Genomic DNA, 144,179 nt, shown 5'->3' on the forward strand with positions numbered 1-144,179 from the left:
ACATATTTGGATTTCATTTTGTTGTTGCTTTCTAATTCAGATGACATATTTGTATTCTCGTTGCGCCACAATTATGTAAATCTGAAAACTACCCAATGCATTCATCAAATATGGAATCCATTCATAAAAATACCAATATTTGATTAATCTGTTACTGCAGCTATACATACATCCATAATGGAGCTAAACTTAGTAAACATCAGTTCAATAACCCATAACAGTTGGCATGATCAACAAATGGAACCCAAAAAACACTGATATCTCATACTATTGATCATGTTTGGTGAAGGCAGATTTAGGTGGTGCACAGAAACAGATCATTTGCAGTGCCTTCATCCTTAGTGCTATTGCTTTAGCTTTGGCTGTGTTGTTAGACAGGAGAGTCATGGCTTGAAAGAAACAGATCTGATCAATAGTTAGCAATATGTATCAATAAATGAGGTTAGAATCAGGAGGAAGACCAATACAATTACATTTATGCTTCAATTCGATAGGATGTGGTTGCACAGAGATATTTGTCGGCAAATGCCTTCAATGTAATGATGCAAAAATAAAGGAGATAGTAAGTTGAAATGAAACTATATATCTGCAAAAATTTCACAGAAAAAAGGAAAAAAACCAAAAAACCACATGTTCAGTTTGTTACCTGGGGTCAGGATAAGGCAGAATAGAGAGGGGTTTTTTTTCCAAGGCGTTGACGTCAATTGGGGAACTACCTATTGCATAAACAATTATGTTTAGCCTGGTTATGATAGACTCTGAAAAATACAATAGTTGAAAGGCAAATATAGCATACATGACAACAAGCCTGAAGGCTAAAGACTTCAATTTCATACATTTGTAAGAAAGCATGAGCATATGGAGATTGAATGCAAATAAGAGCAATAGGATTTGAAACAGAGAAAAGTCATGCATTGTGATGACCTGGTTTTCTGTTATTTAAATTTGGTATTTAATAATGGACCAGTTGTACGAATTTTTGTTATTATGCTTTATTCGTAGGTTGTATGTGGAGTGGAATGATTTTCGTACGTATAAATATTTGAATTTCACAGTTTAGGGGGTCGTGTGAAGTTTGACTTTTTATATGTTGGGATTCTCGGAAAACTTCCTTCACGAAAGTCGTAGAGCGCGTTGATACGAGTTCGTGGACATGCGGAACGCATAAATCGGAGTTCGTATGAGGAAGTTATGGCTATTGGAAAAAGTTTCCATTTTGGTATATATAGAAAAAATCAGAAAAATATATTCATTTCCTCATTTTCCTTTTCCGGAAACCGCATACCCTCTCTCTCTTCTCTCTCGTCCGCTCCCTCAGAGTCGAAGATTTTCGACTGACCCGACCCGAACCCGGCATTCAGACCCGACTTTTCCGGCGAGCTCCGGCCATCTCCGGCGACGAAACTTTCCAGACAGGTTCGCCTCCTCCGTCTGGTCGTCCCTCTGGTGGTCTCTATCGCCGATTCTTCTCCAAGGCGGCGCTGCAAGGCGGTGCAGCCTTGTGTTTTCGGACCCGGCCGGAAAACACAACTCCGGCGACCTCATAGCTTCAGGCTTCTTGGGTTGAGTTCAGAACAAGCTCCCTGGTCGATCCTTGGTGTTTGTTTCGACTGGTTTACGTGAAAATTCGATTAACTCGGATTGGATCACTGTTCACGGCTTGTGAGGTAGTTTTCGATCCCTTAAACTTGTTTTCTGACTTCGATCCAGTTATGAAGGTTCACATGCATGCTTAGATGAAGCTTTTTGATGTTGGGAGTTTTGTGAGATTTTGAGTTTTGGCCGGCGGAGGTGCGCCACCGCCTGTGGCGGCGTTCCGGCGGTGTTCCGGCCATGTATGGAACTGTTTCTGGTATTATATGTCTTCTACTCGTCGATACGAGCGTTTCGATATATAATATGCAAATTTTGGAGTTCGTATGAAATTGTTATGATTTTTACAGTTTCATACCGATCGATATATTCGATCCGTGAGGATTTGAACGTCCGATCGACTTGTGGTTTGGTCACATCGATCGTGGGCGTGTTCCGGAGACCTTGGGAGGTCTCGGATGTGGTTTTGCCTCGATTGGCGCCACTTTGTGGGTTTTAGTTCAAAACAGAGGGTTTCGAACTTAAATCAAATGTTAATCGTCACTAAATTGGAAACGTATGTGAATAGGTACTTGACGAAGTACAGTGGACGATTATTTGTGAATTGGCGGCTTTGTGTTTTGTTGAAGACGCAGCAGGAGTTTTGAGGTGAGTAAATCTCACAAGGATCTTTATGAACAGAAGTACCATTATTGTTTTGGCGTTAATTATTTAACTGCAAATATTAGTTGGTATTAGTAGGCATTCCTGAGCGAATGACTACATATATATATATTTAGATGAAATATATATATCCTTGTGGATGATTGTGATGAATAATAATATGCATGATGGTGTTCATATTATTGTTGAATGCGACTTTTCAGGAAATAATATTATAGAAAAAGATGTTTTCTATCGTTTGGAAAGTATTGAGCTTGATGTTACATTTTGAGTCAAGCGTGACTCATTTTAGATGTATTGGTTTTAGTATCAAGGGTCACAGATGGTGAGCAGGGATTAGGAAAACCGAAACTAGATGTTGTAACGTTTTTAGGTCGGATGCGACTTACTTAACGTTGACCTTAAGACCAGATAGGGTCTAAGAAGATCTTAAGTCACAGACGGTGATAGATCATAGATAGTGACAGGTTGCAGACGGTGACCCTGATAGTTGATTTCATGACCAGATGGGGTCTGAAAATCATGAGTCACAGATGGTGATAGATGGTGATCAATGGTTGAGCTGAGACCAGATGGGGTCTAAAGATCATACATCACAGATGGTGACAGGTTGCAGATGGCTACCTTGATGTTGATTTCATGACTAGACGGAGTCTGAAATCATATGTCACAGATGGTGACAGATTGCAGATGGTGATCAAGGCAGGAAATAGGTAATTACGTCCTTGGTAGGACGAGTGATTACAATTTCAATAGAGCTTCTAGTGTATCTGCCATGATAGCTTATGGGAGTAACGGTCGAGGTTGCTTGAGACTCATAGGTATGCAGCTTGAAGGAGAGTTCCGACGACATTCTCCTTTAATTGTCTAGATGAGACTTGAATTGCTACTTGATGGTTAAGTTAGCAAATAGAGCATGGTCATAGCTGTGACTCATGTTGTCCTTTCTTTGGAAAGGATATGGAATGTTAGAAGGAATCATGGCTGCATGTTTCCTTAAGTAGATTGATGTGAGTTGTTGATTGATGTTCATGAGTTACTCATACGAGCTTTCATAAGCTTACCGGGTTTTGTTGTGTGGAAACCCGGTGCACCATTCTTTTGGTGTAGGGGTTAATCCTGCAGGTCAGGAAAATCGTGGCTGAAGCAGAGGTAGCTTGTTGGCAGCTGAACGGGTAGGAAGCAAATTTTGTTGGCTTTGCCATTGTTATGACTTCCGCTATGCAGTAAGCTCTGAGGAGCATTTACGTTTTATTTGTGATGACAATTAAATTCATAAATTTGTATAATATATAACTCTGTGGAGCGAGTGTATGTTATCTTGGATGGTTCAGTGTATCATTAAGTACTTGTTTAAAGAAAGATGTTCCAGGTATTAGTAATGATGACTGAACATTCACGCATGTATAATTATGAGATTATATATATATCGATTTTTATTGTTGTAAAAATCAGGGGCGTGACAGATTGGTATCAGAGCGTAAGGTACATATTTGGTGACACAATCAATACTCCTCGAGTGATGGCCCGTCTGCAGCGGATCCCCATCAGATGCTCTTCGGTATTGATATAGTCATTGGGTATGTAATGAGCGATAGGATGCGAGTCGTCAGGGTAGTGTCGGCCCAGGGGATGAAGTGTAGGAGCTAGATGTAGCTTCTATGAGTTAAAGACTTATAAGGAATGATGACCTTTAGTTTTAACTCAAGATTTACGTAGGGGATGGAATTGTATCCTCTGACGTAGTATGGTGGTTGATCGAGTCATAGTGTTGACTTATACTTGTGTTTGAGAGTTATACATGTATTAACCACATGTTGTTATGCTCCTTAGGTGATGGATTCTCAAGGAGGCAGAGCTAGGGGTCGAGGTAGACCCAGAGGCAGGGGTAGAGCCCGAGGTAGGGGCAGGATTCCTCCTCCTGTTGAGGAGATATTCGAGGAAGAAATTGAGGCATCGAATGTTGGGTTGCCTGTTCCACCTGTTGTGGAGGCTGCAAATGTTGTAGATCCCACTCGTTTGTCTAAGTTGGCAAAGGAGATTTCGAGATTGGGAGGAGTTCCATTTCAGGGAGGTACGGATCACATGTTGGCAGATCAGTGGATCGAGAACATGAAGACCTACTTCGAGATGGTCGTTTGCGACGACATTGAGAAGAGGAAGATTGCCACATTTATGCTCCAAGGCGATGCACGAGTATGGTGGAATGGCACACAGAGGGTGATGGATGTGTCCACCATGACCTGGAATGAGTTTGTGGAATTGTTCAGGAAGAAGTACTTTCCGCCTTCAGTGAGGGAGCAATTGGAAAGGGATTTTATCTCGTTAGTCCAAGGGACTAAAAGTGTGAGAGAGTATGAGGCTGAGTTCTCAAGGTTGTATCGCTTTGTGAGGCAGATGGATGCTGAGAGCTTAGCTATGAAGTTTCAGTGGGGACTGAATGCTTCTATTCGGCGCGATGTCGCTGTTCTGGAACTGAAGACGGTGGAGCTCATTTTCGTTAAGGCTATGGCCATTGAGCAGGAGAACTTGACTTTCCAGGAACAGGAATCAGCTGAGAGGGATTTCCAAAGAAAGGGAAAGGCAACTGCGGGGAGCAGTAAAACAGTTGGGAATCGAGGTGGATTCTGGAAGAGGCAGAAGACAAATCAGCAGGCGCCAGCTAGGGCTGCAGCTGCACCTGCTAGGGTTGTGCCTAATAGGCCAGTGGCGAACCCAAAGTGTTTCAATTGCAATAAGATGGGCCATGTTGCTCGAGCTTGCACGAAACGGAAGAACTTGGCATGCTTCACCTGTGGCCAGACGGGGCACTTCTCAAGGGATTGTACCCAGCAGGGTAGGGGACAAGGGAACCAGTAGAGGCATCTACCTCCGGGAAATGCTAGGGTGTTTGCTATTGGTCAGCAGAATGCCGGAGTGGAAGGTACCTTATCCTTATTTGATTTCTTTGCTAGGGTGTTATTTGATACGGGAGCGTCCCACTCTTTCATATCTAGCTCTGTGGTTGATATGTTAGGATTAACTCCTAGACCTCTTGCTAGACCCTTGTGTGTTATTTCCCCACTTGGTGTTTCCCTTGAGCTTGATATGTTTTGTGATGCTTGCCCAATTGTGATTGGTGGTAAGGAGTTTACCGCGGCCTTGATTGTATTAGCAGATCATAAGTATGATGTCATTTTGGGTATTGATTGGCTGAGGCCAAATCATGCTATGATTGATTGCTTTGAAATGGTAGTATCATTTCATATACCTGGGCAGCCGGTGTTTCGTTATCGGTGTCTTAGGTCAGATACTGCTTTGAGGGCAGGATTCTTAGCTCATGTGGAGACGGTGAGTTGTACTGCGGTTATGGCAGAGATTGCCGTGGTTTCCGAGTACAGTGATGTATTTCAGGAAATACCAGGATTACCTCCAATAAGGGAAGTGGACTTTGCTATCGATGTGATACCAGGTACTGCACCTGTATCCATGGCACCTTTTCGGATGGCACCAACTGAACTTAAAGAGTTGAAGGAGCAAATTGATGGTTTACTTGAGCAAGGGTTCATTAGACCTAGTACTTCTCCTTGGGGTGCACCTGTGGTGTTTGCAAAGAAGAAGGATGGTTCACTAAGGTTGTGTGTGGATTATCGGCAGTTGAACAAGGTGACGATTAAGAATAGGTACCCTTTACCTAGGATTGATGACTTGTTCGACCAGCTCAAGGAAGCTGCTGTATTTTCGAAGATCGATTTGAGATCCGGATATCACCAGTTGAGGGTGAAAGATGATGATGTTCCTAAGACTGCTTTTAGGACTAGGTATGGACATTTTGAGTTTGTTGTCATGCCTTTTGGTTTAACCAATGCACCTGCAGCCTTTATGGACTTGATGAACCGTATGTTCAGTCCGTACTTGGATAAGTTCGTGGTGGTGTTCGTGGATGATATCTTGATTTATTCCAAGACGCTGGAGGATCATGATAAGCATCTGCGGATTGTGCTACAACTTTTGAGAGAAGAGAAGTTGTTTGCGAAATTCGAGAAGTGCGAATTTTGGCAAAGGGAGATCAAGTTTCTTGGTCATGTAGTTTCGAAGGATGGAGTCTCCGTGGATCCTTCTAAAGTTGAGGCAGTGATGAACTGGGGCCAACCCACTACTGTTACTGAGGTACGTAGTTTTCTGGGTTTGGCAGGTTATTATCGGAGATTCATTGAGGGATTTTCTAGCATTGCTTCGGCTTTGACCAAGTTGACCAGGAAGAATGTCCAGTTTGTGTGGACTGAGGAATGTGAACGAGCATTCAATGAGTTGAAGGCTAGATTGACCACAGCCCCAGTGTTGACTATTCCCACAAGCGGTGGCGGTTTAGTCATCTATAGTGATGCGTCTCATCAGGGTTTGGGATGTGTGTTGATGCAGCATGGCGGTGTTGTCGCTTATGGTTCTAGACAGTTGAAGGTGCATGAGCGTAATTACCCCACTCATGATTTGGAGTTGGCTGCAGTTGTGTTTGCCTTGAAGATTTGGAGGCATTACTTGTATGGGGAGAAGTTCGAACTCTTTTCGGATCATAAGAGTTTGAAGTATCTGTTCTCTCAGAAGGAGTTGAACATGAGACAGAGAAGGTGGATGGAGCTCATGAAGGACTATGATTTCACCTTGGAGTATCATCCAGGAAAGGCCAATGTTGTGGCGGATGCTTTGAGTAGGAAGCCCAGAGGTATTGTTGCTTCTATTATGGTTCAGGAGTGGCTTATGTTGGAAACTGCATCTGAGTTTGACCTTGTACAAGCAAGAGTTGAGAATGGAAGTTTCCTTGGAAGTATCACGGTACAGCCTACTTTGATTTCCAGGATCATTCAAGGTCAGACAGGGGATGAGTTCTCTCGTGCGAAGTTGGCAGAGTTGGCTGCGGATTCGTCAATCGGCGTTCCATCAGAGTGGTCGGTGGGAACAGATGGTGGTTTACGGATGAACCATAGGTTGTATGTTCCGGATCGTGTTGATCTCAAGGGAGAGATTCTTCGTGAGGGACATCGATCGCGGTATACTGTACACCCTGGAAGCACTAAGATGTATCGGGATTTGCGAAGGCAATTCTGGTGGAATAGAATGAAAAGGGATGTGGCAGAGTATGTCTCCAAGTGTCTTACTTGCCAACGGGTGAAGGCTGAGCATCAGAGACCTGCAGGTATGTTAAAGCCGTTACCTATTCCCGTATGGAAGTGGGAGCAGATCTCAATGGATTTTGTCACTGGACTGCCTAGGTCCAAACGAAGTCACGATGCAGTGTGGGTGATCGTGGATCGTTTGACGAAATCAGCGCACTTTCTTCCGGTGTCAATGACGTATTCGGTTGACATGTTGTGCGAGCTTTACATCGAGGTAATCGTGAAACTTCATGGTGTGCCTGTGTCAATTGTTTCTGATCGTGATGCTTGATTTACTTCAAAATTTTGGAGCAGTTTCCAAAAGGCCATGGGAACTGAATTAGATTTAAGTACGGCATTTCACCCTCAGACTGATGGGCAGACTGAGCGAGTGAATCAGGTGTTGGAGGATATGTTGAGAGCCTGTGTGTTGGACTTCAAGGGAAGCTGGGAGGATCATCTGCCGTTGATTGAATTCTCCTACAACAACAGTTATCACTCCAGTATTGGCATGGCACCATATGAGGCCCTGTATGGTAGGCCATGTAGATCTCCGATCTGCTGGGCAGAGGCAGGAGATAAGGTGTTATTGGGTCCTGAGATTGTCCAGGAGACCTCTGATAAGATTTCGGTTATCAGGGACAGGATTCGAACAGCACAGAGTAGACAGAAGAGTTATGCAGATTTGAAAAGGAGACAAGTTGAGTTTAAAGAGGGTGATCATGTGTTCTTGAAGGTCTCACCCATGAAGGGTGTGGTGAGATTTGGCAAGAAAGGGAAGTTATCGCCAAGGTTTGTCGGACCTTTTGAAATTCTGGAAAGGGTAGGAGATTTGGCTTATAGGCTTGCCTTGCCTCCTACTATGTCTGGCGTGCATAATGTTTTCCATGTGTCTATGTTGAGGAAGTATGTTCAGGATGAGTCACATGTGATTGATTATGGTACGATTGAGGTGCATGCGGATACGACCTTTGTTGTTGAACCTGTTCGTATTCTGGATAGGTCAACAAAGCAACTTCGAAGGAAGGAAGTTGACTTGGTCAAGGTATTGTGGAGTCACCATGACGAGGGTGATGCTTCTTGGGAGTTGGAGTCAGATATGAGAGCGAAGTACCCACAGTTGTTTGTTGATGAGCAAGCGTGAATTTCGGGACGAAATTCCTTTAAGGGGGGTAGACTGTGATGACCTGGTTTTCTGTTATTTAAATTTGGAATTTAATAATGGACCAGTTGTACGAATTTTTGTTATTATGCTTTATTCGTAGGTTGTATGTGGAGTGGAATGATTTTCGTACGTATAAATATTTGAATTTCACAGTTTAGGGGGTCGTGTGAAGTTTGACTTTTTATATGTTGGGATTCTCGGAAAACTTCCTTCACGAAAGTCGTAGAGCGCGTTGATACGAGTTCGTGGACATGCGGAACGCATAAATCGGAGTTCGTATGAGGAAGTTATGGCTATTGGAAAAAGTTTCCATTTTGGTATATATAGAAAAAATCAGAAAAATATATTCATTTCCTCATTTTCCTTTTCCGGAAACCGCATACCCTCTCTCTCTTCTCTCTCGTCCGCTCCCTCAGAGTCGAAGATTTTCGACTGACCCGACCCGAACCCGGCATTCAGACCCGACTTTTCCGGCGAGCTCCGGCCATCTCCGGCGACGAAACTTTCCAGACAGGTTCGCCTCCTCCGTCTGGTCGTCCCTCTGGTGGTCTCTATCGCCGATTCTTCTCCAAGGCGGCGCTGCAAGGCGGTGCAGCCTTGTGTTTTCGGACCCGGCCGGAAAACACAACTCCGGCGACCTCATAGCTTCAGGCTTCTTGGGTTGAGTTCAGAACAAGCTCCCTGGTCGATCCTTGGTGTTTGTTTCGACTGGTTTACGTGAAAATTCGATTAACTCGGATTGGATCACTGTTCACGGCTTGTGAGGTAGTTTTCGATCCCTTAAACTTGTTTTCTGACTTCGATCCAGTTATGAAGGTTCACATGCATGCTTAGATGAAGCTTTTTGATGTTGGGAGTTTTGTGAGATTTTGAGTTTTGGCCGGCGGAGGTGCGCCACCGCCTGTGGCGGCGTTCCGGCGGTGTTCCGGCCATGTATGGAACTGTTTCTGGTATTATATGTCTTCTACTCGTCGATACGAGCGTTTCGATATATAATATGCAAATTTTGGAGTTCGTATGAAATTGTTATGATTTTTACAGTTTCATACCGATCGATATATTCGATCCGTGAGGATTTGAACGTCCGATCGACTTGTGGTTTGGTCACATCGATCGTGGGCGTGTTCCGGAGACCTTGGGAGGTCTCGGATGTGGTTTTGCCTCGATTGGCGCCACTTTGTGGGTTTTAGTTCAAAACAGAGGGTTTCGAACTTAAATCAAATGTTAATCGTCACTAAATTGGAAACGTATGTGAATAGGTACTTGACGAAGTACAGTGGACGATTATTTGTGAATTGGCGGCTTTGTGTTTTGTTGAAGACGCAGCAGGAGTTTTGAGGTGAGTAAATCTCACAAGGATCTTTATGAACAGAAGTACCATTATTGTTTTGGCGTTAATTATTTAACTGCAAATATTAGTTGGTATTAGTAGGCATTCCTGAGCGAATGACTACATATATATATATTTAGATGAAATATATATATCCTTGTGGATGATTGTGATGAATAATAATATGCATGATGGTGTTCATATTATTGTTGAATGCGACTTTTCAGGAAATAATATTATAGAAAAAGATGTTTTCTATCGTTTGGAAAGTATTGAGCTTGATGTTACATTTTGAGTCAAGCGTGACTCATTTTAGATGTATTGGTTTTAGTATCAAGGGTCACAGATGGTGAGCAGGGATTAGGAAAACCGAAACTAGATGTTGTAACGTTTTTAGGTCGGATGCGACTTACTTAACGTTGACCTTAAGACCAGATAGGGTCTAAGAAGATCTTAAGTCACAGACGGTGATAGATCATAGATAGTGACAGGTTGCAGACGGTGACCCTGATAGTTGATTTCATGACCAGATGGGGTCTGAAAATCATGAGTCACAGATGGTGATAGATGGTGATCAATGGTTGAGCTGAGACCAGATGGGGTCTAAAGATCATACATCACAGATGGTGACAGGTTGCAGATGGCTACCTTGATGTTGATTTCATGACTAGACGGAGTCTGAAATCATATGTCACAGATGGTGACAGATTGCAGATGGTGATCAAGGCAGGAAATAGGTAATTACGTCCTTGGTAAGACGAGTGATTACAATTTCAATAGAGCTTCTAGTGTATCTGCCATGATAGCTTATGGGAGTAACGGTCGAGGTTGCTTGAGACTCATAGGTATGCAGCTTGAAGGAGAGTTCCGACGGCATTCTCCTTTAATTGTCTAGATGAGACTTGAATTGCTACTTGATGGTTAAGTTAGCAAATAGAGCATGGTCATAGCTGTGACTCATGTTGTCCTTTCTTTGGAAAGGATATGGAATGTTAGAAGGAATCATGGCTGCATGTTTCCTTAAGTAGATTGATGTGAGTTGTTGATTGATGTTCATGAGTTACTCATACGAGCTTTCATAAGCTTACCGGGTTTTGTTGTGTGGAAACCCGGTGCACCATTCTTTTGGTGTAGGGGTTAATCCTGCAGGTCAGGAAAATCGTGGCTGAAGCAGAGGTAGCTTGTTGGCAGCTGAACGGGTAGGAAGCAAATTTTGTTGGCTTTGCCATTGTTATGACTTCCGCTATGCAGTAAGCTCTGAGGAGCATTTACGTTTTATTTGTGATGACAATTAAATTCGTAAATTTGTATAATATATAACTCTGTGGAGCGAGTGTATGTTATCTTGGATGGTTCAGTGTATCATTAAGTACTTGTTTAAAGAAAGATGTTCCAGGTATTTGTAATGATGACTGAACATTCACGCATGTATAATTATTGGATTATATATATATCGATTTTTATTGTTGTAAAAATCAGGGGCGTGACATGCATTAGTGCTGAGAATGTGATTGGAGAACAAGTGTAACCGTTATTGACAATAGGCGGGTCTGCAAGTTCACAATATATTGCTGAAATGCACTTGATCATTTCTTCAAAAAGGCAATTTGGTGATTCTGGAACATCATCAGAGAAATAAGTTCCAAGATGTTCTTCTGCATATAAATTTGAAGTTCCAAACTACGCTTGCTGAAGAGACAACATAGAAGCCACAAATTAGAGAAGCCTATAACTTTAAGTAACCTAATCAGAGTAAGGACAAATATAAGAAGCTAACTACCATTTAGGATATTTTTTTCATATCAAGTTACCTCCAGCATCGAGAAAGGTCAGAAGTGGTATGAATCTACAGTTCTAGTTCGAGATTTTGTTCTCGAGAGAAGATTTTGGTGAACAAGTTGAAATATGACACCAATTTGCTTAATGTCGGATGTTGCATTAACATAAGAGACTACCTTTGGGAGTGAGTCTTCGATCGTAGAATCGTATGATATGTGCTGATAACTTAAAGCCGTAGCTAAAGCATGACGTGCCACAAGTTGATCATGCAATTGTTTTTGAATCTATAAAATCTGACTGACTGATAGACCCACAAGTCAACAGTACCAGCAGCCCCAATTAATCTTTAGGTATGCATCTACCATTAGTCTGTACAGAATAGTGAAGCCCTATATGTGCAGACAAATTGCAAGAATTTCAGCAAGCCTTAATTCAATTGATATAGCAACAGTACTACAAGCAAGAAGTAAAGTAAACAAAATGGACTATATATTTTAGTCCTATATCTGCATTTCATTATTGTTTATATGGAGGAGTAACAAGCTTGTTAGCTGCCTTCCACACCAGACCATGTGATTGAATCAAGTTTAGTTTGCAGTCTTTTTGAGAGATAAGAACATATTAAAATGAATGGCATAGAATAAATGTACTTGAATGAAATGCAATTTGAATTGCCTTTTTTTTTTTTTGAAAAGAAACAACTCTTTATTAACTCTTTATCAACTCTTTTTTTTTTGAATTGCCAATTTGAATTGCCATTTTCAAGTGGCAAAAATAACACATAACAAACTTAATGTGAAACCAAAAAGAATATACCAAACACGGCTTACCCAGTCAATAGCCAGAACCAAACTAACCAACCTAGCTTCTGTTCCTTGATCTTGCAACAATTGCAATGCCGAAAACCATGTTGGAAGAAGAGCAGCAAAACAAAATCACAGCAAGGAAATATGCAGTAAAGGGATTAAACCTTTCCAAACAGAGCGCAAAGCAACACAAATGGCCGCAACCACGTGCCGATACGCCATGAGTGCAAAAATGAGGCTTCCCTCACTCAGAATCGCTTTCGAAAGCAAGTTCATCCCTACTACAAACATCTGCACCATCACCACAGTAAAATTAGCTGCGACCATTTGAACAAAACATTGACCATCATGGTAAGTATTTGAAAATTTCAAAACTGTGATTCAACAAAACACTTCATATAATAGACTTTGCAAAACAAGACAGAGCAACAAAATCCATAAAGCACCCTAAAAGAACATCCCTCCATAATTGCAACTGCAAGATACTAAAATCTTGTTACATTATTTAATCCTTTGACTAAACAAAATCGATAAATTAGAGAACTCTGACACAATGTACCCCAATCCACATATCTGAACATGAAGACCACTTAATGGTGCAGAGGAACAAGCATATATTGTCATGGATATTTGCCAAAATAGCAAGTTTGATAGAAAAAAAAATGAGAAAAATGGGGTACATTAAATACAAGAGCCAAATACCTTGACATTGTAAAGGCTATATATTCTAGAAAGAGCTCAGTAGATGGGGAGACACAATGGACTTGTCTGTTTTTGATGTGTTTCTTCAAAGCATATAAATTTCTGAAACGAGTAGGGATCAAGGACCTGCAATATCACTAAACTCCACATATATCCAACTTTGTGGTAAAAGTATGATCATTTGGCTTATACATAAGGTTGTTCTCCAACTGCATAGACCAACAAATTTTCAATTAGAGTAAAATTCCAGAAGCTTAACAGTCACATATATAATAAATAAGAAAATAATCAAGAAATGGAAGGAACATAGTTCGAGTGAATTGTTATTTGTGAATTTGTAAGAGGAAATTAAATCATAAGCTTCTAGCTCCTGAACAAGACACTGCTTTCTCTTTTATTCTCAATACTAATCTCCTTACTTAAATCAATTATCTAAATTCCTAGAACACAAGTAAAAGCACAACTACCAGAAAACCCCTAAAGGATAACATCAAAAGTTGAAAGAACATGTGAATTTCCTATCAACCAAACCAAAATCTTGAATAATGTCAACAAATCACACCATTTTGCAATATATACCATAATACATCATAGTCAAATGTAATTTTTATCCAAGGGAAAATTACCAATGTTTCATAAAACCCTAGAAATTTAGAGAAATTCCTATATTCATACACCAACCCAGATTTTATGGAAAAATTTCTATGGTTTCTTTTTCTTTTTTTCTAAACCCTAGAAAATTTTAAACTCTTAGTTAAATCTAACGAAGAAGAGTATGATAGATTGATAAATCCAACAGTTAAAAAAGACAATTGAGATATATGGTATTCACCTGAAGAGCCCCATATGATAGGTAGAGAAGGATAATAGATCTAACATGGTGCTTCGGCGATGGGAGAGACAACGTCAATCATTTGTTTTGTCAGATGGCTTTCAGATTTCGCTCGCATCCGGTCGGAGAGGATGGCAAATTGAGGAAACTTGAAAATCATCAGACAGTACGAAGAAGGCCGAGAAGATGAAGAAAGACTGCTAGATCTAGATCTGAAAAGGAGTCGTTTCGTGAGAGGAGAGAGAGCATGGCTTGTTTCTTTATTTTTAAGGGTGAAGACTTTTCTTTCCTTTTTATCTCTCGGCCTGTTTTGGACTGAATGTCCTTAAATGGTATATATGACATTGAAAGTTAAAAACCATCCTTATAAAAAAAATCGGGTGTCCACGTATCTGGTTTCTGTAGTAGTGAAAGCCAAGACAAGAACAAGCTCTCTTATCTGAACCTTAATTGTTCCAACAGTAACAAAAACAAAGCTCCTGAACCATGAAAGAATAAAGCTTTTACTAAATTCTTACTTCTCTGGATATAGAAACTAATTGAAGCAAATAAGGGAGCAAAGAGAAATATAAAGAAAGATAGATCCAGTAAAGTTTAGAGCCATGATTAGAACATAACATACCTCGAGCTGGGTGCAAACATTTCTCATGTCAACAGTTGGACCACCTTGACATTTTATCCTCACTGCTTCTTCATGTTTCCAATGGTTATGAATATCATTCAGCATATTGCGAGTCAAACCATCTCACCCTACAAGAAATCAAACCATAGTAACAATAAGATGTCGGCAGAGAAAAATAAGAGGAAGAAGACTGAACTATCAGTGCATACACTGCTTGTTCTTGTTTGGTACCTTAGTTAAAACATAGAAAACTTCAAACAATGCAAAAGTACAAACTTTACACAGCCAAGTTTGATCAATGAACAAAAGGAATACAACCTCACAAAGCAAATGCACTGTATGGAATTCAAACACCAAATTTCTCAAGACCCAAAACTACCAATTGTATCATATACTCTCCCCAGCTCAAAAACCTCAAACCAATACCAAGTTGAAGAAATACCACCTCCAGTTCATACCCAAATTCCTAATCAAAGTAGTGAAATCAAGACTCAAACTACGAATACTATCAAATACTCATCCAGTTCTACACATCACTTCATAAAACACATCAAACAAAGAAAAAAGCTTACACAACAAGAACAACCAAATACCCAATTCCTAAGCACATTACACTATTAGAAACCTTAAAATCAGAACCATTATACAAAAATAAGAATACCCAGATTATCAAACAAACTCTACATCTCATCAAATATGAAAAATCATTACACAAATTGATTTGCTTCTTGGGTTTCCCTCTCTGACATTTCTCCACCAATTATCAACTACAACGGGAAGAAACCTCAAAATCAGCTCAATCATTCAAAAATAGAACTACCCAGATTATCAAACACACTCTGCAGCTCATCAAATACGAAAAATCATTACCCAAATTGATTTGCTTCTTGGTTTTCCCTCTGACATTTCTCCACCAAAATTTGAAGGATTAGGGTTAGGTTTTGGCTCCGTGTCAGCCGCTTCGGAGTCGATCTTCGGAGGATCCAAGGGCGGCGCGGTGGCCATGGCTGCTGCAACTCTGCAAATTTATCTTTATGCAGAAGAGAGATGGGTAGAGATAGATAGAGAGCGAGAAGAACCCGGAATCTGCAAACCCAGAGATAAGGAACAGAGTGTGCATGAGTGAGTATTAGCAATCAAAGTTACTTGAAATACACTATGGAAATTAATAGAGTACATGATACCGGTCGCGCCGTCGTCATTGCGGTTGTGTTAAGTTCCTCCGTCGCTGGCATTTGGTGCTCGAAGTCGCACCAATCGAGGACGATAGACTCCTTGGAGGCCGGTTGGACCAGTTGGGGTTCGCATCTCGGAGCAACGACGTGGTGGCGTTGGACTAGAAGTACCGGCAGAGGCTATGGCGTCGGTGAGGGAGGGAGAGACAGTAGCTATGGAAAGAGAGCAGGAGAGGAAGGAGGAGAGCGCTAGCGTTTCAGGGAAGAGCGAGAAAGAAAAAGCTGAACCCAGAGAACGAGCTTAGGTTAGAGAAAGAGCTAAGGTCGGGGACGCGAAGAAGGAGGCAGTCAACACTGAATCTATCAATTAGGGTTCGAAAGTTTCAAACAAAATGACCAAGTGTTGGGGGAATTAAAATATAATTCTAGTAGTGCTTGTTCAGACAACACAATTAAGAAATTGTGTCGTTTGAATAACACTCCATTGACTAGTCAGCTATAGGGTTTGAGCATTTGAGAGGGAAAGACTAAAACTTGTTGGAGGGAATTCGAAAATTTCTGCTAGGGTTCAATATAGAAAATTTCAATCTTTTAGACGACATTTAACTGTCGTCTGAATCTAACCATATCTTCAAAATAAAACAAGTATGGTTTTTCTATGTATTCAGACAACACATTTAGTATATCTGTCATCTGAAAAAATCAGACGACAGAAAATCACCCTTCTGTCGTCTGATAGCTTTTTTGGCATAGTGATTGCCCACTTCACTCCCTATTTCTTTGATTCACACAGTCTCTCTCTTTCTTCATTTCTCTCTCTGATTCTCTCTCTCTGTTTCAATCCCAAACTTTCGAAACCCTAATTCTCTTTCAAGTTCCCCAGTTCGCCAAAGAAAGAAAGAAACTTTGATTGATTCTCAAAAATGATGGCATCGGGTGCTTACCCAGTTGGTTACAGATTTCATCCTACAGACCTGGAATTGGTGGCTTACTACCTCCACAACCGAGTTGCCATGGTTGATCAGTTTCGCTCGAGTCCAATCCTTGATTGCCCTGATTTCTATGGCAAAAATGAGCCCTGGCTCATTTGGGACATGTTCCGTGCCCAATCCAACAATATGAAAGAGGAAGAAACTCTATATTTCTTTACTCACCGCAAGAAATTGAATCCCAAAGCGAAAAAATTTGATAGAAAAGTGGGATTGGGAACATGGAGTGCCCAGTATTCAAAAAATGTTGTTGCTGCTGATGATGATAGTGTTATTGGAATTAAGAGAGAATTTCGATATGAGGGTGGATCTGATCCACATCAAAATGGGGCTTGGTTGATGCAGGGGTACCAGATCACATCTCACAGTAATGATCACGTACTCTGCACCCTCAGAAAAAACCTCAGAAAACTTCCATCCCCAACTTGTCCTGCTCCTCTGAAGCATCAGAGCCACAATATTATTAGCCACAAAAGGAAGATGAATGAGGAGGCTATAAACACAATGTCTTTCAAAAGAAAAAAAAATGGAACCTCCTAAACAAAAAGAACAACTAATGTTGCCGTTTGATCAACAGTTTGATCAACCGTTATTTACTACTGATGATCAGCTTCAAACGGTTCAGGTTGACGGGACTAGTATTTCCATTGCTGATTGTCCTAATGATACTTGATATGGCTATTTTGATTCTGAAGTTGAGGAATTCTTTGGCTTGACTACTGATGATATATATGATGATGATGATGACCGTCAGTTTTCGAGTTCTCAAATACAGGCATTCTTAGCTTGTCTGGACTAAAGGAATGAATGAATAGCCTTCAATGGAATGGCCCTAAAATCTAGAAACAATTAACAAATTTAACACCAAAAAAAAATGACAAAAGTAGCAAGAGACTTGAATAAGGACATTGAGAACTGGAAATTCATCCAAATCAAGTGCATAAATTTTTCTTAAAAAAGAAAATTAAAAAAAATACAAAAACAAAAAAAGAAAAACAAATAAAAGCAGAAATCTTCATTATAGAATACTAGAGCGTTTCATTCTAGTTGATTAGATGCATCTCCAAGCTGTTCTATTTCTCAATGAATTGCATCAAACTTGCTGACCGGCCTTTTTGGAGCAGATTCATCAGTCAAATTACTAACAAAGTATTCATCTTGCTTACCATAATTTTCTCTACTCCAACCTTCTGTCATTTTTCTCTACTTTTGGACTAGCTACATCAAGAATATGAAATCTTGGTTTTTTTTTTTTTACAAAAAAATCATGTGTGGTTTGCCCTTCTGTCAAAGAACCATACTAATTCAGATATTGTTCCCCATGTGTGGATTCAAAAGGCCTGACATGTCATAGAAGGGAAATTTAAGAATGAAATTCATACTGTATCAAGCCATTAGAAGTTTCTTGATGTTGATTGTCTCACTTTTGGTTGATATTTGTTCTTCAAGTAAATTCTTAGTATTTGTTTCCGGATCAATTAATCTTCATTCACTGAAAAAATCAGCATTCAAATTTCTAGAGAATGGTTTCAAAGAGTATTTGAGAAGTCACGCGTAGTTTCAAGTTGCACAGAGCTCAAAGAGCTAAAGGAACTTTTGTCTAATTAATACATCTAAGTATATGGTTGAGACATCTTATGCAGGCGACCACACAAGACATGTAACATGACTGTTAAAACTAATTCACAAGTTGAAACTATTTTAAATATCTTTGAGGGAATAATACTCAAATGATAGAGGATCTGCTCAAGATCAGATGCTTAAAGGCTTTATGCTCCCAAAATAAAGAAACCCCTTGCAATCCTCAAACAAATTCCAAGGTTCAGGAGCAGTAGTCCATGAAATGAATAGTAGCTTATTTACGGAGTTTTGAGCTAAAATGGTCTTTCATAGATTTTGAGTGCTATTTTTAGCAATTTTCTTGGTTAGTGAAGCTCAGCAATTTGCTTATTTTGTTTCTTAGTTGGGGTTTGATTCTGCTTGTTTTTGTTTTGTGTGTGTGTGTGTCTATGTATGTGGGATGTATGATATGTACATTATAGCAAAGTTAATAGAGAAGACTTTTGTTTGTGTGAACATAATAAATCTTCTGTGATATTTTACTTGAAAGGATCTTGTTCTGGAATATAGAACAACATCAAACATGGACTTGATTACTTTTCTATTTCTCTAATAAAACTGATTGCCAAGTCATATATCGAAGTTAATGAATCGTATGTCCCTTCCTGAAACTTGCATATTCATTCACTAACAAGATCCCCTTTGTATAATTAGAGGAATTGTATGTATGCTCAACAATCCTAATCCTTAAGATCATCCCACTATATGAATAATATGCCCACATCACTTATTTCTCAAACTCAAATTTGAAATATTCAGAGCATTATAAAAAATTCTCCTAGTTTGACAATAAAGAAAAATTGACAAGCATGATTGCAACTTTTTTTTTATATATATATTTTTTTACTTTTTCTTCTAGAAGAAACAAAAAATTTATTTCATCAAACTTCATTTACAATCAGTTTCAAATTAAGAACATTGAAAGGTCATATAATGAGATTCTGACCAAAATGATATTTTTCAAATATTAAAGGTGCATGTACTGGTAACACTGAAACCATTCTGTCCTAAATAGGCACAGGCAAAACAGTAGCCCAAATATCTACGAAACAGCAGCTGCATAGCCGACTCCTCCACCCACTTCCCCAAATCTCATCTTCTCCTCATTCCCCAATACAAATTTGCAGCACTCTAAAGAGGATGTGAGATTGCCTTATACAGTGGCTTAGCCCATCCATTCTCAGCCGTCCCATGCTGGTAGGGCTGGGACTGGGCCCGGCCCGTGTAAAATTTATAGAGCCTGGACCTGTACCAGAATTTTTGGGCCGGGCCTAAATAATATTTTTTTTCAGTTTTATTACCGAGTTGGGCCCTGACAGTTTTTTTTGGGCCGGCTTTTCGGGCCCAAAAGGCTAAAAAAAAAAAAAACAACAACAGATCTGTTCTCAGATCTTGCTCCAAACCCATTCCTCCGCCCTCCAAAGCCACAACTCAGATCTGTCCTCCAATCGGCATAGCTACAGAAAAAATGAAAAACTAGAGAGACTGAGAGAGAGAGAGAGAGTGATACGCTTAAAGCAAGCGCATAATTTAACCCTGAAAATGTCATCGTTAGTATATGGTAAATAGGGATCGTTCTAACCGGGGATTGAGGGTACACCTGTCATTGTAAAACAAATAAAGAATTAAAATAAAAACAAAGTATAATATTTACAAAATATATACAAATAACTAAATAAAAGGGGGATTTAAGAATTAGAGTTTTGAAAATTAAAATAAATAAAAGAAATAAAATATAAAAACACATATACAAGGGTGGAACGCAAGGAACAAAGATCAAATCCACAATCATATGAATGAAATCCAATCACAATTCCTATAGTTGATCTTCTATGTCATGAGAAAGAAGTTGACCATGTGAAACGTTAGAAAGCAAACGATTTCCCTTTTTTTACTTTCCTTGAGTAATTAATCTAAGAGAAAGCACCAAAATCAATCCTATTGAACATGCAATCATAGTCTAGAAAGCTAGCTAATCAAGAACACATTCAATGCATGAAGAACAAAGAAAGGATGTCAACCAAAGTGCACAACCTAGTTATGAATAAGTTCACCTATTTGCAATCCTCCTTAATTGATTTCGACTTTTGTCCAAAGCCTTTACTACTTAAATCTAGCTCTAATTACATGCATATATCCTAAGTTGGCCACCATAGAACACATACATATAAAAGTTTTCTGTAAAACAAAATCAATCAAGCAATCTCACATAAGCAACATATAAATCAACATATAGAAATCACAATTTTATTTCAAAACATATAAACTGGCTTTAAACTTTGCCCTTAACGTCATGTTAACTAGAATTCATAACTCTACGAATCAAACAAAGGAAAATAAAAGAAAGTATGAAATACACCGTGAAAGATGGATGACATGGTCTTGAGACGAAGAACTTGAAAATCCTTGAAAGCAAGCAATCTTCTAGGGACGACACAAGGGTGGATGGCAGATAGGATCTTGATTTATTGCATGACTTCTTCTCCTCCTTGGTTCAGACGCAGAGCTTCTGAAGACTAGAGAATGGAGAGAATTTTTCTGATATTTATTTACTGATGGAGAGAGGTGTGTTGTGTTGTGGTTGTGATGGTATAGAGAGGAGGGTATATATAGGGGAAGGCAAGGCTTCATGAATTTAATTTCCAAAGAATTTTCTGGTTGCACCACACAGCTTCGACCAATCACGTAGCGCCACGTCAGCTCTGTTGTGTCATCCAACCAATCAAAAAGCTCCAAAATCAATCCCTAATATTTTGTTGCTGATTTTCCCATGATTTAATCTGATTTTATTCACAATTTTCGGCCAAATATCTAGGCATGAACCTAGACAATATATCCGGACTCATTTTGGACCTTTTCTCCCTTAAATCTCTCCATGGCTTTATCCTTAACATCCTCCCCTTGATTTTCTCTTGATTTTCATGACAAAATGCAGATTTTATTCTCTAATTTCAGCCAACATATCTTGAGGGAATTAAGGAATGAATCTGGACTTGTTATGAGCCTTTTCTTGTTGCACAATCCCATGAAACTCTCCCAAGATTTTCTCAACGTAATCTCTTTGATTCTCTCCTTGATTTTCACATTATCTCCATCATTTCCCATGCAAAAATCAGATTTAATCTCCCATATCCCACGTCATCTTCAAGCCATATGGTCTCCTAATGCGTTCAGGTTTCCTAGCCTCATCAGGATTCCTGCGTTGACTGGGATTCCTAGTTGGACCAGGAAAACTCTATTTCTTCATTTCAGCTCATTTCCTTGTCATTTATTCCAATGTACCTAGAAAATAAAAACTAAATTAAAATTTCTTTATTTAAGGAAATAACTAAGTAAAATATGAGGAAATAATTATTAAAATGTCGCATTAAAATTCTCCTATCAGAGAGAGAAATTTTGGGGATGAGTAAAGACAATTATCTACAATTGATCTGATGGGGAAGGAGGACTAGGGACTAGGGAGAGAAGGGAAAAGAAAAGAAAAAAAGACAATGGACTGAATGGAGGCGTTTGGGGAGAAGAATAAGAAGATAAGAAGAGAGAAGAAGAAAAAAAATAGAGGGGAGGGAGGAACAAGAAGAGACGGGAAAAGAAAGAAGAAAGAAGAGACAGAGTCCAGATTCTAAGAGATAATTGAATAGAAAACTAAAAAAACATGAGTAATTGAAGAGAGAGATGAGAGAGAAGAAGAGAGTCCAGAAAAAGAGGAAGAAAGGAGAATAAAAAACTAAACAACTCAGAAGAGAGAGAAGAAGAGAGTTCAGAAAAAGAGGAAGAGAGAAGAATGAAAAACTAAACAAATATACTCACTATACATCAGTTCGGGCCTTCGGGCTTTTTTTATTTTAAACTTTTAAGGACCGAGCCCGGCCCTTTATATAGTATTTTTGGGTCGGGCCTTAAAAAACTGTCAAATTTAAAGGGCCCGGACCGTTCGGGCCGATCCCGGGCCGGGTTTCGGGTTTTCGGGCTAAATGTCCAGCCCTATATGCTACTGATCACAAAATGCCACAAGGAATATGTCTCCCAAGGATATCTCCTAGGAAGTGCTATATTAACAGTAAAATTGCCGGCGCCTCCTCTCTCCTCTAGCCACCAAATCCCATCTTACTAAGCTCTCTTTCTGTGAAGGCAATTGTTTTCTGTTAAAATTGAGATTCAAAAGTTCCTTCAAAACTACCAATGGTCTACCCATGAGGCAACATGAAATATCAACTCAAATATTATATGTAGTACATGGATTGCAATGCACTTCCCGTGTTAGTGGATGAAAAGATCTTGTTGCCACTATAGAAAATATTGTCAATTCTTGCCACATTACTAGCTAACCAGCATAATGCTGCTACTTAAACAGGCCGAGAAGAAAGATGATTTTCCCCGCACATTTCCTCTAATATTTTTCCCTCATATATGGTTCTCTTTTGTTATAGCAAACAAGTCATTGATAAAGAGAATGCACAGAACGGTGGACAAGATATCCACAAGCTATAATCAACAGCGGTCAAGACTCCAAAGCTTCAATCTATGTTTCGAATTCTAGAGAAGCATATGCATTATCATCCTTATAAATTATCTTCATGCCCAGTATAGAGTTAGAGCAAGATTTGTACTATTACTATTCCAAAACATAGAAAGATTTTAAAATATGTAACAGACAATGAATTCTTGCCAATTGAATTGTAGTTCGGAGATCCAAAATTATCATAAACTTGTTACGCGTTCTTCAACAATTATTCAAACACGAACCATATGCATTACCATATCTTTCTAATTTTAAAGCATGTGCATTACCATCCTTGTACATTATCGTTCATCCTTGAATTTTTATGCATTCTAAGATGAATACAGATACAAAAAAAAATCAAGACTAAATCCTTGTGAAGAGAGTTGCAGCTAAGATGAATCGTGCTTGAACTGTGTTGCAGCTGAGAGTTGGAGATTGTGAAGAGAGTATGAATCTCTTGAAGTTAAGTTTAGGGTAACTGTTTCTATACATAAAAGGGAAAATTTCACAAACAGTACACCAACTAAAGGCCACTAATAATTTTATACATAAAGTTCCAAACTGATCATTTTAGTACACAAAATCTGAAGTCCGACCCACTATCTAGACACGACGTCAATAACGCCGTGAGAACCTCTGCCGCCTGGCATAATTTGAGGGGTAAATTGCTCGCTCTCTCTCTCTCTCTCTCTCTCTCTCTCTCTCTCTCTCTCTCTCTCTCTCTCTCTCTCTCTCTCACATTGTCCGCCTTCTCCTCCACCTACCACGACTATGTCTCCACCACCTGCTCTGCCGCCGACGTCATCGTGGTCTCCGTCGAGTACGACCTCTTCCCAACCAGGCCCATACCCGCTTGCTACAAGGACTCCTGGGCCTCTCTCCAATGGGTCGCCACCCACACAAACGGCACCAGGCCGGATCAAGGACTAAACGAGTATGCTGACTTGAACCGCGTCTTCATCGGCGGCTACAGCATGGGAGGGACCGACAATGAGATGTGGCTTTACATAAACAAGGAGAATGAAGGGTTGCAGGATAGGAGGTTGAAGCCGGCCGGAGGATATAGGCCGGGTCAGGTGTGAGAAGGTGTTGGTGTTTTTGGCGGAGAAAGACCATTTGAATGGAGTGGGGAGGAGCTATGTGGAGGAGCTGAAGAAGAGTGGGTGGAAAGGAGTGTGGAGATGAAGGAGAGTAAAGGGAATGACCATTGCTTTCATTTGCATGAAACCAAGGATGAGGAGGCTGTGGATTTGGTGAAGACAGTTTGTTCATGGTTTCGAGTTTTGGATCGACCCAGATGAAGTTCCAAATCGGGTCAATGCTGTTTGTTGTGTTGTGCGGTTGTGTCTTTGTTCTGGAGCTAAGTCCCAGTGCATTAGTAGCCAAAGTTGTGATGCTTTGGGTTCTAAATTATTACTTGCGGCAGGGCACTAATCTCACCTTCATCGGAACCGATCTCAATTTCTTATTACTTTGGGTTCTTATTACTCTAGGTGACGTGTTCGAGACCGACGTCGTCTCCGAGGACAATGGGCATAGGGGTTGTGGTAGTGATCGGCGGTGGGGATGGGGTTGGGATTAGAATTAGAATTAGGGTGGTGGTGGAATTAGAACTCGGATTGAGTTTGATGGGTATGGATTTGGAAGGTGAAGGAGATGCGGTGGTCGCCAGAGTCATAAGAGTTTTCTGGGTTTGGGTGTGTGGAAAGAGAAAGAGACAGTCAGAGAGAAAAGGATCCCTTTTTTTTTTTTTTACCAAAAAGAAGACTAGAGTGAGAGTACTAAATTACCTCTTGACAAATGAATAATGACATGAAGTTAATGGTGTCATTAACGTTGTGTATGGATAGTAGGTCGGGTTTCAGATTTCGTGTACTAAAATGCTCGATTTAGAACTTTATGTATAAAAATTATTAGTGACCTTTATTTAGTGTACTGTTTGTGAAATTTTCCCTACATAAAAATACAGCCGATTTCATAACATTACATAGCAGAATTTTTATGCAAACCAATTAAGCAGCCAGAAATTGAACAGCAGTTGTTTTTGTCAATCTGTACACCAGGTTTGGTTTGAACTTTCTGATTATGGTGGAGAAATTTAGGCAAGCTGCGGGTTTGGTTTTTTCCTTCATTATATATGTAGAGTAACAATCATAAACTAAGAAACGTCATTTGAAGATGTTATTTTTTTACATATTACAAAAGCTGTTATTGTTCCTTGTATACAAATTCAAAAGTGATTAGTTTTGTCACCAAAATATCCTACCTTTTTAGTTCAAACCAATTACTTCACATGAGTTCTTCTAATGTTTTATCAGTTGGTTCGTTAGCTGTTGACGCATGCGTTTGATGAGATTTGATTGGCTGTCACTGAAACATTACATAATAAGAGGAGAGAAAATGAACAGAACTGTACATGGGATATAATATAGAATTTGAACAAACAATAGCAGCAACACATGAAACATAAGAGTAAGATAAAGAGGAAGGAAATGAGGCTGGGACAAATAAAGCATGCATGAATTGATTATACTATCTCCTGCCTAACTCAGAAATCAATTTAATTCTCGTGTTATAAGCCTCAGATTAGAGCCTTTATATAAAGGGAAGGGAATCAAAAGCTAGTACTCTTCCATATACATCAATGGCTCATAATAAAAGGCTAATAAATTCAAGATATATAGTACAGAAATGCTATGTCAGCTTGCATATTTAACATGACTTTGTGCTGCTACGTCATGCTAATGAGGAGTCCTATGCTTTTACGTCAGTTAAACATGGCTTCTATTTACATGTGGTTTTTTTTTTTTTTTTTTAAATATCCTATTGTTATGTTTTTTTTTTTTTCCTCCTTCTCTGTTTCTTTCTATTCAGCAACTGCCAATAAACATTATCTATAACTGTATAAGATAAGGAGATATGGAGCTTTTGATCATTGAAATATAAAAGAAATACAACATTAGAAATAGGATCAGAGGATATCCTTCTTAGCTGTGTGATTTTGAATATTTACTTCTTTAATGTGTTCAGCTATTCCATCATCACTGACATTAGACTGCTGTTGATCGGTAATATAAAACAAAAAATAGAGCATTCAAGGTAGGAAACTCAGTGACAAAAGACATTGCATGCTATTTTCTGTATTCTTTCTTATTTACCAATAAACCAAACAATGCTATATGTTTACCCATGTTAAACTATGAATTTACCTAAGCAGAAGAAATAAATCTGAAAATTAAGTAACTGAACAGAAAACAGTCTCATGCTTCAGTGTATTGTGTTTGAAGCCATAAATTTGACCATTTTACTATCACGTTGTTTCATAAAGAGAAATTCACCCAAAAAAAAAAAAACAAACAAAAAAAAATCAAATTACATTAAGAGAAACCCTTTTACCTCTGTTGATATATGCAAAAGAATGTCTTGAAAAGCAGAGCAGAATAAAATCACCTAGTGTTCAGGTAAAAATGTTTCAAATCCGCCCCTCCAAGTCTCCTACCCTTCCCTGTTTCCTACAGAAGCAAAAGAAACTGATAAAAAAACATATCAGAAAAGCAATAGCATTTTTCAGACCAAAAAGCAATAGCATGATTGCATTGTTTCATTCACAGATCAGCAACACAAACATGCTCTTATTAACTGCCATCAAAACCTAAATATCAAGGTTTCTGGGAGAGTTCAGTCGGCCTGATTTCAATTACAAACATGATTAGGAAACACAGGAAATATTCCACTTACAGTAGAATCATCTGAAACTCTGTGGCTAAGGTCTTTGCTCAACAGATGATCCTGACATGTACAGTCCAGAAGTTCCAAGAACACTCGACCTGCAACCCAATACACAAAATTATATTAGTTAGTAAATATACATGCACTGATTCACAGGCCACGTGTGAATGTGGCACACAGCAAACATATATATCAAATAGTAGCAGAGATAAAAAAAACAAACTTCGATAAAACTAAAAATGTGAAACTGCAGAGGCAAGAATGGGAAAAACCTAAGCCTTACCACGCTCATGGGGAACAACGGGGAAACTCGACGCAGAGAAGGTAAGCTTTTCACCTTGCTACCTGTCAATAGTTATAATTGTTAGATAAAAAGGACAGGCAAGGACAAAAATAGAAGTGATACTAAATAACCACATGAATAGAAAAAATGAAAGTTTGATGAAGCATGAGGAGCTGCAATACAAAATGATCTATGATACTCTCAAAATTGGATTTAGTATATCAAGTGTGTCAGCTAATGCATCACAAAAGACCAAAATGACTTGGTCAGAGGAGTTATCCCCAAAGGCCAAATTGGTTATCTGATCTCCTAAATCAACGTGATTTTCCCTTGAAAAATGAAAACACGGCGAAGGTTGCTGTTGGCTAGTTGGGGATGGAAAAGATATTGATATCTTTTCGGCTAACTGGGTTCCGGCATTACCTGCAGGGAGACCTACCTTAACAACCTCAGCGCAAAGTGAGGTGCTTCTGGTAGAGGAACTGCTGTTGGACACAGGCAATTGGGATAAGGCAAAGATACATCGCTTGTTTCCGGTGGTGGAAGCAGAGATGATTACTAGTATACCATTAAGTAGAAGAGTGGTGACTGACAGATTAATTTGGAGGTTAACAAAGGATGGTAAATTTTCAGTTAGCTCTGCTTACCGTGCTTCATTCTCTAATTCATCTAGTTACAGTCCTCTCATATCTTCATTGGGGAGCGCATTCTGGAAGAAGGTGTGGAGTTTAAATGTTCCAAATAAGGCCAAGATTCACTTCTGGAGAGTGTTTGGATATTTTGCCTTCTTTGGTTAAGCTTGAATCGAGAAGGGTGCAGTTAGACTTTATCTTGTGTGTATTGTGTGAATTACACAATGAATCTACAGTACACATTTGTAGAGACTGTCCATTTACTCAATCGGTGTTGAAGTCCAATGCAATCTTTAGACAGGTTTGTTTTGGTCCCCAAAATGTAGTTGGTTTGCTGCAGTGGTTAAGCTCTTGTGCTGCAGAATTGTCCTTAACCAATTTTGGTGAGTTTGTTTTTCTTCTTTTTGGGATTTGGAAAGAGAGGAACGAACGGGTTTGGAACCAAAAGAAGGGAGAGGCGTGTGATGTAGTTATCAGTAACATGGCCAGATTGCAGGAATTTCAAGCCCACAATCCAAAACAAGGGAGTAACATAAAGAGAGGAATAAGGGTGGTGAAGTGGTCGGCACCTCCAGTTGGCTTTCTGAAAATTAATGTTGATGGGGCGTTTAATCATGTTACTCGAAAGCGTGGGATAGGTTTTGTAATCCGAGATGACCTGGGGGTAATGTTGGCTGGGGGGGCTTGTCCTCTAGGTGGCTTAGGTTTTGGCGTATCAGAGAGCAATGGAGTTTGCTGTGGGCCATTCCTTCTTTCCTATAATTTTTGAAACAGACGCTTTGGCAGTCCAAAGGCAGTTGAAGGCAACAGTAGGTAGCAACACTACGGTTTTGGGAAGGATTTATGATGACCTGATCCTTTTGCTGGCGTCAGAGTCCTTTGTGGAAGTTACTCATGTCAGTAGGATGGGGAATAAAGTAGCACACCAGTTAGCAGTACATGCTTGCTCTTTGCAGCAGGATTGTTTTTATTTTTCTACACCACCTTTTCTTCTTGCTGCAGTTGCAGCAGAACTTTATAGTATGAATTATGTAAGCTTTATTTTTTCAATAAAGGGCTGACTTTTACCCGCAAAAAAAAAAAAAAAAAAAAAGATTCATGATAACCAATATTCCAGTTAGATTCCAAATCAAACAAAACCAAGACAATTCATACAGAAACTCTAAAACAAAAACGAAATGCATATCATCTAAAACCAAAAAAAACAAAAGCAATCACCAACTGTAGTAATGCATTGCTTGCCAAAATCCATTCACCAACCATAGACTAAGAATTGACAGATCAAGCATATATCAGTACCCTAAGCTATTGTTGTTTCAGAATATCAAAAGCCACAGCTCATAAGTAAATGAATTCAAAAAAAAAAAAAAAAGCTTCAATCTTTGAATAATGAAAAACCAAAAACAACTATAGTCATCAATAGCATCCAACAAAAGAAAGAACTCACACCTGGTCTTGCAATTTAGCGAAGACCAGTAGACTACCTATACCCGGTCTTGCAATTTAAAACATCCCCGAGAATGCGAGTATACCAGTAGTTAAAAGGCCTCCAAAATGAAAAACAATGACAGAATTAGCGAAGACCAGTAAACTACCTAATATTCACCAACATAACAAAGTATGAACTGTGCATGATCTGCATTGCATAAAACATTTGTACTTACAAAAGCAACGACTGCTCAATTTACACCTCCAAAATGTTAAGAGTCTCAGACCTTTTCTATCATTTACTTGAATTTACTTTATAGCAGCAAGAAAGACAGGAGCTATAAAAATATGCTTCTGAAATGCTAAACCAAAAAAAATGTAGCTGAGAATCAATAAAGATTTCAACTTTGAACTCACAATATTGAGTTTTTTTGTGAGGGGCGCAGCAAGAAGAGCCGCTGTGTGAACCAAATGGCACAGAGAAGCCGTTTTCCAAACCTACCCATGATCAATCAAATGCATAAACTTTGAGAACTCAGATACCAAACAATCAAACATAATGACTCAAATGAACAAAAATTAAATAAGACATCCATAATTTAACGTTGATCGATACATATGACAGTAAATTTATGCATTTGATTGATCATTAAGTGGTGAAGTTAACTAACAGAATCCAACATAGTAGTTCCCAAAACAACTACTTCAGAAACCATCAAATTTTTATAGACCACTTGCTGTAAATCCTATGAAACAAAAAATAGAAATTGTACACAATCAAATGAAAAGAAAAACAAAATTCCCATATGCAGAGGGCAGCACTATCAAGATCAAGATCCTAACCATGGCAAGGTCGAAATCAATCAGGTAACCTTTGCTTAGCTTCTGAGAGAAGAGGAAGTTTCCGGGCTTAACAGCTCTGTGCACCACACCCTGCAATCACAGATTAAAAATTAAAGCAGATTCTACAAAGACTACATGAGAATTCAATTGATATATCGCAATTGTAGTAAAATAGTACCTGTTTATGCAAGCATGCTAGAGCTCTAAACATGCAATAGCCATATCACCGGAGCTCAAATAGATCAATCTTTTTCTTCAAGACCTAAAAGTTAAGAAGAAACTATAGTAAGACCTATAAAAAAAAATTGATAGTTGTACCATTCACTTCTGCTAAAAAGAGGTTTTATTTCCATAACAACATAGCAATATTAGGGTCCATTGACAATTCCAATTTCAACTGACAAAAATAACATCAGTTGGTTAGTTGTTAATTGAAGAACTCAGTTATAGTATAGTTAAGAGGAAGCTGCATCTTAAGTTTTCTTCAATGGCATAGGTTCTTAATTATATAGTTCTATTATAAATCAAAAGTTAATTTAAAATGGAAACAGTAGATTAGTTAACAATAAGTAACCAAGTCATCAACTTCAGAAAACATATAAAAAGACAACTAAATATATGAATGCAGGTATATTTACAAAATAGATAAAGAACCATTACAATAGAAATGAGTTCATTAATAAATTTTGTTTCTAAATTTCACTGCTAAGTGTATCTGCAATTCAAAATATTACCCCCAAAAAAAAAAAAAATCACTTACTTGATCAAACTGTCTGAGAAAAGTAGTCTCCTGCTTAGTCTTGTTCTTCATCTTAGGCCTATACTGACAGAAGCTCTAAAACTGGTACATAAACTCATCCATAATGTCCCACAGCCATTGATTTAGCTGCTGCATATTGACCATACCATTTAAGGAAATGCATATTGATGAGTTTGTGTAATAAGCCCACATTACTGAACTGATGTAACTAATTCTATTGAAAATGTATACAGGAGTAACGATACCTGTTAAGAGGGAAGCTGCATCTTTCAATTTATTCCTCGTACCAATAGCTCTTCTAGCAACTCTTAGTATTTGATGGTATTCTCCATTCACTCCATTTCGATTTCCATTCACATTCGCATTGCCATTAGAATAAGAATGTCACACAGTTTCTTATGATTGCCAAACTGTAAAGATGGATACACAATGAGAAACAGTATTATTCGATATATAAACTTGGTATAAAATGATTAACATGTTCAAAAATACATATGAATGAAAACATAAGTGTGGAACTAAATGTGGAGAAACTGAGAGTTGATAAGCATTGAGATTGATCACAAAACAAAAATAACATTAAATCTTATATATCACTGGTAACATAAGGAAAAAGGTGGTTACCAATAAGTAAACAGAGAACTACCTTGCTTCTAAGGGTCTGAGAACAAAGTATGAAAATGTCTAAACTGCTAGTAGCTAGCTTGATCAAGCAGGTTATCCGCAACCTAAGACAAAAGCAGCAGCACATTAGAGCTTATAAATAATTTTAACCACAAATAGCCCAATATTGCGCAACAGGAGAAAGACCAATCTCAATGTGCTTGATTTGAGAAAACAATTTCTGATACAGACATTAATATTGAATGACAAAGTACACATTAATCCTAATTCAGCAGAGAGAACAACAACTGGTATTAAATGACGTACTTTCTTATTTATTTTCACTTTGATATTCGGAGGGATATGGAGCAGCCAATACATATATAAGTAGCTAAATCTATTCTCGCACTCATGTGCTCCTGTCTACCTTTTGCAGAAAAAAAAAAAAAAAAAAAAAAAAAACTGAAAGTGGCCCGTCCTCCTCCTTTTTTCTATTTGATTGCTTGGACTTCGATGGAGACTGCAAATCATAGAAGAAGAATTTCAACGAAATCAGTTTGGGTATATGACTAATAGATGAATAATAACGATGATGTTCACATCGATTTGAAAGAACTAAAGTCTCACCGAGTTAGTTGTCACTGTTCTTGTTCTTGATCTTGATCACTGACTCTGAGATCGGTTAACAGCGAACCTTCGATTTGGATGGAGTACAGATCAGCTTTTGTCTTTCTAATAAACCCCACCACGACGTCTTCAACTCCGCAAAGACACATATGCCCAGCCCATGTCGTGCCAAACACCAGGAACAACCCTGAAATTGCAGAACAAAAAGCAGGACAAAAAGGTCCTTTCGTCCCCTTGCATTGTCGAAAGACATATATGCCCACCCAACATAATATGAGACACGAAGACAAACTTGCAATTAGAAGAGAAAATCAAGGGCAGAAGAGTCATTTCTCCTTCCAAGTGAGCGTTAACTTAGCTATATATATAATATACAGATCCTATCCAGAGCGGAACTCCGCTTTGAAAATTAACGTGTGAAGTTCAAGTTTTGGGTCACTTTTCGGTCGCATATCCACATCTCGACCGTTCAGTTTTTAAGTACTAGTGTATAGATCGTCTCTGCAAATTTTCAGCCAAAATGATGATCGTTAAGCCATTGATAACTGCCTTAAAGCTAGTACGGTTCAGGTTGACAGATTCAGTCCGTCCATTGATTTAAGCGAGTTAGATACCTTAATGATCATCAATTTGGTTGACAATTTGCAGAGATGATTTATACACTAGTACCTAAAAACTGAACGGTCGAGATGTGGATATGCGACCGAAAAGTGATCCAAAACTCGAACTTCACACGTTAATTTCAAAGCGGAGCTCCGCTCTGGATCGGATCTGTATATATATATATATATATATATATATATATATATATATATATAGAGTTATTGCCCACTTCACTCCCTATTTCTTTGATTCACACAGTCTCTCTCTTTCTTCATTTCTCTCTCTAATTCTCTCTCTCTGTTTCAATCCCAGACTTTCGAAACCCTAAGGGCACGTTTACTTACTTGGAAGGAAAGGGAATGATTACGGGGTAAAAACATTCCTGCGTTTACTAACACATAAAGGAATCGGAATGATTTCGGGTAAAAGAATTCCTGTGTTTACTAACACATGAAGGAATCGAAATGGATGTAGATCCCACCTCCTTATCAGGAATCGATTCCTGAGTATTCGATTACGAAGAAGGGAGATGGGTTTAGGAATCATTCCTCCGGAATCAATACCGATTCCTTTCTTCTCTCATTCCACTTGTTTCCGATTCATGATTATTTTCCATTCCAAGTAAGTAAACATGCCATTCTCTTTCAAGTTCCCCAATTCGCCAAAGAAAGAAGGAAACTTTGATTGATTCTCAAAAATGATGGCATCGAGTGCTTACCCAGTTGGTTACAAATTTCATCCTACAGACCTGGAATTGGTGGCTTACTACCTCCACAACCGGGTTGCCATGGTTGATCAGTTTCGCTCGAGTCCAATCCTTGATTGCCCTGATTTCTATGGCAAATATGAGCCCTGGCTCATTTGGGACATGTTCCGTGCCCAATCCAACAATATGAAAGAGGAAGAAACTCTGTATTTCTTTACTCACCGCAAGAAATTGAATCCCAAAGCGGAAAAATTTGATAGAAAAGTGGGATCGGGAACATGGAGTGCCTAGTATTCAAAAAATGTTGTTGCTGCTGCTGATGATAGTGTTATTGGAATTAAGAGAGAATTTTGGTATGAGGGTGGATCTGATCCACATCAAAATGGGGCTTGGTTGATGCAGGAGTACCAGATCACATCTCACAGTAATGATCTCGTACTCTGCACCCTCAGAAAAAACCCCAGAAAACTTCCACCCCCAACTTGTCATGCTCCTCTGAATCATCAGAGCCACATTATTATTAGCAACAAAAGGAAGATGAATGAGGAGGCTATAAACACAAAATCTTTCAAAAGAAAAAAAAATGGAACCTCCTAAACAAAAAGAACAACTAATGTTGCCGTTTGATCAACAGTTTGATCAACTGTTATTTACTATTGATGATCAGCTTCAAACGGTTCAGGTTGACGGGACTAATATTTCCATTGCTGATTATCCTAATGATACTTCATATGCCTATTTTGATTCTGAAGTTGAGGAATTCTTTGGCTTGACTACTGATGATATATATGATGATGATGATGACTGTCAGTTTTCGAGTTCTGAAATACAGGCATTCTTAGCTTGTCTGGACTGAAGGAATGAATGAATAGCCTTCAATGGAATGGCCCTAAAATCTAGAAACAATTAACAAACTTAACACCAAAAAAAAATGACAAAAGTAGCAAGAGACTTGAATAAGGACATTGAGAACTGGAAATTCATCCAAATCAAGTGCATAAATTTTTCTTAAAAAAGAAAATTAAAAAAAATACAAAAACAAAAAAAAGAAAAACAAATCAAAGCAGAAATCTTCATTATAGAATACTAGAGCGTTTCATTCTGGTTGATTAGATGCATCTCCAAGTTGTTCTATTTCTCAATGAATGGCATCAAACTTGCTGACCGGCCTTTTTGGAGCAGATTCATCAGTCAAATTACTAACAAAGTAGGGCTGGGCACGGGCCGGGTCCAACAATAATTTCACTGGGCCCGGGATCGGCCCGTTTTTCATTGGGCCCGGACCCGGCCCGCTTTGACACAAACAGGGACCGGCCCGGGCCCCTTGCGGGCTTTCGGGCCCAAAAACCTGTATTTTACCAATTCTATATCTATATCATTCAGATCAACCTGGTGAAAATTTGAATTAAAACACTATCAAAATCCAAAGTTCAAGCTGCAAATTCGAATATCCAGAATACATAATATCCAAATTCAAGTACTCTTCAAGAACAATTAAAGCTACAATTGAAATACAAAGTGTCCAAATTTAAATATGAAGTCCAAATTCAAGTACAAATATGCAATGAAATAGAAATTAGAAAGTCCTAATTCAAATACAGCAACTTAGTAGTTAGTAGCCATTCTTCCAGTCTTCAATCCAGCAGTTCACCAACAATGTAGTTCACCAACTTAGTAGTTGTCCCCATCTTCACAGCACATATGATTAACCTATGAAATCAAATAATTACGTAGGGTGTACCACAATAAACAGAAACTCTTTCCTCAAATCAGAAGGATTAACCTTCAAGATACTAAAAACAGAAACTCAAATCAAATAATTACGTAGGGTGTACCACAATAAACAGAAACTCTTTCCTCAAATCAAACGAGATACTAGACAAACGGAAACATCAATAACAAATGGCTTCCCTATTGGTACTCAGATTTGTCTATTGTAGTGTTGTTGTTGTTGTTTTGGTCAAAGATACTTCAATTAAAGACACCCAAAAGGTGGAAAATACAACTGGAAACAGAAAGTAAAAACAAAGAACAATACAAAACAAGAGAAGCCACTAGGACGAACCCATTGTCATGACTCATGCCTAAAACCCAGGAATAAGCATTAGTCTACTGTAGTGCTTTAGTGCATGATTTCCCCTTGAAATTTCTGTTTACTTTCTCACTTGTCTTTTTACCATGTTTCTTCATAAGAAGCATCTGATGAATTTTTTTTACCATCAATATGTTCTATTCATCATTAAAAATCATTCTTCAAAAATCATCAATAGTATACTGCAGTTTTGGTGAAAAGCTCGAGGAGTACCTAAATCGCAGACTACAACAGCAGGAGGATGCGAGACTGGAGAGCACTCTGTGCTTAATCCAAGTGTACTGCAGTTTTGGAAATTCAAAAATCGCATTTAGTAATGAAGAGGAAATCAAATCACAAATGGTGAGAGAGAGAGAGAGAGAGAGAGAGAGAGAGAGAGAGAAACCTTGCGGATCGGTTTGTTCGTGCAGGTGAAGTGAAGAGAGAGAGAGAGAGAGAGGAACATAGCTGGGCTAGACGGCGCCGGAGATCACTCAGTGGCTCGGTGCGTCGATCTATGAAGGAGAAAGATGGAGGCTCGGTGCGTTGATCTAGTCAGGTAAAGTGAAGAGAGAGAGAAGGATCGGTGTCGATCCTGGGCGGCGTCTCGATCGGAGCCCGTTTGGTGTCTCGGCGGCTCGACCTCACAGCCAGGGCGGAGGAGAGAGCTCAGTTTCGACTTTGGAGGAGGAGAGGCGCCTCTTGTGCATTTCAGATCGGGTAGATTAGAATGGACTCAATGGAGGCTGAAGATTAGGTTTAGATTTTGGAGAAGAATCTTGTGTGTTCAATCCTATGATAAGGATTTTACTCTCTATATTAGGACCAATAAAACATGGCCATCTGTCTTTTGATGTCTAATACGGGCCTGACGGGCTTTTTCTGTTTTCAAACACAAGGCCCGGCCCGAACCGTTTAGCTGAAAGTCAAGACCCGGCCCGACCCGTTTCGATGAAAAAAATAATTGGGCCCGACCCGTACAGGCCGGTTCGGGTTTGCGGGTTTTCGGGTTTAAATGCCCAGCCCTATAACAAAGTATTCATCTTGCTTACCATAATTTTCTCTATTCCAACCTTCTATCATTTTTATCTACTTTTTGACTAGCTACATCAAGAAAATGAAATCTTGGTTTTTTTTTGTTTACAAAAAAATCATGTGTGGTTTGCCCTTCGGTCAAAGAAACATACTAATTCAAATATTGTTCCCCATGTGTGGATTCAAAAGGCCTGACATGTCATAGAAGGGAAATTTAAGAATGAAATTGATATTGTATCAAGCCATTAGAAGTTCCTTGATGTTGATTGTCTCACTTTTGGTTGATATTTGTTCTTCAAGTAAATTCTTAGTATTTGTTTCTGGAGCAGTTAATCCTCATTCACTGAAAAAATCAGCATTCAAATTACTAGAGAATGGTTTCAAAGAGTATTTGAGAAGTCACGCGTAGTTTCAAGTTGCATAGAGCTCAAAGAGCTAACGGAACTTTTGTCTAGTTAATACATCTAAGTATATGGTTGAGACATCTTATGCAGGTGACCACACAAGACATGTAACTTAACTGTTAAAACTAATTCACAAGTTGAAACTATTTTAAATATCTTTGAGGGAATAATACTTAAATGATAGAGGATCTGCTCAAGATCAGATGCTTAAAGGCTTTATCCTCACAAAATAAAGAAACCCCCTCGCAATCCTCAAACAGATTTCAAGGTACAGGAGCAATAGTCCATGAAATGAATATAGGGTTGTTTAGCTTCTTTAGGGAGTTTTGAGCTGCAATGGTCTTTCATTTTGAGTGCTATTTTCATTTTTCTTTGAGTTTAATTTTTTATACCGTGCAGTATGTAGATCTTTCAACATTTACCAATTGAAAAAAAAAAAAAACCAAACCCTGTTTATTTGATATATGCTCACATCTTTGTCACTTGGGCTCTCCGATAATTAAAGAGAGGTTGTCACAATGAGATTGTATTGGGTCCTAGCTATGTGTTTTCTACAAGTTAACTAATAGATTATGCAGAGAAGATTTAAACATGGTGGCGGTTTCTTTTGCCTACTAATCAGCTATTATCTTAAGCTCTTTTGGTCTAGTGAATTTGCTACAACTCCAGAATCTTATATACTACTACTCCAGTTTGACAACTCTTCTGGCGATTGTAAACATTATGCCACTGGAAGCTGCCAGTCTAGCACTCAAATATAATTCTACTGCAAGGAGATGCTTCATCTTTTTATCGACTCAGAGGTTTGGTGATCCATGTCCAAGAAAAGCAAAGCATTGTTGATTGATGCACATTATGCATGATACTTGATTGCCAGTGTACATAATTCGGATCATCTACTGCATAGACGAATCCATTGTCATTTTCTGGGGATATATGCCAAAAATTACGTACCTATATTCTATACCACTAGGACCAGGGCTGAAGGGCACATCCTTTTACAATTACTACTTCTCAGTAGCATATGCAGGAAACATTGAATTTGTAATCACAGATCCTAGCTAGCTAATGTAAAATAATTGAATTCATGATTTATTCCATGCACTCTTAGCAAAAAAGGAAGGAAAAAAAAGAGATCAATGCATAGAAGCTCAGCTCTATTTGCATGATTTGTTCTAGGATTTCTGGATTTGTCTCCAAATTATAAAAAGTACTTGGTTTTTCTACCCTTTTGGTCATTATAAGAATTGGAGTTAAGCACTCTTGCACACCTAGTCAAGTCAGTTGATGTGTTTTCAATGACAAATTAGAAGTAAATTTCAAAAAGATTGAATACCCGTTGATATCAAAATCAGTTATGTTAAGTGAAATACTGCTAAACTGTAGGCTATAGTTGCTTTGAAACTTGTGATGTGAATAGGAACCTCATCAATAATAGATTTTCAAGTATATCTCCCATTGAGGGTGAAGAGTCTGAAGACTGACTTGAAGGCAAAGAAGGACAAGGAATAAGTTAACAAACAAGGCATGCATTTGTTTCTACTTTGTTTAGATATAAGAAAGTGCCATTAGACGACATTATTTTCACAAGAAGAAGGAAAGCAAAGTAGTTGTCACATGTAGATGAAAACAAAACAAGGGCAATGCTTTCTTAAGTACAAATTTTCACAACAGTGCTCCCTTAATTGGAGAAAATCGTGTTTTGCAAATAACAATGGCTTCCATAAAAATATTCAAAAGATGCAACAGTCCTGATGCTAAACCTCACTATCTATACAAATTCATAATAAACAAAAGGTGAGGACATCATTGTAGTCTTCAGTAGAAGCTGACACATAGTTTCAAAGCATATTTACAATTGGCATGGGGTCGTTGTTATGTTGATGGAGTGTAATACTCCATTGCGTTGTAAAACATATGTTGAACGAAGGATCAGTACTTTCTGGTATCTGATAGCTATAAATACCTATCTGCATTTGCTTTCATGCATCAATCTACAAGCAAAGAAATATAGAAGCAAATGCAAACAGAGAGAAAATGACTTGCTTCTTCTCAAAATGGTCTATTCTAGTCATTCTCCTTTAAGCAATTTGCTTGGTTAGTGAAGCTCAGCAATGTCGTCCAAGCGGAAGAATCAGAGGAAGAAAACCACCACCTGGACAATGTAACTAGGAGGATGACTGAATGCTGTAAAGCTGGAAAAATGTACCAACCTACACTTGCTCACCGCCAATGTCTGGTAACACCCCGACATACCTCAATCTCAACAGCTTTGAGGCAGGTGTGACGGAGGAGGCCCATCCGAATGTGACGGCAAGTATCACAATGACAATACTCTAGTTGTTGCATTATCCACCAGATGGTACAACGGTGGCTCAAGGTGCCTTAACAACATCAGAATTAATGGTAATGGGCGTAGCGTGGTGGCCATGGTGGTAGATGAGTGTGACTCTACGGAAGGATGTGATGCTGACCATGATTATCAGCCTCCTTGTTCCAACAACATTGTTGATGCCTCCAAGGCAGTTTTGAAAGCCTTGGGCGTATCTGAGGACAACTGGGGTGGCTTGGATATCACATGGTCTGACACTTAGTTACATTAGAGTTTCTCCAAGTTGTTACTTATTTTCTTTCTTATTTGGGGTTTGATTCTGCTTATTTTTGTTGTATAGGTACGTATGTCTGTATGTGGGATGTTGCTATGTACATTATAGGAAGTTAATACAGAAGACTTCTGTTTATTTGAACATACTAAATCTTCTGTGATATTTTACTTGAAAGGATCTTGTTGTGGAATATAGAACAACATCAAAACATGGACTTGATTACTTCTACGTTCCTAATAAAACTGATTACCAAGTCAATTAAGTCAATGCATCATACTTCCCATTCTGAAACACGCATATTCATTTAACAAGATCCCCTTTCTTTGTATAATTTGAGGAATTGTATGTACGCTCGACAGCTCGACAATCCAAACCCTTAAGACTGTCCTCTCTATTATTTCAAGCATCTACCTCGGCGGGACATCCAGTTTTGATGGCATTCTGGAAGAAGCTTTGGAGGGTGAATGTCCAACCTAAGGTCCGTTCCTTTATTTGGCGTTTAGTGTGTGGAATTATACCTACCAAAGAAGCGTTGAGTAAGAAAAGAGTCCAACTTCTAGAGAAGGTATGTGTTTTGTGTAAATGTGATGTCGAGACTGATTTACATTTATTCAAAGGATGTAATGTGGTGGCATGCTTTTGGCTCTTCGATGCACTTGGTTTGCGAGCAAGGAACAATCACTCAACTTCTATTCGTGCATGGATCCTGGATATGGTGGATGTACTTCCCATGCAACAGGTGTGTATCTTCTTCATGTCTCTTTGGACTATATGGGTAGAGAGGAATCATATTGTGTGGAATGGGAGCATATTTAATCCCATGCATGCTTCTACATGGTCAAACCAACTTATTCTGGAATACCAACGTTTGCATCCAATAAAGGAAGCAAGACAGCCTAGGAGAAGGGAGAAAACAAAGTGGGTCTTCCCTCCCAGTGGTAGACTCAAGGTGAATATTGACGGGTCATTCCAGTGAGATGGGGGCCGAGGTGGGATAGGTGTTGTTGTGCGGGATTCTAGGGGTAAGGTTTGCGCTACGGGGTCTAGGCTTCTACCGAATGCAGGCTCTGCTTTTCAATGTGAAGCTGAGGCCTGTAGAGCATCTAGCGCTGCTCCTAGCTATTCACCAAGGATGGCGTGAAGTCGAAGTTGAGAGTGACTCGTCGGTTTTAGTACATACCCTGAATAACCGAGGGGAGGACAACTCAGAGGTTAGTCGAATTATTGATGATTGTAAAGATTATGTACTTGCTTTTGATGCTATTGTAATTTGACATATCTTCAAAGAAGCAAATAGTGTGGCGGATAGACTTGCCCATTTTGCTAGTTTAGGTCATGTTTCTGACCTATCTTTAGGGGAGGCTCCTAATTACTTACAGGATGTCCTCTATGAAGATTTTTGTAATGCTTCTATAAATGCTCGGGGTACAGGTATTACGTCCCCCCACCCCCCCCCCCCCCCCCCACCCCCGATGCATCAATCTATATTAAATAACATGGGCGTGGAGATAAGCCTCCCAAATTGACTGGGTTCCAAATCCCTTTTCAAAAAAATAAATAAATAAATCATCCCACTATATGAATATTATGTCCCCAGATCACTTATTTCTCTAAATCAAATAAAAAATTCAGAGCATTATAAAAAATTCTCCTAGTAGTCATAAAGAAAAATTGACAAGCGTGATTGCAACTTTTTCTTTTACTTTTTTTTTTTTCCCATAAGAAACAAAAATTTATTTCATCAAACTTCACTTACAATTAGTTTCAATTTAAGGAGGGGAGCGATTCTGAAACCTAAACCTAGGTTTCGTGAGCAATGCGGCAGCGTCTCTTGGCTCCGATCTGCAACAGGGCGCTCCGGCTTCGTTTTCCAAACAAAGGAGGACGAGACTTCAATCTCGGGTTAGACGGTGGTCGAGTCTGGTTTTGGTTCTTTCGGGTTGAGTTATGGTGGACGGCTGTGGCCGACATCAGGCTTGCGGGGGAGGCTCTTTTTGCATAATTCCACTCGGAGTGAATCGGCGCCAATCTTTGGGCAGCAGGCGTCCGGCTTCGGGACTTTGAATAGGGTCGTTCTGCTTCAGACTTGAAGCGAGTCGTGTTTTAGTGCAGGCGTCTCTTTTGCCGGCTTAGACCAAAGGCAAGGTCTTTTCCAACTCTCCTGATGGGGGAGGGTCGCTGGCGGCCGCCTAAGCGGTGATGGGCGGAGGCTGCCGCTCGGAAAGGTCAACTCTCGGTCAACTTGGGTGTGGGAGACGATGGGTTGGGCAGTGAGCTTTTGGGCCTTTGCTGATCTGAGCTGCTTTGCAGTCTGGAGAACTGGGCCTGTGGTTCAGTTCCCCTTTTCTTTTACACTTGGGTTGGGCTCGAGTTTGGACTTTTTGCGAGGTGGCATGTCTTGCTCTTTTACCCCGTACTTGTTTCCTACGATGTTGCTATGGCTGGGTTGAGTGTTGCGACTTACACCAAGAGGGTCTTAGGCGTCAAGATGTTCAGACCAGTGGTTCCATCCTAGGATAGTGTAGGGTTAGGGAGTTTTTTAATTCTGTATTTGTTTTCAGCAGTTTGTTTAGGATTTTTTTAGTTTTTTTGGATTTTCTGTTTTGGATTTTAGTACTCTATGAGCTTGCATTGTAATATGAGGGGTGCTTGTACCCTTCATGCTTGACCGAGCGAGGTCGTCATGATTTCTATCAATGGATTAGTCTTCCGTTGCCCTAAAAAGAAAAATAGTTTCAATTTAAGAACATTGAAAGGTCATATAATGAGACTTTTACCAAAATGATATCTTTCAAATATTAAAGGTGCATGTACAAGTAACACCTAAACCATTCTGTCTTAAATAGACACAGGCGAAACAGCAGCCGCACGCATAGACGGCTCCTCCACCCACTTCCACAAATCTCATCTTCTCCTCATTCCCCAATACAAATTTGCAGCACTCTAAAGAGGATGTGAGGCTGTCTTATACATGGCTTAGCCCATCCATTCTCACGCGTCCCATGCTACTGATCACAAAATGCCACAAGGATATGTCTCCCAAGGATATTTCCTAGGAAGTGCTATATTACCCAGTCAAATTGCCCGTGCCTCCTCTCTCCTCTAGCCAATAAATACCATCTTACTGGGTTCTCTTTCTGTGAAGGCAATTGCTTTCTGTTAGAATTGAGATTCAAAAGTTCCTTCAAAACTACCAATGGTCTACCCATGAGGTAGAACTACATGAAACATCAAATAAAATAATATTATGCAATGCATGGATTGCAATGCACTTCTCATGTAAGTGGATCAAAAGATCTTGTTGCCACTATAGAAAATATCGTCAATTCTTGCGACATTACTAGCTAATCAGCAAAATTCTGCTACTTAAACAGGCCGAGAAGGCGAGAACTAGTTCCAAACTTCCAATAAAGCTTATTTTCCCCACACATTTCCTTTAATATCTTTCCCTCATATATGTTTCTAATTTCTGTTATAGCAAACAAGTCATTGGAAAAAAGAATGCATAGAACGGTGGACAAGATATCCACAAACTATAACCAACAAACCAACAAAATGTCAAAGACAACAGCAACCAAGACTCCAAAACTTCAATATATGTTTTGAAGCTGAAGATGATGCGCAGCAGCACCAGAGGTATGCTTTCTCGTCTTCCTTCTACTCATGTAAGGCCCCGTACCTTAAAATCTTTATGAAGTACGTTTTTATCGGTTTTGACTAAAGAGTTGACTTTCTAATTTGTCTGTTACGTCGGAATATTCTTTGAGTACGTCGTGGGTTATGAAAAATTTAGTTCGTGGACACGCAGTTTTTATCGATTGGAGTTTTCACGGGAAAGTTGTGATTTAATGTTTGGAAGGTACTGTTCCTTATTAAAATATTGGTTTCAAAAAAAAAAGAAAAGGAATTAGATTAATAAGAAGAGAGAGAGAGAGAGTGAATCGGGACAGAGCCCGACCTCCCGAACCCTCCCTCTTTCTTTTTCTTCTTCTCCCCGAACCGAACTCTATTTCCGGCCGATCATCCGCAGCCGGACCTTGTTGGACTCGTCCCCGGCCACCGAAGCTTCCTCTCTTCATTCTCTTTCATCTCAAGTACGTGATTTTCGATGGGTAGCTTTGTTTTGAACTAATTTGGGGGAGGATTGCCGATCGGGTTTGTGAACCTTCGGTTGGGTTTTCGATTTCCGGCGGTCTCCGGCCAGAAATCCTTGTGATTTTGGTTCTCTGTGAAGGGTTAAACACATTTCCAACCTTTTTGTAGCTTGATTCGGCCGGAGGAAGTGGTAGTAATGATGAATAGTGGTGATGAACAGTAGCTATCGGGTTTTTCCGATTTTGGGGTGAAATTCTGACCACTTCTGCTTAGTTTTAGCTGTTATTGCAGGTTTAAGGATTGTTGGGTTTGCTGTGGAGATGCGTTTGGGCTAGTTAAGTTGGCCGGAGATGGGGTTTGGTGTGATGGCACATGAAACCACGCGCTGCCACTGGTGGTGGCTTGTTGAATTGTTGTCAGACTAGTTTACTGCGTTGTGTGGTGTTGTTTAATCTTACTTGTTGTTGGGAACCTTCGATTAGCATTGTTTTAGACTTGTGATTAATTGTTTGGTTGGATGTTTTGATGTTATGGTTACAATCTTCTGGGTTAATCCCTTGATAAATTGCCATTAGGCCTAGTGCAGAATTAATCTACTTGGTTGAGAATTTGAAGTTGATATGGAAATTTTTAGAAAAGGAAATTATATTATTTGGTGGATAATTGTGATTAAGGATTTGAAATTGAATTAATTGAGTTATCGAGACAATCCTTGTGAAGGTGAAGATTAGAGAGTTAGCGAGGATGTTGATTTGTTGTTGAACTCTGAATTTGAGAGTCTGAATCATAAATTGAAGAGGGGGAAGTTTAGAGGAATTATCCACAAGCACTATTTCTTTTTCTTTTTCAAGGAAATGAGTTATATTTCTTTAATGATTTCCTTGGTGAGGTTAATTTTATCATGCCCAATTATTACAGGACGTACTGAGCCCTCGAGCGAGGAGGACACGGGCAGGCAGCAGGATTAGCTGCGGGACTCACTTGTGAGTGGATTTTTATTTTGTTTAAATAATGCATGCAGCATGGTATTAAGTTTTCAGTTGGAATATTATTTGAGTAAATGTGACTTTGTGGAAAGTAAAGGATTTAAAAAAGAAAGCAGTTGACAAGGAGGCCAGTTTTGGCGCATGCGTATCTTACCTAGTTGGCAGTCCCTTCTAGGTAATAGTCTGGTTAGCAGTCCCATCTAACCACCGCCTCCTATTCTGGTTGGCAGTCCCTTCCGATGAGTCATCTGGGTGGCAGTCCCTCCCAGATGGCATGAGATGCTTAGGAAGCAGTCCTTCCTAATCATCAAATGAGTTTTCTTGGAAAATGATTGAGTTGGAATTATTATGGAATCTCGCTGCATGTTGGTTTTGTTGAAAAGAGAAATGGGGAAGCATTCCTTTAATTGTTTCAGATTTCGTTTCAGTTTTGTCCACTCACTCTAATGGATTTTATATGTTTTCCCCTGGGCCCTTCGTTTTCAAATGCCCAGATTTCAGATTGGCCGAGATTGCGTCCAGGCACTAGAGACTTTGGAATCAGCGCTTTCGTTTTGTCCGTAGGTTATTACTTAACTACCTTGTATGATATCGGCTTAGTTATTAGTGTTGCTCTGATAACCCTTTTTAATTTGGTGGATGTTTTTGTTTGAATTGATGTTTATTACTGAGGTTGTGATGGAATTTGAACCTTCTGAATGTAACATATACGCTTGAAATCTAAATATGGTATTGTGTGTTTGAGTAGAAGTTAAAGTTTTGATCATGTCCAGGTTTGTGAACTTTTTGGGTAGCCCATATTTAGGGGAGGTTCTGCCAATTTTTCGGTAGGATTTCACTTAATGTGGGCCCCGCAGGCTCGTATCCAGGATTTCAGGGTGTTTCTTGGGTCGGGTCCACTCATCAACAATATCATGGCTTTTGTTTCATTCTAGACAAACCCATCTACGAAATCGACCCAAAGTCACCAATCTTTTGAACTTGCCCATGACAATTGGAGACGCAATTGGAGAGAGACCCGCTCTGATACCATGTTAAAGAGTGACAAACGTGGCCTGTGGCCCACCATTGTACCGATATTGTCCAAACTTAACCACCCGATAGGTGTTGGGTTTTAATCACAAAAGGCCTCGATACAATTGGATAAGAGCCACTCACTTATAAGTTATATTTTATTTGTCACTTTTCCAATGTGGGATCTTTCCCCTCTAACAGAGAATGCCTCCATGTTGTTCCATGAAATGCTTCGCTCCCGTCCTCTGCCGTCTGTTATCCCTTTCACTCAGATACTGGGAAATACTATTAAAATAATTGCTCAATATATGTACAGGAGACTACCTCCATCAAATTCTCATTCTTTAAACTCCCAGCCTTGCCTAGCTGCTAGAAAATAAAATCATTTCTGGCATAGTTGAGTCTGGTCATAGTGCATTGAAGGGATCTGTTTTTACCTTAATAGATTAACGTACAGTTGATGGATGCTATATTCATGGTACACTTCCTTGCAGGTACCAACTCTACAAAGGTTTATTCAAAATCGAAGATCACAACTCCAACAACACCCAGATTTCCACATTACTTCCTCCACATTCCTTGCCTCAACTTTGCATATCACAAGATTAAACACAAGAAATCTTGGTCCAGTCAAATCTGACACAGTCTCTGGCCCTAGGCTGAGATCTGTGTACAGAATGGGTATATATTCCCCAACTAATGGAAATGAGTCAATGTGTCAACAACTTTAGGAATCAGACTTAGGAGTGCAGGCTGGTTCGCATCCTAAACTAGGATTGCAGTACAACTTGAATCCTAATTGAAACTGCAGATTGATTTCAATATCTCTAATGATGCTATGACTTTCTTGAATTACCAAACCATTAACAGAAACTAAAACATCACACACAAACACCAAATCTGTTGAAGCAGTAAAACCCTTAGAAAAGGGAAACAACTGCGGGCATTATGCCGGTAACAAATTCACTAAAGAAATCAGTACATAAAGAACTTACAGACACTCAATCTTCCTAGACCCAATCTAGAAGGCTACTCAATCTTCCTAGACCCAATCTAGAAGGCAGCTCTGTCTCTCCTTTGCTACTGATTCTGAATTATGGATATGAACCTCCTTCGTCAATCTTCATATGGCACAACTCTCCACATAGTCGTCAATCATCTCAAGGCACATAGGCATGCATGCAACACACATGAAGACATACACAGATGGTGTTTAAAGGTATGGTTTTCTGGGTTTGACAATCCTTTGGAAGCTAGACATGGAACAGCTTACCAAAACACTCTCAAAGAAGATTTTTGGCTCGGTGCATTTCTAGAGAGATCTGAGGATAAGGGTTAAGAACAGTGCTCTCTCAATGTGAGTGTATGGCTAGCTGAGTGGGAGAACCTATTTATATGGAAAGACTCGAGCTAGGGCTGACTGGATATGTGTAATAAAGATAACTCACTTGTTTAAGATCATATACATTAAATAAAGCAAGCTTAGAACAAATTGCCAGCTCAGCTTAGACACACAGGACTGAAACGCAAGTCTCATCCTAAGCTAGGATAGATAAGAAACTTCAGTCCTAAAACAGCAAGCAATATGAATGCAATTTATACCTAATGATGAAGTGTAGAGATGAGATGCGTAAGATGCCTTGAAGTAGTTCATACTTATGAAGTCCCCAGAGATGAACAAATCCTAGTTATAATGACTCTTGATTGTTGAGCTAGGAAATGCCAATTCTACAATATTTTGCGCTAACAATCTGGATCCAATCCAGCGGTGCCTTCAAATGGAGCTGAAGCTTCTGGCTTTCATGAACAATCAGGCAATGAGAACCCAGTGCAAAACCCTCTTCAGGTTCCAGGCCAAACTGACCTGAATCAAGCAGAGAATGGCCCAAACCCCAGCACTATGAATTCTTTCAGTTCACTTTTGTTGTGGATATTAGGAGGAGCTTCCTCTGAAGGCCTCAGCTCATTTCTTTCTATGTTCAGAGATGTCCGAGACCAAGGACAGGCTTATGCTGAATCTCACAGGAAAGAAAATCAGGATGGAAGATAGTACTTGGACATTGCTTGGGAGATCTAGGTCCCTTGCTTTAGTTGTAGACCTAAATGTATGTATTTTAAGTAGTACAGCAGAGTCTGGTAGATTAAAGAAAAGTGTATGCGGGATTTACATATATGTATAGAAGTAGTGATATGTAAAGGATATCTGTCATCCTGCTGGTTTATCTCAAGTCGTCTTTTTACTTGAATTGTTACAGATCCCTTTACTGGGATGGCACATAAATGTAATTGCTTTGGCAGAAGTAGTGAATTGTAAACATTGACAAATAGGAACGGTACCTTTGTATATATGTTCAGTACTGCATGCAAAGGCACTGAGCTAATTTTGGGTATTGATAACTGTTTCTGTTCCGATTTAGGGATACATTTTTCTGTTTGTTCTCTCCTAGAATGCAACATTTGCTTTTGTCAGTCTAAATTTAATTTACAACAATGGTTTTCATTGTTTCCCGTAAGTCAGGAAGTGCTTGGGTTACCTTATTTTGAAGAGTGATGCATAAATTTTAACTATAGTTACTCACCAGTAGTATTTAGTAGTTTTCACCAGCAAAAAAAATAAAATAAAATAAAAATTTTAAGCTTCTGCTGTAAGCCACAGCCCAGAATACTGTTTGGACAGGTGTGGAAGTTATTTTAGGTTGATGAAGTCGTCAACCACTCGATTAAAGTCTACACTCCAATGAAATTTTCCATTATTGGTATTTGCAAAACTTTTGCTCAGCTGGTAACCAAACATTACCAACCATGCACCAGCTCAATTAATCACCCTACTAAGTAAGTTGCAAGCTTAACCAAACATAACTCTAATTTCTAATTTGCCTCTTCCTCCATCGATCGTTCACTTTCTGCAGAAACTATATCGATACAGCCATGGCAGCACCTTGCTTTCAAGAACCAAACATGAATGGAGATGACTCGGTGATTCTCTTTTCTACCTCAAACTCCCCTGAACAATATACCACCACCCCTTCCTCTTCTTCCTACCACTCATCACCACCATCACCCCAACATTGCATTAACCCAACTTACAATATCACTGTACATAACCTCTCCTACACTTATGTCCCAAATAGGGGCATACCACTTTCAGTTTCTCAACTGCTGCAAAAGCCTAAGCCTGTTGCCATACTCAAGTCAGTCTCTTTTGTTGCCAAAAGTTGTGAAATACTTGCCATTGTTGGCCCGAGTGGCACTGGAAAATCTACCCTCCTGCGAATAATATCGGGGAGGGTGAAAGATGAAGACTACAATCCCAAAAGTGTCTCCATTAACGATCATCAGATAACTGGTCCTGCTCAGTTGCGCAAAATATGCGGATTTGTTGCACAAGAAGATAATCTGCTTCCCCTACTGACTGTGAAAGAGACTTTGCTGTTCACTGCCAAGTTTCGGCTTAAAGGCATTGATGCAAGAGAGAGGGAAGAGAGGGTGGAGAGTTTAATGCAAGAGCTTGGTCTTCTCCATGTCTCGAATAGCTTTGTGGGAGATGAAGAAAACAGAGGGATATCTGGTGGAGAAAGGAAAAGGGTATCTATAGGTGTCGATATGATTCATGATCCACCTATTTTGCTTCTTGATGAGCCAACTTCAGGCCTAGACAGCACTTCGGCACTTCAAGTTATAGAGCTTCTTTCTATAATGGCCAAATCAAAGCAAAGAACCGTGGTTTTATCAATACACCAACCAAGCTATAGAATTCTTCATCACATCTCCAACTTTTTGATCCTCTCCCATGGTTCTGTTGTCCATAATGGGAGCATTGAATTACTCGAAGAAACTATAGGTAATCTTGGAATGCAAATTCCATTGCAACTCAATGCCCTAGAATTTGCCATGGAAGTTATAAAAACCCTGGAAGATTCATATTCCAAAAGCACTAGTGATCATCACCCTCATGCTACAGAAAACAAAGAACCATACTCCTACCCTTCATTGCCAGAAATAGAAATTGGCAGAGATCAACACGATCAAACCAAAAACATGGGTGACTATTTCTCTAATTTGTATGAGATCATGTTTCTCTGCTCAAGATTTTGGAAAATAATATACAGAACGAAGCAGCTGCTTTTGGCCAGAACACTGCAAGCTCTTGTTGGAGGTTTTGGCTTGGCAAGCGTGTACATGAAAATGAGGAAAGATGAAGAAGGCGTGGCAGAGCGACTAGGCCTCTTTGCTTTCAGTCTAAGTTTTCTACTCTCTTCCACAGTCGAGGCATTACCGATATTCCTTGAAGAGCGGCGAGTTTTAATGAAAGAAGCCTCAAGGGGGGCTTACAAGATCTCCTCTTACATGATTGCTAACACCATTGTCTTCCTACCCTTTTTATTTGCAGTGGCTCTTCTGTTTTCTGTTCCTGTGTATTGGATTGTAGGTCTCAATCCTTCTGTGGCTGCTTTCGCATTTTTCACTTTCGTGGTTTGGCTCATTGTGCTGATGGCTAGTTCTCTAGTGCTCTTTCTCAGCGCAGTCTCTCCCGACTTCATTTCAGGAAACTCGCTTATCTGCACAGTGCTTGGAGCCTTCTTCCTCTTCTCTGGCTACTTCATTCCGAAAGAGAGCATACCAAAATACTGGCTCTTCATGTACTATGTTTCCATTTACAGGTATCCATTGGACACATTGCTGACAAACGAGTATTGGAGTATTAGTAGCGAGTGTTTCTCTTGGCATGCTAATGATCAATTTCCCTCCGAGTGTGTGCTCACTGGCAATGATGTGTTGAAGAGTCGGGGACTTGACAAGGACACCAGGTGGATCAATGTAGGGATCATGTTTGGCTTCTTTGTGTTTTATCGCGTGCTTTGTTGGATCATTCTTTGTCGAAGGGCTTCAAAAACAACAATTTAATCACATAAGATCGATATTGTTCTAAGTTGTACTTTGGGACTGAGAATTTCTTTATACATTACATGTAAATGCCAATCTTTCATTCCATAAGAAAGTAATCATGTAAAATATTAGAATATAAAAGAGTTGAGCAAAACAAAAATGTTCCAAACGTTGTTACACAAATTGTCAGACACCAAGTAGAATTGAAACCAATACAAAAGAAAAAGTCGAACCAAAAGATTTGAGAGTTGAAGAGTACAAAAGAAAATGATATCAAGAATTGAACTCTTGCCGCAAGGGTGAAAGAAACAAGCGGTCGACCAAAGGGAAACTAGAAACCCCCACAAACAGACATTGAAGTTGAAAAAAATAAAAAGGATGCTGAGCTGCAATGAAAATTATAAGTATTCTTAATACAAAACCAGAACTATAATTACTGGCTAAACTTGAAAGGAAATTACTCATCTAGACCGAAAGAAGTTCCTGTTGTACCTACTCATAATCCCCAACAGAAACAAAACTTAAGAAAATCCTCAATTTCCCAAAAAGCTGTTATATCCATCAAAATCTGATAGACCCTCTTACATAAGCTGCAGATATGCATACAATGCAACACATCTACCAAAAGCAGTAAAAAGCTGCCCAATTAATCAAAGCTCATCCTCCATCCTCAAGTACTCTCCAATATCAGCCTGGTGAAGTACCACAATTCCATTGGGGTCCAACTTCCTACAATCCTGGGTAGACTTGGCCGCAATCCCAAAACCCAATGGAATATCTGACATTGAAAACACAACCACCCCATCACCGGGCATAATATTCTCTGTAATCCTACCCAACCCACCTTTCAAAACATGGTTTCCATATAGATATGACATCTCGGAGGTAGGTTTGAGCCAGACCTTGTGTTTAGCATTTGAGGCAACTAAACTCAAACATTGAACAGTTAGATGGAAGCTGCCACCGTGAGTGAACTTACCAATGCAAGTTCCAAGAGAGACTAAATTGACCCGAGCTATGTTTGTTGCACGCTTTACTAGCGAGTCACTGACGTAGTAGACCTTGTTCTTGTTGAGACGAAAGCAGTAGCGACCTGGATTTGGGTCTGGACCTTCATGAGAAGGGTTCTCGACAATGTTTTTGAGGTTGTTGCCAGTGAACTTGAACAGCTTTTCAAACACTGCAGTGGTTTCAGCTTCATCCAAAGGCCTCATCTTGGTCCTTAGAGTTTAGGAGGCTTTGGAGACAAAGATTGGTGAGCCTCTGATTGGCCTTCTACAGTTCTGTATACTGATATTCCCTAGACATAATACCATTGATTAATAATTATATATTTTCACAGTATGCATACAACCACAGAAGAAGAATCACAAAAAAAATCCATAGATGCATTCGTAACTATTGGAGGAAACTTTAAACACTCATGAATGTTATACTCTTTGGCTAAGCTATGCAACAGTTGAGCTACATTGGTGACGTGAAGAAACAAAGAAGACTCAAGAAAGATGATTGCTCAGGATGACTTATCAAATCTCAGTCGGATGCATTATAGCTATTTGAAGGAAATTTCAGCAATCATGCATTTGTATACTTGTAACACTCTTTGTCTGCTTGTTACAAAAAAAAAAAAAAAAATGTAGAACACACATAAAAGACAATTGGCTACAGAATCATAACCCAATTTTTAAATCACAAAGATGGCTGCCAACCATAAAAAACAAAATTCCAATTTTGCAATTAGTTGATCTTGTTATTCTTAGAGTTTGCAACAAAAGTGCTAGTTAGTTGTGATCAGAATACAAAATGAAAGATATGGAAACAGAGTCCGAATTCAGGGAAATCTATGCAAGCAATGAACTTGTGGGATATTAAGCTAAAGACTCATAAAACTCGAATAGCCTACTTGCATACAAACATGAAAGTAACCTAATTGCTAGAATCAGTTTTGGAGTTTGCTTGAACAAAGTTAGATTCAAACAAGCGATATTTGTCTGATATTCTACTTTACCAGTAACTAAAAGTCTGAAATTCCAATTTATAAGACCAGCTACTGTAACAGTGATAACCAAATCAATACAGAAATCTTGAGAGAGAGAGAAAGAAAAGCTTACGAGGAGAGAGAGAGAGAGCTGGAGTCACTGGATCGTCGAGAGAGAGAGAGAAAGAGAGGTCTGATAAGTGGGCGCCTGAGCTCAGTGTGCGACGCCAAGGAAGGAGAGAGTCAGAGATTCTCTCAGAACGGCAACTTCTTCTGAAATAGGGTTTTGGACCTCTTTTGAGTTTTGAGACAAGAGTTTCGACCTTAAACTTTTCAAAACCCTTTTAGAAAAAAAAAATAATAATAATAAAAATAATAATAATAATAACAATAAATAAAAAAATATAAAAAATCCTTATAAGCCGGACGTGCCCAGAGCGCGTAGGCCCCACACCACCTAGGCGCCCGCTCAAAACCTCTTCCGATTTGTTGGTCAGTTTTAGAACACAAGTTCACATGTTCAAGACAATTCACTAGTTCGATACATGGACTCGCCGGCAGGGGCAGATGCAGAAATTTTTGTGAGTGGGGGAAAAAATAAAATAAAATAAATAAATATAAAATGCTACAAAAATAAATAAATATAAAATACTACAATGAATGAAACATAATTTTTCAATCTTTCGACATGGATAATATTGTCAATGAATACATATTCTAACTTCCTAACACATAAACTAACTTTAAATCAATTTATTTCTTGCACATATTTTATTTCTATCTATTTACCATAAAGTACACTTACTATATTTCCTAGCAAAACAAAAAAATGAAAATATAAAATCATCATGCATTAAAAAGAAACCCACTGTTACCTTTGATAGAGCTCAGACTCCTGACCTCTCAAATGAGAGACCAAAGCCTTACCACCCCACCGTATTACAATTTAATGTTAGTGATCATCATGTAGTTCATCAAAAAAAAGAAGTTAAAACTGATTAATTATGAAATCATGCACTGAAACTCTTATAAAGTAGAAATATAAAATTAAGAAGAGAAAGACTTGCAATTTGTAGACAAGTCAAATGGTTGCATAAATTTACATGTGTAAGTTTCCTTAGTTTAATTGCATTGTTGTGACTCTGTAAGGCAGCAAATTACATAATAGTCAAGTCATGGGGCAGCATATATATTCCTCTTCTTCTGGGGGCAAAACCGATGAACATAGTGTGTGTGTGTGTGTGTGTGTGTGTGTGTGTGTGTGTGTATATATATATATATATATATATATACAGATCCTATCCAGAGCGAGGCATCGCTTTGAAATTTCAGAGCGAGGTTAGGGTTTAGGGTCACTTTTCGGTCTCATATCCACATCTCAACCGTTCAGTTTTTAGGTACTAATGTATAGATCATCTCTGCAAAATTTCAACGAAATTGATGGTCTTTAAGGTATCTAACTCGCTTAAACCAATGGACGAACTGAATCTGTCCAACCTGAACCGTACTAGCTTTAAGGCAGTTATCAATGCCTTAACGACCATCAATTTGGCTGAAATTTTGTAGACATGATCTATGCACTAGTACCTAGAAACTGAACGGTTGAGATGTGGATATGCGACCGAAAAGTGACCCTAAACCCTAACCTCGCTCTAAAATTTCAAAGCGATGCCTCGCTCTGGATAGGATCTGTATATATATATATATATATATATATATATATATATATATATATATATGAAGCTGTTGAGCAAATGAAAAAAATTCACTAGGGGCAGCAGCCCCCACTCGTCCCAACGTGCGTCCGCCAGTGCTTGCCGGTAGTTTAGAACTCATCAATCACTAGTTCAAAATTATAACTTCAAGCAGTAAAGTCATGAAGAGGTTTAGAATTCACAAGTTCACAGCTAGGTACGAAAATAAATGGCAAAGAGATCTAACTATTGGAAAACCAGGGTTTACTTACCTCGACTGTTCAAATTGCACAATAAAAAACTAAGGGAAAAGTACAAAAAAAAATATCCGACCTTTGAAGGTCATTTCAAATAAATACCTCATCTATAAAATCTTTCAAATAAATACCTAAGCTATTCTTAAACCTACAGAATCTCAAGGAAAAGACTTTAGTACATTAATGTACCGATACATCAAGTAAACTAGTTCAATACAGAGGTAGACTAGCTTGGTACAAAGGTAGACTAACTCGGTACAAAAGTAGACTAACTCCATGCAGAAGTAGACTAGTCTACCCATGTACTGAGTTAGTCTACCTCTGTATTGAGTTAGTCTACTTGATGTATAGGTACATTAATGTACCGTAACGATCCAGATTTGAGATATTTGAAATTTGAAACTTGGGTTTACAATTTCTGTTTCTTATATGGGTTTTAGAAGTTTAATCCCGACATGCTTTATTGATATGGGAAAAAAGGGTTTGTGGTTAGGGTTTCAATCTGATATGGGTTTTAGAAGTTTTGAAATCTTCTACGTTATAGGTTGCAGAAACATGCTTTAATCCCAACACAACAAAGTACAATATAAAACAATGTTGTTACCCTTTCCAGAAACATGTCTTTTCTATTCTGACTCCTGTTTTTGTCGCATATGATAGATTTAGCTTCTACTTTTTGTGTCATACTTATCGAATCACAAGAATTGTGAACAATAGCCTGCAACTGTATACCACTAATACTTTTTAAAGTACAAATTGTTGTCTGTTTGTGAAGGATTGACCCTTAAAGTAGGAGATTAAAGTAAGGTGGTGCATGTGAAAGTTGTTGGGGATAATGAATGAGGGTTTTAATATTGTTGTAGTTATGGTTTTGATATAGTTGTTGTTGGATGTGGTCCTTGTTTGTCTTGTTTGCCCACTTAGCAGTGTTTTTATAAGTGTCCTATTGTTGGGTAATAACTGACAGGCTATTGTGTTGTTGTTGTTGTTTTTTTTTTTTTCCCATGTAGATGGCCCTGATTACTTCACAATGAAGATATATCATGGGGGTAACATACTTGGAAACAAGTACATTGGTGGGAAGATATCCTTCTATGATTATGTAGACAATGATAGGATGTCGTTGACCGATCTAGATAACATGGTCCAAGGGTTGAACCCAGATTATGCAGGTACTAGGATTGATTATTGGTGGAGTATAGGAACAAAAGATGATGCTTTCACAAAAATAGATTCGGATGCGGATGTGTGCACTATGCTATGTTGTGTACCCGAAGTGAGATTGGTTGTTGTGTACTTAGATCATATTCATGAAGGTGATGAGAGCTTGGGTGAAGATGAAATCTATATATATCCAGCTGGTTTTGATATGTTCAGTCAGTCCGGATCTACTGGAGTTGTGATTGAAGAGCTCCCTGATGAGCCGAGAAAGAAGGCTACATGTGTGATTGAGGAACCAAAGCTGGCTATTTGTGAGACAACAAAACCAAGGTAGCAAGGTATAGTCATCAAAGAACCTAAAGTCTCCATCCCAACTCAAGGCAGCAAAGTGGCTGAAACAGATCCAAAAGATAAGGGTAAAGGAAAGATGTACCCCGAGTCCGGTCTTGTAGCAAAGAGTGTTGATGGTGTAAGTCGTCTAGATGAAGAGATGCTTCAAGATATAGATATTCTAGATTATATGCAATCATTTGGGTTCCACCCTGAACAAGAAGATGAAGTGGATAACAATGAGAGTGATGAGGATGATGAATACATACCCGCTACTGAAGATGATGAATATGATCAGTATGGTGTTGATGACGACGATTGGTTGGAGGAAGCTGATATAGGGTTTGAGGTTAATGACAATGGTGAATGGGTTGGACCAAGTAAAGAAGTTGTTAAGAATGTGGAGATGGAAAGTGGAAAAGAGTTTGAAGATCATACAGATATGTTTGGATCAGCCGAGTCCGATGAAGAGAGATTGTGGCCTGCTTTGAATTCTGATGGTGAAGAGGAAGTACCATTCCCTGAGTTTAATCCAGAAACAGATATGAAGGACCCGGTCTTCAAGAAAGGGATGATATTTGGTAGCACTGCCATTTTGAGAGAGGCTATAAGGGAGAGAGCTATTAGAGATGGTTGGGAGATATATTTTATCAAAAATGACTGGAAAAGGGTGAGGGCTATATGCAAGTCCCAAGACTGTCAATTCGAGCTCTATTCATCTAGGATGCAACATGAGGAATCACTTATGATCAAGACTTATGAGCCACAACACAAGTGCACGAGAGTCTTTGATAACAGCATGCTCAGTGCTAAGTATTGAACTAAGTGTCTCATGGAAAGGATCAAGCTGAATAGTGGCTGGAAGATAGGTATCCATTCTAATCTCTTCATGTTTTTGTTTGGTTACCGTTTGTTGTGTAGTTTTCAAATTTTTTTGACAAGTTTGGCTGCTTCAAGTTGGAAATTATAGTGCCTCCCAATTCCTAATTTTTTGTCTTGTTTCCTTTTTTTTTTTGGTTTTTGCAAATTTTGGTTGGTTGCAGCAAGTTGCAGGTGTTATATGATTTTGCACATTCCTAGGTTCTTATGTGAAAAGCTTGTTTCAATTGTATAATTTTAGAGTGATTAAAACATTCATGTTTGTATTTTTGCTTGTTTTAGAGTAATTAACCAGCTAATGCTTCAGTTTTGGAGTGATTAAGCATTCATGTTTGTATTTTTGCTTGTTTTAGAGTAATTAACCAGCTACTACTTCAGTTTTGGAGTACAGTTTTTTTTGTACTGTTTAAACAAAAATACTTTTTTTGCTTGTTTTGCTTGCTTCAATGGTTGTTGATCCTTGGTTTGGTTTTTTTTTTTTTTTTTTTTTTTTTTCGGTTACAGAATCCTTGGCTCAAACTATGTCTTCAGAAGTTAGAGTAAGGGTCTCCAAGCAGATGGCTTATCTAGTAAAGAAAGCAGTCCTTTTGGTGTTGGAGGGAACCATCATGGAGCAGTATGCCAGACTTCGAAATTATGCGAATAAGCTTAAAAGGGTGGACCCTTCTACAACCGTTGACATAAAATGTGATTTCAGCAAGGGAGATAGCCTTCCAATCTTCAAGAGGATGTATATCTGTCTTGGAGCTCTAAAAAAATGGATTTAAAACTGGATATAGGTCTCTGATTGGGCTAGACGGTTGCCATTTGAGGTCTGCATATGGGGGTCAGCTCTTGACAACTGTTGGCATTGATGCCAACAACACTTCATGGGTGATTGCCTACGCAATGGTAGAGATGGAAAGCAAAGACTCGTGGATTTGGTTCCTAGAGCTTCTGTGCAAAGACCTGAGTATACTTGAGGATGGAGTAAGTTGGACTTTCATCAGTGATAAGCAAAAGGGTTTAATCCCTGCCTTTGAAGAAGTGGTTCCATTGGCCAAGATTAGATTTTGTGTGTGCCATATGTGGACAAATTTTACGAAGCTGTTTCCGAGAAAGGTACTAAAGGATCAAATGTGGAGATGTGCAAAGTCAACTACACTTCCTTACTTTGTAAAGGAAATGGAGGAGATGAAGGCTTTGGATAATGAAGCGTACAAGTGGATGACACGTAAGTTTTCGAGTTTACAAAGTTGCTGATTTTTTTGTTTTTGTTTTTTTTTTTTGCTAAGTTGACCCATATCAAGACTAATGGCTGCTGCTGCTTGTTTTGTAGATAAGGATAGGCCTCCACAGCATTGGTGTAGAGCACACTTCGACACTTGGTCGAACTGTGACATTATGATCAACAACTTATGTGAAAGCTTCAACTCGTTCATTTTTTATGGTAGAGCAAAACCACCAGTGAGTATGTTCGAGGAAATGAGAGTGAAGCTAATGAAGATAAACCTAATAAGAAAGGATAAGATGCAAGCAATGGTGGGAAATCTGTGCCCCAAGCCTAGACAAGTACTAGAAAAGAACAAAATGAAGGCTACTTCATATTGCATTTCTACCGGGAATGGTGGTGACCAAGTGGAGGTGGAGACTTTTGAAGGAACAAAGAGTGTGGTCAACCTTACTGCAAGGACCTGCACATGCCGAATGTGGGACTTAAGTGGTGTTCTATGCAAGCACGTTGTCTCAGCAATATACAACAACAGGGCAGATCCGGAAGACTTTGTTGCAGATTGCTACTTAAAAAAGACGTACCTTAACTTTTACAGCAATTTGATCAAGCCGGTTAACGGAATGGAGATGTGGACTAGGAGTGAAGAACCACCAATTCTGCCTCCACAGTATTTTAGACAGCCTGGACGGCCACGAACAAAGAGGATTAGAGATTTATCGGAGAAGTTGGCTGCACAGGGAACAAAGCTTGGAAGAGTTCAGCGGTCGTTGAAGTGTAGCAATTGTCAAAGAGTTGGCCACAACGTGAAGACATGTCACTGACATCTTCCACCAAAAGATAAGTAAGCTGCAAATGTGAACAAGAAAAGGAAGCTCAACAATGGAGAAGGAAGTTCATCTAAAAAAGCCCAGGTAATTCTTTTTTTTCTGCATATGTTTAGTGTACTTTTTCAAATTATTTTGTTTATGGGGCAGCTTGTTTATGTTTCTGTTTTAAGGTTGATCCCATAATTTTTTTGCAGCCTAAACCTGGAAGAAAGCCACCATTGAGTAAGAATGACTTGAGGAAAAACCATCTAAAAGTGGTAGAATATCAAAGGGTATGAAACATGGATTTTAGCTTGTAAACTTTTTATGTATTTGTTGATGAATAGGTCTGTGATTGGGCTAGTGATGCTTTGCTTTTGATATGAATGTGTTGACAATTATATTCTTGTTTCTGATTTTTTTGTGAGTGTAGAAGAAGATGGCTGCATTGAAGGCATCTAGAAAAGCTACTGCTGCCACCCTTGCTAACTCTACCAAAGATGCTGCTGCCACCACAAAATCTAAGTCCACTAAAGCTGCTGCTGCTACCACATCTACCTCAGCAACCACGAGGCCTTCGACATCAAGTAAAGCATCAAAACGCCAAACTCCAACACCTTCCAGATCATCTCAAAGGATTAGGCAGAATTCCAAGCAAGGGGGAAAGTAGGAGGAAGTTTGGGAAATGATAAGCAAGCCCTAACATTTTTTGTGCAACCTTGGTGTATGCTACCTAGGTTGCTAGCTCTAATTTTTTAGGAGGATGATTACAGCTATTTGAAATGCAAACATTTGAGATGTTTTAAACATTTGGGCTGCTTATTTTGTTGGATTTTAAGAAAGTTTGATGTTGTTATAAGATCAAATGTAGAATTGGTGCTTCAAGTCAATAGCATGTTGTTAAAAATGTAGATTGGTTCATTTGAAGTATATGTTGTTACTTTGATCATTTACAGGTCAAATGTTATTACTTTGATAAGCCATTCTGCAAATACATTATTTTGGGCGGGAGGATACAAGTTTACAAGTATTTAGGTCTTCTTTGGCCGGAAAATGGGGTGCTTAATAGAACTTGGAGCTGTGATAGAGCCAGGGTCAGTTTGGAAAATTCGCCTCCATGTGGGCCCCACCTGTGCTGAGTTGGATCGCCACGTCAGTAGCTAAACAGCTGAAATTAACGGAATCATAACGGATGGACCTTTTGGATGAGAAATGATAGTGTGGGGGTGTTTTTGACGAAATTGAAAGTCAGGGGACTGAATTGATGTTGGTCCCATACCACAGGGTACTAAACAGTATTTAGCCCTTATTTTTTATTAAAACTTTGGTATATACTTTGAGTTCTAATATATATATATATATATTTTAGGCCCCAGCAAGGAACAAGTTTTGGCTCCACTGCTTAGATCCATAATTACGCATGTTCGAAGAAATTGCGGTTTGAAGTCTACCACAGATGAGCCTACAAGCATTTCTCAGGATAATGCTACTTGCATTGAACAAATGAAGCAAGGCTGCATCAAAGGCAACAACACTAAGCATATATTGCTCAAATTCTTTGATAATCAGCAACAACAGACTCTCCTCAAGATCAAAGTGAACCAGGTTCGATATGAGGACAACGTGGCAGGCTTGTTCACTAAGTCATTACCTAAATCCACTTTCGAGAAACATGTTACTAGCATTGGTTTGCGGAAGTTATCCGAACTCTCAGGATCATACTCATCAGGGGGATATGCAGACATTAGGGGGAGATGTCTACATATATAGTCTCGAAATGTGAACGGTGTGATGTACTCTTTTTCTCCTTTGACTGAGGTTATTTTTGTCCCACTGGGTTTTTGTTACTCAGCAAGGTTTTTGATGAGACAACGAGAAGGGCACCGACATTTGGGCGACACAAGGGAGAGTATTTAAGGACACCTAGATTATGTGTCTGGCTCAAACTCTAGTAACTTGTTTAAGTTGTAATAGGGTTGATTCTATTAGATATCTACAAGATGTTTCATTCAATATAAGATTACTTGTAATCCTCTATATAAAGAGCCTCTATTATCAATGGAATACATAATTCATTCTCCCAAATTCTCTTTGTTGTTCCCTACATCTCTTTTCCTAAAACAAGTAGCCAAAATGACTTTTTAGCTACTGTGGCTAAAAAGATGCTCTTACACTACTTGAAGAATAACTAGACTTAAGCTACAATGAAAAGGTAATTAAAAGTAAATCTCAAAGTAAATGTAAAAATATATATATCCTTAAAATATCTTAAATAATGAATTATCAAAGATTATGAATCTATATTAAATGACATGATAATGCATTTGATGTTATCCCATATGCTCCAGCATCAAGCTCCCTGGTTGGAAAGAATTTGCCTGAGCCATTGTTGATTAAAGCAAATCCTGACAAAGTTATGAATTACTTCAGATATTTTCTTGAGCCTCTAACTTGCAGTTGAATTCTTTCTTTCCAAATAAATAGATATTTAGAATTTTGTTTAATCTTGCCTCCAAAAATTTTCTTGAGCTTGAGTTTCCATTTTGGGAAATATTTTCTCTCTCTTCGGTCTCAAGCTTGGTTTCGCCTCTCCACTTCGCCGACGTCGTTCTCCCTCATTCGGCCGCCTCTAGACGCGATTCAAAGTGGTTTCTCTTCACCTCATCCTCCTCTACACATCTGTGGAAGCCATAGAGCGTGGTCGAGCTGTAGTGGGCACTGCAAGGCCGAGAAGAAGCTGCGGTGGAGCTGAAATTGCTTTGATCGGAGTCGGCGATTCTGGCCACCTTTGCAAGTGATTCTTGGGGGCTTTTGTAGCCCAGAGGACGTAGAAGCTTTCTCCTAGGGTGGCTTGCTTCGATTCAACTTGTGGAGATCGAATTTTGGAGTTTGGGATTATAGGGTTCATCGGAATTCAAAGCTTTCGAGGTAAATTCGGGCCAAATGGCTTTGATACAGACTTTGTGCCAGTTATGAATGTTGTAATTGGAGTTGAGATGAAGAACTTTTGTGTTGGGAGTTTTGCCAAATTCTGACTTTGGGCCAGCGCCGGCGCCGCCACCGTGGCGGTGTTTTCCGGCAGGTTCCGGCCACCACTGGGGTAGTTTCTGCTCCTCATTATGATCTACTCATCGATATAAGCGTTTCGATATGTAGATTGTAATTTTTGGAGATTCTATGAGCATGTTAGGGGCTTTACAGTTTCGGACTGTTCGATTATTCGATCCTTGAGGATTCGAGTGTTCGATCGACTTGTGGATTTGACATATCGATCGTAGAAGTATTCCGGAGACTGTGGGTAGTCTAAGTTGTGGTTTTGCCTCGATTGGCGTCACTTTAGGGATTTTAGTTCAAAACGGGGGTTTCAAACTTTAATCACTTTGTGATTCGTGCACTGAATCAAGACCCTATGTGTTCAGGTGCTTGTTGACTTGTTGATCGGATTGCGGTGATTGTGCTTGTTTTGGTTAGCATGTGAAGACGCAGCGGGAATTTCGAGGTGATTAAATCTCACGATATTCGTTATGAGCATAATTACCATATGGTCTTGGAGTTATTAGGTTAACTATGACTATAGTTGGTATTAGTGACATTCCTGAGTGGATGACTACGTGTGTGTGTGTGTGTGTATATATATATATATATAAATATATGTGAAATATATATTGGTGGTTTCGTTGTGATGTGAGCAATATTTGAAATGAGTTCATTATTGCTTGAGAATGGTGAAATTGTGTATTGAGCTGTGATTGTGTTGAGATACCATAGGTCTAATATGACCGTCTTAATTGAGATTTAAGATATGGTAAAACTTGTGTAGGAATATCTGTGTGATGAATCGATGACATTAGTGTGATGAATCCTTGTGTGATGACCGGTGAAATCTGTGTGATGAGTTGGAATTACTATATGTGTGATGACCGGCGAAATCTGTGTGATGATCGCTATCTGTGTGATGACCGATGAAATCTGTGTGATGATCGCTATCTGTGTGATGACTGGCGAAATCTGTGTCATGATTAGTAGAACGATGACTATCTGTGTGATGACCTGTGAAATATGTGAGATGAGTTGGAATTGTTATCTGTGTGATGATTGGCGAAATCTATGTGATGATTATTAGAACGATGACTATCTGTGTGATGACCTGTGAAATCTGTGTGATGAGTTGGAATTGCTATCTGCATGATGACCGGTGAAATCTGTGTGATGATCAGTGTGATGACTGCTCGGTAGCAGAGTTGAATTGTTATTAAGTTAACAAAGATCGAGAGGACTATTGTGATGGTCGGAGCTACCTACGAATGCCAGAGTGTGGGGTTATGATAATTGCTATGACTTAAATTGCTTGTCTTAATGTGACCTCCTGAACTAAAACTGTACGCAAGGGTTACTATGAATTGTTTTGCTTGTTTTGGAATTGTGATTGCCTTGTTTTCTTCTTGATTTCATTGATTGATCTTAAAAGCTATAGTGATGACGATTGTGCTCTGTGTGAGGATAGGAATGTGATTCGTTGTTTTCACCTTTGATGTCATGTTGATAACAAAAGCTTCCGATAGGAAGGAAATGAGTGTGATCTTTGTGACTCGCCGTTGTGCGTCAAAGGATTTCCAAACAATATTTGAGGAGGTTTTGTTTGACTGGAATTTGTGTAATTGAATGCTAGGTTGAGAATCTGAGCAAGTGATTTTAGTCACGAGTTTACCTACGTAAGCATGAGATAGAAGATTATGAAACAGATGGTTGTAGTTGTGAGTTATGTGCTTATCGTGGTTAGGTTAAGGTGACTTAAGAATGTGTTTCTGTTTTGTGGTTTTGAGTTTACTCATACGCGCTTGCAAAAGCTTACCGGGTTTGTTGTGTGGCAACCCGGTGCACCATTCAAACGGTGTAGGGGTTAATCCTGCAGGTAAGGGTAATCGTGGCTGAACCTGAGTTGGCGTGCTGGCAGCATTACGGTAGGAATCCAATTTTATGACTTTACCGTTATAAAGACTTCCGCTTGTAGTGAGCTCTGAGGAGCATTTATGTTTTATTTTGTTGTTGAAAATTTAATTTGTAAGCTTGTGTAATATATAACTCTGTGGAGTGAGTGCATTTTAACTTTGAGGTTTCAGGGCATTAATATGTGCTTGGTTTAAAGGGAAAAAATTTACAGGTATTTTGTATTGATGACTGAACGATCACTCATATATAATTATGGGAGTGTATATCGATTTTTATTTGTGTTAAAAATTAGGGGGTGTGATAGTTTGGTATCAGAGCGTAAGGTACATATTTGGTGATAATTAGTACTACTCGAGTGATGGCCCGTCTGCAGCGGATCCCTATCATATAGTCATTGGGTATGTAGTGAGCGTTAGGATGTGAGTCGTCAGGGTAGTGTCGGCTCAGGGGATGAAGTGTAGGAGCTAGATGTAGCTTCTTTGAGTTAAAGACTTTTGAGGAATGATTACCTTTAGATTTAACTCTGGTTGACGTAGGGGATGGAATTGTATCCTCTGACGTAGGGTTGTGGTTGATTGAGTCATAGCGTTGACTTCTACTTGTCTTTGAGAGTTATACAGGTATTAACCACATGTTGCTATGCTTGTTAGGTGATGGATTCACAAGGAGGCAGAGCTAGGGATCGAGGTAGACCCAGAGGCAGGGGTAAAGCTCGAGGTAGGGGCAGGATTCCTCCTCATGTTGAGGAGTTGTTTGAGAATGATGTCGAGGCATCGAATGTTGAGCTGCCTGTTCCACCTGTTGTTGGTGTTATGGATCCCATTCGTTTGTCGAAGTTGGCAAAGGAGATTTCGAGGCTGGGAGGAGTCTCATTCTAGGGAGGTACGGATCACATGTTGGCAGATCAATAGATCGAGAACATGAAGACCTACTTCTAGATGGTCGTCTGCGACGACATTGAGAAGAGAAGATTGCAGCGTTTATGCTCCAAGGCGATGTACGGGTATGGTGGAGCGGCGCGCAGAGAGTTATGGATGTGTCCACTATGACCTGGGATGGTTTTGTGAAACTGTTCAGGAAGAAGTACTTTCCGCCTTCAGTGAGGGAGCATTTGGAAATGGAATTCATCTCGTTAGTCCAATGGACTAAGAGTGTGAGGGAGTATGAGGCTGAGTTCTCAAGGTTGTATCAGTTTGTCAGACAAATGGATGCTGAGAGTCTGGCTATGAAGTTTCAGTAGCTATTGAACGCTTCGATCCTGCGCAATGTCGCTGTTCTGGAACTAAAGACGGTGGAGCTCATTTTCGCTAAGGCTATGGCCATTGAGCAAGAGAACCTGACTTTCCAGGAATAAGAATCGGCTGAGAGGGACTCCCAAAGGAAGGGAAAGGCAACTGCTGAGAGCAGTGAGGGAAATGACAATCAGGGTGGGTCTTGGAAGAGGTAGAGGACTCATCAGCAGGAGCCAGGTAGAGTGGTAGTTGCACCTTCTGGGGTTGCACCTGTCGAGCAGGTGGCACCCTTAACATGTTATAACTGCAAGGAAGTGGGCCATATGGCAAGTCAGTGTTTGAAGCCGAGACCTAGGACATGTTATAATTGCGGGCAGGTAGGGCATGTGGCCAATGAGTGTACCCGGCCTCAGGGTATGAGACAGAGGAATCAGCAGAGGCAACAACCTCAGGGACATGCGAGGGTGTTCGCTGTTGGTCAGTAGAATGCAAGGGTGCAAGGTACCTTATCTGCTTGGAATTATCTTGTGTAGATGAAGTGTGATTTTAGCATGTCTTATCTCTTTGTGATTGTGTGCTGATGGGTTTTGCCTGATGTCTAAAGTTAGACCATTGTGTGTGGCGTCCTTTTGTGGAGTGATTATTGAGCATTGTGTATTGTGTGTTGCATATTTCACTTTCGTGGTAGTTGAAATTCTTTGCAACCCTCTCTGTGTGTGCGATATCATGTGATGATTTATGTGTGTGTTATTCTGTAGTGCCCTAGAAATTCGTTATTATTTTCTGAGGATTTTCCGGAATTTAATTAATGATTATTGGACGATTTCGTGGCTCGTGGATGGAGCGGAAGCGTTTCGGACGAATTGTTATTCGAAAAGTATGGTTTTAGGGGGGGGGTGCGAAGGTTGACTTTTTATACGTTTGGATTCTCCACAAACTTCCTTCACAAAAGTCGTAGAGAGCATCGATACGAGTTCGTGGATATGCGAAACACGAAAATCGGAGTTCGTATGAAAAAGTTATGAACTTTTGAAAATTTGGAAAGTACTATATATAGGGGTTTCCGTTTTCGGAAATTTCCATTTTTATTTTTGGAAGTTTCCAAAACCGGAAAGTCAGAAATTCTCCGTTCTCTCTCCTCACCCGCGACTGACCCGACCTGGACCGGCAATTCCGACCCTACCGGCGTTCCTTTTTCCGGCGACCTCTACTGGTGAAACCTGCACAGATATCTTTGCCTCCACCTTGCGGTCCTCTCTACAGCGGCCTCTAGTGACGATTCTCACCCACGGCGGCGCTGCAAGGCGGTGATTTTGAGTGCAGTCAGACCCGATCAGAATTCGCAGCTCACGCGACTGCATGGCTTCAAGCTTCCTGTTTTGGGTTCGTGGGAGCTTCCTCAAGCAATCCATGGTGTTTGTTTTGATCGATTCACGTTGGAATCGGATTAACTCAAGGTGAACCGTTCTCGGCGGCTTGTGGAGGCGATAGGCAGCGATCTAGGCCGAGTTGGCTTGAACCCCAGGTATTAAAATTGATCTATTTGGTGTTCTTGACATTTTGGACGGTTGGATTAATCTAGTTTTGAGTTTTGGCCGATGGTGATTGTGGTGGTTGTACCACAGACTGTGGCGGCGTTCTGGCAGTCTTCCGCCATATAATGGATAGTTTCTGGTTTTATATATCATCTACTCGTCGATACAAGCGTTTCGATATATAATACGTAATTTTTGGAGATCGTATGAATATGTTGTGATTTTTACGGTTTCGGACTGTTCGATGATTCGATCTGTGAGGATTTGAGCATCTGATCGACTTGTGATTTTGACATATCGATCGTAGAAGTATTCCAGAGACATTGGGTGGTCTTGGATGTGGTTTCGCCTCGATTGGCGTCACTTTGGGGATTTTAGTTCAAAATAGGGGTTTCGGATTTAAATCGTTTGTGAACTGTTACTAAGTTGAGACCGTATGTGATTAGGTACTTGACGAAGTATTCTTGGACAGTTATTTTGTGGTTTGGCTACTTTGTTCTATATTGAAGACGCAGCGGGAATTTCGAGGTGAGTAAATCTCACGATATTCGTTATGAGCCTAATTACCATATTGTCTTGGAGTTATGGAGTTAACTATGACTATAGTTGGTATTAATGGCATTCCTGAGTGGATGACTACAATATATATATATATATATATATATATATATATATATATATGATTGAGAGAGAGAGAGAGAGAGAGAGAGAGAGAGAGAGAGAGAGAGAGAAATAAAAAGTGAGGGGTATAATAGTCATTTTAGGACCTGTTGTGTGAGAATTATAAAGAATAAGGACTAAACTGTTTAATTTAAAAAATTTGGACTAAACTGTTTTTCATGCAAAAATATGAGGAGTAACAAGTATTTAATCCATATATATATATATATATATATATATATATATACAACAAAGCCACCAATATATATATATATATATATATATATATATATATATATATTGGTGGCTTTGTTGTGATGTGAACAATATTTGACATGAGTTCATTATTGCTCGAAAATGGTGAAATTGTGTATTGAGTTGTGATTGTAGAATATCATGTGTTGAGATACCATGGGTCTAATATGACCATCTTGATTGAGATTTAAGATATGGTAAAACTTGTGTAGGGATATCTGTGTTATGAATCGATGACATCAGCGTGATGAATCTTTGTGATGATTGTCATGTAAAGATTGTGTAGGAATGTGTGGGTGATAAATCGATGCAATCTGTGTGATGATCGCTATCTATGTGATGACCGTCGAAACCTGTGTGATGTTCGCTATCTGTGTGAGGACCGGCGAATTCTGTGTGATGACTGGCGAAATCTGTGTGATAATCAGTTTGATGATCGCTATCTGTATGATGACTGGCGAAATCTGTGTGAAAATCAGTTGGATGATCGCTATCTATGTGATGATCGGTGAATCTGTGTGATGATCAGTAGGATGATGATTATTTGTGTGATGATCAGTGTGATGACTGCTCTGTAGAGGAGTTGAATTGTTATTAATTTAACAACGATCGAGAGGACTGCAGTGATGGTCGGAGCTACCTATAGATGTCAGAGTGTGGGTTTATGATGATTTCTATGACTTGAATTGCTTGTCTTAATGTGACATCCTGAACTAAACGATACGCATGGGTTATGATACGGCTAAAATAGCCTCACAATGTAACCCTGCAAAATGTAGTTGTTAGTATAGGATAAGCAGGGATCGTTCAGTCCGGGGATTGTAGGGTACACATAAACAAAAATGTCAATTTAAATTAGTAATTAATAAAACAAGTATTAACAAGTATTTATCTACAAATTTACACAAGAAACAACCATAAAAAGGGGGGATTCAACTTTTTGTTTCTAAGTTCCTATGAAATAAAACAAAAAGATAAATATATACATGTGATCGACTTCTTCACACTCAAATAAGAATTTCCAAACCATATCAACATGCAATGAATGATTTCAATCTAAACAACCTAAAATCGTGCCAACACTAAATATCAGAAATGAATTCGAAGTACAAGTCTGAAGAGATCGAGTACCACTTTAATTCTTCTTTAATCTCCTAAGTTAGAAAAAGTCCATAACTTAAAATATTTCGTATAAAACATCACGTTAATACTGAAGAGCATTCGTTAACATTAAATATGAATCAATAAGTGCAGTTAGAATTCTGAATTCAAACATGTATGCATCCATAAGAAGTTACAAACGCACAAACATGTAGCATATAATCTCGACCATTGTACATAGCCTTTACCACTTCAATTTATGTCCCAAAACAATTAGGTGAATTAGAACACAAATTTGGCTTTATTAACCTGCAGATTAACATAGTTATTCAACCAAAATCATATGCTTAAAGATATAAAGGATGACACAAAATCAGATTGTAAAGATATCATAAACAAATCAAGAACATAAAGAAACAAATCTGAAAATTACTAACATAAACTCATTCTTAACAAAAATCCAATTCCAATGATAAAGTTCATAAACGAAATCTGAAATTCGATACTAAAGAGTACGAAAACAGAAATAAGGGCCATGGATTACACTTTTTGATCTTCAAGGAAGCTTGGAGAACGTCAAGAGAATACAAGGCTTGGCCTTTAAGAACACGAACAGCCTTGGAGAAGTCCTAAAGCTCTTCACGATAAGAGGCTTTTTCTGAATATTAGGAGAGGGTTTTGGAGAGAAGAGAGCTAAGCTAATGAACTGAATTTTGTATGAAGAAGTGATGATTTTGGAGTAGAGAATGACTGCTATTTATAGTGGAATTCTCATCTCTTGTGATGCAATCATGGCCAATCATCTTGAGGTGATTTCTCCTCCAAATTTGCTTGATTTTCTCATGACAAAGTCTTGATTTTTCTGATCTCTTTTCCCCTTAATGACTCATTGTATATTCCTTGAATAGTGACCAGATACATCCCTTATTCATCTCCTTTAAATTGCACTAATATCTTCTTCTAATTGTGCACATAATGAACTCCTACAATCAAGAAAAATCAGAATTTAATTAGTGTTATAATCAATAGGAAATAAGATAATTAAGATAATTAGAATAAATATTGAATATAACACTCCATTTTATCTCCTTGAATTCTTCCTGATTTATGCAAGTTTTCTTTTCTTTTAAGTTATCCTTGATTTCATCAGTCAAGAGTTCTTAATGTGATGGACTCCTAAATTCTCTCTTTAAAACAAGAAAATCAGAAATAGGAAAGTTCAAATGAAGAAAGTTTCCCTAAAACAAAATAGGAAATATTTCCTATTATGAAAAAGGAAAGTTTCTAAAATGACTTGTCCTTAATTTACGCTCATTTCTGCTCTTTTTCGCCTCTTTTCTCCATTTCCGACCTTGAAGTACCTAAAAACAGAAACTAAATAACTTAGCCAAATGAGAGAAAATACATATTAAAAACGTCACACTTTGTGCTCCTATCAGATTATTATGAACTGTTTTGCCTGTTTTGAATTGTGATTGCCTTGTTTACTTCTTGATTTTATTGATTTATAGTTTGATTGATCTTGAAGGCCATAGTGGTGACGATTGTGCGCTGTGTGAGGATAGGAAGGTGATTCAATGTTTTCACCTTTGATGTCATTTTGATGACAAAGGCTTCCGGTGGGAAGGAAATGAGTGTGATCTTTGTGACTCACTGTTGTGCGTCAAAGGATTTTCAAACTTACTTGAGGAGGTTTTGTTTGACTGGAATTTGTGTAATTGGATGATAGGTTGAGAATCTGAGCATGTGGTTTTAGTCACGTGTTGACCTACGTAAGCATGTTATGGAAGATTATGAAACAGATGGTTGTAGTTGTGAGTTATGTTTGAGGTGACTTAAGAATGTGTTTCTGCTTTGTGGTTTTGAGTTTACTCATACGGGCTTGCAAAAGCTTACCGGGTTTGTTGTGTGGCAACCCGGTGCACCATTCAAACAGTGTAGGGGTTAATCCTGCAGGTCAGGATAATCGTGGCTGATGCTGAGGTAGCGCCATTTGAGCTTTACGGTAGGAAGCCATTTTTGTAACTTTACTGTTATAAAGACTTCCGCTTGTAGTGAGCTCTGAGGAGCATTTACTTTTTATTTTGTTGTTGACAATTTAATTTGTAAGCTTGTGTAATATATAACTCTGTGGAGCGAGTGTATATTAACTTTGAGGGTTCAGGGCATCAGTATGTAATTGGTTTAAAGGGAAAAGTTTTCAGGTATTATGTATTGATGGCTGAACGATCACGCATGTATAATTATGGGATTATATATCGATTTTTATTTGTGTTAAAAATCTGGGGCGTGACATGATCGATGCCAGACCTTATCTTAAATGTGTTTTGGGACAACAATACATCATGGAATGTGATGCATACTTCTTTTCTATTGTGGTAGAAATTGCTGTGAGGTTGGCCTATGGAAAAACTTTGTGTTGTTTTTGTGAAAGGTTGACTGTGAAGGAACTATGTGTTGATGTTTGCTGTGTTGATGTTTGAATTGAAGTGATGTTGTCATTTTCAATTCTAGGAAATGTCAGTGTGGCTTTATCAATGTGTTGATGCAGATACGGTTTGAGGACAGGATTCTGAATTCTTGTGTAGTCTGTGTGCAGTCCTATTGTTAGCAAAATTGTTGTGATGTTGTGTACAGAAATGAGATTTATGAAATGCTTGTTTTACCACCAAGTGGAGTGGTAGATTGTGCTAGTGTGGCGATATGGGGTATTGTACCTGTAGTTATGGTTTGATCTAGGCTTGTTTTACTTCAAGGATTTAAGACTGTTCTATAATCTACAAGGAATCACTCAAAGTGCGAGTGCAACCGATGTTGGTGGTTGAATTTCATTCTGTATGGTTGACTAGCTCAGTGTGGTGCGTGGTAGCTAGCTATTAGGCCATTTTGAGTTTGGAAACCAATAGTCATGAAATCTAGACCGTTAGTATTAATTAAAGATTAGATCCAATGGTAATAAAGTGTGTATATGGTATAACGGTAATAAAAAATTTCTAAAAAATTGTGAAAATTTTTCTATAAATACTTATCTTCTTTTTTACCTCTCACACCCAAAAAGTTTGCCTAACCAAAAAAAAAAAAAAAATTCTTCCGTTCCAACTCATATTCACCTAAAATGTTTGATGATTTTGTTGGTTGCATTTCCAAAATATTATCACTACTATTTATTTACAACATATATTTCTCATTTACACTAAATAAATTAATAGAATATTTAATGAACAGTTACTGACCCAATAACCCAGACACAACATGTAGAAACAGATATCCGGTGGCAGTGAATAGTGTACTAACCTAGTGATCCTGACCTATTGACCCAACGGGTGAATTGCTCTTCTAGTCAGCCAAATGGGCAGCCGAAATACAAAGAATATTAGAAGATTTAACAAATTAATTACTTGGATTCCCTTGTAAGAATTATAAATTCATATCGAAGTCGTCCAAATCCTCAATCCTTGCTGCATCCGACTCCATTAGCCGTTTCAGCTGTGATGCACAAATCAAATAGATGGACTAATTAATTACAGAGAGAAATACTTTCAGACCAAAAATAAATAAATAAATAATAGCAGGCAATGCATGTCTCAAGGAACATCTAAATGCAATGAGGCCTCATGAGAACAAATCTTACAAGACTCTAAATTCAACAAAAATTGGAACACAAATAAACAATTGTTCCAAGCTTCCAGCAGCCAAGTCCAAAATAGTCATAACACAACACAAGATAAACTTCTGAAGAAAGAAACATCGCAGAGAAGAATAACGTAGAGTAAAAGTAAAATACGATTCAATGATTGAAGTGCAAGCAAGCTTGGTCCAGGAAGAAGGAAACAAAATTCACACGCAGAATAAAATCAACCTCTTGAGGAATTTCCTGCGTATCATCCGGCTTCGACTGCATCTCCAAAACGGTCCCCAAAACTGTAAGAGTTGCAAAAACTCTTCTCGTCCGTGCTATTATCTGGGACCTGGTTTTAAAACAAATCAATCAAACATCTACACAGAGACATTGTTCTGTCTTTACCGGATTGAGTTTAAACTTTAAAGCCCTCAGTAAATGGACGTTGGAGGTAATGATTAAACAGTACGGAAAAATTAATGTTTATGACCATTAATAGTCCAAAATCCTAGCAGAAGAAAATAGGTCACAAGAGTAATATAGGGAAAGACAAGGAAACAAAATCCACACCTAATTTGGTTCATAGCAGAACTGGATTAACTTACTCTCTAAGGTTATCACTGGAAGAAGTACTACACTCCCTCATCTTCATTTTTTCCTGCAGCAGCTTTTCGACATTGTTCTTCTCCCTATAAAGTTTATAGAACTGTTGTAATAGAACAAAGTCTTCACTTCTATCTATGGTTGCGTTTGCACTTCTCCTCTGTGATAGCGCTTGCTGAAAATTTTGTTCAAAGGAACCAAATAGTACAAGTTATATCCAAACTGAATTACAGAAATCCAACAATAATTGAATTACAAACATAATGGTCAAATTGTCAAAAGCAGCTGTAGTTTTTCTAAAGATACTTCTACCTAAGTAAACACCAACATCTTTTTAGAAGAAAGAAGCCTTTCTATTAATAAAACAAGCAGTACGTCAATATGAACAATACATCAACAACAGTCGCAATACAGTCAAACTAACTAACAAGTGTCTTCCTGCTGCCTAATAATGTAGCAGTAAAAGAAATAGCCTGAACTCAGATGACGCCCAAATTCAAAATATATTTATAAACAAAATGAAGATGAATCAGTATGAATCATCAAAATCATGAATTCTGACTCATAATTATTTCATTTATAATGGATTATGTACCCAAACACATGTGCTTCCACATATATTGTCAGAAAGAAAACAATTCAAGATTTCGTTCAAACGCTGGTCAACATGTTTACACATGGCTGCATAAAAGATGTCCCACATATTGATCCATTATGAGTGGAATTACATAACAGATCCAAATGATAATACCTGCAGAAGCTAAAAAAAAAAAAAAAAAAAAAAATACCTGCAGAAGCTCATATTTACATGCAAAACATGTTATTGTATGCATGCAAAACATGTCATTGTATGCAAAATGTAAGAATCCAGAGTGATTGAAGTATCTTCACCTATGAAATATGAAAGATATACCTTAATGACACAAATCAGACCAGCCTTAAACTGCAATACTCCGTTTCCTTCACTATCACAATCCAGATCTAGAGCCAACGAATAACCCTGCTCACATACTGCAGGTGAACAGGAAAAACTCTAACTAACAAATGAGACTTACAACCAGATAAACTATGTATTTCATAAGATTTACAAATATTTCACCAGCAACAACGGAACTTAAGTGATTCATCATGCACAATAAATTTGTTTCCCTTAAATGAACCACAAAAGCCATCTGCCAACTCTACCTATCTTTTATTTGTTCTTTCTGGAAATTCACAATCGGAAAGAAGATGAATAATAGGAATTCAAAGCATTTGCAAACATATAGATAAGCTCTGTGACCTAGTTGTAGAAAAAGCAAGGCTTTCTTTTGGTATAAGGCCATCAGAACTAAATGAGTAACAAACTAGAACAGCAACCAAAATATATATATATATATATAAACATACAAAAAACTCAAAGACTGATTTATTTGAGAAACAAACAATAAACGGCCCATAAACACCACCAAAGTACTTCAGTGAAAATTAAAAAAGATTTGCATCAAAACTTTGTATGACTTGCAGAAGATATAGTACAGAAAGGTTCAAAAACTGCAATAATTAGTTACCCCCTTGTAAAGCAATTAGCTAGACAAACTCAACAAATTGAAGAAATAATATACTCAAATAATCAGAACCTCCTTCCCAAATAACCCATTCCAATGGGGAAAAAGATAAACGAGACACTGAATGACATACAAATTCTAGAGGCAATAAGATTTTCATCTTCGATTTCATCTGCAGCTTCCAAAATTTTATTTATAACCCTGCTAATTGCAAATGAAGATCGAACTTTTCCAACAATGCCTGTACCATGCCGCCTGTATGCATCAGTTCCCAGCCTTTCCCGTTTTAGTACTGCATGGACTATACGCTCCCATCGCTCCTCAACTCGAGATGTTTTTCCAATATCGCAAGTACCACGCTCCTCAATTTGAGACGGTTTCTGGAAAACACAGTAAGGTATAGCAAATTCCAGCATTGATGTAGCATTAAAAATATTTAACAAAAATATCTAATCAACCTCTTCGGGAGTTTCCTCCAGCTGCTCCAAAACTGTCTCCAGAATTCTTAGAGTTGCAGAAACTCTTTTCCTTATACTTGTTTTTCTTTCCAACCTGATTATTGGATAAAGGTAAATAATCAATATGGAATCCAAAGAAGACGTGAAACAATTGCATTCCTTCTTGTGTCAGTTGTGTGTGAGAGAGAGAGAGAGAGAGAGAGAGAGAGAGAGAGAGAGAGAGAGAGAGAGAGATCATTAGTACAATCTGCAAGACAATTATGTGTTAAGCCTCCTAATATGGAAGGAATTAACTAAGCACTAGAGAAAAATTTATGCATCATGATCATAAAAAAATCCAGAATCCTACCGGCTACTAAAACACGTATTTAGGGTCCTATCGTAAACTTAGAACTTACTCCCCCAGATTTGCACAGATAGATCCAGATTCCCTCAACTTCATTTCTTCCTCCCGCAGCTTTTCTACATTATTCTTCTCTCTATAAAGTTTATAGAACTTCTGTAAGACAAGAAAATCTTGGCTTCTATCCACAGTTTCACCCCCCCTCCGTGCTTGCTTTTGCTGGAAATTTTTGTTCAAACGAACTTAATGATACAAGTTATATTTAAACAAATTTGAAACATAGAAATCAAACAATAACTGATTTACAAACATAAATTCATGCATAAGGCTTAATTGTCAATATATATATATATATATGTATAATAGTGTGTGTGTGTGTGTGTGTGTGTGTGAGCGCGCACGCTATTACAGAAGCGTTGACATGAAGAACATTTTTGGAAAAAAGGAACCCTTTATCAACATAATACGCAGTTGAGCAATGTTGACAAGATGTCCACCTAAATAAAACACAGAAAGTACATCATCAAGAGTCTGAAGTATATTTAGTCAAAGTAACTAAATACTGCCTTCCCATCTAGTAAAATAAAAGATAAAGAGATAGCCCTAAAATTGGATGAGACAGATCCCCAAATTATGATATGTATTTATACAAAATAAAAAATGGATTGTGAGTGATTCTAGCTAAATCATGAACTTGGACTCAAGAGTGTATTCAATAATGCGTATCACATAACATGATCATCGTACAACATAAGAGTTATGAGAGCATTGGGTGCCACTTGTGCTTTTTATGCACAGCTGCACGAAAAGAAGTCTGATCCCACAAATTTTTACACTACAAGTGAACTTATTAAAGAGAAACAACAATACGTGCAGAAACAAATGGGTGCATGCAAAAGATTGCAGGGTATGATGCAGTATGCAAAATGTAAGAACCAAAAGAAATTAAAAGATAGTTCACCTATCTTGTATGAAACAAATACCTTGAAGCAAGTCATCAATCCAATCTTGAGTTGTAATACTCCCCTTTGGTCGCTATTAGAATTCAAATGTGCCAATTTATAACTGTGCTCGCATACTGCAATTGAACAGAAATTTACCATCTTCCATCTCCCACTTAACATGCAATCTAATTAAAAGATGAGAGTTGCAACTGTATACTAAATTTATCTTACAAGATTACATATATATTTCACCAGTAACAGCTGAATTTAGATGATTCTTCAAGAAAAATAATTCTGTGAAGCTAAAAAGAACCAGAAAAGTAGTACCATCAAACAATTCTACCTATCTTCTCTTTCTAGTTTTTTGAAATCAACCTTTAGAAAGGATCTGAATGGTAGGAATTGATAGCATTTCCATATAAATAGTAACTTTCCATGAAATTCCTCTTTGCTTTATGTGTTATAAGACTCAATTGATCCCTTTCAACCCAGATAGGTGATTTGGGAGTGTTCTGTACGTATTAAACTACTTATCGCATGGTTAGAGTTATGTTGAGATATCAATTCTTGTTATTATGCTTTCAAAAAAGAAAACTATATTCTTTGTATTCCCCCTCATAATTTAATAACACCGATGTTGATATTGATGATTATATTCTTTTATTGCTCCTCATCACATATTTAAAGTAGGATGTTGTATGTATTTGTCTGTGGTTTGGGGTTGGCCAGGTTTCTCTACAGGCTTTGCCCTCACTTGTAGAAGTATAGTACTAAAAGGTTCAACTTGCAATAATTTGTTACTCTTGTAAAGAAATTATCATGGAGAGACTCAACTAATGGTGAACTAATGTACTGCAGCTATTAGCTAAGATTATATAAATAATGGAGAGAAAGGCAAAGAAGAAGTGAACAACGATAACATACAAATTCTACTGACAATGGGATCATTATGTTGGATTTCATCAGCAACTTTCAGGATTTCCTGAACTTCCCAATTAGCAAGCCATGGAGATTGAACGCTTGCATCAATGCCAATACCATGGCTCCCATTTTCAAAAGTTGATTCCTTTCTTTTCCAACATAATACTGCACCGACTAAACGCTCCCATCGCTCCTCAACTCGAGACCTTTTCTGGAATATAAAGACAGTTAAATACAGCAAAATAAAAGTAAATTGCTCAACTTATTAAAATCCTAAAGAAGATCTATTCTCCTTAAAGTTTCTATATGGAGATTAGTAAGGAGACTAGATCCTCCATAGTCACTTAAAAAGCTCAAAGATCTAATCTCCTCATACGAAGATATTGGATTGGTGGTTTTACTGCCTATTGAATTGAAAGGTTGCAACTATTACTCCTTCTCTAGATGTTCCATCTCTTTCTTGTGCCATAATATTCTAATTCTATTCTAGTTATTTATATCTTCTTTGGCCTTCCAATCATATCTTCTCCATTCTTCCTTTTATAGACCTATATCCCCTTCTATGAATCTCTTTCAAGTTCTAAATTCTCTCACCTAGTACTATATATTTTACTGCATTTGGATACTGCAGAAATTTAAAAAATAAAAAGAAAAATAAAAAAACCATTTAAGTACTTTCAGGTAATAAAACCTGGAGTTTTGTACATACCAACTCTTCGGAAAGGTTGTGTAAACCAGCTTTCACCAAAAACCCATTGTTGTTCTCGGATAATGTAGTTGATATGGCCATATCCCGAATGACATCATGCATCCTTACACATCCATCTATTTCACTGTCTAAAAGCAAGTTTGATGCTTTAAGGTACTTGACCACCGAATGGATTATGGCTCTGGCTTCATTCATGGTGTTGGAATCTCGAAATAAACCATGACTGATCCCATATTTAAGCAAGTCTTCAATGCGGATGTCATAGTCTTCTGGGAATAGACAGCAAAGCAAGAAGCATGACTTGGCAAGATCACTTTTCAAGTAATCATAGCTCAACTTTATACATTTGAAAACATCTCCCTCATCATCAAGGCTGACAGGTTGAGACATCCCTAGTCGTCGAGCTGCTTCTTCCCATTCATCCATGTCTTTATATTGCAGTGCCCTTGCAACTGTTATCAATGCAATTGGGAGACCAGCACATTCTCTAACTACCTTCCTCGCTATATCATAAAATCTGGTGGATTCATGAAAAGAATGTCCCACTTCCTTTACAAACAAGCTCCAAGAATCTTCTTTTGATAGGATGTTAAGAGGGATGATTGCTTGGCTCCTCATGACTTGACAAACAGATAATCTCCTTGTGGTGAGCAAGAGTTTAGAATTACACTTTCTAAGCTCATTGTAGCTGGGAATTCCTATGCTTGATAAATTTATATTCTTCCACATGTCGTCCAAGATTATAAGAATCCTATTTCCTCTCATTATTCTATCCTTCAATCTACCAGCTCTTCCAATTTCTGTCTCCTCTTTCAATTGCATTCCCAACATATCTGCTAATATGCCTTGAATTTTGATCAAGTCAGGGTTTTCAGATATACAAGCCATAATCACATGATCGAAGATCCCGTCTCTTTTGGCTTGTGAACTGACATATGTAACCATGGTTGTTTTGCCGACACCTCCCATTCCGTTGATGCCAATGACAGTGATGTTATCATCTTTAAGTGCCGACACGACCTTATCCATAGCTTGTCTGGTTGCTTCAAATGCCTCAAAATCTCCAGTATGCATTATACACTCGATTTCAATAGGTCGTGAAACTTGAAGTACTTTGCTGCACACAAATGTCACAATGCTTTTGACAAGCTCTCTTTCGGATCTACAAAAAGAGAGGAGTCAATCAATCGTAGGCAAATAATAGATCTAAAAGTACAAGTGCAAATCAATCTTGTTAGGATAGTCTCATCATGCTTACACATAATTCTTGGCATCCCAGCCACAGAGATAGGCAACTTTATTTAAAGCATCTCTCCACTGCTTGACCTTGTCCATGTCTTGCCTAGACTGTTGTTCATGTTTAGTGAAGGCTTCTTGAAAACTTCCCCTTTGATGGCGTACATCAGAGGGATCAACGTGATAAAAAAGAGGCAGAATTCTGTTCTTGTCTTCCATGCATTGAAAAATGTGTGTAAGTTCATCCAAACACCAAGAAGAAGAAGCATAATTTGGCGAGAGAACAATGATGGCAAACCATGATTCTTGGATTGCCATTAGGAGACTTGGAGAAATAGCTGTCCCTATTTCAAGCTGCTGATCATCCTTGAATGTTTTAATCCCTCTCCTGTTTTGCAGCTCATCGTATAAATGGGAAACAATGCCCTTGCGGGTGTCTTCACCCCTGAAACTTAAAAACACATCATGCTTCCACCGACGAGGAGAAGCCGGTTCAGCTGAGGCTCTAAGCAGGGCCATTGGAAAATGAAAACCACCAAAACAAGGTTTCAAGAATAGGCCGGCAAGAAACTAACCACAAGAAGCAAAGCATGAGACTATAGAAACCACACTAAAAAACCCAGAACAAGGGAGGTGGTAGCTGGGAACAGGTCACTAAAAATAAATAAAACATGACAAAAACTAAAAAAAAAACCAAGACTTCATGTTCATTGGTGTTCATATCCACTTGCTCAGAGAATAAACTACATGGTTTATGATGATAACCACGATGCTAATTATAATAATAATCTCTATCTCGCGTGAAGGACAGTCAAAGCTTGGTGTCAAAAGTTATACTAATTTTTAAAATGCCCACAATACCTTTGGAATAAGAAAGAAAGTCATAATGAAATTATCTGGAAGGACTATTATGGTAAAATTAAACACCAAAAAATTGAAGAAGTGAATGAATATAAAACTTCTACTTTCTCCTCCTTTCAATAATAACATGTGCATCACACAAGTATTCCAGTCGTCGAGAGTGCAGATGAACTGGTCTTGTTAAGTGTTCTGGAAATTGATTAAAAATAAATCCAACTACTGACATAGTGACATTACGCAACAAAGAACCAAAATAAAAATTTAAGCTATGACCACCGATCCACAATGATATTGATTTCCATAAACAATTTATAAATTACGTCTCTTTAGGAGCATTACTTAGATTAATTATCCCTTGGATTCACCTTATTGGACTTTATCACTTTTGTCTAATCCCAATGAAGACTGTAATTACATGCTGTTGAAAAATGGCTGCATGCTGCCAATTAGTCTCAAAAGTTTTAACACCAAATGAAGGTCTTCATTTAACTTGTACAGCAACTAGAAGAATTACATCCCACTAAAATTAAGAGGTAGTGAAGAGATATATGGGCTGAAATGGTCATGCTTAGAGCTGCATCACTAATTTACTAGGAGAAATTTAACAGATTTTATATGTGGAACGATTACTGTCCACCATTTCGGCAAATTCAGCCTTATAAAGGGGCCATACCAAATATCAAGGTCATACAAGTCAAAATCTGTTAGAAACATGCAATCTTATGGATTCCTAGGTAGTAGAACACAATGAAATATCTACATATCAATGAAATATATTCGACTTAAATCCGCATAAATGCCTAGTCCAAACCCCCGCCAGTGGTAAGCTCTTCAAATCCTACTTCATTATTTACTCTATAATGTGGACCAAACAGGGCAACATGTATTTTCTCATAACTTCATTATTCTCCATGACCAGATAAAATTGCCGATTTCAGCAGAAAAACTTAGCAGCCACACTGCCTTGTCTGGAAGAAATGCCGTCTATGTACGCTATTTGTCCAATCACCTCCTTGAACGTAACTAAACCTGAAAAACAGCTGTTTCATTGTTCCTTCAGTTAGGAAACCAGAAAATAAACATGAAGCTAAGTTCAACAATTCTTGTTAATGATGTTGCTTACCGGATGAACTAACAAACAGGCAGTAGCTTAATCTACGAATATCAGTTATGCAACTAACAATATTACTTTGACAAAATCATAGGTCCAGGGGTGCATTCACCCACTGAATCAACATGGTAAGACTCCTTGCTAGGTACAGCCAAACAATAAGATACTTCAATCCCCCCTCCCCACCAAATGAGAGTTACGGATACCGTGCAACAGAAAGAAGTAACTCTCATTTTCAGTTTATGTTATGTTCTTTTGTTCTTCTATTTTCCTCCCTCCTATTATTTTCACCATCCTAAGTTTTACAAATGCCACCTCCCAGGATAACAGACAACTTCTAAATTTAGCCATTCATCTCCCTTTACTTTTAATTTTAAGCGCAGGAAAAATTTATCAATAAAGTACATCACAATTCAAGTAACAAATAAAGAAAAAGGATAAAATGCAATGTGAACAAGTACAGTGGAGGACAGACCCCACTCAGAGAAAGCTCCCCGACCTCAACATCTTCCCAAAATGTTACGCACCATTTCCTAACTCAGACCTGCAGTGGCTAATGAAGTCCTCATCGCGATACTAATATCCTTTCATGGACATATTATCTTGAAGCCCTTCTGATCAGCTAGTGCCACAAAGTCTCCCTTTCAGGAAACAGCCACAACCATTTCCTAAAAAGAGCTTTATCATCTTCACAAGAAGAGCTTTATTGTTTATCAGCATCTTCACAATGGCTAATCAAGTCCTCATTAACTCATACTAATGTCCTTACACAGCGATCTCACCAAGGGTTTTGCATTTCTGAGCCCCATACTTCTGGATTTCCGATCAACTAATGCAACCAGTAACCTACCCTATTACTTCAATAGGGAATCAACCCCTCAACTACTCCTCCTACCGCCCCCCCCCCCCCAAAAAAAAAAAAAAAAAAAAAAAAAAAAAAAAAACTTCAATGGCCAAGAACCATCCTCACACTGCAATGGTCTTGAATTGTAATTGTCGAGTAAATTGGCATTTTCACTTTAAAGGAATCTAAAGGATGGGAAAGCTGAGGAGCTAATTAAATTGGTGCAGGCAGAGTTCAGTTCACACACTAATTAAGTACACAAGACAAGAAGATGGCTGTTGGAGAAGTCAAGAAAATTTTCAGTCAACTCCTTTCTTAGAAACTTTTAACTTTTTCAAGATTGCAGGTATGCTAGCGTAAAATCTATGATTATGTACTTATTTTGGTATCTTGGTAATGTTTTAAGTTTGCCTCATAAAAATGCAACATAAAATTAACTACATATATAGAGCAGAAATTTGCTTGGAGACGAGCAAACAACTCTACATGCATACACCAACAATAATGCAACTTATCACCGAGAAATAATAAAACAATTAAGGGAAATGGAGTAGAGTGCACTGCTACATACCCAGGAGATAAATTGAAGCCTCTTGCAACATACTCAGAATGCAGTTCATTCTGAAAATGCACTACAGAACTATCAATCAGCCTTGTGTGTTTTGCTTTTCGTTTCTATAAGATTCGGCCATGTTTATCATGGCAGGACCTGACCTCAGTGGCAAGGCTGATACAAAGCAGCATGAACTGAAGAAGACCATATCCAGTATGCAGTTGATTCCAAAATGCATTACACAAACTATTCATCAGTCTTGTGTATTAAGGCTGGACCTGACTTCAGGACCAATGTTGATACAAAGCAGCATGGACTCATGGGTTGACCATATCCAACAAGTTAGGAATTTAGTTTTTCCTCCTGACAAAACTTTTTACTATTCTACAGGCCTCTTCAAAACGGTTATGCTGAACCAGAGAATCCAACATTACATTGCAAATAGAAGAATCGGGTAAATAATCATATGCTTCCATAGAGAGGAATATCTCCTTTGCCACGTCAAGTCTTCCCAAGTCACACAATGCCTTGATAAAAACACTGTATGTATAATTGTCAGGATTCAAACCTGATCTCAACATAGCAAGAAAAAATTCCTCTGCTTTCTCAACCTTGTTCATCCTACAAAGACTTTGAATAAGATAACTGAAAGAGTAAGTATCTGGTTTTATTCCATCTACCTGCATACTTTTCATTAGTCGCACTCCTCTAGCAATATCTCCGACGAAACACAAAGAGCGTAACAATATATTGTATGTGATGACATTTGGAGTGATCCCCCACCTGACCATCTCAGCAAAACAATCGAAAGCGTCATCAATCTGGTGCACCCGACAGAGTCCGTCAATTATTGTACTAAAAGTGAATATATCTGGTTTGAAACCATGTTGTAGGAGCATTATCAACAGTTCATGTGCCTTACTTACCTCTCCAGCCTTGCAATATCCAGTAAGAAGTGTATTGAATGTTACAAGGTTAGGAGGAATACCTTTCTGCTGCATATCTCCAAAAGCCTTTGATGCCATGTCCATAATTTGGGCTTTGCAAAAGCAATCAATTACCATGTTATATGAGAAGACACTAGATACAAGTCCATCCTTGGTCATTTGCTCAAAGATTTGATTCCCCTCATCAACGTTTCCAGACTTGTACATAGCTTCAATTAATGCAAGATAAGAACCAAATCCTGGTTTTCCACCTCGATGTATAAAACTTTCAAATATATCATGTACATCATCCCGAGGATGAGCTGATTCCTTTGTCAAACAAACCATTGCAACGTTAAATGTTGAACTGTCAGGCAAATAACCTTTCGCACCAGATTTCTTTAAAAACACAGCAATCTCCCTTGCCATGTGGTTAATTGAAAGGCAATACAGTATGGTATCACAAGCTACCTTAAACAAGAGAGACTCCCTTTCAACAAAACTTAATAACAACTCAAAAGCCTTACTGGGGTCCATGCAACGAAACACCCCATGAACCAATGATCTGACAGTAGCTTCATTAGGAGTCACATTCTTATCCCTCATTATCTTCATAACCCCAAAGGCCTCATCAACCCTCCTTGAATTACAAAACCCATCAACCAGAATTGTATAAGTACGAACATTAGGCAAGTATCCCAAGCCCTCCATTTGCTTGACTAAGCGGAGAGCTTCATCCACAATACCAATCTTGCAAACTCCATGAATGAGGATATTGTAAGTGAACCTATCAGGATAGCAATTATCTGCAGGCATCTGTTGGAATTTCAAATAAGCCAAGTCAAGTGAATTGGACTTGACTAAGGCATCGATCACAGCATTGTACAACCTAGTGCTAAGACCAAGACCCAAAAACGAAATTTGCCCAAAAACCTCAGCACAATACTTTGCCAAACCCAACCTCCCCCAACTACCAATTAATATGCAAAGCAAATCTTCAGTGACCTTCAAACCTGAGTTGTTAATATCTTTTAGCAATTCAACAGACAACACAACTGGGCCTTTCCTGAAAAGAGTGTTGGCTAAAACACTGCGAACCGATTGATTCTTTAAGAACAAGGGATCAATATTCGAAACCCATATCGAAAACTTGAAAGGGTGCAATGGGTTTTCTTGGTTTTGCAAGACACTAGCAACGGCCTGAGGATTCAAAACGATCCTCCTGGCATTCAACTCGTGGTCGAGTAACAAAAACCAGTCCTTGCGAGAAAGAATTCGAGCAATGTAGAGGTGGTCGATTGGTTTATTAGCAACACGAAAATTGGTATTCTTAGCTGAAATGAGATTGTTTCGAAGCTCAAAGTAATTACCTTTGTGAGGAGCAGAAGGCAGAGGCTTGCTGGGTTTGATTTTTGATGAAGGCGAGGGTTTGTGAGGGAGGGTTCTGAGTGCCGGTGAGACCCTAGAGGCTAAAGAAGAAAGCCATCTCATTTCCCTCACCCTAGAGGCTAAAGAGTAACCAATTCAATAAACTAAGGCTGAATTAGAGTATCGCCGATTCTCCCCCAGAGCATAGCGAACAATCTCATCACATTTGGTTGGAGTCTCCATAGAAAAGGATTGACTATGAATCAAAGGAGAGCTCAAGGGTTAAGTAATTGGTAAAAAGGCTGAAAGGATTTTCCAAGGGTTTCAACTTTCAAGAGAACTCTCGAGTGTTTCATTCTCAAACTCTTGAGAGTCTCATTTCCCAGTATATACCTTTTTATATTTATTTATTTTTAAATCAAAAATACATGTGTATGTAAGGATTTGATTACCCAAACAGCCAAACTCTGTTATTTACGTACATTTGACGTTCTAAATTGGAAAGTATTTACATTTTTTTTTTTTTGGAATAAAGGGCCGGTGCGGCTGCCTTCAAATCTTGATTAATGAAACTGTCGAATACAAGGAGGGGACAATGAGCCTAAACCCCTAATTACAATAAGCATCTAGAGTATTTTCTGAAATAATATCAGAAATCTCTATGGGAGACTTGTATTCTAACAAGCACCAACTAGTAAAGAGTGCACAAATAGTTACTTCATTTGCTTTAACATAGCAGTGACACAGCGAAAAGATAACTCGATATGTAACCCGATTACAACATAGCATAATTACCAGCTTTAGCACAGCTTTCCCGATTTCCCCCATGTTGCCGTTGGAGAACAGCTCCGTCGACACTTAGTTTCATCTTACCACTAGGAGGGTGCGACCATTTGGGAACTCGCCACCTAACTAGGGCAAACCAGGCACACAAAAGGTGCAGTCCAGGACTAAGCCCACGTCGCCCTGCCCTAAACTGATAGGGACTTATTACTGGCATATAACCACCATTACCTACTAAAGACCAACAACAATAAAACATAAAGTAAATAAAATAAAGGGAATTTGGGCCCAGAGCCCAAAACCCAATCAGCCCAACCAAAGAGGAAAACCGAGCAGCTTGCCACCATCCAGCACACCAGATCCACGTCGTCCTACTACCGACGGGCATCCTCCCACATCGAGCGAACTCCAACAGCCCTTCTATCCTTCCATCCTCCCCAACACACCTGTAAGCATCGCCGCCACTCCCATCTACTCCTCTGCACATGAAGGTTCCAAGCGACACAGACCAGATTGAATCCCTCCGATCCGATCTGATCCCCTTAGATCCAGCCTTCACACCTTTAGACGACCCCGCCTCTTGCTGACCGCCTTCCGGTCGTGGGAGATCGAGCCCAGCCCCACACTCAAGCCACCGAGCCCGCAAGCACCGCCACCTTGCGTTTTGGGCAGTGAGACCACCATGCAGTCTCCTCCCTGACAGGAATGATTCCGTGGACAACCACCACCGGGCACTAGGCCCCTTCCAAACCCGTCTGACGACGACGCCGCCACGAGGGCGAGCCGCCAGAGGGTACACGCTCTCTCTGTTTTTCTTTCGCTCACGCTCTCTCTAGGAACTGCAACGATGGAGGTTTTAAGTAGGCCTGATTATTTCCCAGAAAATTGAGAAGGATAGTATTTACATTTAAACTGGTTTAGATTTGTTTCTTGACCGATCAGTTACTGTTCATTGAATTTTTTGTTAATTTATTTATTTTCAAATTGAAATATGTTTTATGTAAATAGATGGTAATGATAAACATTATGAATAACCTGCCAATAAAACCATTAATTATTTCAGGTGAACAAAAAAAGACATAGAATTTTTTGTTTTTTTTTGGGTGGACAAATTATGAGCCACCGAAATTTACCGACAATTTTTCTTGAAATGAGTGAAGTAACTACCAATAATTTTTTTGAAAAGATTGAAACAACCACCGACAACTTTGAACAAACCAGATTATTTGCATATTATTCAATCTAACGGTTATTGTCAATGTAATCTTATCTAAGCTTGTTTAATCCTATGATCAAATACTCCCAAAGTCCAAAATTTCAAAAAGAAGTACAGCATAATTGGATTATACAGGTTCACTTCGTGTTAGCGGGTTGGCCCGTGGCCAACCCATTTATTAAATGAGTCATGGCGGGTTGACCCACGGCCGACCCGCTTTTTAATTGTGCGGGTTCAACCCGCTTTATTTCGTGCGGGTTTCGAGTCGTGTTATTGGGTCGTGTCGGAATTGATAGCTCTATGTTGACATGTCCTTATCAACTGATCATGTTTGGCGTGAAAAATGTCAATAAATAGATAAAATTTGTGCACTCCATTCGTATAGAATATGATATTAGCAAATCTTCTCCTTTTTCAAATCTCTAGAATTACATATTTTCTCTCTTTCCCTCATTTCAATGAAGAGGTTGTGGGCTAAGATTCGATAGTCTCAGGATGAAGATTATTAAGAGATGTGTGTAACTAATGCCATTGTGATCGCAGTAGTTGCCGAATCTACTAATCAAACTCAACAGCAGGGTTCTCTATAGGGTCGTGCACCAAACAAGGAGCCATTTAGAGAAGAAAGAGACAAACATGATGGAAGATTACTTTGTTGAATGTCCAGTGTTCAAGGATTGGGAATTCCGAACACGCTACAGGAAGAGTCACAATGTCTTTAACCGCATCTCTGGTGACCTTTGCTGCTATGATTGATCGGACGAATATTTTATATGTTTTTAGTATCATTTTCTCTACATTTTACTTAGTTATTCTCTTAACAATATCATTTCTAACTTAGTTTTGTATTTTTAGGTACATTTGAGCTTCAAACGCAGGAAATGAGCTAAGAAGAGCTGGAAATGATGGAAATGAAGGCAAGGAGGAAATGTGGCGCAAAAATGACAAAGAAATGGAGAAATGAAGCTTTCCTAATTCTACTAGGAGAATGAATCCTAGTTGAAGTAGGAATCCTAATGCAACTAGGAGTAAGCTCGGAAAATGTGCTTGGAAATGAAGAAATGACAGAGTCCTAGTTGGATGAGGAAACCTGATCACACTAGGATACCTGGTGGTGCTAGGAGATGCTGTGTCTTGAAAATGACTCAAGATAGTTCAAGAATGTTCTAGAATAAAGAAGGAATTTCAGCAATATGAAGATTAATTTCGAATTGGCCCATTTTGGGAGAGTTTGGCCCGAAGTTTGAATCATGTGACTTGCACATGATGCTCTAGATCCTTCTTGAAGTTTTGGAGGAGTTATAGGCCTATTCTACATGCCTTTGCCGTGAGAATTACAAGGAATTATCAAAATATTTCGGCAATATCTTTAAGGGATTATTATTGGATTTTCTTGAGATTTTATGAGAGAAAATAAAGTAATAAGAATTGATTCATGACTCTATATACAAGGAGGCCGAAAATAAGTCTAGATACATGGAAGATTTCTGCCAAAGAAAGGTTACTTGCTCTCTAATTCATATGTTATTTTTCTATTGGTCGAAGTGATGTAATTTAAGAGAAATTCAAGGGAACCCTAGCCCTTGCCGTTCACTATATAAAGGGAGTTTGTGAAGACATTCAACACACCACAAAATTCAGAATCAAATACACAAACACTCCCATTTCTCTTCCAAGGTTTCGGCAATTTCAAGATTTCCAAAGTTCAAGGTTGTGAAGCATCTATTCATCCATTCAACCATCCTTGCCGTAGCTCTCATCCATTCCACCACCTTTTGAAGCTTCTTGCGTCCTTGAAGATCAAAAAGTGTAACCATGGAACCCTATTTTCTGTTTTCGGTTTTGAACTATGTAAACCTCTTTCATGTTTTATATAAATTGCGTTTGGATTTCATTCTTGGTTTCTTGTTATGCGATTTCTATGGTGGATGAAAGATTGAATTTAGTTATGTGATTTTCGAATACTATGAAGCATGTTTTAGGTTTTCAAAAAGATAAATTGCGATTTCAAAGTGTTCTTGCATGATTGTTAATTTCGAACTTCAATCCCATCTTTTATGTGTTAATTGATCTTTGGATGCATACTTAGGTTGATGAACATGTAATTGAATCCATATTAAGGTCCTAGCGTTTTAGGCTTTAATAATTTCTGTGGAAAACCTATAATTACTTAGGTAAATTAACAATGAGTCTTGCATGCTTGATTAGCGTTCTAACTTGTGTTCTTGACTTGAATTGATCAAACTTCTATGATTCTTAATGCATTATGAGTGTTTTTGTTAGTGATTAGCTACCACTAGTGATTGCATGACTAATAGGGTTAACTATGGTGCGTTCATCTAGTTAATTTAATTAAGGAAAGTAAAAAGAATTTTGTATGCGTTCATCTTTGTTCTTGATTGATTTTATGCTTGGATATATTTTGATTCGTGATTTGATGTTTGGACCCTTGCCAACGTGTTAGTAGTAGTTAATTTCATATTATTTTCGTTCCATTCATATAAATTCTATTTGATTCTTGTTTTGATGTGTCACATGTACATAAATACTTAGTTGTTAAATTAGAAAATAAAATCTTAAATCCCCTTCTTATTTTCGTAAATATTATGTATATATATTCTTTAATTTGTTTTACTAACGTTTTATTTTTCAGGAATTAATTAGGCCCTAATCCCCGGTTGAGAACGATCCCTACTTATTCTTACTACCTTGATAGGGTTTTAAATTGATACACTAATTTGTATACGTCAATGATCGATACTTTGTTCAAAAATCCAATGTTGCCAAGAAAGTCAGAATACTTCCTGATATTCCAACTGGCAGATTCGGCCCCCCAAGTGCATTACCTGATTGTCTTTTCAAGCTCAAAACACTAGCGATTTTGAAGCTGGGTAATAGTTTCGTGATCAAGATTCCTTCATTAGAATGCTTGTCAAAGCCCAAGTACCTGCATGTTACTATACAATGGGCTATGGGTCGTGATTCATACATCGATGTTTCCAACTGCCTTCTTCTGGAACATCTAACTATTGAGGGAGAACTTGAATATCATCAATTTGCGATCTGCATCTCCCTCTCTAACCTGAAGATGTTAAGCATAGATCTAACGGCTCATTATGAGTACGAAGCCTCACAAGATTCTTATTGAAGCCCCAAAGCTTGAGGTCACTGAGTTTGTTTTGTTAGATTACGTCTTTGAGAACACAGAATCTATAGTCGAAGCCAATATTAAGGTCATTCACCATGTCAATGAAGATGATAACTCTTTTAGCCGTATAAGCAAGTTTCTGGCAGGAATTTCTGGTGTTAAACATCTTGGTCTTTCATCTCCTTTTTCTAAGGTAAGCTTATTACACTATTTATAACTTGTTTCTTGCATTATATATTATTATGTTTTTTGGAGAGGGTTATAGGAAAGAGAGAAAGGGTAGCATAACTTTTAAAAAGGTGATGCAAGACTTTTTCCTGTTTCAACAAGAAAAAATCGAAACTGCTTCTAAGTTTTTGAAATTGATCATGGATTCCTAAATTGCAATAAATAGAAAAAGGGAAGATAGAACAAAATACTATAGTATTAGTGCAGAACTGATGATTACCTTTAAGATTCATGTGAAGAAACGCTTCCTAAAAAGACCTGTCATTGGAAGAACGACTGGATTAGTGCAAAACTGTACACGTACTATTCTCTCCTCTTATAATTATATACAACTCAAGAGTTTTAGTTTTAGTAGTTCACTAACAGCTGAGCTGTATTTAGTTAAAAGGATAATATCATAAAATCTTCCTTATAAAAGTGTTTAAAACTTTTATTAATCTTTCACGGCTAATGTAACAATTGCATTTTTTTAAACCAATCGATACATTGAATTAATTAACCACGATGATTGTTTTCATTGTGTCTTAGGTGGTTCTAGTTGATACACCAGAACTTTGTGCCCAGCTGCCTTTGTTCAATGATCTAATCACTTTGGAATTTGAATCTAGCGTAAACATTAGTAGCAAACCATTCTTGTCGATGCTCCAGAACTGTCCTTGTCTTCAAACTCTGATATTCCTTGGGGTAAGAAGCACTGCAATGTATTCTTTTGTATTTGTTCCTGTAATGTTGTTAAAATGACTCAATTGTTATGCCATAGGGGATTGCGGTGTCCTCAAATGATTCTAAAGATGAGGCTCTAGAGCCTTTGCCTCCATGCTTCTTCTCACATCTGAAAGATATTAAAGTCTATGAATTTTATGGAGACGAAGATCACATACTAGCAATGAAAGTTTTGCTAAAGAATGCAATGGTTTTGGACCATAATTTGGGGCATAGATTTTGAAGTGGGGCTAGAGAGGAAAAGTGATGTTCACAAAGAGTTATTTGGTCTACCAAGAGTATCAGAAAGCTATGAAGTTGTTCTTGAACTTCTTGTTTGATCAAACCAATATTTCCTATGTTTTTAGTGTCATTTCTCATACATTTTCCTTAGTTATTCCCTTAACAATGTCATTTCTAATATACTTTGTTGTACTTAGGTACAAATGAGCTTCAAACGCAGGAAATGAGCTAAGAAGAGCAAGAAATGAAAGAAATAAAGGCAAGGCAGGAAAGTGGCGCAGAAATGGGAAAGAAATAGAGAAATGAAGCTTTCCTAATCCTACCAGGAAAAGGAATCCCAGTTGAAGTAGGAATCCTAACTCAACTAAGAAAGAGCTCGGAAAAATGCTGCTCGAAAATGAAGAAATGAAAGAGTCCCGCGCCAATTGGACTAAGAAACCTGATGACACTAGGAGTCCTAGTGAGGCTAGGAGATATTGTGGCTTCAAGATGACTCAAGATTGCTCAAGGATATTCTAGAATGAACAAGAAATTTCGGCAAATGAAGGCTTTGAAATTGTCCAATTGAGAAGTTTGGCCTAAAGATTGAAGCATGTGACTTGCACATGAGTTTCTAGACCCTTCTTGACGTCTTGGCAGAATCATAAATCAATTCTTATTGATTTGTGATGTGAAATCCATAGAAAATTCAAGAAGATTTCGGCAAGAGCAAATATGGAGAGTTTGGGAGAAAATCTACTTCGTGTGCAAGCAGGAAAAGAAAATAAAAATCATTTTAGGTTTCCTGGTTGTATTCTGCATGCATGGAGGTCAAATTAAGGCTAGGTTCACCAAGGAATTTTGGCAAAGAAAAAGATTATTTGTTCTCCAATTCTCATGGAATTTTCTCATTGGTCAAATGATGTAATCAAGAGGAGAAAACTTAGGAAACTCTATCTATTCCGTGCACTATATAAAGGAGGGATGCATTGCCGTGCAAATAATGAAGAAACCCTGAATCAAAATCGCGAATTCCTCCTTTTATTCTCTCAAAGTTTCGGCCTCTCCAATTATTCAAGACTTTGAAGCTGTGAAGCAAGTCCATCCATCATCCTTGTCGTGACTATCCTTGGCGTCCACCACCTTTGAAGACCTTCTTGTGTTCTTGAAGCTTATTTAAAAGTGTAACCATGAACCCTAACTTATTGTTTTCAGTTTCTTTATCTTGTAACTTAAAAATCAAATTCTATAGCGTTCTATGTTTTTGGTTTATTGGATGATGCGATTTCTTGTGAGAATAAAGTGTTTGTATTGATGTTTAGTTTTCGAATTCCTTGAAGTATGAATTCGTTTTAGGATTTTTCAGATTTGTAGTTTGCGATTTCTTGATATGTTCTTGAATGTTTGTTGGTTTTGTTCTTCAATCCCATCTTTCAAGTTTTTGATTTCTTTGATGGTCAACTTAGGTTTTGAATTGCATGGTTGAATGCAAAATAATATGCTAGCATTCTAGGTCTTGTTAATTAAAGTGGAAAACCTATAATTACTTAAGTAAATCAACAAAGAGAATTGCATGCTTGATTAGCGTTCTAACTTGTATGTTTTTCTTAAATCAATCAAACTTTCAAAGCACTTCTTGCATTGAACATGTTTATTAATTAATTGATCACTCACTAGCATTGCATGTTTAATAGGGTTAACTATGGTGCGTTCATCTAGTTGATTTAACTAAGGAAAGTAAAAAGAACTTATGCATGCGTTCATGGTTTGTTCTTGATTGATTTCTTTCAAGTATGTGTTTTGATTTTGATAGGAGCATTTTAATGCGACGTTTTAACTGCTATTTCCCTACATTTCTTGCGTTATTTCCTTAAAGAATCCCTGTTTAGGAAAGTTTCCATTCTTTGATTGGGAAAGTTCCTTATTGTAGAAAGTTTCGGTTTTGTAGTTTCTATTTCTCATTTTTAGCAAGTTTCCATTTTAGTTTAGGAAAGTTTCTAGTTTTCATTTTTTTAGTAAGTTTCTATTTTTCATTTTTGGAAAGTTTCTATTTTTCGTTTCAGGAAAGTTTCTATTTTTAGTAATAGTTTCTATTTCCAGATCCTCGAAGCTCAAAAGTGGAAATGAACTCACGAAAGGAAAGAGGAGCTTGTGAACGTTAAGGGGAGCAAAATGAGACACAAAGGGCCACACAATTGAGCAGAAATGAAGAAATAAGCTTTCCTGTTCCAACCAGGAAACCTTGCGCAAAGGAGGAAAGCATACCAAGCAAGTTTCCAACGCAACCATGAAAAGAAAATGGAAAAATGAAGTGTCATGACGTTAGAGGATGAAAAGGTTTGAAGTTGACGCAACAAGGCCCAAGAACTCTATGAATTGACTTGGATTTTCGGCAAAATGGATCAAGGCCCATAAAAGCCCATGGAATTAGGGTTTTGTGACGCATGGATGTACCCTAGGGATGTTTGCCGTGAAATACCTAGGGGAAGAGAAAAAGTTGGCGTGAAAATCAAAGGGAGAATAAAAGATTACGCCAAGAGATTTTCTAGGGTGGAGTTTAAGGAAAGAAGAAGTGTGGACATCAAGAAACGGCTCAAAAGGCATCTAGATTCATTCCTATATTCCCTAAAGGTATTTTGGCCGAAATAAAAGAGAAAAATCAGAATATATTCATGCAATTTCGGCAACAATATATTAGGGAATCATCTTGGGGTTTTGTGATTGGATGGATGACACACTAGGGCTTACTTGGCAAATTATTATTGGTGGAAGCTATGTGGAATTATTAAATTAATTCCATAGAAAATAAAAGGAATATCACGGCTTGGAGACCAAGTCTGGCCGTTCCCTATATATACTCTTCATCCTAGACGTCTCACACATCCTACAATTTAGAAATTTACTCTCTTCATAACGTGAAAGTTCTCTCCATTCTCTAGTTCATCTTCTGCGATTTCAAGCAAGGGAGGAAGAAGTAAGAAGAAATCGTGAGCACCTCCCCTAATCCACCTTGAAGCCGTGAAGTTTTGAAGCTTGCTTTCGAGATTCATTAGTTCATCATTCGAGTTCTTCATCACCATCTCCATTCACGGTGTAATTCAACTTTCTTTCTTGTAATCACTTTTGATTTCTCTTGTTTGATTTGTATGAAGTTGTTCTAGTGAACATTGATGTTTGAACAAAGTTTAAATCTGAAATTTTATGATTGAATGAAGATTTTGATGCTTATGTTGTGATTCCAACGTTGCTTTTGTGTGATTGTTGATTGAATTTGCTTAATTGATATCTCTTATATGTTGATTCTAATTGGTTCGAAACTTTTAGGGTTTATATATGAGTGGTGCTAGATTTAAGAACATGATTCAACTTATTGTTTTGTGAACTTGAATCAAAAGTAGTAAAGGTTTTAGACAGAAATCAAATTCAATTGAAAAGGATTGCAATTATGTGGACTTTTTCATACTAAGTTGCACACTTGAGTTGATAGCCTTTCTATGTGTTTCATGCGTTAAACATGTTATGATTGTCTAGCTTTCTAGAGCTTGAATGCATGTTTGATAGGATTAGTCTTTGTGCTTTCACTTAGGTTAATTAGCATTGAAAAGTAAAATATGGGAAATCGTTTGCTTCAAATGTTTCACATGATCAACTCCTTTCTCATGACTTGGAAGAACAATTGTAGGGTAGAATCAAATTCAATTATGAACTTGGTATTGATCTTTGCTTCTTATGTCTCGTTCTTGTATTTGTGTTTTTATTTATACTTAGTTTTATTTCTTTATTTTAAATTTCGAAAACCAAAAACCTAAAATCTAGGGCTGGGACTTAGAACCGTAGAACCGGGAAAACCGCACCGACCCGCACCGAAAAATCCGGTTCGGTTCGGTTCTTTAAAATGTTAACTTACATTTGTTACGGTTCGGTTCTTGAAGTTGCGTTTACGGTTCGGTTTCGGTGTGAGCCTTTTTAAACTTGGAAGAACCGAAGTACATGTGTCATTATATAATTGGTTGTTTTTCCAAGCTTATATGGCTAAAATAAACTAGTCCGCATGAGATTATGGACGTTTATAGCCAAAACGTGAAACATAAATTTTCTTATTTCCATTTCCCTTCGATCAAACCCGGAAAAATTGGAACTCATCTCTCAAATTGAAAAATTGGGGATCACATCTCGAAGAGGGAATTCTTTTGAAACCATTGAAGAAGAAGAAGAGGGATTTGTACCAGTCTGAGCACCCAAAGATCCAATACGAGAAGAAGCTCTGGAGGCTAAACCTGCCTAAATCAGATCCTGCTCTGCTTCCTCGCACTGCCACCGCCATTGGAGGAGAACGACGATGTCTTCTGAGCTTGGGTCAGATCAAAAAGGCTTGCGCACCAGAGAAGGAGAGGAAATTGCACAAGTCTGAGCACTTCGTGAGTTCGAGTGGAACCCAGAAATGGTAAGAAACCATTCTTTTAAAAATACCCATAATTGAGAATTGTATCCTCAGTGGGATTTTTGAAAGATTTTTGCTTTGAATTTGTCAGTTTGTGGTCAGTGGTCATGAATCATGATGGACTAGAACACACAAAGCAGTACTACAGATCATGTTTGCTTTTGACTCTTTAAGAATCATGCTTTCAATTATATTATTCTTGTCTCTGTCCTTGACAGGACTCACCCCGAATTCCACCCTGGAATCCGAAGTGGCCCTGCGGGACCCACCTTTAAAGGAGATTTACCAAAAATTTCGGCATAACCTCCCTTAAAAATGGTTAACCCAAAAACCTGTGGAAAAACCAAAATTCACTTCTGATCATCCAACCACGACTCCTGGAGCCACCCTGCTCCCAAATTCAAACAATCATCCCAAAGCTAATATCATCGTACATAATCTCCAAAGGGTATAAGTTACTACAATCACCAAAGTTAGGTCATAGGCCTCAAATATAATACATATAAGTTGGGTCACATATCCCTTAGTAATCAGAGCATTCTAGGAATATAAATAGACAAGGAATACAGTAGGTTAACCAGGTAACCTACAGAAGGTGATGGCGGAAGCAGGTGCGGTCACTATGGCTCACACTCGTACACCGAGCAACAACACTGCAATCTGGGCATTTGAAACCGAAGGGCCCAGGGAAAAGTATATAAAAACGTTAGCGTGAGTGGACAAAAATAAGTAATTGAAAGAAAAAGGGTTTTATACTTTTCCACAATTATCTCAATAAAACTCCCGATGCATGCAATAAGAAAAAAAAGACCGACTAGCCCCGCTAGTCAAGAACAACAACAAAAGAACATGGGGAAAATGGGTTCACCATACGGGAATGGAGCCCCTCAGGCTCAACCTACCCTCGACTGCCACTCACACATAGATTGTGCGAGGAGGAGAACTAATAACCTCAACTTCCATTCACACATAGATTGTGTGAGGAGGAGAATATCACCTCGACTACCACCCACGTGAGGAGGAGAAAGCTACCTCACTGCCACTCACAAACACAAAGTAAGTGAGGAGGAGACCTATTCACATGACCCGCGTATGGTGAGGAAGGAGATCGTCCAAAGCCAGTAAATCTGTATAATTTCCCCACTTATCTCACGAAATAAGAATCCAAGTGTATAAAGACGTGACCCCGCACGCCAAGATCATCTCAAGTTCCAATATAAGTAGGGTATAAAGAAGTATAAAGTTTTGCTTCCTCGAATTCTTATTTCGTAAATCTCTTAAAAAAGCTCCAAGAGCTGAATATAAATATAAAATCAATAGTATAAATTTCCGAATCCGCATAAAACAAAATCCTCAAATCGAGCATAACGAATCTTAATTCAAAAGTTCAAACCAATAAAACATTCAATAATCCAAACCAAAATAAAATGCTCGATAAATAGTTGTTAAATCAATAACTTAAAACTTGCGGAATTTAATTTGCATGCATCAATTAAAATCAAAGGTCCACTCACAATAAGCGGTCAATCCTGACGTCGCTCGTGATTCTCCTCGTATGGAGACTCCTCTCGTCCTGTACGAATAACAATCATAAATATATATATAATCCACAGTACGGAATTTTAATTTTTTCGATACTTATAATTGGAAATTCATAACATCCCTCTTCCTAAAATCCGACTCCTCAACTCTCTACAACATCCATCCTTAATGCTCCAACAATAATCTGTCATTGATGCAGTACCTAGAGTGAATTCGAAAGGAATTCGGCGATCGAATTCGCGATAATAAATAATTAATCATTTAAACTCAATTTGTAAATCCTCCAATTTCCACCAAACTTCATGCATTACAAACTACGATCGTTATAGAGTATAAGGGGTTAAAACGACAATTAAAACACCGCTTTACGCGCCTCCACGCGCTACCTACAGTGGCGCCCACGCGCCGGCGGCGACCTTCTCCGATGACCACCAAATTCCGGCAACAACATCATCTCAACAGACCCAAACAACTTCTCAACTACAACATTGATCAATTTTACCTCTAAGTGGCCGAATCGAGCCGGTGAAGGAAAGCCCCGAAGCTCCAAGAACCCTAGAATGGAAAATTGTCAATTCGGCTTCTACAATGCAAATTGGAACGAACCACCTTAGGGAAAATAATCACCATCAAAAACCGTACCTTCGATGGGAATATGGCGGCCGGAGGTGGCCGGAATGGCCGGAAATCGGCAAAATCCCAAAACTGCAACCGGGAAGGAATTCCTTCGATCCGAGCTTTTCCGGCCAAATCGTCCAAAGATACCTCCACAGACGTGACCGGGGGAAGAAACCGAGCTTGGGGGTGGCCGGATTACGTCCGGAGTCGGCCAGAAGAGGAAGAAATCGAAGGGGAAGAAATTCGGCCGAGAGGGGAGGAAGAGTCGGGGAGAGAGAGAGAGAGAAGGGGGGGGTGGGTTTCCGGTTTTGGAAACCTACCCTGGTAAGTTTCTATTTTTATCCAAAAATTACCATGAACAGTAATTTTCTTAATTCACTCATAACTTTTGCATACGAACTCCGATTTTTACGTACCACATATGCACGCGCTCGGTTTAACGCCCTCTACAACTTTCATGAAGGAAATTTTCTCAAATTATTAACTCACAAAAAGTCAATTTTTAACCACCCCCTAAACGTTAAAATTATAACCGCGAACGGTAACCATAAGGAATTTCATGTAATTCAGTAAAAAGGATATCTCAGATATGGGGTGTAACAGTCCTTCACTCATTGGTATGGCCGACATGGATTCAAGAAAGGCTGTTGATATTTCCCTGCAAGCGGAAGTGGAAGTGAAGTATCAGGCGGGTCTCCAAAGAATGCAAAGAAACCGAAAAAAGCAAGAACCGAACCGTTTAGAGTCAGTTCGGTTCCAAAACGGTTCCAAACTTTTTGACATCATAACCGAACCGTTTATAGGAGTTAGTTTTCTATTTCGGTTTCACAGTTTTTTAACTGAAACCGACCCGATCCCAGGCCTACTAAAATCCCTCCCTTACTTCGTAAATAATTTGTATATGTGTAAATGTTGTACTTTGTTTTTATTTTAATTGTTTAATTGTCTTACAATGACAAATGTACCCTCAATCCCCGGAATATATAGAACGATCCCTACTTGGTTATACTACTAATGATATTTATAGGGTTAAATTATATGCTTGCTTTAAGCGTATCAATTTTTGGCGCCGTTGCCGGGGATTGAAAAATCACTTGTTGAAGTGTGAATAATTGTTGGATATGTCTTGTTTTCGTAAATATTATGTTTTTGTTTATATTGTGCTCGAAAATTTAGTTAATTAATTACTTAGGTTGTTATTTATATTATTGAACACGAATTTTAATTGTGAGTTGTAATTTGAGAGGAATAGGTGAAGTCGTGTTTGTTAATATTGACCTAAACCCCTTATTGGTACCTAGTTCAGGTCCCTTAAGGTTGAGGGCGGTCTTTATTAACATTCATTGAACTGTCTTCACACTTAGGACCTTTTTCATCTAAGTAAGTATAGCCTATGTGGGATGGTGTCTAGGAAGGGGACAACGTTCATGACAGGTTTTGGATTCAGAAGTGCTTACAAATGGGCCTAAACCACATTGTGGGAGTAGCTCATGCCAAAATGGATTCTGCCTCTTGTGTTCGCCCTCCCCTACCTGGCCATTTCAGTAAGGTTGCCCAAAGGATGTAGGAGGGACTTTGTGTCTAGACAACTATACTTGGACCTCACGTCCACTTGATTTACCACTTGGAATTTAATTTGATATCAATGATATTTATAACAAAAGAAAATGTTGTGATACACTAAGGTATATTGGATTAAACATAGTCTTGAAAAGGGTAGCTGTTTCAGTCTCATTGCACATCGAGACTCCCTGTTCCCGTACCTAAGTGTTGAAATAATTGTAAATAAAAGAAAAGCAAAGAAATAGTTATACATAATTTTCGTAAATACTGAAAAATAGTTTATGAGAGTGAATTTTATTATAAGTTTTTGACCATAATGGAATAAGTGAAGGACTTTGTCCTTAACATTAGTCATCTACCCTTCTCTCTCAAGTGGCGCACCTTAGTAGCATAGGGTGTCTAGGTTGATTGGATACGAGAAGTGCTAGCAAAGGGTCTCGTCCTCTGCTAAACAAGTGAGCTGAGTTCCGCCAAAATCGTTCCTTTACTACTTGGCTCTGTGTGAAAAGAGTTACCAAAAGATTGAGGAGGGTGACTAGTATTAAGGATCGAGCCCTTGGGCCGCACGTCTAAACTTTGGTTAAAGGCATATGGGATCCAAGCTTTTATTAACTATGTCACATCCTAACCAAAATTTGGACATATATGTGACATTTTCTTTTGTGGAAATCTTGTATATTTTACTTCTCTTTATACTTGTAAAAATTGTGAATAGTAAATCATGAATAGTGACGCTTTTGTATAAATCATTAATTTGTATTTACTTTACTATACAATTTACTAACTTCTTTAATTCTTCATGTTGTTCAGGATTCCATGAATGACCGAGCCTTCTAAACTCCCAACTATACAAGAAATTGAAGAAAGGCTTGCTCGTTTGAAGAATCCTCCACAACTTGAGTACAGAAGACCCTCTCCTTTACATTTAAGGAATATATATTTAACGAGCAAGGGAAGAGGTTATTTCCTTCTGAGAAGTCTGCATCACCTACGCCAACTCCATCTCCTCCTTCACGAACTCCATCTCCTGTGGTTTCGTCTAACTCACCTTCACCTCAGACTACACCTCCTTGTTCACCATCCCCTGAAAAAGAAGAGAACGAAAAGATGGCTTCTATTAGAGAACTCTCTTCATCTGTGGTTCAAGGAGGACTTCCCACAAGTATTGTGTACCCTGCCCCTGCTGCAGGGAAGACTGCAGACTTTGAGCTGAAGAGTGGATTACTTCATAGGCTCCCTATGTTCCATGGCCTTAGTATGCAAATAAGCATATCCGAGAATTCCAGTCTGTGTGTACCACCATGCAACCACAAGGAGCGGATGAGAATATCCTTAAGATGAAGGCTTTCCCTTTTCCTTAGCTGACCGTGCCAAAGATTGGCTATATGAGATTCCTTCTGGGCGCATCACTTCATGGGATACTATGATGAAGGCCTTCCTAGAGAAATACTTCCCAGCTTCCAAAATCATTACGCTTAGGAAGAAGATAAATGGAATAAAACAAGCTCAAGATGAATCTTATTCTGCTTATTATGAGAGGTTTCAGTCCTTGATTGCCCAATGTCCTCAACATCAAATGAAGGAAGAAACCTTGCTTACTTGCTTCTACGAAGGTCTCCTACCTCTGGAACTTGACATGTTAGATGCTGTAGCTGGAGGAGCTTTTGTGGATAAGTCACCTGCTGAAGGGAGAGCCATGATTGAGAATCTAGCCAAGAATGCCCAACAGTATGAGGGTGTAGGTCTCACAACTCGAAGGGTGAATGAGATAGGTACTAATTCAGCCATTGAGGAAAGATTGAACAAACTCACCCTTCTCATGGACCAAGTTGTAAACGCAAAGGGACTTATGCAAGCTTGTGGGGTGTGCTCTATGCAAGGGCATGTGACTGATCAATGTCCTCAACTGACAGATAATAGAGGATGGAAATCCCTAAACTCCATAGGAGGATACCAAGGGAACCATGGGGGTCCCCCACATCCAAGATATGATCCTTATTCGAATACCTACAACCATGGATGGAGGGACCATCCCAACTTCAAATGGACAAACAATGAGAGCACTCAGAATCCCCTTGGAGGTAATTTTCAACGTCCTCAAGGACCACCTTTTCAAAGGCCTTATATGCAAACTCAACATGCCTCAAGGAGTTCGAATCTTAACTATGACAAGATGTTTGAATCCCTCACCAATTCGACTCAGGCCTTGGTTCAAGGACAACAGACCCATACAAAGGATATTGCAGATCTTAAAACGCAAATGGGCCAAGTTGTGGACTTCATGAGCAAGATTCATGAGACTGGGAAGCTCCCTAGTAACACCATACGAAATCCAAAGGGTAATGTGGAGAATGCATCTGTTGTGACTACTCAGAGTGGAAGAGTGTTAGTGGATCACCCTAAGAACTCCAAGGAGGCCCAAGTAGTTATTGAAGTTGAGGAAGAGCAAGAAACCACCAAGTTGAATCTTGAGAAGGACCCTGCAACGTCCAGGGTAGAAGCTAGGACGTCCTCACCTCCAAAAGCAAATCCGAAACATAAAGGTAACAACTCTAACTTGTCAAATTCGGTTATTGCTAACCCTTCTTCTTCTTGCATGCCCTTCCCACGCAGATTTGCTAAATCTAAGAAGGATGAGAGTGACCAAGCTATCTTGGAAACTTTCAAGAAGGTGCAAGTGAACCTACACCTCCTTGAGGCCATCAAGCAAGTGCCTAGATATGCTAAGTTTCTTAAAGAGCTTTGTACCACAAGGAGGATTAATCGTGAAAAGGAGGTGGTAAAGGTAAGTGAGAACGTATCTGCTTTAATTCAGAGGAAACTACCCCACAAATGCAAGGATCTTGGAAGTTTCACCATTCCATGCACCATTAGTAGCTCTAGATTTAAGAATGCCATGTTAGACTTAGGAGCATCTGTGAACGTTATGCCCTATTCTGTTTATGAAACCCTAGGTCTAGATGAACTTAAATCTGATAATGTTATCATTCAGTTAGCTGACAGGTCCAATGCATACCCTAGAGGTTTGTTGGAAGATGTTCTTATGCAGGTTAACCATCTTTTCTTCCCAGCTGACTTCTATGTGTTGGAGATGGAGGACTCTCCAGTGAGTTCAACGCCACTATTATTGGGTCGTCCTTTCTTAAGGACGGCCAGGACAAAGATTGATGTGTATGCTGGATCTCTCACCATGGAATTCGATGGTGATGTTATTGGCTTCAACATATTTGAAGCCATGAGGTATCCTCTTGATGTTCATGACTGTTTTTCTATTGATATTCTGGATAATCTTGCGCAGACAATGTTTGATATCATGAATGAAGATACTTTAGTCACTACACTTGAGCAAGGAGTGGGCTACACCAAAGATGGCATCACAATCCAAGAGGATGTGCTCAAGGAAACTTGTGAGGACAAAATCATTGCAAATGTGTCCTTCCTTGAGGCATCACCAAAGTACTAAGACATCTAGCACCAAAGTCATAGATGAGTTCCACAAAGTAACAAAAATGTACACAAACATTTGGTTAAAGTGCAGGAAGAACCCTCTAATGTTTATAGGAATGACGAATTACAACAATGATAAGCATTTTAATTATGAATAAGATGTTGGCGAGGACAATATAAACCAACCACAACTTCATAACAATGTGGCTTTTAATGATAGTGAAACACAAGATGTAGGAGGTCTTTTTGACGCCCAACATGAAGTCCATGAAGGCACAAATGTAGGAGGCAATGTAAGTGGCACAAAAAATTCCAGAAGTTCAAACATTATTTATTGGGGGGAAGATGAAGTCAGAGAAAGAATCAAGTAGGACAAGTTTGAGGCGCCTTTGTGGCCGAGAAAGAAGTGTGCACATTTTTCAAATTTTATTTGGTGTTTAGCTGCTGATGGTGGGTTCTACCCTATCAATGTTATCAATTGGCGTCACTTACAAAGTGACAGTCATAAAAAAGCATGGGAACGAGTGAAGGTACAGTTTTAGTGGTTTATGTTGTTTCACTTATGATTTACATGAAATGTAAATACCTCATAATCTGAAAATTTAAATTAAATATAGGGTACTATTGATCGGATTCACATACGGCTTCTAGAAAATCCGTGATAAAAAGTTATGTTTTTAAAAGGCTGCAAGATCGTTGGAAGCAGCATAAGCCACTATTGAAGCAAAAATATTGGGTATCAAATCAAGGGACTCCTCGACGCTTTAATTGCAGTCATGAACTAATGGATAAAATTCAGTGGAAAGAGTTTGTTGAATATTTGGATGAGGGAAGATACTCAGGTAATAAAAATGTTAGTCAGGTTAATTTAAACTATCAATATGTGTTTTGAACTCAAATTATAAGTAACATAATATTGTATTACATACTTGTCATTTTTGGCAGACAAAGGCTGCCATAAATGTGAGTAATCGTTCTCAAAGGACAATGCATCATAGTACAGGAACAAGGACTTTTCTAGCTATTATGTATGAATGGGTGAGTTTTGATAAAAGTAAACTTTAAAGTTTACATAGTTTGAGGCAGTCAAATCTGTTGTAATTTGATTGAATATGATTGGTTGAGTTTTTCAGTTTGGAATTCAATTTAGACCATAGCTCTTTTTCTGTTTTAAATATGTTGAATGTTGTTATTCTTTTGTTGCAACTGGACCGAATGTTGTTATTACTCCTTTTCTTTCTTTTTTTCATTTGCCCCTTTTATATTCCACTTCTTCTAATTATTAGGCCAAAGTTGCAGTAAAACTGATATATAAACAATATGGTTTAACTTGTAATTAGTAATTGCGGTCATGCATTTGCTTTTTAATCATATTTCTGAGTGTCATCACTAGAATTAGTTGTAATAAGCTAATATGAGGCAATATTTCAGTCAAAAAATTGCATTCAAATCATAAATATAGATTGTAATTTTCTTAGTTGTGATCGATTTGGCAGCAAGTTGATAATGGAGTTGAGAAGGAACCTGATAGGTGGGAGATATTTAAATTGACTCATATTAAGAAATGCTCTAAAGACCAGTACGTTGGTGCTGCATCTACCAAGGCAGTGGTGAGAATTAGTTTTTTTTTTTTTTAGTTATGGCTTTCACTATGAAACACTTTTATGTATGCACACTTTTATGTGTTCTTATTGTTATGAACGATTAGATGACTAATTATGTGTTTCATTATCAGTCTCCTCCAAAATTCTATATACGCAAACTAGATTTTAATATATATATATATATATATATATATATATAACACTTCAGTTAAATTAGTCTAAACATGCATTCAAATGACATCGGCTTATATATAGATGAGAAAAAGAACATCATTACAATTTCAGCGTTTGCTTGGTTTCAAATTGTGCATGTAGAGGACTAAATTAACCAATCTTGTAATTATCTGTTATGCATTCCTTACTACTGTGCCTACATTAATTCATGAGACTAAATGTTCTCATCAAAGTCAATGAAAGATAGCCTAGTGTGGTTGGCAGGCCATGAACTATGATATTTATAAATCATAAACTATATATTAGCGATTTATATGTAGTTAAGTTCTGTACAGATGGCAAATGTAAAGATGGTAAGGAGGTGTTGATCAAGGCACTAGCATAGGTAATTCCAACCTATACCATGAGACCCCTATATACTACATCAACGCAGACGCCGTGAGAAATCATGATATGGTTCATAAAACTTTCGATAAGAACAAACGAAAGACGGTGGAATTCAATATGAGTGATTTCAGAAAAGATCGATGGGATGGATGGAGGCTGAGCGCCCGTAACAAACTGCAGTCATTTTCATGGAAAGACGAGATAAAATTGTTGATAAGATCGTTTGAAAGTTTAGCAAAGAAATAAAGCATCTGAATCCATGGGAGGATCAAGGATTGGTCGTGGGTGTTAATGTATTTCTTCGGCGTGCACATTTGATGTTTTGCTGGAAAGGAGTCTTGACCAGAGAATCAAGAAAGAGAATGCTGACCAACGTAAAGGTAGCGCTGAACAAAATGACTAAGATGGAGCAGTGTCTATAGGGGTTAGGAGAGAACAGGGTGGTTGGTGAGGATGTTCTCTGCCCTATTTGTTTGATTAAGTTTGGCGAAGAGGATAGTGATGTTGGACCCAGTGATGTTTGCAGCATGCCATGTTTATAGTGTTTCATGGTAAGAAATGTTTACAAACATGGCTACAACATGATAGTTGTAGTACCCCGGAAATTCATTATTATTTTCCGAGAATTTTCTGGAATTTAATTAGTGGTTATCGGATGGTTTCGTGGCTCGTGGATGGAGCGGAAGCGTTTCAGGCAAATAATTATTCAAGAAGCGTCATTTAGGGGGGGGGGGGGCACAAGGGTTGACTTTTCATTCGTTGGGTTTCTCTAAAAACTTACTTCACGAAAGTCGTAGAACGCGTCGATACGAGTTTATGGACATGCGGAAATCGGAGTTTGTATGAAGAAGTTATGGGCTTCGGAAAAACTTTCCATTTTTGTATAAAGGACGAATTTTTGCAAAAATTACAAAGAATGACAGACTTCCAAATCTGGAAACCGTCTCTCTTTGTCTCTCCCCAAGCCCTCATCTGCCTCTTTGCCGGCGTCGTTCTCCACCGTCTGGCCAGCATAGGACATCAAACAAAGTGGGCTTTCTTCGCCTCTATCTCCTCTACAAGTCTGTGGAAGAAATTCACCAAGATTGGAGCTGTGGAAAGAGAATCATTGACGAGAAAAGCTGTGGGGGAGCTGAAATCGTCTTGATCGGAGTCAACGATTCTGACCACCATAGCCGGTGTTTCTTGAGCGGTTTTGTAGCCCAGAGGTTGGGGAAGGTTTCTCCCAAGGTGGGTTGCAGCGATTTCACTTGTGGAGGACGAATCGAAGCTTTGAAGATCTAGGGTTCATTCGGCTCCGATTTGTTCTAAGGTAAAATTCGATCGATTGGCTTATAATTTGACTTTGGTGCAGTTATGTAAGTTGTAATTGGAGTTGAGATGAAGAACTTTTGTGTTAGAAGTTTTGTCAAATTCCGACTTTGGGCAGGCGGCGGCGCCGCAACTGTGGTGGTGTTTTCCAGCGATTTCCAGCCACCTCATGGATAGTTTATGTTCCTAATTGTGATATACTCGTCGATACGAGCATTTCGATATGTAGATTGTAATTTTTGGAGATCGTATGAGCATGTTGGGGTTTTTACGGTTTTGAACCATTCGATTATTCGATCAGTGAGGATTCGAGTGTTCGATCGACTTGTGGTTTTGGTATATCAATCGTAGAAGTATTCTGGAGACTTTGAGTAGTCTCGGATGTGGTTTCCCCTCGATTGGCATCACTTTTGTGGTTTTAGTTCAAAATGGGGGTTCGGACTTTAATCACTTAGGGATTCGTGCATTGAATCGAGACCGTATGTGTTTAGGTACTTGACAGGCTTGTGTTGAGCAGATTACGGCGATTTGTGTTTGTCTTGGTTAGGCGTGAAGATGCAGCGGGATTCAGAGGTGAGTAAATCTCACAATATTCGTTATGAGCATAATTACCATATTGTCTTGGAGTCATTAGGTTAACTATGACTATAGTTGGTATTAGTGGCATTCCTGAGTGGATGACTACATGTGTGTGTATATATATATATATTTACGTGAAATGTGATGTGATGTGAACAATAATTGAAATGAGTTCATTATTGCTCGAGAATGGTGAAATTGTGTATTGAGTTGTGATTATAGAATTTCATGTGTTGAGATATCATGAGTCTAGTACGACCGTCTTAATTGAGATTTAAGATATGGTAGCTTATGTAGGAATATCTGTGTGATGAATCGATGACATCAGTGTGATGAATCTTTGTGATGATTGTCATGTAAAGATTGTGTAGGAATATCTGTATAATGAATCGATGATATCTGTGTGATGATCAATTTGATGATTGCAATATGTGTGATGACCGGCAAAATCTGTATGATGATCAGTTTGACGATTGCTATCTGTGTGATGACCAGCGAAATCTGTGTGATGATCAGTAGGATGATGACTATCTGTGTGATGACCAGCGAAATCTGTGTGATGACTGCTCGGTAGCGGAGTTGCATTGTTATTAAGTTAACAAAAATCGAGAGGACTGCTGTGATGGTCGAAGCTACCTACGGATGTCAGAGTATGGGGTTATGATGATTACTATGACTTAAATTGCTTGTCTTAATGTGACCTCCTGAACTAAAATTGTACGCAAGGGTTACTATGAATTGTTTTGCTTGTTTTGAATTGTGATTGCATTGTTTTCTTCTTGATTTTATTGATTAATGGTTTGATTGATCAGAAAGGCCATAGTGGTGAAGATTGTGCTCTGTGTGAGGATAGGAAGGTGATTCATTGTTTTCACCTTGATGTCATGTTGATGACAAAGGCTTCCAGTGGGAAGGAAATGAGTGTGAATTTTGTGACTCACCGTTGTGCGTCAAAGGATTTCCAAACATTACTTGAGGAGGTTTTGTTTGACTGGAATTTGTGTAATTGGATGCTAGGTTGAGAATCTGAGCATGTGGTTTTAGTCACGAGTTGACTTACGTAAGCATGTTATGGAATGTTATGAAACAGATGGTTGTAGTTGCAAGTTATGTGCTTATTGTTGTTTAGGTTGAGGTGACTTAAGAATGTGTTTCTGCTTTGTAGTTTTGAGTTTACTCATATACAAGCTTTCATAAGCTTACCGGGTTTTTTGTGTGGCAACCCGGTGCACTATTTAATAGTGTAGGAGTTAATCCTGCAGGTCAGGACAATCGTAGCTGAAGCTGAGATCGCGTGCTTACAGCTATACAGTAGGAAGCCAATTTTGTGACTTTATCTTTAAAAAGACTTCCGTTGTAGTAGCTCTGAGGAGCATTTACTTATTATTTTGTTGTGGCAATTTAATTTGTAAACTTGTGTAATAGTGGACTCTGCGGAGTGAGTTTGTATTGACATAGTGGGTTCAGGGCATCAGTTGTACTTGGTTTAAAGGGAAAAAGTTTTCTAGGTATTCTATATTGATGGCTGAACCATCTCGCATATATAATTATGGGATTATATATCGATTTTTATTTGTGTTTAAAAATCGGGGCGTGACAATGGCAGTTACGATGCATGTCGATATAAACTACCTGTTTGATGAGGCTTTTCAAGTTAGCTTATTTTTCAATTTAATGTTTTAGAAAATGTAAATTATATTGTTTGTCTAATGCGACTAAAAATACATGGTTCAACTATTTAGTAGTCAGTCTACTTGTGCTGTTCTTCTACAAGCTTAAAGTACATGTACCCTTGCCCTTCATCATATTTTTAAATTTTTATTGGCCCTTAAACTCAATATGTCTAAAGCATATGACCGTCACTACAAGAAAAAGCTTCATTCATAGCATATAACTATAGTGTTTTGATTGGAAATGCTATCAATTGTGAATTTGTAAAATTTCTATAGTACTTAAATTTGATAAATGCTCTTAAATGAGTATAAACGCTATTAAATAAAACTCATCTACTGAAAATGCGAGCGGGAAACAAAAACAATGCTCAGGGCTTTAATTTATGAGTTCAAAGCGTGACCCAACTTCCAATACTCCACTTTCTCAAATAAAAATAGAACTCCCAATACTCCACCATTTCAAAGCTTGAACAAAAATTCTCTCTCTCTCTCTCTCTCTCTCTCTCTCTCTCTCTCTCTCTCTCTCTCTCTCTCTCTCTCTCTCTCTCTCTCTCTCTCTCTCCCCCCAAAAGATCCCAGCGACTTTCTTCTTCTCTTCCCTGGGTAAGCTATTCCCATCCAACTAAAACCTTAGATCTGTTTCTGATTTCATCCAATACTCCACTATTTCAAAGTTTTGATCTTTTGGGCGACCCAAAATGGAATCAGATTGATACATTCAAGTTTAGAGAGAATGCAGAGCAAGGTTTGCCAATCCCGGATTCCGACTCTGTTGGTCTCAATGTTCGACCTTTGCCTCAATCTACATCGATCGCCAGATGATTGGTTATGTTTAGTCTCTCAATTTTTTTTTTCTTCAAATTTTGATTAACCCCCAAATAGGAAAAATTGGGTTTTGAATTTGGGGTTGGATGCAGGTTGCGGCAGGATTCGGAGAACATGGTTTATTTGATTAAAGAGCTTGATATGATTATTGGGCAGGTGGGCATTTCTCAGTTTTGTACTTGGGATTCAATTTTTTTATTTGACACTGTTATGTGCAATGAAAAAAAATTAAAGCTTTTTTCATGTTTGGGTTGCCTGTGTAATGTAATTAGTGAGTTTAGTAGAATTTTTAGTACATTTTGCTGCCCAGTACTTTAACATTGATGGTGGGTTTTGGATACAAGTATCATTGTTGATGTTTAAACTCTAATATATAATTGCATAGATAAGTGAATTACCGAGGACCATTGAAGTTGAATAATGTGAATTGTTTTTTATAATTTGCTGTTTTAGGGGGGATCTGTCATATCAGTGTATGATACATTGAAAATCATAGCTTGCTAGTAAGATGATAGTCATTTGTTCTCCGGTTTAATTCAAGATTTGTTATTTGAGTTTTATGATAACATAGTTTAGGTATAAATCTATGGTTCTTATCCGGAAAGTATCTTGTTAGGGAATAACATAAAAAGTTATCAACAGTTAAGATGGATAGTCCAGGCCACTGGTGGTGATTGAAATTTTCACAAAATTTGGTTGTAAGAACAATAAAGATGAAATATGTAAGGCGTGGAAGGAAACTGGTAATTTACTAATCTCGATTTTGTTTTGTTGTATTTTGAACTTTATGATCGACCAGGAGGCCATGATAGTCCTGACCCTTCGTTGAATGACTCTACACACCAGGGAATCCTAGAATGAGTACTGGATTATTGGCACAATTGACACTGTAAGTTGGAATATAAGTTCTTATGATCTTCTGCTTATAACATCTTTGGTTTTGGTTCCATTTTCTTTGGTTTTAGCGCCCGTAATAAACTGCAGTTATACCAAATTTCAGTGGAAAGGCAAGATAAAATTATTGATAAGATCATTCAAGAGTTTAGCGAAGAAATAAAATAAAGCGTCTGAATCCAAGAGAGGATCAAGTGTTGGTTGTGGGTGTTAATGTATTTCTGCGGCGTGCACATTTGATATTATGTTGCGAATGAGTCTTGACTAGGCAATCAAGGAAAAGAATGTTGACCAGCATATAAGTGGTGTCGAACAAAAAGGCTAAGATGGAACAGTGTAAAGAAGGGTCAGAAGAGAGCAGGGTGGTGCTGAACAAAAGGGCTAAGATTGACCTCTAAACATCACAATTCGAAAACGCATTGCCATAACATAAACCCAACTCATTTTCTCTACTTACAAATGCATCATCCACATTCTCGATAACCCCTCAAAATCTATCACAAAATCCATTCAAATTTGCCAAACAATCATCACCCACTCCCATATTCAAGAATCTAGACACAAAATTCAAAAGAACCCTAAAACAACTGCGAAATACAATTGAAAACGCACTAGATTTGCTCCATCTCTTAAATACTAATGTTACAATCATAATGGTATATTACCAACATAGAAAGTAGCCAGTCTATTGCTTTGGTCTTTCTACAACATTGAATTTATCTGTCTAAAATGGACGGCCCAAATGTGATTACAAATTTTAAGGTACTGATACCTTAAGGCATGGTAGAACTTTCCCCCATGTAAACATGCAGTTTCAATCATTAGTTACATGAGACATGCCCCTAAACACTATGTGGATTATTGCTACCTAAAGAAGATCTATATGGCTATTTATGCCAACACAAATGTCTTTTTTGATGAATAGATTGTGGGGCGTGCCAGCACACTGTCGAGAGACCAAGTGTGCGATTTAAATGTGACGTGTGTTCTTTGACTTGTTAAACAATTGCTGGCTGAGGGAGAAATGGGTTCTTGGCCAGTGATTCGCTACCTTATGATCAATGACTTGATGGCTGAAGGTCGAGTGACTCGGGTATAGTAGTGAGGGTATGAGTGAATTCAAACGGTCTGGTAACGAGGCTGTGATCAACCGGATCCAAATAAAAACATTTGACAATGAAAGTAAATTTGTAAGAGATAAAGTTTTCAAGATTAATGCCTACTATGCGATACGAACAGTAAATAACATAATAAAACAAGCAAAGCATAAAGAAATTATTAAAGAGATCAAGGACAATAATAAAGCTAGAATGTAAAATGACTAACAAGCTAATCAACAAAAGGTGAAAACTACAAACTATTATAAATGGGTAGCAATGAAAACAATTTAGAGATCGATACTAGGCTACAAGAGAAATAAAATGAATTAACTTGAAACTAGTAGAGTTAACAAACCAATGAATTAAAATGGCATCTACCTAAGCAAGAAATAAAATGAGAGTAAAAAGCTTGATGGCTTGTGTTTCTGGAGTTGTGTGTGTAAAATGGCATGGCAAAGCTCCTATTTATATTGGTTGTCTTACAACTGACTTGATATCTTGATTCTTCAAAGTTGAGTAGAACTTGGCTTCCTCTTGGCTTAGTGACTCTATTTTGATAGGCTTTGATGATCATCATTAATGGATGGAATTAATCTTGAAGCTAGAGGTCTTAGATTAAGCTCTCCTTATATACTGATATGGTCTTCAAGTTGAGTAAAGCATTAACTTGATCAATTCTTATCCTTATCACTTACTGACTTCTCCAATTATCCATTGTTTACTTTCGTAGTTGTCGAGTTAGAGTTGGAAGCTAATTTGGACAATTTGATCGACTGGCAGGTTGGTTTAGACAAAAGACTTTCTTTTCGATTAATGATCATGGGCCGGCCGATAACCAACGACCTAAACTTTGAAACAAACCATCGTCTTGGCCCTTTGTTGGCTTACATTATACTAAATTTATTGCCCAATTAATCTTTGGCCAACATATTTAGTCATCGGCCCTATTACTTGTTTGAGCGGCTTGTTATAATTCGAAGACATTCAATGATGATCCACATATTAGCTATGTCTAAGCGAACATGAAAATGTGGGTACAAAAATTACCCCCAAAGTTTCTTGAGCTTTGGTGAGTGTCCTCGAGTGATTTAGGAACTTGACCTGACTTGCCTGCTTAACTGATACTTTTCACATAAAACTCACTAGGGTTCAAACGTAATCTATGATGGAGAAACTTTCGATGATTTATTTTAGCTTTGTGTGTATCTTCATGTAAAAACCAAAATGAGTAGTGATTTTATTGCTATGGAAGCTATTGCTATGAGTGTTATCTTCTTGGTAACTACTTCCAAAAGCACGGAGGATGTTGTTGATATGGAGACAAATTATTCTCACACTACTCCTATTGGCAATTCTTCTAATGATAGTGTCTTTAGCAGTGAAGAGCATGAACCTCGGATGTTAATGTCATAGAAAAACAAGTTGTCTACATTTAAAACTCCAAATAATGAGGTTTAGACTCGAGTGATTTAAAAATTTTCTTTGCTCTAAATTTTTACTAACAATGGTGAAGTTGCTTCAAATGAGAAGACTCCTACTAAGACTGGAAGTCTTTCTAAACAAGATACCCCTTGTGAAGCACCTATTGTTAGGCTTGGAAATATGTCTAAGGAAAAGCCAAAGATGCCTATGAATTCTAGTACTGTAAAGCCTTCTAATGCTAGTAATGTCTAAGTTTAAAAGAACTCTAAAGATAGAAGGAATATGAAAAAGAGAAGAAAATTCAAGGGCAATATGTCCAATGACGTAAAGTGGTGCCGCTAGACACAAAGCAAGGGTGAAAATGAGGCTAGAGATTTCTTCTTCTTTTCTCTGTCTCAACTACAGTTTGTTATTGTATGTATAGAAATTAGAAAACAATTACAATAATAAAAAATTTCTAATTACTCAACTTTTAGTATATCTATATAAAAACGTGGGTTGTGGTTAAATTATCAAAAATCACCGATACACCTTTGTCAATATATCACCTAATATAAAAATTTCTTATATCATAGGAAAAACTATAATTTTAAAAATCAAGAAAGTATCCCGCTCAGGTGGCCAATTGATATTGTGCACGTGGTTTGCTATGGTTTTTTTTTTTACTTCTATCATAAGAGGATCAAAGGATTTCACTCTTACCCCCATGGTGACTTGAACCCATGACCTCGATCTTAGGTAGTAGGGGTTTGCTAAGGTTCTTTTTTCTTTTTTCTTTCAAGAGAAGAATATTTTTCACTCTTTCATGGCATTGATTAATGAAATGATTATCATCAGGCTTGCTTCCAAACTTGTGTTGGTTGATTCTACTAAGGTTCACCTAGTGATTCTCGGAAAAACATTGATTTTAGACGATGACATGTCTTCTTTTATTGATCACTCCCTCAACGACTTGTGAAGAATGCCCCTTTTAAAGGTACCATGAGGCAACTTTAGGCACTAATAATAGTGATTAAATTTATTATTTAAAAAAATAGTGTTTAAATTTAGGATTAAATTCTGTTTACTACCTTGTTCTTTCAATGATTCATTAGTTCAGTCCCTGCACTTCTAATTTAATCAGAAAAGTCCTTGCACTCTTCAATTTCATCAAATCAATCCAATCCATTACTATTCCGTCAATTTTCGCTGTTAAAATGCTGACGTGGGACCTTCTCATAGGAAAATTTTCCAAACTACCCATCGCTAGGCTGCCCGCCGACATGTTAGTGTTGTGAATGCAGATGGGTAGTTTGAAAATTTTCCTCGAAAATTGACAGAGTGGTGACGGATTGGATCAATTTGATGAAATTGTATAGTGCAAGGACTTTTCTAATTAAATTAGAAGTGCAAGAACTGAATTGATGAACCCTTAAAAGTACATGGTAGTAAGCATAATTTAGTCCTTAAATTTATTAGGCTTCTTTAAGAAGTTTTATGGCTCGCTTGATTTGGCTACTATCTTGATGGTGTACTACAAGGTGGACCATGACATTTCGACAATTCTATGGTGGTGCCTCTCAAACGCAACTTTGGTGGAGCTTCATTTTTTTTTTTGGTCGTGAAACTGATATTCATAAAGCCAAAAGGCATATGGAGGCCCAAACAAAGCCAAGGGCAGGCAAACAAACCCCTCAAAGTCAGAAATTCATAAGAATTAAGACATGAGTAGGATAACAACTAAAAAAACCAAATTAAAACTAAAAGCCCAAGCAGCCCAACAAAACCCAAGCCCTAATCAAAGCTTCTTCTTCCTCTCCACTTTGCAGCCGCCATAGCAGATTCGTCACCGGAGCTCCGACGGAAATCGCGAGCAAGGATTGGTAACCAAGGGTGGTCTACAGAGGTGAGGATACGGACAGAGCCGCCATACATTCTCCAGTTGACCGATTACGAAAAGATCTCGCATAAAAGGATAACAACAACCAAACCACAATAGATCTTAGCAAAGAAAACTGAGATCTGAAGAGGTGGTTGCAGAGGTGTACGAAATCTTCCATGGCAGGACAAGGTAGACAAGAAGAAGGAGATTTGTTCACGGTTTGGGAATCTTGAGGAGCAAAGGGAGAACAAAAACTGAGAATGACCATGAGAACAAATCTGTCCAGATCTAGATCTAAAAACAAATTTGATCTGTGAGGGCTGAAACTCAGATGCAAAGGAAGGGGAACAAACAAGGAAGTCAAGTCACCACTTGGGTGAGGAATCACCACACAGGATGAGGAGTCACCACAGGGGATGCGGAGTCACCAGATGGGTGAGGGAATCAAAGAAGAAAGGTTTGCTGTAGAGATGAGAGAGCTTGGGTTAGAGAGAAGCAGGAGCTTCTCTCTCTACATTTTCGCTGCCCAACTTGACGACTTGATTTACCACTTGGGTGGAGCTTCATATTAGGTTCCAATACAAATTTATTTCATAAGGTAATTATGAGCGAATGCAGGTGTTGCCATTTGAACTCATCAAATATCATAGTGTACCCCACATCTAATATTTGTCATTAATTTTTCCAACTTTACCCCTTATTCGAATACATTCAACAAAGAAAAACCTATCGATGACACGAACCAAGCACATAGTTTCCATCTTCAAAGTTGAGACTATGCAGAAAGAGGACTAATGATTTTATTTTTCCAAGCAGTGGCAAAGTCAAAAAAATCATTTCTAGGTAGGACAAAATTAATAAATGTCATTATTTATAGAAGACAGTGTAGCCTCTTTAAAATTTTCATAATATCTCTTCACGAACATGAAGGATGTGGTAAATGAAAGAATAATATATTTAAATTAAATAAAATACATACGCTATTTCTTCTTCCTTGTCCTTCATACTTTATCACCTTAAAAAAAAAAATGAGTTTGAGCAATTGCCCAGATTTGCAACCCCTTAAATCTGCCCCTATTTCCAAGGATCTTTTATTATAGTTCTTTTGTCAATGATCATTTTTTCTTGTTCATGTCCCTTTTCTTCCATCGTTTTATTTATGTGAGTTGTTTCTTGTGATACAATCCCTTAATCTTAAGCATGATTGATGGCTGTTATTGATCTATATAACATATGTATGGAGAGCTCAACGCTTCTTTTTGAATAAATAATCTCATAGATTTTCATTGATAAAAGATAAGGCTAGAATGATCATTACATATTCTTCCGCTACTATCTACAGATAGACAAAAATTGCGGTGATACCGCAATGATACATATGATAGGTCTATTCATTAGAACTATCATGCTCACTTAATAAAAACAAGCCTATAGACTATGTTTACAGTGACATAGTTAATAGGCGAAGTAACAAAGACTCACTGACGCTTACTAAAATTAACAAGCATAGCTTCCTAAAAACAGTTAGGAATTATTAGAAAATCAAAAACTAACTAAATAAAGCCCAAGAGAGCTGCCCAAAGGAAAGTCACAACTCAAGCTCAGCAAGCTTGGTCAGAACCAAACACAATCCCAATCTTCTCCATGAAAAAGAATTTAATACTGTAAAGCCTTCTAATGCTAGTAATGTCTAAGTTTTAAGAAACTTCTAAAGATAGAAGGAATATAAAAAGACAGTCTCATTCTCCTCCATGAAAAGACTTTTCTTTTTTCATGTTTGGACGTACACATTTTTTTTTGAAATAAAAATAGGTAAAGCGTATTATCACTCTGAGCCGGAGGTTGATTTGGATAAAGCTCTTTCTAGAAGTGTTTTTGCTCACCTTCGCTAGAGGGTTTTTTTTTTTTTTTTTTACCTTATGTTCGAATGTTAGACTTCTTTGAATATCCGACTCACATTTGCTCAACTTGTATGTCTAATCAGGTTTCCACTATATCAAATTTCTTGAGTATTTTTTTTTGACCTTATTGGTCCAAAATTATAAAAGATAAAAAAGTATTTTTATCGAATTTCTCAAAAAAATTAGTCTTCAATATTTTTATTGAAGAAAGTTAAATTAGAAATAATATTTTTATTTTCTCAACAAAAACAAAAAACAAAAAAAAGAATTTGTTGTTTTGGTGTTGGCGGAATTTCCTTTCAATTGCTTCTCAGTTTGGTTTTCGTAAAGTCTTAAGAATCGTGTGACCTCAAACTCAAACTCAAGAGTTGTGTGAAGTCGGAAAGCTCAATCATCTGAACCACCGCCGTCTTCGGAAGCTCTATCTCTCAACTCCAGGTAATTACATGCTGCTTCAGATTCTAGGTTTTACTTGCTGTAATCAAATTCATGATTCGATTCATTCCCAATTGGAAATTGGTAACCTAATCGTTCAATATTGGTTAAATTATCCTCTATCTCAGGGGTAATTGGAGAATCAGACAAGGAAGAACATGAAGAAGAGAACCATGTACGCCTGGGGACTGGCCCTCCTCTGCTTTGTCGTGCTCATGATCGTCACTCCCGCCATCCCTCAGTCTCAAGCTTACCATGATTTCGCTGATAAGCGCGAGTTTTTCGGTTCGAATCTCTCTCTCTCTCTCTCTCTTGAAGAATTCCTGTATTTCTGTTCTTTTTATCTTGATCACTACCAGATGCATTCCACTCTTTTTTTTGTTTGCTCTGAATAATTGAAATTGACGGGCTCAGTTTTAATCTCAGGTATTCCCAATACCCTTAATGTGATTTCAAATTTCCCTTTCCTGGTCGTTGGTATCATTGGTCTCGTCCTTTGCTATTATGGGAACTATATGAAGCTCAGGTACTGTAATCCTGTACTTTTGAAAATTTTCAATGCATAAACAACATTCTGAAATAAATTAATGCATTCTTCTTCAATTTTTTAATAATAGCTTGCAAGGCGAGCTTTGGGGTTGGACATGTTTCTACCTTGGTGTGGCTGCTGTTGGGATTGGATCCTCATATTATCATCTTAACCCAAACGACGCTACTCTAGTGTGGGATCGCTTGCCTGTGAGTTTGATTAGCTGTTAAAATGATTTTTGTTTTATAGAATATCGGCGACTATCAAGATATCATATATTCCATTAACTGACTTTTTTTTTTCTTCATGTTCTCATGACAATTGTAGATGACAATTGCATTCACATCAATCATTGCAATTTTCATCATTGAAAGGATTGATGAACGGAAGGGGACCATTTCCATTTTACCTCTGCTTTTGGCGGGTGTAATAAGCATATTGTATTGGAGGCAAGCACTGTACCTCATTCCTTTTTATTATGATGGCCACTCTCTCCTGAGCTGTATTTACACTGTAGAGGAACTAGTTGTAATCATGAAGTACATCTTCTAGAGCAGGAATACGAGTTTTGGTTTTGCATTCCCTTTGATTGGCATGCACCGATACCAGGGTTGTGGAGTTCTGGGAAAGATAGGCTATTAGTGAAACCTTTATGGGGTTTGGAAGAGTCTCAAATGTCAATTCATATTGCCTTTTAACCCCTTGCTAAAATTGGCTAAATACTGTATGCATCTGCCTAGTTACAGATGATGGTGCCTCAATATCAAAGTTGGTTGTGGTGTCTGTAAACTGCATTCTATTTCAAAATATAATTGATGTGATATCCTTCTGCAGATTTTTTGATGACCTCCGCCCATATGCTCTGATCCAGTTTCTTCCTTGCATTGCCATTCCCCTGATGGCTATCTTGTTGCCCCCTATGTACACACATTCCACATATTGGCTTTGGGCAGCAGGTTTGTGGTTTTATTAACGAGAGTTCCTATGATAATTTATATATATATATATATATATATATATATATATATATATATACGGAGGCGTTCCAAAGAGGACGTCCGCACTTTCGTTAAAGTGCGGACGGCGCTGCTGCAGCTCGGCTCGGGGCGCGACGGAGCGGCGAGGGTTGCCGGAAGGACGCCAGGGGTCGGGCGGAGCCGTCTGTAGTAGGTGGAGTCGCCGGCGACGTCGTTGGAGGGCTGCCCAGAAAACCTGCAGTTGCAGGTCGGGTTGCTGCCCAGAACCTGCAACCCCGACCTCCTCCGACCGTGAACACTGCCCAGAACAGTCCAAGATGCCTCCGGCCTCCCTCCTGCAAGCCGCGCGCCGCCGCCGCCGCCTGGAACGCCTCCGCTGCATCGCCGTCCGCACTTTAGCGAAGTGCGGACGTCCGCTTCAGAACGGGCCTCTATATATATATATATATATATATATATATATATATATATATATATCTAGTGTTTTCATTTTGTTGGTTATAAACTTTTCCTGTTATTGCAGTGTTTTATCTTTTAGCCAAGGTGGAAGAAGCTGGTGATAAAGTGATCTACAAATGGACATATCATATTGTTAGCGGGCACACCCTTAAGCATCTGTGCGCTGCAATGGTTCCTATCTTCTTGACGCTTATGCTTGCAAAGAGAACTATTGAACCAGAGAGGTATTTGTCATTGACTCATTTCCCTTCAAATTATGTGCGTTTCAGATAACAGTAAGCTTTGCTGCATGTAGCTGAATGGGATATGCGTAACAATAGGCCAATTCACAAATTTAATCTCTGTAGAAAACCCGATAGGAATGAGTTGATCTTTCAGCAGGTTTTTTTCTCATTTGATGATAACAGCAGTCAGAAAACTCTATAAACCACAAAAGGACCATGACCATATGTGCTGATACTACCCACAGTTTTCTCTCATATCTACTTCTGATTTGACACTTTTTTTTTTTTTTTGTATGAAGACTGCAGACTTCATTCCATACTAACAATTTAGCCACACTCAAAATTTCTTATATATATTCTTGTCAGGTCTTCTACTTAGTTTGTCAATTTTCTCTTTCCAACTGTTTACACCTTCTATTCTAGGTTTGCGGAACAGCACATTAGTTTGTGAGAACTGACCGACTATATCATGTTTAGGTGTATGGATTTCTTTGTATTTGCTTTTCAATCATGCCACATGTTTGTTAGTTGTGGATTTGACATGATGCCATATATTTTTTGTACTTGAGGAATTGAACAACCCCTTGCCATCTACTTATCAGTCTTCTGATTTTTTTCCTTAATTTTTTTTTATTAATTGATAGAATCATTCTTGTGTTAGTTCTATTGTAAACACTGTCTTTCTGCTAAAACAATCGCTCTTACTCCTTCCCCTATGATGTTCTTGCAGGCAAAGTTTGCTCAAGATTTGGAAGGTTTCCTGGACTGAGTATAGAAGGAAGGGTAATGACACGGTGGTAGAGAGCTACACCTATACTACTGTTCCGGTTGTGGAATCACAATAGCCCGTTGGAGTAAAAACAGTATATATGAGAAAATTTACACCTGTATTTGGTCAGAATATGAGAAAGAAAAAGTAGTCAGCACATTGTTATACATGTTGACAATGGCTAACTAACAAATACTAATTGTGCTTCGTTTGAAGTTACGGGAGCACAGAAACTTTTCCATTTTGTAAATAGAGAAACATAGTACCGAATTTTAAATTTGTCATGTCGATTGAGTTCTTTCACCATTTCAGTTCTGCATGCAACTTACTTGGGGGGTGCTCTTGTAGAGATATCTCTTCTTTCTTTTTTTTTTTTTTTAGTTTTTTCTGATTTGGTTATATGGAAGCCTTAAAAAGGCCTAGAGAATAAATGATAAAAAAAAAACAAGTAACAGCCTAGATCTAAAAACTTCATTAAGGTCATCCAAGAAAGCCTCGGCAGATTGAGGTGGATGAGGTTCAAAGAAGAGGACTCCGCGATCATGATCAAGACCAGATTTGGCCAAAGAATCAGGTTGAGACATGAGATGTCTGGAGCTAAGGACACTAGGACAGTGGCACCAAGAGGATGAGTTTGCACATGACAATTTAAATCAGGGAAACAAGAACTGCAGAGTAGGATTCAATTTGAGTGGGGGAGATGCGTTGATCCAAGGGCCACTTTTAAACCAAGAAGCATTCCCGAGGCTTCTGCATCAAGAACCTGACCAATGCCTAGATTAGCATCAGTATGGCCGCACAGAACCCCACCATTACTGATAGTCTATTAGTACTATTCCTTGCACTATCAACGTTAAGTTTGGCAGACTAACAGGGGGTTTTTGACTTTTTTCCAAACCAAAAAAATTGAGATAATAATCAGTGATGACATTGGCTTTGGCTTGAGACTGATTCCACTCTTTAGCAGCTGTGTAAATAATTTGGCTATCAAAGTTAGGATAAAAAACAACCTTATTGCGCCACTTCGAAATGTACCAACAGATAGGTGAAGAAATCACACATCAGACCAGAAGAGCGGATGATCTTGCAGTGCAAATGTGCAGCAATCCCCATTGAGACCAGGAGCCAGGAGGGATGCATATAATATGATTGATAATATCTGGAGGCTGGGATCAAGAAGCTCCAAATTTCATTCATCATCATTCCAGAAATCACAAATTCTAGCATTGATATCGTAATGAGCACCAGTGAGAGTATGAGCAAGAATAAGTGAGTAGGATAACCAACAATTAGTCCAAAACATGTTATAGAGATATCTTTTCACACTTTGCATCTCTTATAATGTTCTTCTCTAACTATTAGAACTTCAATTACATTATGAATGTACTTGGGAGTTCCATAAATTTATTTGCATCTCTTATAATAGCCATACTTAGAACGACTTGAGTTCTTTAATTCCATTTTCATCATGACAAATATAAGTTCTTCAGTTCCATCTTCATCATGACAAATATTTCGAGACCTGCGGAGTTTAAAGGCATGGTACAAACAAATTTGCATCACTCAAACTCCCACTTTTCCAACGTTTTTATCATAACAAACAATTCTCTTATGATAAAATATGCTAAGGTGTCTAGAACTCTCGCATCTTTCCCACCTCAAAGGGAGCAGAATCATAGAACTGAGCTATTACCAATACAGCTCTTGTGACTGTAACACCATTCAGGTATCCACACTTTCAAAAGACAAAAATTCAGCAGATTGTTATCAGGCCAAGTGTTGGCCCATTTTCATCACCTGTTTTGCTAGTTAAGAAGAAATGGATCTTGGAGAATGTGCGTGGATTACAGGACTCAATGCTATAACAGTTAAAGACAAACACACCAATACTAATAGTGGATAAGCTTCTACATAAAAGACATGGATTACTGATATACACCAAGCTTAGGATATCATCAAAGCAGGACGCTCCTAGCTGATGTAGTTAACTGATTTCAGGACTCAACAAGTCAACAGTGGGCATTACGAGGTTTTGCTCATGTGAATTGGCGTCACCACCGCTCCCTCAACTTTTCAAGCAGTGACGAATGATGTATTGACAGACTTGTTCTACAACTATTCTAATAAATCTCATCTACAACATTTGGATGAGGAACACAAGGTTGCAGCAGGCAGCATTTTTTAAAACTGAAGGAGAGTAGATGTAGATTTGCTATGACAAAAGTGGAGTGTGTAGCTAGGACATATGATTAGTGCTAAAGGTAAGATTGATTGTATCACGAATGTGAGTAAAACCAAAACCCCTACGAGGGTTAAGAGGATTCTTGGGGTTAGTTGGCTACTAAGAAAGTTTGTTAGAAATTTTGGTATTCTTGCTAAATCATTCACCAAAATGTTCAAGACTGATGGTTTAAAGTGAACCCTTGAGTCCAAACAAGCTTTTAAAGAGTTGAAGCCAGCCAGGCTTCCTCGCCTGTCTTTGCACTTCAAGATTCTACCAAAAAGTTTATAGTAGAGCGTGATGCATCTGCAAAGGAGCTGTGCTATCATAGTAATAATATCTGAGCGAAACCTGGGCGCCAAGACATCAAGCTTTGTTAGTAGGGTTTTTTACTTCAATAGTGTCTGAACTCTTCGAAGACTTTTAAAATGATAGCTGAACTCTCAAAGTGATCAAAGTGATACCTCTCAAATAAGAAGAGGTATTCCGTTGACAAGAAAATTAGAGTCCAGGTATCACTTTGATCACTTTCAGAGTTCAGGTATCATTTTAAAAGTCCTCAAAGAGTTCAGACACTGTTGAAGTAAAAAACCCTTGTTAGTAACGACAAAAACTACACTAGGTCATCATTTCAAAATCTAGATCTCCTAATTATTTAGATTAAAATAAGTGGTTTTGAAAATGATAGGGTATGGCCACTCCATTCTTTATAAAGCTGATAGAATGATGCTGCACCAGATAGATTGTGAAGAAGGTCTGAACTGGCAGCACTTACTGGAGTTTCCACAGTCATCAATTTATACTTGACATTCAGCAAGGTTGCTTGAAGGACACTGTAGCAGCTACACTTTACTCTTGTGAATTCACAATTATACTCAAAGGATAGTGTGTGTTCTTGATTGCAGTGAAGTAGTGAACGGAGATAAAACTCTTGAAATGATTAACAGGAGGGCATGCAGGTGGCCTGAAAACTTAAGCGAATAAACAGGTCTTTTGCTTTGCATGGACTGCAAAGGGGATATTAATAAGTCTGTGGCAAAATGCAGTGTTTATCAGCAAAACTATTATTATGAAACAATCCTCCCTACTGGATTGTTGCAACCTATGGCAATCCTAACAATGCATGGTATCAATGCCTTTATTGATGCATTGTCTAGTTCAAATGGCAAAACAGCTATACTGGTGGTGGTTGACAAGATTGACTGAGATTGCATACTTCATTTTGGCCCACCTTTATATTACATCAACAGTAGCTCAAATATTTGTGTAATAAGTGTTTGGAATTCATGAGAAGATCATTATTCATAAAGACACAATCTTTCTTTAGTACTTTTGGGAGACACTTATGAATTGAGGGCACCACGCTTAACAAAAGTACAGCTTGAAAGTTAAACTGGGAATTTGGCCCGTTTTGGTAAAGTTTCTGCTTTATAAGCTAGATAGCAAAAGGTGTTCAGTAAAATTAAATAAAGTATCTTATTTCAAAAGTCACACCTTAATGTTGCTAATAAAAGTTGATAAAACACAGTTTTCATAAGCTAAAAGCTACCGCTGCTTATCACTTTAAACAAGACTTTGGAACAATACAAGAAATGTATGCGTGGAGAGACCTCAAGAAGCTTTACCATGTGCCAAGTGGTCGTACAACACCTTATCCCTAAAAGGTCCTCTACTGAAATTTCAGCTTAAATGGATTATCTAGCTTTCTCTGTTTTCATCCTTTTTTAGGGAAATACGACCATTTATCTTTTTTACTCCTTTTTTATGTTTTTATATTACGACACCCAATAAGGTATAACAGAAGACCACTACTAAAGTAATTGCACCTACATCTAATGAGCATATAAAGGCAAACAATAGTCCCCAAGAACCGACCATTGGCGAAACCAACAACCAAGCTTCTAGAGGGGGGCAAGAGAGCAGAGCACATTTTTCCTCCTAATCCTTTATAAATATCATTAATAGAAAAAACATAAATTATTTTATCTAGAAAATAAGATGCATGTATTTGAACAATTTTTTGTTTTTATTTTGTGTTTTAGTTACTCAATCATCAAATCTCTAACCTAATATAATCCTAACACATTCTCCACCCTCCCTCAATACTTGGACTAACCCCAAGGGATTGCTTTTCTTCTATGTGGTGGTTGAGATGGCTGTGAGGTAACAAATTGCCTGATCAGATTGATGAAGCGATGATATACAGGAATTAAGCTATAAATTGTTCTGGTTCATTTCGGGAACCATCCGAGGACAAATAATCAAAACAAGACCTCATTTGTAAATAAACTACTATTATGAAGACAAAGGTCTCTAAAAAGTGCCTTTCAAAAATAATATACAACTCCCCCTACCAAAACCAAAAAAAAAAAAACAGAGAGAGAGAGAGAGAAGAGATTATACAACTCAATCTGCATAGCAAGCAAAAGCAGGCAACCTTGTTGAAACTGAAGGGGCATTCTTTTGTATGAGGGATGAAGCATCCGGTGAAACTTTCTTGTCAAACTGAAGAAACAAGATTCAAGTGGAAGATGTATACAGGAAGGATGCATCAGGCTCAAGGGGAAGATGTATACTGAAGAAACAAGATACTTTCTGCGGTCTAACCTGCCAAGAAATTCCAAAAGAACCTGCTCCATGCTCAATGTGCTTTTGAGTTTTGACGCTCTATCAATCATTGCAGCAAGATCCCAATTGAACTTGCATATTGGTGGAACTGCAACCATTCATGTACATAGACATATTGCAACCATTAAAAATTGTTCAGGCTCGAAACATCAAGCAAAAAAATGAAGTGTACTACCCGTATAAAGAGCACAACTGGCATAGATTTCAATTTTAGTTTCCACATAAATATTCCTAGTGGAAGATCAGGGAATTCTTTTCAATACTTTTTTTTTTAGGGGGAGAAAGAAAAGCGAAACAAATAGCAGAACCTAAAACAACTCTTCAACAAATTGAAGAAGAGAAAGCAAACTTTTCCTTATTTGGGTTTGGCGAATAAGACTAATCGGTATAAAGCTAGTTGAGCAAGAAAAACACTGCAATGCTAAGTACCTCTTTAATGATCTCCTCACATTTATGAGCTAATGCTTGCTGATCAGCTGCTGCAGATTTTCTTACTGAGGCAACCTTTGCAGTTATAGAATCCACCTACCAATTGCAGAGCTAAAATTATATACTTAACAAAAGTATCAAATACGTACTTTAGATTAAAAAAGAATCTAAAAAATACAAAAATTATCCCCCATCATAATCTACACAAAAAATACCTCTGCTACTGCAGCTTCAACATCCTTTTGCCTTGCTTCAAGAACACCCCTCCTTGATTCCACCTCCAGCTTGACATTACTAAATTCTTTAGTAGCCTCCTCAAACTTTAGATCTCTTTCCTTTTCTAGCTTCCTTTTCAAGTCATTCAAATCTTTCACTGAGATAAGAGAAAAAACAGCTCTAAACTCCAAAGCACAACTGACCATTTATCTCTCATATTAAGCTGTCAATTATTCAGAAAAGAAAGAAACTGAACACAAATTGACTATAAGAGAATACCTTTTGCCTGTCGTTTCACAACTTCGTTTTGAAGAGACTTGATCAGGATTTCATCATCACTTATTTTGTCTTTTAATGCTTTATAGTCTTTGCCCGCAAATTTAGCAGAATTGACCTAATAACTCAAAAGTGGCAATGTTATGAAGTTATTATTTCAAGCAATGAACAGTTGCAATGCATGAATAAGAAATGCAAACGGTAAAGTTCGTTTAGCACAAAGAAGGGAAACCATATCTTATACTGTAAGATAAATCTGGATACTGCTACAAGCACTTCACACTTGAAAGCAAACAGATTTAAAGCATACCTGTTCTTGTATAGCCTGCATCTGGGCCAAGTGCTTTGATAATTTCTTTAGAACCTGAGAATACGCACAGAAAAGTTATTGATAAAATTAGCAGTGGCCAACTACATTCTTTCACAGACACATGTTACTCTTATTTATTTATAATTTACATGTGAATTGGTGGAAGCATATCAAACACAAAAATTCACCACTCAGAATACTTAAATGCATATCACTACTTCTGTGTCAGTTCCCAATATAACTATATTTTAATTATATTAGTGTATTCAGTGACAGTAACATTTCCAAGAGCAGTGTGTACCACTGTGGATTTTTATCCCTTTCCATACGCTCATTTTTTCTTTTCTTTTCGGTTTTTGTTCATAATGCCAGACGCTAATAACACTTGGAAATGTTACTGTCACTGAATACACTAATATGAACAAAAACCGAAAAGAAAAGAAAAAATGAGCGTATGGAAAAGGATAAAAATCCACAGTGGTACACACTGCTCTTGGCCCGACTGGATTGGGCTTTTTTGTCAAAATCCCTTAATTTTTTTAAAGGTAATAGTCATTTCTAACCAAGAATGTTCCCAATACCAGCTTTCAGAAGTAAAGACACTTCAACTACACAGGCCTACGCAGCGCATTTTAAATAATTAGATCAACATATAAAAGAACAGCATGCAGAGGGGTCACTGAAACATGCACTCTGATAACATACTACCTTCGTATAAACCTCCTCAACAGCAGTCTTCTCCTTAAAAGATTGCATGGCTGACATTTCATCATTCTTTGCCTTCTCTCGAATTGATTTCTTCTCTTCTACAGCCCTCTTTAAGCAAAAGTGTGATTTAGTTAGTTCAAAAGGAGCACAAATCTGCTGAGCAATCAATGAAACTACAGAAACACTGCCGCAGTCAACATAACAAAAATGAAGTATGCAGTTATATAGTCAATACTGGAAGAGAAAAGCTTGTTGTTTGATGTAAACTTGGAAATTACAAAGGATGCATAACTTTAGGGTTTTCAACTGGCTTCTTATGCAGGCCTAACTACGAAATAACTATAATAAGATATATGCAATTAATAACAGAACCAATTAATCATCTGTGTCAAGTATTGTACTTTGCTGTTGAGTTTAATGCTAGATACTTACACATGCCTAAACAATTTAGACCATATAACCCAAAACCAACTGGCTACCCATGTGAATCCCAGTATAAAGGGTAAGGCAAGGCTTCACATTCCTGGTGTGGCATATAACTCTCAACATGCACCCTCACACATCTGGCATAAATTTAGTGAGAGACATGGACTTCATAGTACATGTGGGCATTGGGCCTAACACATGGATAGCCTCCTCTAATAACATTAACTGAAGGATCCAATCCAAAACTAATTGGCAATGGGTGGAGATTGAGGCCTAGAACATTATAAAACATAGGGCAAGGCTTCACGTTTGTGGTGTGGGAAAGACACTCAACAAGGCCAAACTCTTTAATTAGTGCACTGCATTTGATTGGTTATCACACTTCTTGCAAGATAAATTCACCTGTTCTCTAAAAAGATTTGCTGAGTAACAGAAAAGTGCTAATCATTTGCTGGAAACTTTTGTAGTATCAATATGGCATGATGCTCAGTGCAAAAGAGCCAAACCCAATTTCGGTTATTACTCTGGTAACCAAATTTATTCATGAGTAAAATATCATTCTGAGACCCGTTTAAAACTTTAGTTGACCATTTCAAAAGGAAACTCATATGATTCCAAAAAAAAAAAAGGACAAAACTGGTAAAAAATGGCACATCCACAAGAATCCAAAAAGTAATGTTGTAGCCCCTAGGCAAGGGTATGTGTATGTTTATTCTCTTGTACCAAATGAATTCAAACACCTACACAAGTGTCAGACATTAATTTACTTGTGCAATAAGCAAGAACTGGAGTTGAAGGTTGATTAGTAAGTTATATGTATTAATTTGGACCACACATCATCTTTTCAAAAGGCTTAAAAGATTTGCATAAATGAGCTCATCTCTACAATTCCAGAGCCCAAGATTCTTCCCAATATTCTCAACACCAAATTATGTGGATTCCAGTTGGTGGTCATGATGGACTGAACTTGTAAATTTTACATTCTGAAGTGCCATTGTGCTTGAAAAAAAATAAACAAAATAAAAAAAACTGCCATGGTGAGGATCATTGCACCATGTCTAACAATTTCAGAATCTGAAGCCACAACATCTTTGTTTGTGTGTGGGGAGAGAGACAGAGACAGAGACAGACAGATCAATTCCCTTTCTATATTTTTCCATAAACAGAAAAAATTTATTAGTTTATCAGAAGAAATAATCTTGCAGAGATATGTCCTTTGTGTTGGACTGATTTTAGTTTTACACCAAAACAGTAAAGGCCATTTTTTGATTTGTTAAAAGAACCTTATTTAAAAAGTATTTGGAAAAGGACCAAAGTAACAAGTTAAGACTATCACATCTTTTTCTTCAAGTTCTTGCATCTCCTACCATGGTCACTTCCAACTTAAAATTATCAGTATGGGGTTTCAAAAGCATGACAGCATGAAATATACAAATGGGTTAACAACACTGAAAACTAACACATGGAATGTGGATGCAAACCAACAGGAATTTAGTAAAAGTTGATGAATCAGAATTACCATATATAAATGTACCATGACCAACATGAATAAAAAAGGTACCTGCAGTTTATCTGGTGACTGTACAATTCTTGAACGTAATTCTTGTCTCTCGGAATCACATTTTAGCAGATCAAAATCAGCATCAGAAATCTGGAGAAACAGAATAAGACACAAGAAAAAAGAAAGAATAATAAGAAAAGCATATCTATATTTGAATACCAGTAGCTTCTTATATCTGACATAATAATAAATAAATAAATAAATCTCAATTTGAGATGAAAAGGAAATGACCCAGTGAGTTCCTCAACTTCCAGGTCATTACTGTTCCTTCTAAACCCAAAATCCCAACTCAAAGGAAGGACACAAGAGTTGACAACTTTTGGCAATGGGAAATTATGATTTTGAGATAATATATAAATGAGGAAAGGAAAGAAAGAGAGCTCTGTCCCCAACCTATCTCTCTAACCAAAACCTAACCCTTTCCCCATTCCCCACCATATAATTGCAACAAGCAGTAAATAAATTAATGCCATGTTCCATGGATCACAGCTTGAGCCTTGAGCACAGTATTAAAATCCCAGGGATTTTTTTGCAATCCATATTTGCTTCTAATGACTGCATACCATGATGAGTTTATTTCCTCCTTGAACCTCCATAGTCATTTCTCAAGTAGAGTCTCTTTCACCGAGTTCTGCATCCCCAAACCACCTCTTTCTTTTACTTATGTCACAAACTGCCGATAGAAGTATTTCATCAATCTCTCAGTCCTGTTTGCGACACTAGACAGGAGTTGTGTGTGTGTGTCTGTGTGTGTGAGAGAGAGAGAGAGAGAGAGTATTGGTACGCTGCTCAACAGCAAAGTACCTTTGCCCCTCTTGATAAGAAGGCCTTCTTCCACCCGTCTAACCTCCTCTCCACTTTTTCTACTACACAATCCCGTAAAGCTCACCGCCTTGGGGTTCCCTCCTAAAGGCATCCCCAAATATTTCAATGGCCATCATCCTAGTCCACATTCCAGAATTTTGGTCAAGTGCTCAACTCTTCCAACTTGACTGTTTATCCCAGCCGTTGAGCACTTCTTGCTATTAATTTCCAGCTCAGAAAACACACACAAAAATCAATAGACCAAAATAGAATTGCCAAGTTCTGATCCCCTTGGAGACTAAAAACAGTTTCAGTTTCCCTTAATAAAAGCGACCGCAATATTCCTAGAACAGCTTAGAACTTATATGCGTGTACTTTAATTTTATTTAGGTAAAGCAGACAAAATGAGTCCTAGCACTGAATAATCTGACCTGTTTGTCCATTTCTCCACTCTTCTCCTTCAACTTCTTAAGAGAAGTTCTGACTTTAACTTGGTCGTTGTTAAGGCCTTCAATGGTTTGGCGCAATTCTCTAACTCTGGCATCTACCTCCTGAAGAAGAGGCAACTCCTTTTCTCTTGCTTCATTGAAACCCGCAATCTCAGCATTCAACTACAAAACAAAGAATCGGTGAATCGATGCACAAAACTAAATAGTGATCCCTTGAGTTTATTACAAGATACCCTTTCTCTCTATATGATATACCTGTGAAATCTGGCCCTGCAACAATTGGTGCTGCTCCTCAATCTCCGTTAACGGGTTCATAAGTTCGGTGAGTAGATTCACTTTCGTCTCTCTGATAATGGAAAGTAAAAAAGTTAATTGAGAATTGCATATGCCCACAGAAAAACAGAAGAAGAAAAAGTAGTGAAAATAATATTTTACCTGTAAAGATGGTAATTGATAATAGCACTGAGAAAATACTCGGTGCGATTGGGGTCGGGTCTGAGGAGATCTTTGAGGGTGAAATTGTAAGGGCAATCGACTAAGGCGAGGACTTGCTTGATTCTGTTGCAGAGGTTGATGCTGTGGAGGGAGGTCTCATGAAAATCGGGATTCTCAAACTGCTGCAAGGCATCGAAATCAACTTGCCCAAAATCCCTGCAAATCCAGAAATAATTGAGTCCAAATTTCTCAAATTAAGTGGAAATAAGTGGGGGAAGAATAGAGAAAAACTGACTGGTTGAAGAAGTCGAGAGCGATGAGGATGCGGGTGTAGAGGTCGGCGACGAAATCAGGGTTGGGGTTGAGGAGATGGTGCTCCGAAATATCCATGATCTGAGCGTCCATCACGATTGACACTATGTCGCTCCGGGACAGCCGAGGGTATACGAACTTTGACATCTCTCACTCTCTCTCGGCTCTGCTCTACTCTACTCTCAGCCTCTCAGATTCAGTTCACTTTTCGCGCTCCTTCTAACATTGAAAAGATTAACAAATAAGGGACTGTTGTACTCGTACCCAACACAAAAAACAAAAAAACAAAAAATTAAACAGGAAAGTACGGGCCTCACACGCGGGCGAAAATTATTTATTTTGAAATTGAATGTCAAGTTTTTTTTTTTTTTTTGATTAACTAATGAGGATTAGACGATATTAGCTTCTCTGTAACGGCCTGAAAGAGGCACCAAGGTACCCACACAACTCCGAAGGGGACCATTACAACTGGGAGCCCACCGCCCGTCCCTCATTAGAATATTTATTAAAAAAAAGAATCCAAAGATACAGAGTGAGGGGTGGGGGACTAGACCTTAACCACTCCCATACATAGAACAGACAAATAGAAAACCAACCAAAACTAAGCAAACCGGTAAGTAGTATGTCCAGAAAAATCATGCCCAAGAGAACTAAACAGGAATTGAGGGATTGAATCCCACCAAACTGAACCACTAGTCACGGCACCGTGTTTAGCTAGCTTATCTGCGACTTGATTCCCCTCCCTGAAGACATGAGAGATGTGTACCTGAAACTGGCTAATGGATGCAAGGCTATTCATCCATTTCACCCGAAGCCGCCAAGGCGCTAAGCCTGGCTTTTTAAAGTACTGTAATGCCAACATGGAGTCTGTTTCTACCCACAAAGGAAACCAGCCTCTCTCTTTTGCCACCTTAATGACCTCAATCACAGCCAATAACTCTGCATCTATAGCACACGAGACCTGTGCATTACAAGAAAAAGCACCCAAGAAGGTCGCATCACTGTTTCTGAAAATTGCTCCATAGCCAGCTTGATTAATACCACTGTAAGAACCATCAGAGTTAGCTTTAAACCAGCCTCCTGGGGGGGCTGCCAAATCACAGGAGTGAAGCGGGGTGCCGAGGGAAGAAGAGGTGAAATGCCCAAGTAGCCAAAGATGGGAACCTGACTCGAGGTAGAAGATGTGGAGACAAAAGCTAAGCCTGCAGATTCTTTTAGAGACAATAGGAAAAATTGTTTGAACCTAGAGGGGCAACACTCACCACCTTCAAACTTTCTTTTATTACGTTCACTCCACAGGCACCAAAGTAAATTGCAGAGAGAAATAAACCATAGCAATTTTGATGATTGATTAAGGGTAGAGAGGGTAGCATCAAGAAACAGGTCAGTCAGTGATGTACCTGCAGAAATGTGGAGCCGGAACATTTGCTGGAGCCAAGCCAAAGATGACGCAGCCACCACACACTCAAGAAATAAGTGGTTAGTAGTTTCAGTATGTCTCCGGCAAAGATAACATCTTGAACAGAGCTTGGTACCACGACGCTGAAGCCGCTCATCTGTAGAAACTCTATTAAGTAAGGTTTTCCATGCCACCATGCTCTTTCGTGGCTGAATGGCCTGATGCCAAATCCACTTACACCAAGGAGGTGCTGGTATGGGAGAAGACAAAACATGTTATGCCTCCTTGGATGACAAACTGCCAGATGATGCCTCAGTCCAGATCAGCTGGTCCTGACAGGACCCGCCCCGGTTTTCACCCTGAAATCCGAAGAGGCCCTGCGGGGCCCACTTTAGAAGAAATTCTACCAAAAATTTGACAGAACTTCCCCTAAAAATGGACAACCCAAAACCTGTAGAAAACATCCACACTTCTAAATCATCCATCCTTATTCTCCTGGAGCCACCCTGCTCCCTATATCACAACATCTCACATATCTCATTTCATAAACAATTCTGAATTTAAGAATATTAATCTCATAGGTTATCAGAGCAATCTAATATACAGGCGAACAAGAGAATAGAAAGCAAGATAAATGACCGATGCTTTTATAATGCGGAAGCTATGACAGCTATGCCTCAACCCCAAGTACGCTCGACCTCAAGCTAAACTGGCCTGCAAACTGGGCATTTAAAACCGAATGGCCCAGGGGAAAACATTTAAAATCCGTTAGAGTGAGTGGACGAAAAATAAGTAATTTCAAATGAATAATTAAAACTTAATGCTTTCCCAAGTTATTCTCTAAAACCTCGCATGCAGTAACAATCTTGGAAACACTTTTAATCATCCTCTTTACTGAAATCTCAATCACGTAACAAGAACATCTTGAAATCTCTTAAAATCTCATCCTCAATCCTTATAAAAACATCCTTTTCATGAGGCTCGTTTGATGACTAGAAAGGACTGCTGTCTAGTCATCTCATGCCATCTAGGAGGGACTGCCACCCAGATGACGCATCGGTAGGGACTGCCAACCGGAATAGGAGGCGGTGGATAGATGGGACTGCCAACTAGCCACATGTAGTAGACGGGACTGCCGACTAACCACAGGTAGTAGACGGGACTGCCGACTAACTACCTCATGTCATCTGGAAGGGACTGCCAACCAGGTGACGCATCGGATGAGACTGCCAACCGAGCTGTAGTCTGGAAGGGACTGCCAACCAGACTATTACCTAGAAGGGACTGCCAACTAGGTAAGATACGCATGCGCCAAAACTGGCCTCCTTAATAAACTGAATAGCCTCCTCAAGAACTGAAAAATAACCTCTTTCAATCACTTGCTTTCGGAAAGAAACTCGATATTACCTCAATAAATCAATAATAATTCACCGAAAGCATAACTCAGTAATAACTCGCTAACTCAATCCTCGATATCTCAATAAATCCTCAAAAGCATAATCACATACTCTATAATTCAATAATTGCTTTCGGAAAGAAAGCTCCATCTAACTCAAGTCTGATAAGTGCGGAATTCAAAACCCAATAAATCTCGATAAATCAATCATGCTCAAATATTTGCTAAATCCATTGCACTCGTATATCTTCATAAAAACTGAAATTCGAAAACAATAATTCTCATAATATTTTTCCGAATCAGTCACTTCCCGAAAATCATTTCCCAACTCAATAACTCATGAATGACTATCTCAAAAATCTACTAAAAGCCCTCGGGAAGGAATTTCAATACTAATCTCGTAATCCATAAATAAATCTCGATAAACTAAATCTCAAATATTCAAAACATAATTAAATCTCAATTGAAAGAAAATAATAATAATACTGCATGCGGAATTAATTTAAAAACAAATGTCCACTCATAGTACTATTTAGGCGACCATGCATACGAGTTCCTTCGTCGAGCAATAGCTCGGTACATCGCCCTGTACACAATTATATTCCGTGAATAGTTATTCGACAAATTAATACGATTCCTAAAATCAATTCGTCATAATTACATCTCCACTTCTCCTTGGATGCAACCCAAATTATACCACTAATATCAATTCGTTAATTTAAAGGTTCCAAAGCAGAACCGAGAGATATCCGACGGTCGGATTCTCGTAATTCGATAATCGAAACCCTAAACTTCAAAAATTCATAATTAATTCCAAGCTTCTCCAAAATTCACCAAACTTCACATACAAGTTCTATGATAATTATAGAATTTAACTAGCTAATAAAAAACATAATATAAATCACTGTTCATACGCACTATTCACCATCGCACTATTCATGCGGTGACACTGTTCATGCGGCGGCCAACTCCTCCTCCGGCCACCAAATTTCAACCACAGCATCATCTCAACATTTCCAATAACTTTCTCAACTGTGACAAAGTCAGAAAATACCTTGAAGTGGCCGAACAATTAAGCAATCTGAAGTACAGTGAAATTTTCCAATTATGCTTTCTTCCTCCACGCTTCGAATCGCTGCAAGAGGTTTAGAGGGCATGAAGAGTGGCTCAAGACGCTTCTAATGGACCTGGTTTTGTGGCCGAAGGTGACCGGAAATCGGCGTTGACCATTTTGCTACAGTAAAAATGTTGGCTTCGGTCTCCACATTTCCGGCCAAATCGCGGTAAACAACTCCCACATGCAGGTTAAGGAGGAGGAGACGAGTCTATCTAGGCCAGCAGCTAGCCATTTGGTGGTCTGGAGGAGGAGATATGCTGGAGGGAAAGAGAGTTGCAGAGGGAAGAGAGTTGCAGAGGAGAGAAAGATAGAAAACCACGGGAGGGAGAAGAGAGAAGGAAAAAGAAAACTTACCCGGCTCAACAGTAAAAATTCAAATATATACTTCTTACTATAAACAGTAACTTTCCTATTTCGCTTATAACTTTCGCATACGAACTCCGATTTTTACGTACCACATATGCACGCGCTCGGTTTAACGTCCTCTACAACTTTCATGAAGAACATTTTCTCAAATTTTGATCCGAACAAAAAGTCAACTTTTAGGGCCCCCCAAAATGCCGAAACGGAGCCAAAAAGTAAATGTAAATGTCGTTTACCCATCAAAAGACTTGTAAACTGGTAAATTCGGGTTCGGGACGTCACAATCTCCCCACCTTATAAAAATTTCGTCCTCGAAATTCCATACTGTTGAAGTAGTGATAGGTGCACACGCCAATCCATAATAAACAGTCACGAAGATGAATAGCACATCAATCGTACGGCCGTGGCGATGATAAGGCACAGAAAAGATGTGCAAGTCTGCTCAAATCATGTAGAAATTACCTTCAAAACTGATCCAAAGCTTGACCAATTAGAACATGGAGATCAACCCTTAGAAGAAACAATCCTCTAGCTGAAATCTAGTCAATTATTGTGATCTGAATAATTCTCACAGCATTCTTACTAAATTCAGTGTATTAGGAGGTACATTTACTTCCACTCATTACTGACTGTCCTTAACAACTAAGGGAGAACATCGTCAAAGCATTATGTTTGAAGCAACTTGTAAATGGTTCAACTATGTGAGCAGAAACACCTACTAAAATTCTCAGAATAAAGACTCTAGGCTAAATCAAGGTCGGTTACTTGATTGAACTACGCCTTGAAACTGCATAACAAAAATCAAATCTTCTTTGGATTAAGTTTTCCCTTTGCAATCTTAAGTCAACGACTGGAATAGCTGATAATCTCGACAATCTCGATTACACAAGCAACCAAAAACATATACTTAGAACCCCAAATGTATCAATGTTCCAAGTTGGATACGCTTGTCTTACCTAACTATGTAGTAGTACATACTCACAAGTACACAACTTCGACGTCAAGAAATTTAGGTCAAATAATAGTTCAGATAATTCATAATGTCATTATCACAAACTATTCAGTTTGAATAGTAGCATTCATACTCTTTTTCATATAACTCGTACAGTGAAGATCCACTTTGTTTACCAACAACATGATAATACATTTACTCACACTTAAAACAATTTCAATTCGTACACTGGTTATGGAAAGTCCAACAGTTAATAAAACACCACAAGATGCTCACTGATAACCCACATGTCTGAAACAACCAATTTCCTTAGCAACCACAAAACCACACTTCCTCTTTGTCTATTTGTGTTTGGATTTCTGATCGAATGTCGTGCACGTAGAGATCCCATAGTCGTCAAGCATATCAAAGAGTAGCCTCGAACCAACCTATAAGTTCTTAATCATGCATGTTATGGGGCCACTACACTTTCATTGCGCTACTTTGATACCTGACTAAAACATTGATCAAAGCCTTGAGATGACATCTAAGTCAACTAGAGAAACTTCTTTGATATATACCCTGCTGGCCATAAGGCGACACATTTCACACACCTGTTTATGTTCAAAATTTCTGTACCAGACTGCTAGCAAGATAGTCCATTCTTTCTTCTCTATGTTTCTACACCATAATCTTCCAATAATCAACGTCAAACTTGCAAGTACTTGAGTATAGCGAACTCTCCTGGCATGGCTCAAAGCCGGAATCCCCAAGCGACGCTGTCATCGCTAAACTGAGGATAAAGTAGCTGAAGATCCACCCTCTAACAACACTTATTCAATAATATTCCAGCTACAACAACAATTTCAAAAACTAATCCGCGCTAACTAAGATTGCACCAAAATTTCTCAATCCTCATCTCGCTAAGCATAAATCCAACAACACAACTCAACCATACTCGCTCAACAATTTAGTACTTCAAGAGTCAATTGAAACCCTTGATAAAACCCAAGGTCCAAACAATTAATTTCCAAACTCAACTCCAACATCCCGCTAAGTCAACGTACCTATAAACCCGTGATGGTGACAGAATATCAATCGTACCAACAACTTCCTGTACTTCTCCAAATATGGGCCACCATACAATAGAAATATCAATTAAAGTGTGAATTAAATCTCAAACAGTTTAACCAATTCCACCAGTAACGGTACCAAGGTAGTAAAATTCACTTAATTCCTTCAAAGCAATCTGTTAGTATAAGTATGCAACTCAAGCAACCACCAATTTTCCTAGATGACAAACACCGTTCACAGAGTCTTTCCTCGAACAACAACCTTGATGCAAAACAGACACTCGTCCAACATCTCATTTCACACATAGCGGTACCTGGATCTGAAATTAATCCAACCACCTGGCGATCCAATTCCTCCATTTAATTACCATTGAAATACGCCACTACATAGACATATCGTATTACGTTTGACCCACATATAACAAGAATTCTGGTCAAACCTTAATTAGAAGTATTTCCGGAGCCAACTAGGAAACTTATTTCCTCAAAGTTATTCCACTAACCACTCTTACAATATCACAATCCAACTGTCTAGCAAAAACTTCACCAAGAATCTATCACAATTAATCTTCAAGGCTCCTCAATTTATAACTCGAATCATACTCTGTATCACAAGTAATTCCACTTGCACCATTATGAATACCCAACGAAATCACTACCGCTATTCTCCAAACTTTAGGTACAACCATTTCAGCCAAAACGGATAATCAATTAAGTACACGCATAGGCACAATCTCATATACAAAAGTTGTTTCTAATCTTCTCAATTAAATACTGGCAAAGATCGTAACTCGACTGTAAAGCTCTATGCGTCCAACTAAATACTCAAGTTTCAAACATAAAACTATATCAAACTTAAATTCTGTCTATCTCCTTACTCAATACGATCCACAACTTCAAAAGGATCAATTATAAGTCAATGTATCAAAAATCAATTTCTTCCAATCCGAACAAAACAAAATCCAAATATCATGGTTAGGTCAAAGAGCCAAGATAACCAGTCATGATTTCCAAGTAATCTCCAACAACTATCAATGATATCACAAATGTCACATACATGCCATATCACATTATGTAACACAACTCCTGAAACTTGGTTCAACGTCAGAACCACTAATATTACTAGTTCCATTTCCATCAACAATTCTGATTCTAAAGCAATTTATAGCAAACTGAGACAACCCAAATCTATGCCCACTCAACTCTAACAATCAAACACGAAATCGAACTCCAGTTTTGCACCTTAAACCTTACCCCAACAAACTTGTTAGCATCGAGGGAGAGATAACCACCACATTCCCTCGGATCACATTTCGTAGCATAACTCAACCCTGTAAGGTAATCTAACATCACCATCACCATCACCATGAAAAGGTGCAAGACACTTAAACAACCTGATATGCAGACAGATCCCTATGAGGTCGGCGTATAAGAGGCATAGCACCTGAAGGAAAATCAATTAACCACGTACCTTACATACTTGATGAATACTTCAGCACCGAAGAGTAAACGATGGGGAACCGCTGCAGTCGGGCCATCACTCGGGAGGTACTGAGTAACATCAAGCATATAAGGTAACCAGATCAAAACAAGTCTACAGAATCTTACAACCTAGTGCTCTGATACCAACTGACAGGACCCGCCCCGGTTTTCACCCTGAAATCCGAAGAGGCCCTGCGGGGCCCACTTTAGAAGAAATTCTACCAAAAATTTGACAGAACTTCCCCTAAAAATGGACAACCCAAAACCTGTAGAAAACATCCACACTTCTAAATCATCCATCCTTATTCTCCTGGAGCCACCCTGCTCCCTATATCACAACATCTCACATATCTCATTTCATAAACAATTCTGAATTTAAGAATATTAATCTCATAGGTTATCAGAGCAATCTAATATACAGGCGAACAAGAGAATAGAAAGCAAGATAAATGACCGATGCTTTTATAATGCGGAAGCTATGACAGCTATGCCTCAACCCCAAGTACGCTCGACCTCAAGCTAAACTGGCCTGCAAACTGGGCATTTAAAACCGAATGGCCCAGGGGAAAACATTTAAAATCCGTTAGAGTGAGTGGACGAAAAATAAGTAATTTCAAATGAATAATTAAAACTTAATGCTTTCCCAAGTTATTCTCTAAAACCTCGCATGCAGTAACAATCTTGGAAACACTTTTAATCATCCTCTTTACTGAAATCTCAATCACGTAACAAGAACATCTTGAAATCTCTTAAAATCTCATCCTCAATCCTTATAAAAACATCCTTTTCATGAGGCTCGTTTGATGACTAGAAAGGACTGCTGTCTAGTCATCTCATGCCATCTAGGAGGGACTGCCACCCAGATGACGCATCGGTAGGGACTGCCAACCGGAATAGGAGGCGGTGGATAGATGGGACTGCCAACTAGCCACATGTAGTAGACGGGACTGCCGACTAACCACAGGTAGTAGACGGGACTGCCGACTAACTACCTCATGTCATCTGGAAGGGACTGCCAACCAGGTGACGCATCGGATGAGACTGCCAACCGAGCTGTAGTCTGGAAGGGACTGCCAACCAGACTATTACCTAGAAGGGACTGCCAACTAGGTAAGATACGTATGCGCCAAAACTGGCCTCCTTAATAAACTGAATAGCCTCCTCAAGAACTGAAAAATAACCTCTTTCAATCACTTGCTTTCAGAAAGAAACTCGATATTACCTCAATAAATCAATAATAATTCACCGAAAGCATAACTCAGTAATAACTCGCTAACTCAATCCTCGATATCTCAATAAATCCTCGAAAGCATAATCACATACTCTATAATTCAATAATTGCTTTCGGAAAGAAAGCTCCATCTAACTCAAGTCTGATAAGTGCGGAATTCAAAACCCAATAAATCTCGATAAATCAATCATGCTCAAATATTTGCTAAATCCATTGCACTCGTATATCTTCATAAAAACTGAAATTCGAAAACAATAATTCTCATAATATTTTTCCGAATCAGTCACTTCCCGAAAATCATTTCCCAACTCAATAACTCATGAATGACTATCTCAAAAATCTACTAAAAGCCCTCGGGAAGGAATTTCAATACTAATCTCGTAATCCATAAATAAATCTCGATAAACTAAATCTCAAATATTCAAAACATAATTAAATCTCAATTGAAAGAAAATAATAATAATACTGCATGCGGAATTAATTTAAAAACAAATGTCCACTCACAGTACTATTTAGGCGACCATGCATACGAGTTCCTTCGTCGAGCAATAGCTCGGTACATCGCCCTGTACACAATTATATTCCGTGAATAGTTATTCGACAAATTAATACGATTCCTAAAATCAATTCGTCATAATTACATCTCCACTTCTCCTTGGATGCAACCCAAATTATACCACTAATATCAATTCGTTAATTTAAAGGTTCCAAAGCAGAACCGAGAGATATCCGACGGTCGGATTCTCGTAATTCGATAATCGAAACCCTAAACTTCAAAAATTCATAATTAATTCCAAGCTTCTCCAAAATTCACCAAACTTCACATACAAGTTCTATGATAATTATAGAATTTAACTAGCTAATAAAAAACATAATATAAATCACTGTTCATACGCACTATTCACCATCGCACTATTCATGCGGTGACACTGTTCATGCGGCGGCCAACTCCTCCTCCGGCCACCAAATTTCAACCACAGCATCATCTCAACATTTCCAATAACTTTCTCAACTGTGACAAAGTCAGAAAATACCTTGAAGTGGCCGAACAATTAAGCAATCTGAAGTACAGTGAAATTTTCCAATTATGCTTTCTTCCTCCACGCTTCGAATCGCTGCAAGAGGTTTAGAGGGCATGAAGAGTGGCTCAAGACGCTTCTAATGGACCTGGTTTTGTGGCCGAAGGTGACCGGAAATCGGCGTTGACCATTTTGCTACAGTAAAAATGTTGGCTTCGATCTCCACATTTCCGGCCAAATCGCGGTAAACAACTCCCACATGCAGGTTAAGGAGGAGGAGACGAGTCTATCTAGGCCAGCAGCTAGCCATTTGGTGGTCTGGAGGAGGAGATATGCTGGAGGGAAAGAGAGTTGCAGAGGGAAGAGAGTTGCAGAGGAGAGAAAGATAGAAAACCACGGGAGGGAGAAGAGAGAAGGAAAAAGAAAACTTACCCGGCTCAACAGTAAAAATTCAAATATATACTTCTTACTATAAACAGTAACTTTCCTATTTCGCTTATAACTTTCGCATACGAACTCCGATTTTTACGTACCACATATGCACGCGCTCGGTTTAACGTCCTCTACAACTTTCATGAAGAACATTTTCTCAAATTTTGATCCGAACAAAAAGTCAACTTTTAGGGCCCCCGAAAATACCGAAACGGAGCCAAAAAGTAAATGTAAATGTCGTTTACCCATCAAAAGACTTGTAAACTGGTAAATTCGGGTTCGGGACGTCACAGGTCCGGGGCAAGGTCAGACGATATTGGGACTTTCCTGATAGCTTGGGCAACTTGGGGAAAGACCATGCAGAAGCTAGGTGGGAGATTCCACTCACCATTCAACATGAAGTCACCAACTTTGTCATTTAGGAGCGTCCTTACTTCTTCTTCATAATCTGTGGAGTGAATTAATTCCTCACCTAACCATTTATCCTTCCAAAACCTTATTGTAGAACCATCTCCTAGGATCCATTGCACCCTCACAAGGAGCATCGGCCATAATTTTTTTAAACCAAGCCATATTGCTGATTTCTTATAGTACGAACAAGGGTGCAAACCAACTTGCAGAAAGCGATCATGAAGGAACCTTGCAGATGTAATTGAATGTCAAGTTATTAATATCAAAGATAGATGACACTACACAAAAATAGCGCACCCAACAGAACAGCTATGACAAGATTGAGCCATTTTTAGGGAGCTTTCTAGCTAAAACCAAATGAAATAATATAATTAGGGCAACCTAAATTGCAACATCATCCTAAGATTAAGACCAAAGCCAGTAACTTGACACTACTATAGAAAGCATTGGAACGAAACCAAGCACCAACCCCGATTTATTTCTTGAAATCCTAGGAGACAACCCTAGAGAATAATGATGGCTTAAAAAAACCTAAACAATGCTAGATTAAAAAAACTTTGAATAGGCTAAGCCCAAAACAGGCCCAGTACCTAGCCAGCCCAGTAAGATAGAGGCCTAAGCTGTCCAACATCCACCATCGACCACAACCCAGATCAAGCCACCTAGGCGCCACCGCTCCTACCACCACTGACTCCCATTATAAAATACATTAACTCTAGACACCCGCAACATCGCACAGGCTATATTTCTATTACTCTATATATAAGGAAATATGGATAGAACTAATAGAGATGACTTCAAGTATCAAAATGGGTCCACTTTTATTGACTAAAGAGTAGTGTTAGAGACCCAATTTTTTTTTTTTGGGTTTTTGTCCATTTACCCCATTTCTAGAGATTTTTTTCCCACTTACCCTATTAAGTTTTTTTAATTCCCCCTTACCCAAAACACTATAAGGAAGTCTTCCCTAATACCCCATAAAGTTTATTTTTTTTGTTTTTTATTTTTTTTAATACATTTTACCCTTACCCATGTGTTACTCAGAGAGAGAGAGAGAGAGAGAGAGAGAGAATGGAAGAGAGAGAAACCATAGGAGACTTCGCCGGAGCCCCGTCACCGGTCGTCGGAGTCCGGCCAACTTTCGCCGGATTCCCATCACCGGCCGCCACCTACAAGACTTTCCTAAAAACCTCGTCTGAAGTCCCCAAAGAGATAGTCGGAGATCTCATAAGTCACCGGAAAAGTTTATTGCCCCCAATAGACGTCTATTGCCCCCCAATAGAGAGGCAATAGAGGTCTATTCCCGCCTAATAGACGTCTATTTCCCGAATAGTCTATTGCCCCCTAATAGACGTCTATTACCCCCCAATATAGGGGCAATAGGCTATCTATTACTCCCCAATAGACGTCTATTACTCCCCAATAGACGTCTATTACTCCCAAATAGAACTTTCGGTCACCGAAATATGAACTAATATTCTTAAAATTAGACAAATAAAACTTTGATTAAAGAAAAAAAAACCGAGGAGATTACATCAATTCTAAACGTCTATTGCCTCCCAATAAACATTCAAAACCTTCTTATTATTCAAGGAAAACCTAATTTGTGTTTAGCCCAAACTCTAGGTTACTTGATCTAGAATCCTATTCAATGTAGAATTACTTTCCTTGTATGATTGAGATTCTATGCATTGTAATCCTCTATATAAAGAGGCCCCTATTATCAATGAGAATACACAGCGATTATCTCTCAATTCTCGTTTCCCTAAAACACGTTATCAGCACGAGCCCTAACCCTAGCCCTAAAAACAAAAAACCCGAAAACTCTTCTCACCAAAACTGCCGCAAGCTCCTAGCCCTTGTTAGCTATGCCCTATGCTGCCCCTGAAGCCCTTGCGCACCCGTGTGCCGCCTACTGCCCCTGCAGCATTGCCGCACGCCTGCGGCCCCCTGCAACACAGCAGCACGCTCGTTTCTGTGCAGATCAGTCTGCTTTCACGCACCGAAACGTCTTGTTAGGAACCTCTGATGAAAATACTTTCTTCATCAAAGTTGTTCATCTATGTCTATTCTACCTGACCTCGAAATTTCAGCCCTATTGGAGTCGTTTTGAGACATGTACACCATTCGAGGTGGGAGCTGTTCAGCATGCTCGTTCCTGTGCATATCAGTCAGTTTTCAAGCCCCGAAACGCCTAGTTCAGAACTTCAGATCAAAATTATTCCTTCATCAAAGTTGTTCAAGTCTGTCTCTTCTATCTAACCTCCAAATTCAAGCCCTATTGGAGTTGTTTTGAGACCTGTACACCAATCGGAGTGGGAGCTGTTCAGAAGCGAATTTGCTCCGAATTTCAACAAGTTTGATTCGCCTAGGACTGAAGCTCGTCTGCAATCCTACAATAAGGAACGAATACGCTCTGCAATCCTAAGAGGTATGGTTTACTAAAAGTTCCCATTTTTGAAGTTTTTTTTATTCTTTTTCGCTTCTTTTTCTCGGGGACTTGCAACCTCCCTTCTTCTACCCCCCTTTCTTCATTATAGGGGAGACCAAATTAAGCCGAACTGTGGGGGTTCGTGCTCACTCCAAGCTTAGAGCTTGTTGAGATCTCCAAACTTAGAGTTTGTAGAGAATTTATGATCGACCACTTACATCATTGTTTCAATCTAATCCAATATATCTTGGAAACGAATTTCTTGGAAGCGACTACACTCGGAAATTCCTAATTTCTTGGAAGCGATTACGCTCAGAAATTTCATATGTTTTCGTGGTAGCCTATTTCGCTCCGAAACTAACCCTAATTTCTTGTTCTCTTTCAGGATGAGTAACCTGAACAAATTGGACTTTACTCCATTGGGAATAACTGGCTCTGGATATCACAGGTTGGTTCGTGATATCCGCCAGCATCTCAAGGCTGATGGAATCCTGGATATGATTCTCGAGCCTAGCCAGGACGTGATAACTGTTGAGCAAGCTCAAGCTTTGGAAGCAAATAGAGCAGCCTTAAAGGCAAATAAGGCGAAAGCCATCATCCTAATAACTCGTCATATGGATGATTCGCTCCAGTACAAGTGTATGAATGAAGAAGACCCCATAAGGCTGTGGGTCTCACTCGAAGAAAGATTTGGCAACATCCGTGACTCCTTGCTTCCTGACCTAGAAGTGAGATGGCATAGCCTCCACTTCTGTGATTTCAAGTCA

General features: G+C 38.5%; 7 protein-coding genes, 3 long non-coding RNA genes and 1 pseudogene across 19 annotated transcripts; 5 read left to right on the forward strand and 6 right to left on the reverse strand.

Moving 5' to 3' along the window:
- Positions 1-11,379: 11,379 nt before the first annotated feature.
- LOC121050749 lies at positions 11,380-14,747 on the reverse strand. The gene is made up of 6 exons (XR_005803769.1): positions 14,625-14,747; positions 14,003-14,481; positions 13,171-13,379; positions 12,493-12,759; positions 11,839-12,051; positions 11,380-11,572 (listed from the first exon to the last, which is right to left on the reverse strand). It is a non-coding gene; the product is annotated as an uncharacterized LOC121050749 (long non-coding RNA).
- Positions 14,748-16,725: 1,978 nt separating this feature from the next.
- Positions 16,726-17,587, forward strand: LOC112177944 (NAC domain-containing protein 101-like). The gene is made up of 2 exons (XM_024316181.1): positions 16,726-17,155; positions 17,484-17,587. Exons 1-2 carry the CDS (start codon positions 16,726-16,728, stop codon positions 17,585-17,587), a joined length of 534 nt encoding a protein of 177 aa, XP_024171949.1.
- A 7,521-nt stretch (positions 17,588-25,108) lies between these two features.
- Positions 25,109-31,951, reverse strand: LOC112176067. Of its 6 annotated transcripts, XR_005802837.1 has the most exons (13): positions 31,818-31,951; positions 31,518-31,710; positions 31,234-31,315; positions 30,833-30,997; positions 30,588-30,716; positions 30,006-30,089; positions 29,828-29,917; positions 29,402-29,482; positions 29,006-29,103; positions 26,925-26,986; positions 26,651-26,739; positions 26,309-26,424; positions 25,109-25,282 (listed from the first exon to the last, which is right to left on the reverse strand). It is a non-coding gene; the product is annotated as an uncharacterized LOC112176067 (long non-coding RNA). The 6 variants fall into 6 exon arrangements; XR_002926772.2 differs by lacking the exon at positions 29,006-29,103; XR_002926771.2 differs by lacking the exons at positions 29,006-29,103; positions 29,402-29,482 and having other exon boundaries at positions 30,588-30,713.
- A 1,169-nt stretch (positions 31,952-33,120) lies between these two features.
- Positions 33,121-39,230, forward strand: LOC112177945 (annotated as a pseudogene).
- A 9,006-nt stretch (positions 39,231-48,236) lies between these two features.
- On the forward strand, positions 48,237-50,275 carry LOC112180646 (ABC transporter G family member 23). Its single transcript, XM_024319206.2, has one exon. The coding sequence runs from the start codon at positions 48,266-48,268 to the stop codon at positions 50,240-50,242; it is 1,977 nt and encodes a 658-aa protein (XP_024174974.1). The 5' UTR covers positions 48,237-48,265; the 3' UTR covers positions 50,243-50,275.
- A 100-nt stretch (positions 50,276-50,375) lies between these two features.
- LOC112180647 (60S ribosome subunit biogenesis protein NIP7 homolog) lies at positions 50,376-52,513 on the reverse strand. 2 transcript variants are annotated; one of them, XM_024319210.2, is made up of 2 exons: positions 52,336-52,513; positions 50,376-51,514 (listed from the first exon to the last, which is right to left on the reverse strand). In XM_024319210.2, exon 2 carries the CDS (start codon positions 51,436-51,438, stop codon positions 50,875-50,877), a length of 564 nt encoding a protein of 187 aa, XP_024174978.1. In that variant the 5' UTR covers positions 51,439-51,514; positions 52,336-52,513; the 3' UTR covers positions 50,376-50,874. The 2 variants fall into 2 exon arrangements, with proteins under 2 accessions (XP_024174978.1, XP_024174975.1); XM_024319207.2 differs by having other exon boundaries at positions 50,376-51,524.
- A 5,965-nt stretch (positions 52,514-58,478) lies between these two features.
- LOC112177946 lies at positions 58,479-59,017 on the forward strand. Its single transcript, XR_005803203.1, has 3 exons — positions 58,479-58,647; positions 58,758-58,835; positions 58,976-59,017. It is a non-coding gene; the product is annotated as an uncharacterized LOC112177946 (long non-coding RNA).
- Positions 59,018-71,448: 12,431 nt separating this feature from the next.
- LOC112175744 (probable disease resistance protein RPP1) lies at positions 71,449-79,604 on the reverse strand. The gene is made up of 11 exons (XM_024313474.2): positions 78,678-79,604; positions 77,420-78,581; positions 76,714-76,921; positions 75,829-75,923; positions 74,901-75,064; positions 74,503-74,596; positions 74,178-74,424; positions 73,411-73,508; positions 72,500-72,672; positions 72,135-72,243; positions 71,449-71,761 (listed from the first exon to the last, which is right to left on the reverse strand). The coding sequence occupies exons 1-11, from the start codon at positions 79,172-79,174 to the stop codon at positions 71,693-71,695; spliced, it is 2,916 nt and encodes a 971-aa protein (XP_024169242.1). The 5' UTR covers positions 79,175-79,604; the 3' UTR covers positions 71,449-71,692.
- Positions 79,605-79,969: 365 nt separating this feature from the next.
- Positions 79,970-84,680, reverse strand: LOC112180518 (putative pentatricopeptide repeat-containing protein At3g16890, mitochondrial). Of its 2 annotated transcripts, none has more exons than XM_024319072.2 (2): positions 82,043-84,680; positions 79,970-80,556 (listed from the first exon to the last, which is right to left on the reverse strand). In XM_024319072.2, the coding sequence occupies exon 1, from the start codon at positions 84,439-84,441 to the stop codon at positions 82,375-82,377; it is 2,067 nt and encodes a 688-aa protein (XP_024174840.1). In that variant the 5' UTR covers positions 84,442-84,680; the 3' UTR covers positions 79,970-80,556; positions 82,043-82,374. The 2 variants fall into 2 exon arrangements, with proteins under 2 accessions (XP_024174840.1, XP_040367805.1); XM_040511871.1 differs by lacking the exon at positions 79,970-80,556 and having other exon boundaries at positions 82,434-82,564; positions 82,705-84,680.
- Positions 84,681-116,237: 31,557 nt separating this feature from the next.
- Positions 116,238-119,658, forward strand: LOC112175292. The gene is made up of 8 exons (XM_024312969.2): positions 116,238-116,397; positions 116,523-116,679; positions 116,821-116,920; positions 117,012-117,132; positions 117,251-117,372; positions 117,758-117,879; positions 118,424-118,583; positions 119,314-119,658. Exons 2-8 carry the CDS (start codon positions 116,553-116,555, stop codon positions 119,426-119,428), a joined length of 867 nt encoding a protein of 288 aa, XP_024168737.1. The 5' UTR covers positions 116,238-116,397; positions 116,523-116,552; the 3' UTR covers positions 119,429-119,658.
- Positions 119,659-123,782: 4,124 nt separating this feature from the next.
- Positions 123,783-131,956, reverse strand: LOC112179281 (kinetochore protein NUF2 homolog). 3 transcript variants are annotated; one of them, XR_002927715.2, is made up of 12 exons: positions 130,111-130,379; positions 129,816-130,031; positions 129,636-129,726; positions 129,363-129,542; positions 128,128-128,217; positions 126,141-126,248; positions 125,433-125,486; positions 125,126-125,240; positions 124,846-125,003; positions 124,631-124,726; positions 124,181-124,289; positions 123,783-124,078 (listed from the first exon to the last, which is right to left on the reverse strand). XR_002927715.2 is itself a non-coding variant. In XM_040511666.1 (12 exons), the coding sequence occupies exons 2-12, from the start codon at positions 130,272-130,274 to the stop codon at positions 124,248-124,250; spliced, it is 1,314 nt and encodes a 437-aa protein (XP_040367600.1). In that variant the 5' UTR covers positions 130,275-130,346; positions 131,528-131,956; the 3' UTR covers positions 123,783-124,247. The 3 variants fall into 3 exon arrangements, 2 of the variants coding, with proteins under 2 accessions (XP_040367600.1, XP_024173420.1); XM_040511666.1 differs by adding an exon at positions 131,528-131,956 and having other exon boundaries at positions 123,783-124,289; positions 130,111-130,346; XM_024317652.2 differs by having other exon boundaries at positions 123,783-124,289.
- Between the last annotated feature and the right edge of the window lie 12,223 nt (positions 131,957-144,179).

Source organism: Rosa chinensis, chromosome 7 (assembly GCF_002994745.2).
Source record: "Rosa chinensis cultivar Old Blush chromosome 7, RchiOBHm-V2, whole genome shotgun sequence".
Taxonomy (NCBI): domain Eukaryota; kingdom Viridiplantae; phylum Streptophyta; class Magnoliopsida; order Rosales; family Rosaceae; genus Rosa; species Rosa chinensis.

Coding starts and splice junctions, on each gene's coding strand:
- LOC112175292 (XM_024312969.2), top strand. CDS start 116,553: ATGAAGAAGAGAACCATGTACGCCTGGGGACTGGCCCTCCTCTGCTTT. Junction 117,133..117,250: donor TAGTGTGGGATCGCTTGCCT/GTGAGTTTGATT, acceptor TGACAATTGTAG/ATGACAATTGCATTCACATC. Junction 117,373..117,757: donor ATAAGCATATTGTATTGGAG/GCAAGCACTGTA, acceptor ATCCTTCTGCAG/ATTTTTTGATGACCTCCGCC.
- LOC112177944 (XM_024316181.1), top strand. CDS start 16,726: ATGGCATCGGGTGCTTACCCAGTTGGTTACAGATTTCATCCTACAGAC. Junction 17,156..17,483: donor GTACCAGATCACATCTCACA/GTAATGATCACG, acceptor TTGATTCTGAAG/TTGAGGAATTCTTTGGCTTG.
- LOC112180518 (XM_024319072.2), bottom strand. CDS start 84,441: ATGAGATGGCTTTCTTCTTTAGCCTCTAGGGTCTCACCGGCACTCAGA.
- LOC112180647 (XM_024319210.2), bottom strand. CDS start 51,438: ATGAGGCCTTTGGATGAAGCTGAAACCACTGCAGTGTTTGAAAAGCTG.
- LOC112179281 (XM_040511666.1), bottom strand. CDS start 130,274: ATGTCAAAGTTCGTATACCCTCGGCTGTCCCGGAGCGACATAGTGTCA. Junction 129,727..129,815: donor ATCAATTACCATCTTTACAG/GTAAAATATTAT, acceptor TTCCATTATCAG/AGAGACGAAAGTGAATCTAC. Junction 129,543..129,635: donor TGCAGGGCCAGATTTCACAG/GTATATCATATA, acceptor TTTGTTTTGTAG/TTGAATGCTGAGATTGCGGG.
- LOC112180646 (XM_024319206.2), top strand. CDS start 48,266: ATGGCAGCACCTTGCTTTCAAGAACCAAACATGAATGGAGATGACTCG.
- LOC112175744 (XM_024313474.2), bottom strand. CDS start 79,174: ATGGCCCTGCTTAGAGCCTCAGCTGAACCGGCTTCTCCTCGTCGGTGG. Junction 78,582..78,677: donor TGGGATGCCAAGAATTATGT/GTAAGCATGATG, acceptor CTCTTTTTGTAG/ATCCGAAAGAGAGCTTGTCA. Junction 71,762..72,134: donor CGCAGGAAATTCCTCAAGAG/GTTGATTTTATT, acceptor TGTGCATCACAG/CTGAAACGGCTAATGGAGTC.